Raw genomic sequence first — 144,179 nt, 5'->3', positions numbered from 1 at the left:
CAGGCAGAAGGATGGACAAAAAGGTTGTAGACCGGGCACGGTGTACACCCCAGCCCTCCTCGCAGCTGCCCCTCCATACTTCACTTACATCCCATCTGCCAGAACGTAGTCATGTGAGCCCACTTCTCTACAAGGGGAGCTGGAAACATGTAGTATTTATTCTGGATAGCCACATGTCCGGTTCTATTTCTATATAAAGAAGGGGAGAGCAGATTTTAAGGAGGGCACCAGGAACCTCTGCCTGACATATCATTTATCTCAGTACCATTTACACACCTGAGAGCATATTCCCCAAAACTGTCAGCCACAATTACCTAAATTCAGTGGCAAGAACTGTGGGTGGTCCAAGATCTCGTCCTACTAGCAAGCTAAAATGTTGGATTGTCGCAACGTTGTGGATGCTGGTAGAAAACAGGAAACTCCTGGGTGGGTAAAAAAGCAGTTTGTTTCTTATGGTGATGGCAATTGCCAGAGCATCAGCACCTGTGTGCCTGCCCACGCCCCACCCAATTCCACAGGGTCGTGTAATGGGAGGTGGGGGTGCAGCGCTGAGCTTGGGGACCCGAATCTTTCGACAGTGGGCAGGAAGAGTGCCTGTCCTTTGCTCTGGGGGAAGCCTGCATCGATCACCAAAGCTGTTCACTCTCCTTGAGCACACAGCCCAGAAGGAAGGCACCTGCAGAAATGCCAGAGGACCATGGCGAGTTGTCCTGCCACATTCCCTCAATATATTGCTCAGATAACCTTCCTTAGCATCTCTGTGTCTGTTTCTTACAGATGTGCTAGCAGATCGCATAATGTATGATATTCAGGTGGTATAAAATATCTTGAGAGAGGCTTAGCAAGGGAGTCAGGCTGGAAATGTTTCCTTTTCCCTCTAGATATTAGTTCCTTCTGTTTCTTGCCCCTGTCTCTGTCTCTCTTGCTGCAGTGAAGGTGCTAAATGGCCAGGGCTGCAAGCAAGCTTCCTCCCCGCAGAAGAAAGCCTTCACTCAGCCAGAAGGGGGAAGCCAGGCATTTGTCTGGTGCTGTAAAACACATATTAATGGTGCTCTTTGGACAACTGCTAATGTGGGGGGTTGTCTCTGGGGGATAATAGTTTTCATTATTTTCAGCACTAGCGATGACATCTATTTACATTTTTAAAGTCATATCAGATCTTTCTTTTCAAGCATTTTGAAGGCCTTCTTATCATATTGTGGTTGTGGCCAATTTTCTTCCAGGAAGTTTGGTCTCCTGGCCCTTCCCCCTTCTCCCCCTGCAGGGTCCCCTCTGTTGATGCCCTTTGTGTCTGAACACAGTGTGTCCCTCCAATATACACATTTCCTTTTCTCGATCATCTTAGGACAAAGATAGTTGGGGGTAGGTGGCATCCTTGAGTAGCACTGCCCTGTCGACTGGTGACCTGGAATAAGGAGACAAGTGTCCACCGGCCCATGCCTCAAGCCTGGCTATCTCTGGAACGTGTGACAGCTGTTGGTTTGGGCCAAGCTCGACTGAACTTCCCCTTTGCATTTTCCTCCCATTCAGAGAGCCAGCTCACAGCACCAAGACAGAGCAGGAGTCCAAAATTAGCTGCTGCTGTTCTCATTTGTTAGTTAAAAATAGCTGTTCTGCATCCTTCATGCAATTGCCCAGGGGCTGTTTTCAGCAAATGTTTATGATAGAGGAAGACATTTGCTAATTCACTGCTTATTCAAGGAGAATAGCCCTTGTTTTCAGTTCTTGGGCAAATAGACAGCCCAGGCTGCTAGTGGCGATTCACTTGCATTTTCTTTGGCTTTACACAGTGGTTTTGTTCTCAGAGGATGGAGGTGAGGAGAGACGGAGGGAAGGGCACACATTTCACATGATTCTAAAGAAGAGACAATTATGCTGGGCTCAACTGGGGAGATGGCGCGCGGTGCCAGGTAGTTCTGATGCACATGGAAACAAGCAAAACTGTCATTTAGGTGGTGGAGGATTTGCAGACCCCACCTGAATCTCTGTGCTCCTGCCTCCCATGAAAGGGTGGAGGAGGAGGGAGCTTCTGCCTTTCAGATTCAGGGGCTTCCCCTCCCTCTGGTTGAGTCAGCACTGCCTGCATCTTCAAGCAAGACCCCCCTGGAAACCACTCTCTCCCTTTGCCCCTGTCCCATCCCTTTTCTGGTGCTGTCCTCCCCCTCCTCTGGTCCTTTGCTGTCTCTGCTCCCCCTGTAAGCCAATGGATGGGGGTGGGGCCAGCAGCCACCCTGCCCAGGGGGCAGGGGTGCAGGGAACCTGTCCTGGTGACCTTACCTGGGGTTTTGGGTTCTTTCTATCTCAGGCAATAACAGCGTGGAACTATTTTAGGGAAAGTACCAAGTCTCAGGATTTTTAAAGTTCATTTTGCCAGGAATGGAGAGTCTGAAGACATTTATCTTCAAGGCAGTGTTAACCCTGAACTTTAAAAGGCCCTGCACAGAAAAAAGCCTCTTTAAAAAATGGCTTTTGGATCTCAGGGTGGGCTGGGAAGGGAGCCAGCCAGAGACCAAGATCCAACCTTTCCCTAAGACTGTGTATGAAAAACGGAGGACCGGACATGACTCCACATGGAGTTGTACAACTCCATATCTTGCATGGTTTCGTTTTATTGAAATAGGATAGAGTTGGGTATTGGAATGGCAACGTATGTCCAAAAACATGATGAGTCATAGACATGATAATATGGACACGAACACTACTGTCATCCTTGAGACTATGTCATGGGGATAACGTGTTCTCCGAGGAGCAATGATTCTGGGCCCTCGGAAACCTGGCTGGAAGCAAGGGTAGGGAAGAGCATCATGCCCTGCTGGCAAATTATGTTTCTGTTTCCTGTCTTGTCAAGATCTGCTGAGCAGCAGGTAGTGTGAGTAAGGGGCAGAAGTCAGGTGAAGCGGGGCACAGCAGAGGGGGCCCACGGTCACCAGGAGAAGCTGGGGGCAGGGTGGGTGTGCCTGGGCAGCCTCCCTGTTTGCATGCTCTTGATGTAAAATAAACATGAAAGTGTTTGCATGGCCCACTCTCTTTATTTTCAGTAAAAGTGGATTAGGAAATGGTTTTCTTCAAACACTACCAGCATATTGGTCTTCCCTTTGGGAAGCGTTGGCTCCTGAATGAATTGGGCACAGAGGGCCCAATCACTTCTTCGTTCTGCATTAATCAGGAGCTCTGCATTTGCCAAGCCTCTCTGCAAAAGAGTTTTAATTGCATTTCCTTTTATTCTCCAAAGGGAGTTTTCCAGTCCTCTGATTCATGCTAAGGTCGAGCGAAGGTTTGCAATCTGCTGCAGAAGTTACAGAGCCCCTGACGTCATTGTGGGGCCAGAAAAGTAATGTGGAATAGATTAATATGCCTTTAAGTGCTAATTTATTTCTTAAATGTGCAGCTTGAAGTCTCTCTATCTTACTGCTCATTAGGCTCGAGGCCCAGCTTTTCCATATTCATCACTGAGCTGCACAGCAGATCCAGGGCGGGAGGGGACGCAGCGTCTTGGCGAGGTGTGACTCACCACGGGTGAATTCTGCAGCAGACGGGAGTCAGAGCAAGTATCAAGGGCACCCATGCAGAGTACAAAGCCTGCTCGCCTGGCCTTCCCCGGTGTGTTTTGTGCTACGAGAAGTGCACACATCTCCAGGGTTGGCCATCCTGCTGGAAGAGGAGGCTCAGACATCAGCCAGGAGGCAGTCAGTCCATGGCTGATGGCATGCTGAAGGGAGAAAGGCACTGGGTGTGAGATTGTTCTAGAAGGTGGGTCTCAAGCCAGACCCAGAGGGAGGAAGCCCATGTGGGTGGTTGGCAGGATGGGGAAGACTAGGAGAAGGAGCACCCGGAAGGGCCGATGGCACCTGCAGCATCTGGGGTAGAGTGAGTCCCATAGTGGGGCTCAGTGGTCCCAGAGCCCATGGTGGGCACTGGGGGGAGTGGCAAGCAGCGTAGGGACAGACTGCAGGTGGGGCCTGGGTCTCCCTCTCCCTGAGGGATCCTCACTGCAGTTCCATGCTCTGCCCTCTGGGCTGGTACCGCTCCTGCCAGGGCTTGGAATCCCGGGAGCAGCACGAATGGATGTCACATCTCTCTAAGGTCGGGGTGGGCACAGCACAGAGACCCCACGAACGGAGAGCAACGTGGCAACATTGTTATTAACAGCTCTTACCTTGACTTTTCTGGGCCAATGTGACTGAGCAATCGAGATTCAGAGGCATGAACCCCAGTTAGACTCATGAGCTTGTGGTCTAGTTGGAAAGAGAACCACATGCAAGGGTTCTGGCAACAGGTCAAAGAACTTCAGAGGAGGGAGGGGTAAGGACATGGAGCCAGACGGTGCGGGCTAATGGAACCGTCAAGGCCTACCAGGCTCACAGTGCTTGGTTCATTCGTTCATCTACCCAACACACAGTGAGCCAGCAATGCCCTCCGCTGGGTGCTGGGTGGATGGCATCGAGGGACGCAGATAAGAAGCCATCTCAGGAAATCCCAAGTGTTCCTGGGGAGACAGACCATAAGTTTTTAAAGAATGACTGTGATTTCAGATGCAAATGAAGAAAATAACACCTTGTAGTGGGATGAGGAGTGGTGAGAGGGGGAGAGTCAGACTGGGTCATCCGAGAAGCTCTGTCAGGGGCACAGCCTTTGAGAGGAGACCCGCGTGGTCAGATGGGGTCGAGCTGTCACGAGATTTCTCCAGAGGTGATGGGTCCACGATTAGGAATGTAGATGGTGTGTGGAGGAGGCAAGAGCAGTTTGCAAGGTGCCTAGTGCCCTTCTAAGACTTCCACGTGCTGGGTGGGAGCAGGGATGTATTACAGATCAGAAAACTGAGGCTCATAAAGATACCACCACCACTCCCAGGTCACGGCCAGGAGTTAGCGGGGCTGGACCATGAGCGTCCATCCCCTGACTCCAGGGATGATTTGCTGTCTGTTCGTTCAACACGATCCTCAAAACAACCTCATTAGAGAGCCAGTTGGGCCTGGAGAAGTGAGTTTCATGGCCACGCTGAGCCCCAAGCACAGATACCAAAGAGAAGAGCCAAGATCAGAAGCCAGGGTGTCCTGGGGACAAAGAAAGCCTGTCGCCTTCTTGCAGTGTCCAGTGTTCCTGAAACATTTGGCAAGGGCACCAGAGAGAACGGGAGATGCCAGGGCTCAGGGTGTTGGCTTATTCTTAATGTCTTAAGACCCACCCAAGGTTTCTGATGGGGAATCACGTGTACAGAGTGGAATCAGACAGCAGCAGGGCTGAGGGTGTGAGAAGATCCCACAGAAAGGGCCAGTCTCAAGCTCATGGTGCTATGGGTTGAATGGGGACCCCCTGTATTCATATGTTGAAGTCCTAATCCCTAACACCTCAAAACAAGATCTTATGTGGAAATAGGGCCTTTGCCGATGATCGTGTTACAATGAGGTCATTGGGAAGGGCCCTAATCCAATGCGGCTGGCGTTCATAGAAGAAGAAATTTGGATACAGACAGACACAGAGTGAGCATACCCCGTGAACACAGAGGCCGAGGTCACAGGGAGCTGACACAAGGCAAGGAAGGCCCAAGACCGCCAATCGATATGGGCTGACTTGTGTCTCCCCCAGATTCATCTCCTGAAGCCCTAACCCCTGGTGAGACTGTATGTGGAGACGGAGCCCAGAAGGAGGTAATAGTCTAATGAGGTCACAAGGGTGGGCCTTCGTCTGGAAGCACCGTTGTCCGCACCAGAAGATCAGGCGGCCCAGAACTCTCTGTCACGTGAGCCCGCGTGAAGGCTGCTCCACAGTCTGGGAAGAGGGCTCTTGTCAGAAACTGCCTTTGCAGGTATCTCGTCACCACCGCCCGGCCTGCAGGACTGTGAGAAATGACGCCTGCTGGGTCAGCCCCCAGGCTGCGGCATTTTGCTATGGCAGCCTGAGCCCCCCAAGTCACGCACGAACCCCCAGAGAGGAGAGCAGAGAGGCTGGGGCCGAGGGAACCCGCCCTGCCCACACCTTGGGCGTGGACAGCCTGCCCTGGGGTCTGTGAGACAGTGAAGCCCTGCTGTGACCTGCAGGATGTGGGTCTGTGAACTCAGACAGACAGAAATCCAGGAAACGAGATCCTTCCTAGGCGGGAAAACGCCAAGCCATTTCAGGAGTAATACACAGAACGCTCGTTATCTTATTTTTCCTGAAAACTTACTGAAAATGCCAGTTTCCGAAACTAACGTGATAAATAAAGATTTGAGTTTCTACCAATGGTGACAGCGTGAGGCCAGATTATGGTTGCGGACTCACCCCACTTCTTTGGGATTTCCTGGGGAAGAGCACAAACACAAGGAAGTTTTAGGTTTTATAATTGCACATTTTTTAGAAATTAAATTCCAAAAGTTATGAAACAGATCTCTGAATATTTGTTAAAACATAACACAGCTTGTTTAAAATAGGCCATGAGACCTATATTTACACATCTTTGAATAAAATAGTGCACTTAAGAGAGAGAATATTCTTCATTTCCATCTAGTGTCACAATGTCCATTTTGGGTCTAAAAATAGTTCTTTCTCTCTATCTTATATACATTCTTTTGGTATCATCCTGGGCATCCCATCCTTCGGGGACACCTGCCAAGTTTCACCTGTGAGCTCCCAGACACTGACCATTGCCTTCTCCTTTCCTTGTTCTTGTTCCTTGTCTCCGGTGAGAACAGGTGGCTCTGCAGGGGTCTGTGGCCCCGGGGCCTCACCTCTGCAAGGGCCTGTCTGGTACACCCTACGGAACTCCCATGGTGCATTTAGAATTTCGGGAGCACCATCTGTTTTATCCCTGCATGCTCTTTCTTAGCAGCAGGGGCTTTGTTTGGAAATGAAATATATCCCAGAGTCACGGAAGTGACAGAGACAGGCTACTTCTCCTTTGTCTCCATGCAAATGCAAACACGAAAATCTTGCTGCGGGGGTGGTAATGTGCTTTGCATGGGTTGGCTTGCAAGGAGAACCTCCCCGGACCAGCAGATTATTTCCTTCTGTAGAGTCGCTGAAGGCCCGTGTCCCCTGGAGCGGAGCCCCCAGTGTCCCATCCCGCACACAAGTGACGTGGGAGGCCCAGAGGCATGAGGGTGGAAGGGAGAATAGAGTCATGCCCTGGAGATGATAGGTGGGAGGAGCCCTGGGCGCTTTGCTTCTTTGCCAACCTTGCTCCCCTACCAGGGATTCCCTGGGATTCATTCATTCATTCAGCAGATCATTATTTCTATGAAGCTGGGTGCCCTGCGATTTGAGCCAGCTCCTCAGGTGGTTCTTCCGCACCCTCAGTCTGTGAGTGGCTGATGAGTTTCTGGTTGCTGCCTGTCGCAGTCTTGTTGTCACCCCAGCTCGGCCACGCTCCCTCCGGCCACTTTAAGTCAGGTGCCGAAACAGTGGTGGGATGGTCCTGGGGCGCTTGCCTCCCCTGCTCTCTAGCCCCTTCCAGGGTGCTGAGGCTTGGAAGCTCACCATGATCCCCTCAAACCTTCCTGTCTAGAGCCTGCCTGTCACCTGGTTCTGCTTCACCATCCTTTGAGCTCGGACTTGGTCGTGCTAGGAACAGATGAGAAGGGCCTCCATGCTTCCAGCATGGCCCAAGGCAGCTGCCATGGAAGTTTCCAGAGTCAGCAGGTGACTCCCTGGCCCTTCAGCCTCCCGGTCATAGCAGGGTGGGGCTCTCCTGGTGACCTGGATCCCTGCAGATCTGGGAGTTTTTCCTGGAATTGCATCCCGGAATCTGATTCTTGACTCTTACCAGTGGTTCTGTGAACATTTAATAATTGATAAAAATTCTAACAAGTGTAGTGGGTTGACTGTCCCTCTCCCTAAAAGATGTCACCTGTGGGTGTGACTATTTGGTAAGAGGTCTTTGCAGATTTGATTAAATTAAGATTTTGAGACGAGGAGGTCGTCCTGGATTATCGGGCGGGATCTCTGCCCATGGGAGGTCGTTGTAAGAGGAGAGACGACTCAGACACAGAGGAGGAGGCACATGAGGGCCGAGGCAGAGCTAGTGGCCAAGTGGCCACAAGCCAAGGAAAGCCGGGAGGCCCGGGAGCTGGAAAGGGTGAGGAAGAAGGGCACTCTGGAGACTTTGCAGGGAGCGTGGCCCTGCTGGCCCCTTGATCTTGGACTCGCGGCCTCCAGAGCGATGAGAGAATAGATCCCCCTTGTTGAAAGCAAATGTTCAGCCAAAATGAACAGCCGTCCCCCAACCCACCCAAACCAGTGGCCCAGCATTTCTCCCAAGGATAAATTCCATCACTTCCTTAAAGCCATAGGCAATATGCAGGCAACCTGAAAAAATAGTACTTTCCTTTTTTTTTTTTTTTAAGGATTTTATTTATTTATTTGAGAGAGAGAGAGGGAGAGCATGCACAAGCAGGAGGAGGAACAGAGGGAGAGGGAGAAGCAGACTCCCCACTGAGCAGGGAGCACGACCCTCAGATCGTGACCTGAGCCAAAGGCAGATGCTTAACTGACTGAGCCACCCAGGCGCCCCAAAATAGTACTTTCCCACCTTATGCACATTATTGTTCTTCAAGGTTTCAAAAGGACAAGACTCTGGGCATGCTCGTTCTCCTTTCTGCTTCCCCACCCCCGCTCTACCCTGGCCACCCCACCCCTCGCTCTAGCCAGGTGGCCCCTCCCCGTCTCCTTCCCCGGAGTCCTTGTCCGCTCTCCCAAGCCTTTTGCCTAAAGTCCTTTTGTACAGAAGCAAATGAGTGCCCCAGGTATGATAATATTTGAAAAAAAGAAATTTCCAGAAGATCCTCAAGTGCTTTAAAATGTGGGATGTTTTGCTCAGACCTGTGGGAGTATTGGCCATGAAGCCCTTCATCTTTCCTCTCGAATTCCTTCTTTAACAACACATACTTAATTTTGTGTGGTTTCTCTCTTTTCTGAGCAGAGTCTGTGCACAGCCTGATCACACTACGTCAGCCTAAATCATCGAAGGCAGTGCCAGTTTTTTCCACTTGCATGATCTGTTTTATTACTTTGCCAACATGCCATCTGGGAGAAATTGCCGCTGACGGTGGCGCAAGTGTCCCCAGGCAGACAGCAACGGCTAGCAGGACAGAGCCACAGCCCAGGGTGCCTGGTGAGCCTGGCCCCAGCATTTTGTCCTTTTGGCCTTTGTTCAGTTTGCATCGAGAAACTGAGAAGATCCCTACCTGACCGAGGCTCAAAGGGCCACAGGAGGTGTGGTCACCTCTGGAGACAGATGAGAGGAGCAGGTCACCTTACTGGCCGGGGACATGAGCAAGCTGCAGAGTGTCCCGGTCGGCGTCCTGGGCACAGAGGTGGTGGGGGCTGGATCTGGGGGAGGGGAGAGACAAGCACCCTCCCTTTTCTGGACTTTCTCCTCTGCCTGTCTTCAAACCCAATTTGGCCATCTAGACAGAAATTCTGGAAGGCAGAAGCCCGGTTCTTACTGGGGTGAGCCATGGTTAGGATAGCCCATGAACGTGGGGATGATGTGCAGTGCGGGCTTTCAGATGGCAGCACACAGCAGGTTCTCAGAGCCTGCCCAGAGCTGCCTGCCTGGAGACAGACCCCATGATAATCATGTTATCAATTCATCAAATGTTTACATACGGGCCAGCCACGTACTGAACACTCTTCTGAGCACTTAATGGTTGTAACCCTCCTGGTGCTTGACAATCCCAAGAGATATGTGTGCTTATCTCTCCAATTTGCAGATGGGACAACTGAGGCACGGAAAGGTTAGGTACCTGTCCTAGGGGCAGGCTAACGAGCTGCAGAGCCAGTAGGGACCCAGGCAGTCTGACCCCAGAGTCTGCATCTCCATCGCAGTGCTTGTGGCTCAGGATTGTCTGGACTGCTCCTGGGCACGTTTGTGATGCTTGTTCAGTTTCAGCCTGAGGGCTGTTCGGGAAGCTAAATTCACAAGTGATGCAAGAAAACCCACTACTTGCTTAATTAACCTTGGTCTGAAAGCCCTGAGGCTAAATTAGCTGTCTTGCTCCTGATCGAGCTCTTGGTGAAGAAGCAGGAGACATACACAAATGGCCTGTGTCTCGGGTGGGATGTGGGGACTCACCCTGCAGTGGGCGCTTCCGTACCCCGGATAAATACACTCCAGACAGGCTGCACAGGGAGTGAGGCGAGGGGCTTTGCATTGGGGTGGAGCCCTGCGGGCATGTCACTCCTGGTGCCTCGATCTTCTCGGTGAAATGCGAATAACCACGGTTTCCACCCCATAAGGTTGTTATGAGTGTTGTTAAATGAGCCCTTATTTTTAATCTTCATAGGAGAGAGTCAGGCTCATAGTTAGTGCTTCGCTAAATAAATAAAATTCACCGGGCACAGTTGGGACTCTTCTGGCTTTCTTCTCCAGTGATTACATTTGTTTGTGTTAGAAATCTACCGGCCAAACAAATTCATAATCAAGTTACCATGGACCCACAGAGATTTTGAAATGTACACATGCCAGGGCCGTATTACTGTGCGTCAGTCCCTGCTTTGCCTGCCCGTGGATCGGCTCGGCCTCCCTGTGTCCTGGGCCCAGACCCTTGCTCATGGAGTGTCCCCATGACTCAGGGGCTGTGGTCACCCCCACGCTGCCCCCAAGGACCGCAGGCCTTCCGCTGGCCCCGCCCTTCTGTGGCCTCCCCTGGGTGAGCAGGGCTCCATCCATCCCCTCCTGACTTTGGGGAGGTTAGACCACACCCTGACTAAGGCTCTGGTGTCCGCACAGCTGTCCGACAGAGCGGGTGGTACAGCCTGGACACTGGGCAGCCACATCCCCTGGGCGCACCCGACCAGTGAGAGGCTGGAGAGAGGCCGGAGCCTGCAGACAACCTCCTCTCCTGTGGGGCCCCCGGGAACCACCCCAAGGCCTGCTGCTCTGTCCCTCGAGGTCCTGGATGGCTGCGTCTCTGCGGGGTGGCGGGGCCAGCCCCGTCTCTCTCCTGGCCCCTCCTCCCTTTCCTGCACTATAACCACCCTGGGTTTTGACTCCCCAAAGCCAGTCCTGCTTCGGGGTGGCCATGGTTCTGTTTCCCAGGAAACCTGGTCTAACTCCTCTTTAACTGCAATAGTCTCCTTTCCTTGGGTTGCCAAACTTGGTCTGTGCTTCCACACCCTGCGACCCCCTGTGGACCCGTCCTCCCCGCTCCCTCCACCATCCAGCCCGGTCTGGGGGCACCGGTTCTATTTGTAGGGGCTGCCACTGCCCTAGTTCCAGGCTCCTCGCTGGCGTCCCAGGCACTTGCCTCAAGCTTCCCTTTCCTGCTTTCCTACTGTCGCTGTGGGAGCTCCACCTGTCTGATGAATCGTCGTGCTCCTCGAACATCCCTCCCTTCCTCTCCAAGGCTCGCAGGACAAACTCCAAGAATGTCACTAGGATCCCTCCCAGTCTGCCTTGGCCGACCTCTGCAGCTGTGTCCCACATGCACTTCAACCGGTCACAGTCGTTCGTTCAGCCAAGATTCCTGAGCGCTCTCTAAGTGCAGGTGCTCAGCTGGTACCCAGCGCACAGAGGTCAGCCGAGAGGGCCGTGCATCAGGTACCTGCGGCTGCCCTCATAAACAACCATGCACTCGTTGGCTTCAAGCAACATAAATTTGTGCTCTCACACTTCTGGAGGCCAGAAGTTCCAAATCAAGGTGTGGGCAGTGTTGGCTCCTTCTGGAGGCTGTGAAGGGGAGCCTGGTCCAGAGTCTCCCCTGGGTCTGGGTGGCTGTATCCCTGTGTCCCTGCCTCCCTCTACTTCCCCTTATAAGGACACAGGTCACTGGGTTTAGGACTCACACTCAACCCAGGAGAAGCTCATCCCAAAGATTATCCTTAGTTTATTGATATTTGCCAAGACCCTATTTCCAAATCAGGTCACGTTCACAGCTACCAGGGTTGAAGACTTGGACTTAATCTTTTTGGAGGGGACACAATTCAACCCTCTGCAGGCAGAATATGACTTTCGATTCGCTGCCCCTGATCCTGCTGGAAGGGCACTTCCCCTCTGATCCCCTGAGTCCGTCAAGGCGAAGGTCACATACTGCCCCCCCACGAGGGCCCGCCTCCCGTGTTGTTCCGTTCTCTGCTTGTGGACATCGGGAGTGCACTAGGGATGCCTGCCTGAGATTTCACTCCCGGGACTTGCTTCAGGATGAAGCTGTCTGTGGTACAGCCTCTCTTAGCTGGCCTGCGCTCAGTGCATGCTGAATGGAACGGGGACTCTGTGCTTGACGATGATTCTCTTTGAAGTACTTCCATGTAGACTCCCCCCCCCCCCACTAAAAATGTAGATGTTGGTTAAAAATAGTTGCATGAATGATACTCACTTTCTGAACCCTGAAGCTTTTGGAGAAAGATAAAATCATACTATAGTCTGTTACTAAGTAACGTATCATGTTTCCATTTTAAAGCTAATCTGTCTGTGCTCTTATTCAACTTCACCGATTAAAAAAAGTCTTGAGGGGTGCCTGGGTGGCTCAGTTGTTGGGCGTCTGCCTTCGGCTCGGGTCATGTTCCCGGGGTCCTGGGATCGAGCCCCGCATCGGGCTCTTTGCTCTGCGGGGAGCCTGCTTCTCCCTCTCCCACTCCCCCTGCTTGTGTTCCCTCTCTTGCTGTGTCTCTCGCTGTCCAAAAAAAAAAAAAAAAAAAAAAAGTCTTGAATGCAATACATCTTAAATGTTTCTTCTGTCTTCAGCTTAATAATGTTGATGAAGAAAAGCCCCAAAGGGGATATAAATGAAAATATATTCTGGTTCATGCTTCTCCCCGCCCAGTTTCTATTTATTTAAAGTAACCATCTGCAGGTGTAATGACCCACATGTTACGATGTGCAAACATAAATAGCAGTTTATCCCATCATTTTTTATATTGAGAAAGTTTCCTGCCGTCTTATGAGCGACATCTGTTGCTACAGATTTTACTGAAGCATTTATTGCTTATTTCATGGGTTACTAAGTCCTTGGCTTGGTTGGCACGGCTGTGCGCATTTACGGATTGCCGAGAGCTCCCCATGTGCCTCTTCCTGCCTCCCAGTTGTCCACGCGGCGCTGTGCTCAGTGGGTGTCACCTGTCTGGTCCCGAGACAAGCGGAAGGGATGCAAGAACTCACGTTATTGCTCTTTGTAGAAGAGATTGAAGGGAAAATATCTCAAGCTTATTATTTTTGTTCTAAAGCATAGATGCATATTGTCTTCCAGTGGTTACCGAGTGCAGGTAGTACAACAGAGCTGTAATTGAATTCTCTTCTCTCCTTCTGGACATAGTCTGTCTTACAACTAAATTGGTGGCACACAACATTGTATCTAGACTTTGCTGTATTCTCTGATGGTACATCTTGGGGCTTTTCTAAGTTCTACCCAAGTATAGAACGGCCACATTATCTTTTACGGCCTGGGTCTCTTAGCAGGAATATCCCTACATTTATTTAACAGTGACATACTGAAGAACATCTGGGTTTGAATCTTTTGTTCATACAGAGGAGTGCTGCTGTGAATATCTTTGTAGAGAGACTCACCATCTCACGTATGCATGAGCATTTCTGTAGGATATAGTCTCAAGAATGGATTTGCTGGGTCAAAGTTGACGTGCACCTTAAGTTTTAGATCACGTTGCCAATCATTCCCCGAAGAATTTGCACCAGTTTATACTCCCACCAGCAAATGACGGTGCCTGTTTCCCCACGTGCTCCCCAGCACAGTGCTTTACCAAACAGTTGGATTTTTATTAATCTGACAGAGGAAAAATAAAATCATGTCACTGAAATTGTAATTGGCAGCTCTCTTTGGGTGCGGTTTGTTCATTCATCCGTGTGTTTATCCATTGGTTAATATTCGTTGAGCACCTCTTGTGTGTGGGCAGTGTTCTAGATGCTAGGGATGCAGCAGTGAACAGAGCAAACCCCACATCCCCAATTCTCATGGAGTGGATGTTTCAGTCAGAGGAGGCAGGCAGAGGAAAAGTAAGCAAGGAAACGACACGCCTCTAAGATGGTGGGTAAGTGCTATGGAGACACAGAAAGCAGGGGTTTGAGCTACAGGCTGTAGTTTTAAAAGGGGGTGAGGGCAGGCTCCTGCGTAGTTGACCCCGGCACAAAGACCTGCTGGGAGTGAGGGAGAGAGCCATGCAGATGCGCAGGAGTGATCTCCGGGATGGTGCCACGGGCATAAAGGCTTAGAGACGTGGTTCAATGCGCATTTGTGCTGCTTCTCAGTTCCTGTATAAGCCACGCCAGACCAAGTGCAGGGAAGCAGCAATCACTCTAACATGCTTGTGGATTCTGTGAGTCAGGAATTCAGACAGGCACAGGGGCTGCTCCTGTTGCTGCTTGGTGTTGGGAAGATTTGAATAGCTGGGCTGGCCTGACCTCAGGTGAGGAGATCACCCAGAGGCTTCTTTGCTCACCTGCTGGCACCTGGGCTGGGATGACCTGGCAGCTGGGCTCCGCTGGGATGCCACTGCAGAGTGTGTGCACTTGGCCCAGGCATGACACTTGGGCTTCTTTCAGTCTGGTGGGCAGTTTCTCAGGGAGAGCATTCCAAGAGCAAATGTTCCTAGAGCACCAAGTGGAAGCTGCAGGCTTTTTCTCGGAAATCATACTCTGTTGGTGGAAGTAGGGACACGTCCAGGGGAGGCACGTGGACTCTACTTCTTCATGGGAGGGATGAGAAGGTCACACTGTTGGGTGATGCTTTAGGATTCTCAAGAGAAACAACCAATAGGATGTGTGGATAGGTAGGTAGCTAGGTATCTATCTATCTATCTATGTATCTATGTATGTATGTATCTATCTACCTATCTATCATCTATCTATCTATCATCTATCATTATCTATCATCTATCTATACATCTATCAATCATTATCTATCATCTATCATTATCTATCATCTATCTATCATTATCTATCACCTATCATTATCTATCATCTATCTATCATTATCTATCACCTATCTATCATCTATCATCTATCATTATCTATCATCTATCATTATCCATCATCTATCATTATCTATCACCTATCATTATCTATCATCTATCTATCTATCTATCTATCTATCATCTATCTATCTATCATCTATCTATCCATCTATCAATCATTATCTATCATCTATCATTATCTATCATCTATCTATCAGTATCTATCACCTATCATTATCTATCATCTATCTATCATTATCTATCACCTATCTATCATCTATCATCTATCATTATCTATCATCTATCATTATCCATCATCTATCATTATCTATCACCTATCATTATCTATCATCTATCTATCTATCTATCTATCTATCATCTATCTATCTATCATCTATCTATCCATCTATCAATCATTATCTATCATCTATCATTATCTATCATCTATCTATCAGTATCTATCACCTATCATTATCTATCATCTATCTATCATTATCTATCACCTATCTATCATCTATCATCTATCATTATCTATCATCTATCATTATCCATCATCTATCATTATCTATCATCTATCTATCTATCTATCATCTATCTATCATCTATCCATCTATCAATCATTATCTGTCATCTATCATTATCTATCATCTATCTATCATTATCTATCATCTATCATTATCTATTATCTATCTATCATCTATCTATCACTAGCTAGCTAGCTAGCTAGCTAGCTATCATTATCTATCTATCATCTATCTATATACAGTGAAAGAGAGAGGGAGAAACAGATTTATTTTAAGGAATCGGCTCACACAATTTTGAGATTGGAAAGTCTGAAATCCGCAGGATAGGTTGGCAAGCTAGAGACCCAGGAAAGTGCTGATGTTTTAGCTCAAGTCTAAAGGCAGTCTGGAAGCAGAATTCCTTCTTTCTTAGGAGAACCTCACTCTTTTTTCTTTGAAGGCCCTTGACTGATTAGATGAGGCCCACCCACTAATAGAGGATAATCTGCTTTACTCAAAGTCCACTGATTTAAATATTAATCTCATCTAAAAAATACATTCACAGCAACATGTAGACAGGTATATCACTAAACATCTGGGTACTGTGCCTAGTCAAGCTGACACAAAATTAACTGTCCCGGGTGATATTGTTGCTGCCATCTTTGGGAAATAGAATCTTCCACATCATGCTTGAGGGGGAACAAGGAGGCCATGATAATTGAAGGTGGGGGGGTGAGGAGGGAATGTGATGGGAAAAGAAGCTAGAGAGGCCATGGGGACCAGAGGCATGGACCTTTGAGCCGCTGGGCTTTGGTTTTGACTCTGAGAGGGAAGCCGATGTAGGGTTACCTTTGGAAAGGATCACTCTGGAAGCCCTACAGAGAGCAGTGGAGAAGAGTCAGTGCAGGAAGAGGGAGCTCAGGTGCGCATCGCAATTGTCCGAACAAGAGCGGACGGTCATGAGCAGCCAGTGGAGTTCTGGACCTTTCAGAAGACAGAGCAGGCAGGATGCATTAACTTGCTAGATGCAAGAAGAGAGAGAGGAGTCAGGAAGATTTCAAGTTTTGGGAGAGAAATGGAAGGACCAATTCAAGAATCTTTTCATACATTTTGGAGCCTTTTTTTACTTCTCATTCTGCAAACTGTGCCCATTTTTTTCTATTGCATTGTTGGCCTTTTGCTTAAAGATTTATTGGCGCTTATTGTGTGTTGAGAAGATAAACTCTTGTCTGTGAAATGAATTGCAAATATTTTTTTCTAGTTCTCCATTTGTTTTATAACTTTGGCTTTTTTTTACATCTTAGAATTAATTTTTTTGCTCTCCGCAGCCTAATTTATTTATATTTCTTTTATGTCTTCTGGGTTGAAGTTCTCTTATTTTTTTATGGGAATAAACAAATGAACAAGGTAGGAGGCCAATTTCTTTGCATACAAACATTTTCTCTTTCCAATAGGCTTGGAAAACAAGCCAGTGATCATGATTTTTAATCCACAAGTTTATAAACACAATTTAAACCAGTATCTTCACCGTGTCTTCTGAAGCCCCATGAACAGAAAAAACTCTGATTCCTAGCTTTCCTATCACTAGCTTGACTATCACTTCTGATTGTGATTTTGGCCAATGAATGAAGCAGGCCATGTAGAAGCGGGCTGACAGGGAAGGCGGTCTGGAAGTGTTCGGTTGGTTCTTTGACAATTAGGTCGAAATCGCTTTTCTCTCTTCATATTGTGATTCTCAATATTCTAACCTTTAGCTTCCATAATAATTTGATTGAACTGTAGGTAATGATACTTGACATAAAACACCCACTGGTAAGTATTTGTGAATTCAGCTTTAGGAGATAAAGTATTCATTTGGGAACGTACACTTTTTAAGAACAGATACTAGAACTAGATATTATTTACCTGTTGATTGCTTATTTCTCTCTGGTTTTCAAATGTATAAAAACAGATCTGCCTTTTTTTTTATCAGTTTGATAAGAATTAAATGCCACTTTTATTCATACTACGTTACATTCAGGATTTCCATGAATAGCACGTAAAGCCGAGTCGTGGAAGCTGGGAAATGCCCCTTGCCTCTTAGTCACAGTGTTCCAACTCAATATGACAGGTTCGTGTTTGATGGATAAGAAACACATGCTTACTTGTACCATGTTCTTCTTAACTGCAGTCCTTAGTGCTAGACTCACTGTGTGGGTCATTCTCCAGGGTGAGTGGACGCTTCCTGCTCTTTCAACATTAGGGCTGGCGGTCCGGCTGCTCACAACCCGTTCCTACTTCCTCTGGGACTGACCTCCTGCAGGAAGGCTGGATTCCCAAGAGGCCGTGACTTCCATCTTGCCCTCCCGGGCTTGTCGTGCTTGCTTTGACGAAGCCAGCTGCCGTGCTGTGAGCTGCCCCCTGCAAAGGCCTGGGGGGACCGAGGGCTCGAGGGCAGCCTCTGATCAATGGCCCATGAAGAAATGAATCAGGCCAACAGTCATGTGGGGGGCTGACCCCTCAACCCCTTGGCTGCAGCCTTTGAGACCCTGACTGACAGGACTCAGTCAAGCTGTACTTGGACTCCTGACCCATAAAAACTGGGAGAAAATAAATGCCTTTGGCTTTAAGTTGCTAAGTTTGGGACAGTTTTTTACGTAGCAATAGGTAACGAGTACACCTTCACCACCCAACGTAGAAGTCACGCATCCTTCTACTGGACGACTCTACTTACTCCCTCAAGCACAGGCTAGCCATTACCGCCCCCGGGAGCTTCATGTCTGAGACTTGGTTAGCTCCCCGGCACCCTGGCTAAGTGCTTTGGGATGCATATCCCAATGTAGATGTCTCTGTCCCCAGAGCCAAGGGCTTCATGAAGGGGGTCTCTTCTCCACTGTTGCTTATTCTACTCCCTCCCCTTCACGGGCCCAAAGAGTAAAAAGCAGATTCTGCTTAATAAAGAAAACACTGCCACTAGGTTATGGGTTTATAGCTGTGTTCTAAGATGGCACCACCCAGTAGAACTTCCCCAGAGTGTGGCCAGGGTGGGAATGAGGAGCATGGTCAGCGTAACTCCTCAAAATAACCTTCTCCAAATGCAGGTCTTCTCACTGGGGTCTTCGGGAAGCATGAACATGGAACGGTGGTCACGGCTGCCGTGGGGCGACCTTAGGGAAGTAATGGGAAATACCAATGGTTAGCTGTAAGAAGGTGTCTAAGGGTGGCACTTTCTAACTTTCTGTGGGTTCCTTCCCAACCCCCACTGGGGCAGGCTGTGTCCACCGCCGCTGCACCCCAGCTTCCGGCCACAAGGTCCACCCTTGGTCTGTGATACATGCGATTGGCCGACAGCCACGGCTGATTCATTAAGCCAGACAGCAGTACTAATGAGATTCTCTCAAGAGGGAGTTTGTAATTTCGGATGTAGAGGCTCAGGGAATCCGAGGCCCTGGGGCTGAGTCAGTGTGTGATGTTGACACAGGGCACGTGTCCCCCTTTTGGCTGGAGTATAGAGCAGACTCCAATACATTCTTCTACGAGAAGCAATTTCCTGGGATTTGGGTGTGAGAATATGCTAGAGACGTTTGTAATGGACAAATGCAGCCAAGAAGTAGGCACAGGATCCAAGCTTTGTGTTGAACTCCACCCCTGAGCCTAGTGATGCCAGAATGGAATTAATCCACCTGCAGTGTTGACATCCTGATTAAGCCGATAGCAGGATTTCTGCTGCTGGAGATTTTCTGAACCTCTTAGACCTTGTCTGCCTATTTCTCCAGGATTTTCTTGGCTATTGTAAGCTTCTCTGTGTTCTCCCCACCACCAGGCTGGTACCATCCCTCCAGGAGGCATTATTTATTTGGTAGCAGGTCGATTTCACTGGACCCTTTCTGTCTTGACGGGGCAATTCTCTCTCCTAATTGGATGGACGCTTATTCTGGATTTGAAATTTTTTCTTAGCTTGGTCTGGCTCAGTTAGCATGAGTGCAGGTGGAATCAGTGAATACCTTCTAGGTAATCATGTCACAAGCCTACAAGGTACCTATCAGGGGTTGCTTGGGCTGCATGAGGCAGACAGCTGAGTACAACGGCTTAACCACATTGGGGTTTATTTATTCTCCATGTAACAAGAAGCCTGAGCCGGCCAGGACTGGTACCAGGTATCATGTCATCAGTGGCCCCAGCTCCTTCTATGTTTCTGAATCTCCATCCTTTTTCTGATCTCAGATGATATGACAGGCATATTCCAGGCAGGGAGAAGGGGAAAGGCAAAAGGCATCTGCCGGTCGAGTCTGTCCCTTTGGTTGGGAAAACAGTTGGTTTGCTGGATGTCCTGGGTTTACATGACTATCCAGTGATGTCTGTGTCCTCTGCCGGAAGACATGCGACACTGTGTGCTCAGAGCCTTCCAGAGGGACTGGGGCACAGAAGGCATTCGGTCCATGTGTTGAAGGTAGAAGAGGGCAGTGGCTCCTCATCCATTATGCTTCTGCGGTCTGCGCCGGAGCCCGGGTCTGGGAGGCCGGACACGGGGGCTATCATCCCGATCCCACGGATTCATCCTCATTCAGTCAATCGTTGGAAACTTCCTGGCTTCAGTTTTGTCCTGTGTGTGCGTGCACATGCGTGTGAGAGTGTGTGCACATGAGTGTGTGAGCATGTGGATGTGTGAGTGGCGTGTGGATTTGTGTGAGCGTGTGTGTGTCCCACATGTCTATGCGTCTGAGTGTGAGTGTGTGGCACATGTATGTGTGAGGGATGTGCGTGCACGCGGACAAGTGTGCGGGTGAGTGTGTGTCTGCACTCTGCCTCTGCTTGAATTGGAAAGTGCCGGTAAGTTATTCATCCTTCCGGTGCTCAAGCAGCTCATGCGGGACCTAGCACAGGGGGCTTGGTGTTTGGAAGCTTCTTTCTGTTGTGAGGAAGAAGGAAACACTGGCAGCTCACTGTGGAGTTTCTGCGGGCACTGCTGCTGTGGGCAAAGTGTCCTGGCCCCCGAGGCTGCGGCCCAGCCGTCTCTGTCCCGGACCCTGTGCCCAGCCCTGCTGACCTTGGCTGCAGGCGGAGGCGGCCTCCAGAGGCCTGCGCCGATTGGAGGCACTGCTCTTTGCTGGGATGCGAGCCTGGCTCAGAGCTTTTGTCTGAGCTGAGCGGACCTATTTCTGACCTTGGTTCCCCAGGTAGGTCCAGAGGGTAGTTTCCTCCCCTGTGGACAGCACCAGCCCCTTATCTTTGTCTGGTGACAAACAAGGGTGGCCACCATGGACTTGCTAAGTTTCTGATTCCGATGATCACAGCAGGACTGGCCTAAGTCAGGCTTCAGGGCATGTGTGTGTGTGTGTGTGTGTGTTACTATTGTTTATTTTAGGAACCTTGCCGGTCCTCCTTGTAGCCTGTAGGGGCAGGGTGGAGGGTGGCTGTCTTTCCTTCCTCAGGGTCATGACCACCGCCCCCAGTCCCGGTGGTGGTGCCTCAGCTCATGGCAGTGGGGAAGGGGCCGCTGCGGAGTCGCCCCTGGAACCGCCCAGGACACACCCTGTCATGCTCCAGGGAGGCTGCAGGAGGGCTGGAGGGCCCAGGGGTCGGCTGCGGCAGGAGATGGGGGATGGAGGCTTACGGCTCTGCAGAAGGTCATCGTCGTCTCTCCCACTGGTGGTCTGGATCCAGAGGAAGGGCCATTCTTTTATCCAGGGCTGGGAGCCACTTGGCCTAACATTAGTTCCTGCCAATGAGTTTATTTGTGTCTTATTTGTGTCATATATATATTTTTAAAGATTTTTTATTTATTTGACAGAGAGAGACACAGCGAGAGAGGGAACACAAGCAGGGGGAGTGGGAGAGGGAGAAGCCGGCTTCCTGCAGATCAGGGAGCCCGATGCGGGGCTCGATCCCAGGACCCTGGAACCATGACCTGAGCCGAAGGCAGACGCTTGACGACTGAGCCACCCAGGCGCCCCTATTTGTGTCATATTTTGAAAAAAAAATTTGGATGCCCAGTTTTGAGGAGAAAGTGCAGGAAGCTAGAAGGCTCCATTTGTGACTTTCTAAGTTACCTGTTGGTCATAGCAAGTGTTTTGGATGTTTATCTGACATGGACCCAAATGGAGAGGTTTTGCTTCTTTCCCCTACCAGTTTTATGCTAAATATAGAGTATTTGCAGTATTTTCCTTGGACTGGGCCACAAAATATCATTTAAAAGAACATAAAAATAATGTGTATACCTCAAGTGGGAGATTAAGTAGGATTGTTTGGAACAGTCTGGATTGACGCTTAAAGTGCTGGATCAGAGCAAACAGACCGACCCCATGCTCTTCGCTCGGGTGACCAAAGCTGACCTAAATTCTAGGATCCGAAACCCCCGGGATGTGAGCCCAACCTGCCGAAGTCGCTCTGGTCCCTCAGACGCCCATCTCAGGGGTCCTCAGAGTTGAAGGAGACCCCGGCGAGCTGAGCAAGCTGGCTGGTGACCTCTGGTGACCACATCTGGGTTCTAATGCAGACACTGGTGCAGAGGAGGATCCAGAGACACCAGTGTCAGAACCCACACAAGGGGCCTTTGCCTGGTTCAGACAACTGTGACTGATGACAGCTGTGGACATTGCCCCAAGACACCTTCTGTGTTCAAAATCACGGGGTCATCTGGGGTTTTTGCCACAAACGTTTCTCATTCCCTGCAATGGTCTCCTTGCGGTCAGTCCGTCCCCACCCTGTTCTCAGCCGCCTAGTCCTGACAGCGCTCCAGAGACTTCCATTCTCCTTTGGAAGACTCCATAGCTCAGGTTTTGTCAGAATTGTCCTGTCACCTTCAACTTTTCCCTCAAGCAGCTACTTCACTTTTGTTGAAACCCATTATGTTCTCAGTGTGATGCTAGAACTTTCCACATCATTTTTTTTTTAAATCCTTAGAACCCCTGTGGGCCCCCAGGGGTATTTTTATGGAAGGGAGGTGAGGAGCCAAGACCAGTCGGTGGGAGGCAGCACTGAATATGGTGCCAAGCAGCCCCCCACAAGCCACCGGCGCCGCACCCCACTGTCCTCACAGCCTCCCTTCCCCTTCGGTGGACTGTCCGCTCTTTTTGATCAAGTATCGGTGGTTTGTATGTGTAAGGCACACGATGCAACTTTCATCTGCTTTAATTTGTCTGAATTATCTTTGTTTCTATCTCTGGGGGCAAAAATGACTGCATTTTACAACTTTGGAAGAAGTCAGTTTCTTTTGCAATAAAGTTAGATTTTGGTAAAATATTTACATTATAAAATGCAACAGATGTGAGTGAGGAAAACAATTTAATTCACAGAAACTTTGGCTACTTGGTGGATAATTGTACACTATATATTCAGACTGTTTTCTGTGTATGCCTTTCCCCTGCTTCTAAAAATAGTTTAAAACACTTTTCTTCTAGAGATTCATATCTTAACTATTTTGCTGTGAAGTGGGTGGGCAGGTTGGCGATACCTACATTTCCTAATTATGCAGTTATTTACCATTATGAACTTTTTTTTTTTTTTTTAAAGATTTTATTTATTGGGGCGCCTGGGTGGCTCAGTCGGTTGAGCGACTGCCTTCGGCTCAGGTCATGATCCCAGGGTCCTAGGATCGAGTCCCACATTGGGCTCCCTGCTCCGCGGGGAGCCTGCTTCTCCCTCTCCCTCTCCCCCTGCTTGTGTTCCCTCTCTCGCTGTGTCTCTCTCTGTCAAATAAATAAACAAAATCTTTAAAGATTTTGAACTATTTGAACCATTATGAACTATTTTCACACATATTCTAATGTTGATAATGTGAGATAAAGAGGGTTCAGGCACTTAAGTGATTCATTCAGGGAATATGAATCTCAGGTGTCTTTGTGATCTTTACATTATTCATTTACTATGTTTTTAAATTAGCTATCATTTTACCATATAAATGACTCAAACCTAAAACAAAGGGGTAATTTCTATCTGTGCCCATCAATTTGCACACAGTACATGCATGTGATTCTCTGTACATCGGTTATACCTCAAAACTGCCCAAAATATAAAGTTATTCCCAAAGTTAGTGATTGTAAACACTATCCTTTGATCTGAAGTCATGTTTGTGGTCTAGATTCCTTCTTTTTATAAGTGTATTAATGGTTCAGTAACTATTTCTCAGTTCTTTGAATTTGGAACTGAATGAGCACTACTTATATTGAAGTAGATCACTGTATATGCCTTTATTTTGGCCTTTATTTTGTTTTTAGAGCAAGTTAGATTTCAGAAAAAGAAATTGATTCCTAAAAGTCATTAGCTGAGGTCCATGTCAGCAGGGAGGCTGTTGCTAATGGAATATTGAACGCATCAGAAAAAGGGTGAAAAAGTTGTTTTTCCTTGCAGCAAACTTTCCAGACTGCCTATTCTTTCCTGGTCTTAAATGATCCATCAGACTTACAGGCTGCGTTTTCCCAGGGCATTAATTTCACACTTTTGGGAGAGCTGAATGGTTACTGAAATGGTCAAAACTGTTGAAATGTCTGAGACTTACACCTGGCTTTGGATGAAAGAAATCCTCAGAAGTTTTGTGTTTCTTTTTATACTCAAGGGCACATGCACACGCGTGATCACAGAGGTTGCAGTGAGCCCGGGGCCTTGCAGAGGGTTAACAGCCAAATCCAGTAGGCTCCTCACTCACCACCCTCTATGATATCCCTGCCACATACAGCAGTTCATAATTCCTTCTTGGCGTTTCTTCTCCCGTGAGACCCTTCCCTGTTCTTTTACTAACTTCTGCTGTTGGTTGGATTCTTCTGTCTCTCTTTGGCCCTGGGCTATCTTCATAGTGTCTATCTGCTTTCACCCGTTTCTTTGTAGACAGGTATTTTGAATTTTCTGTTGATTTTTTTCTAGTATATTTTCTAACAGGTTATGGGCAATACAGAGTAAAGTTGTAGCATTTCGTATTGATGTTGACCCTGAAATTCTTCCTGCACTCTCTGTTGACTCTGATGCATTTTTCAAAATAGATCCTTTCATTTTTTTCCCTAAAAGGACAATGATGTCTTTAAAAATATGATGCTTTTGCCTCTTTTCCACTGGGGTTCTTCTTCTTCCTAATGCTTACCTTATGATAGTTTATGCTCAACTTACAGAAACATGATAAACACTAGAGAACTTAACAAGGCACTGTGGTCTTATTTCTGACTTCACTGGGAATGCCACACGTTTAATTCAATTTGCCAATATTTTAGGCTTTCATATCTATCCATTCACAGGTAACCTCTGTCAATTTTGATTATTTTAGCTACTTAAAGTGAGTAAAAGCTTTGCATGTTTTCCTGTGCTCTATAGCGTTGTCATCAATGATCATTTCCCTGAAATGGTAAAAAATTAATAAATATTACCTGAATATTTATTAACATATATTTGTAGAACAGTTTCAGATTTACAGAAAAAAGTCAAAGGCTAACACAGTGTCCCCATATACCTCATGCCCACCTTCCCTTTATTGTTAACATCTTACAAGGAAATAGTACATTTGTTAGAGTGAATGAGCCAATACATTACTATTAACAAAGCTCATTCTTGGTTCCAAACTCTTCCATTTTTACCTGTCCTTTCTCTGTCTGAGGATCCCATCCTAGATACCACATTACATCTAGGAGTCCTGTCTCCTGAGGCTCCTCTTGGCTGTGGCACATACTCAGATTTTCGTTGTTTTTGATAATCTTGATAGTTTTGAGGAGTCCTGGTCATGTATTTTGTTGAATGTCCTGTTGGGTTTTGCCAGAAGTTTTTCTCATGGTTTGGCAAGAACTGTGGGTTTTGGGGAGAAGGACCACAGAGGTAAAGTGCATTTCTCATTACATCCTATCAAAAATACATACTATCGACAGGACATCCTTACTGATGCTGGCCTTGGTCATCTGGCTGAGGCCATGCTCGTCCAGTTTCTCCACCATAAAGCTACCCCCTCCTTCCATTCTTTAGTCTTAGGAACAAAGTCACTCTGTGCAGCCCACACTTAATGGGTAGTGAGCCATACTCCACCTTCTTGAGGGCAGAGTATCTACATAATTTATTTGGAATTCTGCATGGGAGATTTGTCTCTTCTCTCCCTTCTATTTAGTTATTCAATTATTTATTTATTTATATCTGTGTGGACTCATAGATATTGATCTTTTATTTTGGGTTGTGATCAAATAGTATCTTATTTCTCTTGTTGCTCAAATTTTTCCAGTTTCAGGCCATTGGGAATGATTTTAGTTGGCTCCTATATCCCTTGGCATTGTGGGTTATCTTTTTCTTCTTCTTCTTCTTCTTCTTCTTTATTTTTCCCTCAGCATTTCTTTACTTTCTGGCCTTATAAGATGCTCCAGGCTCATCCTGTCTTTGAATTTGTCATTTCTCTAAGGAGCCTTGATTCCTTTTACAGGAAAACAATACTAGCAACCAAGATATGGGTTTCAGGTTTGTGGTCTTTTTTGGAGGTAATTTTGATGACAAATATTTTGTATCTTTTCTCAAGTTAAGTTTGATGATTTAATTTTTTTTTTTTTTGGAAAACCATCTTTTTTTCCCCCCTGACATTTAAAATTTGGTAGCTTTCCTTATAAAAGTATTTTAAAATTATTTTAAAATTGTTATTTCTAGCTGTTTTAAAAATCAGCTTTGGGATTAGTTTAATATGCTACTGATTTCTTCCTTTTCATTCATTAACTTCAGATTTGATCTTCACTGCTGCATTCCTCCAGCTTCCTTGGGACCGTCCTTTTCCAATTTTTAAAGTTTATTACTGTTTCGAGTAAATGCTTTGTTCACGTAGACTTTATGATTCCTCTTTTAATAGTGAAAGCATTTAAAGAAAAAGATTTGCTTTTATTTGTTTTTTTTAAGATTTTATTTATTTGTCAGGGAGAGAGAGAGAAAACACAAGCAGGGGGAGAGGCTGAGGCAGAGGGAGAAGCAGGCTCCCCGCTGAGCAGGGAGCCCGATGTGGGACTCGATCCCAGGACCCCGGGATCATGACCTGAGCCGAAGGCAGACGCTTAACGACTGAGCCACCCAGGCATCCCGAGATTTGCTTTTAAATAAAGGTATGACCACATACCCTAAGGTGGACATCCTATAGCCCTAATGAAAAGGACAGACATTTTTAGAAAGTGTACTTGTGTTTAGTCTTCAATCAAAAGTAATTTGTGAGGATGTTTTAAAATTTCCGGAAGTATTTTATTGAAGTTGTTATTAATATGTAACTTCTTCCTGTCTTTAGTTAAGGTCATCTTTTTGGTAGTAACTCTGTGCACACATATTAGCAGACCATCTCCTTGTGAGTGCACAGGATAGAGCGTATTCATGAATTCGCCATGACGTTGTTCACCTTCTTGTGTCCCGGCTTCAGGTGTGCGTGGTGTGTTTCTCACTGAATTTCATGCCTGACTCCATTTCTGTTGTTTTCAGTCAAATGTTCTTTTTATTTCAATCTCCTTTGCTTTACAGATTTTGATGACATGCTTTTTGTTTCTTGAGGATTTCATGACTCTTTGCCTTTTGTTATGAATTATCCCTTAAATTGATACAAATGCTCTTCATTGTCACACTGAATTAATTTCGTCTTCAATTCTACTTGGTCTGGTATTCATTATGCTCTGATTTCTTTTTTGCAAGTGTCTCCCTGACTGATCTTCACTCATCTCTTTATTTGTAAGCTGGCTGCATGATTTTGTTTTTTATCTGTCTTTTGCAAGCAGCGCATAGGCTAATAGAGTTTATTCGTGCAATTTGAGAGTTTTTGTCCCTTAGGTAGGGGGTTTTGCCTGCTCAAATATGTCTTTGCTGAGAGTACGTTCAAATTACCTTCAGGCAGTGTCTGGGTGTCTCAGTTGGTTAAGCATCTGCCTTCAGCTCAGGTCATGATCCCAGGGTCCTGGAATTGAGCCAGGGTGTAGGGCTCCCTGCTCAGGGGGGAGCCTGCTTCTCCCTCTCCCTCTGCTGCTTCCCCTGCTTGTGCTTTCTCTCTCTGTGAAATAAATAAATAAAATCTTAAAGAAATAAATTATTTTCAATCTGCTGCTTCTCCTTCTCTTTCTTCTCCTTTGAAAGAACAGGTGCTCCCCCAAAGGAAATGTGGTAGTCATTGGCCATTTTTCTGTTCCAACTCCCCATGGTAGAAGCCAGAAAAATACATTCCCAGTGGCCCTTGGGCCAGGATGCAGAAACCTGACCTGGGCCTGTGATCAGATGTGCTTATGGGACTCTGAATCTGAGGAAGTGGGGGGTCCTGTGGAAGGAGGGCAGCCAAGCATTCTTGTTCAGGCAGTGACAGTGGTGGGGGCCTGGGTCTGAGGCACCAGGGCTCAGCCGCATGGGGTCTGCGTCCTGTGGGTAGTGCTAGGGTCTTCATAGGGCCTGACCCTCAGGGTGGCCTCAGGCTTCGTTCCTGCTATCAAGTCCATGCTTGAGTGTCCATCTGGACCGCTGAGATCCTTTCACAAATCCCTTTCCAGCTTAAACTGGCCAGCAGGGCAGGTGGTCTCTTGTAAGTAAGAGCAGGATAATATCAGGAGCAAGGAGCTAAAGCTCTTAAAGCCTGTGACCCATGGCCTGTGAGCTGAGCGGGGAAGGAGGCAGGTCTTCCTGCTGGGGGCCACCCCCGGGATCTCAGGAGGCACAGTGACATCAGCAAGGGACAGATTTTGTGAATATTTAGATGTTTGCTTAGCCTTTGTCACAACCTCCCACAAGTTACATGTCCCTTTGGATTATCTCCCAAACTTCTGCCTCTTGTAGGACCTAACTGTTCATAATCTGCCAACTCAGATGACCCTTTCCTCCAGCGCAATCCTCGGGTACACACACAGGGCATGGCTGCAACTCAAGACCCACATCAAAGACCACAGCTTCTGAAGGTACCTTTTCCCAATAAAAGTTGTTGTGCTGATACTTCTATGCTCTGATTCATTCTAATCTTGATTTTTTCTCCCACATTCTGGACTTCTGGGTTCATGCCTTCCCATTTTCTGAGCCTGGCAAGTGACCCCAGGATGCAAGTTATCATTGGTGATACCACCCTGTCTGGCTTTCCTCGTCGCCTTGGGCTGACTTGCCAATCTCACCTGTCACACATGCTGTTGCTGGTGAAGGGTTGGCCTTCTTGCTGCCATCCTCACTTTCCCTGGGGGAACTCAATCATGCTTTTGTCTTTTGTTCATATGATGCCTAGATAAATAAATAAATAACCCTGCTAATCGCCCGGGTGACATCAGAAACAAACCATCTCCCTTGGCTGTAGTATAGCAACTACCTTTTGTCCATCTTCAGGCAGCTTTTAATTTCGAATACTTTACCCTCGCTCAGGTCTCTAAATGGATCTCTGCTACACAACCCACAGAAAGGTCAAATAGCATCTTTAACTCACTCCCCAAGTCCTTCCTCTCCTGCTCACAATTTACCTGGGACCTGAAACACGCAGCTTCTTCCTCCTCACTGTCCTTCGTCTGCCGCCATCCCTCTATCCAGGGGCTCTGTCCCACTCTGCACCTTCCTCGGGGCCCAACCTGAATCAGCGGTCTCCTCCTCTGTCCCTTGTAAGTCGCTTCTCTGCCCTTTGTGCAGACTTTCTCTCAACATCGAAGATGTTATTAACACCAGCTCTGTTCCACAGAACATCTTTAGTCCACCAGACCCCCCCACTCCTTCTCACTGGGTCTCCAAAACATGAAATCACATGAGCCTCCAGGCCCCGACTTCTCTTCATTGCTTGTATTAAAATCTGACCTCATTCCTTCCAGGCCGCCAGAGCTCTTCAGCCCAATCACTACAAGTCATGACTCTTTGCAGTTTTGCTTGGGATGACTATGGCAGCTGTCACCCACTCCAGTTCTGTCTTCTCTTCTGGCCCAACTATTCTGCAAATGCCAGAAGAGAGATTTCTAAATGAGAACCAGCCAGGTCCCTCCCCTGCCTCAAATTTTTCAGCTGGGCTCCCCATCTCCTTCAGGGTCAAAGCTAAGTTTCCTAGGATGGAACATATTACTTACCTCTTGCCACAATAACACTTCATGACAAAATGTCACCAAACATAGTGGCTTTTGCATGTGTCATGGAAGAAATCTCTGTTGGTTGGCTACCCATCCAGATCCATCTTTGCCTGGCCTAAATAGTCTTGCTCTACACTGGATCCTCTTCACCAAATGATGTCTGCATCCTGGGTACGTCATCTGCTCTGTTCCTTCTGTGTTATATACATATGCTTTCTGCTGCATGAAGAAACTTCTCCTGGAAGTGCCCCATTTGCCTCCCTAGATCCAGCACTGATGTCTCTCCCTCTGAAAGCACCCTTACCTTCCAGGCTGGATTCGGTGCTCATCACCCGTATTCCCATCTTACTGCTTCCACCACTCTCTGAACACTTTTTTTTGGGTGAATATTTATTTATTCTTATTCTCTCTCTTCCAGCAGCCTGTAAGCTCTTTGAATTCAAGGCGTTTATTCTTGGTTCTTTGTATAGAATCATGTTCATCCTATATGCTCCATAAATATTTGTTGAATCAATGAATGGATGTTTGTATGGATGATTGCCTCTGGGCAGCATTTCATTATCCAGTTCCTGCTGTGAAATTCTAGAACTTTATATAATCATATTTTAAAACCTCTTAAAAAAATCACATGCACATTCAAAGCCATTTACAGAACAGTGATTTTCTTCTATCTACCTTTTATGATCATCCTTGCTTCCTTTAATAGCTAAGTTAATCTAGAGTAGAATATTGTATTTCTCCTCACATCTTGGATCAATTTGATTTACTTTCTTTCAACAATGTCTATATCAGGTGACAATTACATGGAAGTCTTGTTATTCTTGGATTTTTGCCTCAGGCACAGAGCAACTATTTTTCACCTATAAAAATGAGCTCAAAATAGATTACTTATTGCAACCCCCAAATTAATTCAAATAGCATCCAGTTTTGACTTAGTGTATTTCAGAACCTATGTGAATAATTTTAGTATTCTGAAAAATGAAGAGTATACTATTCCTTCATCTGATCCCAACTGGTGCTAACTGAATCACACAAACTTCAATCTATCAAACTCTGAAATTTGCTCATGTACAGATGAAGGGCTTTAAGAATGTAAAATTAACAAAAAAATACGCTAGAACAAATATGTGGACTTTAAACGTGACCAGAAGTCTGAGTGGCATTAGCAATTTATTAAGTCATGTTCAACTAGAAATTTGAATTTGTATTTGTCAAATATGAAAGAACCACATTACATTTTAGGGTTTTGTTTCTTACACTATATTCATTCAACACCCATTTTTGTAGTATCAACTTTCTGTTGGCACAAAAGCCAAACCCTGTAGGTCTCTTCTCATATGCTCTCACTGCGATGAGTAATAAACACAACGTGTTCGGCTTCCAGTGGTCCTTAGCTGGAAGATACTGGCAGCATTTAACAGAAAACCCCAAATAATAGTGACTTAAACCATGAGAGCTTCTTTTCTCTGGAGAAGTTAGGGGTGGCAGTCCAGGCTGTGTGACAGTGCCTGCATGTCATCAAGGGCCAGTCTCCTTCTATTTGGTTACTGTCAGCATGGGGTTCTTATCACCATGTCTGACTCATGGTCTAAGAGACTGCTGGAGCTCCAGCTATCATGTCTGCATCCTATGCAGCAGGAACGGGAATGGGGAGAAGGGAGAAAAGGGAGTATCAACTTTCTTTAAGAAGACTTCCCAGAAATCTTCCACACATGTTCACTTCTATTTTATTGACCACAAACAATTTAGTCACACAGCCACACCTTATTGCAAGGGCAGATGGGAAATGCAGCCTTTTAGCTGGGCACATTGTCATCCCGAGTAGAGTTAAGATTCTGTTCCTACGGGAAAAGGGAGGAAGAGATATTAGGAGGACAGAAGTCATCTCTACCACAAAGTGTTCCTGCTTCTTTGTGGCCACAGCCCCTTCTTTGACTCAAACTGTCGATGGATTATAATTGCTCCCATGGGTTAAGTGTCCACAGTTCTTAAATGACTCTTCAAGGAGCTTTGTGGTTTGGCCCCAACCTGTGTGGCCAGTTTTGAGTCAGAATGTTCCTGCCAGGCTGGCTTTCTTGTCTCAGGACTTGGACATCTGCTACTGGTGGAGCACCCCCTCTTCTTCATCTCTGTATGTGCCCGTTATTGTCCTGGGCCCCACCAAATCCAGGGCCACACCATCTACCTGTTCACTGAACAAAAGAAACAGGGGCATTTCTGGGGCAGGGGCTGTTCTGAGCACTGGGGAGAGAGCATGGGGAAAACAAAGTCCTTGATCCTCTACCATGTTTATTCCATAAACACATGAAAAAAAATCTCCCTTTCATGTGCAGGGGGCTGGGGAGAAGGGGATGAGTCCAGAGGAAAAGTGAGATTGGCGTTACAAAGAATCTATAGGGCCAGGATGGACCCTCAGCAAGAGCAGATGGACCTTGGGATTGGTATGGAATTGCAATATGGTCAGATACAGGCCCCTCTGGACCTCTGGACCCGATGTGCCTTCTCCTCCAATCTTTTCTTGTTTGTTCTGAACAAGGAAGGATGGATAGAGGCTAATGGGATGGGGTTGTAACTTTAGAAAATGTGTCTGTGGAAAGCCTCTGGAGAAAGTGACATTGGAATGTGACCCTCAAGAAAGGGAAGGAAAGAGCCTTGTGGGTGTTGGGAAGAGTATTGCAGTCTGAGTGAAAAGCTGTGCAAAGGCCCTGAGGTCTGCACTTGATTGACATACCCAGGGAACAGGAAGGAGGCCAGAGTGGTTGGAACAGAGAGTTTGAGAGAGTGAGTAGTAGGAGATGAGTAATGGAGGTGATGGGGTCAGGTCACATAGGGCCTTGGGGCGTGTATGAGGACTTCAGAGGAGATGGGAGACTACGTGTGTGTGCGCGCGCGCGCACGTGAGTGTGTGGTGATCAGTTTGTATCTACCGCTGTGTCTTTCTTTAGCAGAAGAGCTCCTACCAGATAGAAATGTTTGTTAAACCCCAAATGAATTCTTGGGGTTGATTTGCATTTTTTCCAGCATATGTTGTTATTTTGTTGAAGATGTATTTTTCTTTACTCAGATTTTGGGAGTATGGGATTATCCTTGTCACTAGAGTGTGCTGCCTGGAAGGCTGGTTCCATGTGACAAGCCGTAGACAGAGACCATGAGCCACCACGGGTCGACACAAAGAGTGAGGCTGATCTCACAGTGATGTTCAGAGGTCAGTGGACCCATTATGGATTCACACTTTTCCTAGTCCCTGTTCTTTGTGTTTGGGTCTTCCACTCAGATAACCTTTACCTCACCCCCACCCCAAACAGAGACTCAGAAGAAGGCTGGACAAATATTATGGAGGAGACATGTAAGGTTGTGTGTCTCCACAAACCACAAGATCGAATCACAGCTTACCTTTGCTCCAGCAGATCTGAGACCCCCTTAGCCCAGGTTCCCCAGCACAGTTGGCCACTCAGGCTCTCGGCAGTGAGTGCACGTAATGGAAACCTCTGATCCTTCGGTAGCAGAGGGGCCGGGCAGTACGGGGAGTACCCGCAGGGACAGACGGCCAGGGTGCAGACAGAAGCAGGACTTGCAGAGAGCTTCTCAGTGGTTGTTCTATAGAGTCTTGGGCCCATTAAGGTTAAGTCATAACAATTAGTATTGGGGAGGTGAATTAGAACAACAGCAGCTGCTTGAATCAGGAGGCAAATGGGAAGGCTCAAAAAGGAAAGGATTTTCTCTGAGTGTCTCAAAGAATTCCATCCATTAATCATCAGCCCTCCTGGGGCAGGGATGGTGAGATTTCCGTGGCAAACAGCTAAAGGCCACATGTGGAGGAGCAGAAGGCTCCAGTGTGGACTGCGGCAGTGGCTGGGGTGTGTGCTCCCTGCCAGGGATACCTGGCAGCTGAGATCCAGACCCTGGAGCCTCTCATCTGGGGCCTGCCTTCCCCAGGGCGGCTGGACTCGCAGATCTTTCTTTCTTTTTTTTTAAATTTTTATTTATTTATTTGAGAGAGAGAATGAGATAGAGAGAGCATGAGAGAGCATAGGGAGGGTCAGAGGGAGAAGCAGACTTCCTGCTGAGCAGGGAGCCCAATGCGGGACTCGATCCCAGGACTCCAGGATCATGACCTGAGCCGAAGGCAGTCGCTTAACCAACTGAGCCACCCAGGCACCCTCGCAGATCTTTCTGAACAGAGCACCTGCTGACAAGGACGAGGTCTGAGGATCAGTGTAGTGTGAAGGGAGACAGGGCCACACCCAACCTAACTGACTCCAGCCCATCCCAGCTCCTGGCTCAGTACCACGGACACGGGGATTGTGTGGTACCCATTCATTCAATCTTAGAATTTGCTTTTAAAAATTTATATCCATAGCATAACCTTCTGACTAAGATTGGAAATAACTACTTGTCAACATGGGTGAACTTTCAGGAAGGTGCTGTTCTTGATGCTCCAGAGATGGGACTGTGTCACGGAAGGAGCCACGGGATGCTCGCCACATGGTCAGCGTCCCTGCAGGTGTCTCCCTGGATCCACGCTGACAGATGGTGGGGGTGGCCGCTGCACTCGGTGTGTGAGCCTCCGTGGTGAGATGTGACCGCGGGCCAGATCGGGGATGGGGCGTTTCCAGCTGGCTCAGGCATCTTCATGTGGAAAGGGTGAGCGATTCACACCTCTGCAAAGAACCCCAGATGCACGTCCCAGCCTGGTACCCCACGGCTTTCATACACCAGGTGGAGATGTGCCAGCAGGACAGGGCTTTGGCGACTGCTTTTTGTAGTTGCGAATTCTGTTAAAAGCCAGAATTAACATGCCCCTTGTGTCCTGAAAATGTAAACAAGATGATAAGATTTGTCTGGATTTGAGGAAATGCAAATTTTATATGCATTTAAAGCAGTCTACAAATAATATATGAATATGCACATATAGAGTCTTAATCTTCATATATATTGTATTAGCTTCGTGTGCTGTGTAATAAATTACCACAAACCTCGGGCCTTAAAACAATATCCCGGGGGCACCTGGCTGGCTCAGTCGGAAGAGCATGTGACACTTGATCTCCCGGTCGTGAGTTCAAGCCCCTGGCTGGGTGTAGAGATGACTTGAAATAAATAAATTAAAAAACAATACCCCTTTATTACCTCACTGTTTTCTAGCTGAGTAATCTAGGCAGGTTGGACTGAGTTTTCTGCTCAGTGACTAGCAGGCTGAAATCAAGGAGCCGCCCAACAAGATTCTGAGCAGTGGCCTGGTGGGAAAGAAGGCCTTTCCAGGCTCCTCTGGGTGTTGGTCGGTTCAGTTTCCTGTGGTTGTAGGACTGAAGTCCCTGTCCCCTTGCTGGGTGTTGGCAGAGTGTCTGATCCTGGGGTCCTGTCAGCTGCATTCTGGTTGTGGCACATGGGCCCTGTTTTAAAATACAGCATATTAATATAAAATCTGGGGTTCCATTAGACCATCAGATCAGAAGATAATTTCTATTGCAAAGACAGCTTGTTTCTCATAGGTTCCCTTGAGGCGAGGGTGCATAGGCAGGCCACACGGGGAAGCTGCAGGGTCAGCCAGGAGGCAGAGGGAAGGAGAGGAAATGTGGGGGCAGACCTTTTATCATGGCTTCCAAGGGAAAGAGGGGTGAGCGTGCTCAGGATTGGCTAGCTCACATCATTTCAGGACTCTGGGGCATCGGGCCTGCCAGGAGCTGTCTGGTGTCTGGCCCTGGGGTTGTTAGGACCGGTGGATCATGGCCCAGAGTGTGAGAATCTCATAGAATACATTGGGCTCTGGGCTCTGGGCTCTGGATCAGTTGGTTTGCATTTAGAAGGTGATCTTCAGATGAGTTGTTTACCATCTTTAGGAATGATCTAATTCTGGGAGGGCGGTCCCTCCAGGGTCAGCAAGGCACCAACACACTGAAAGTAGAAGATGTAGTTTATACAGTCCCTCCATCCCCCCAGGAGGCAGCCATGAGTGGTGCCCTTTCATGCTTCGATGGACTCTGACCTCCCCTTCTGCCACCAGCCAGAGAAAACTTCCTGGCTGTTCAGGGCTTACCTATTAGATTAAATCTGCCTGGATAACCTCCCTTCTGACTAACTCAAAGTCAACTGATTAGGAACCTTTCTTACATCTGTAAAATCCCTTTTGCCATGTAACCACCACAATCGTGGACACCACAGCTCACTGTCCTCTGGATGAGGGGGGAAGCTTGAGGGGGAACACCTTAGCGTTCTCCCATATATATAAATTATGAAAGTAGTGTCTCCTCTTTGAAGAAAATTTGGAAAACTAGAAATCTACACAAAGGAAAATAAAAATCACTCATGATTTCATTAATATATTTCCTTTGAGGTTTTTTTTTTTTTTTACTGTCCATTTTCACAGTTAAAAATGTAATATGTTCTGGGATGCCTGGGGGGGCTCAGTCAGTTAACTGTCTGCCTTCAGCTCAAGTCAGTGATCCCAGGGTCCTGGGATTGAGTCCCACATTGGGCTCCCTGCTCAGCGGGGAGCCTGCTTCTCCCTCTGCCTGTCGCTCTCCCTGCTTGTGCTATCTCTCTCTCTCTGACAAATAAATAAATAAAATCTTTAAGAAATGTAATATGCTTACAACTGTGAGTCCTTTTGAATTTCATAAAAAGCCTCCGTATTATTATAAGTTCTTTATAATAATAATTGTTGGCAACTGCAAAGTAAACATGTACTAACTATCCCCTTAATATTGGATATTTAGGTGATTTCAAAGCTTAATATTTATGACTATTTCCTTAGGGGAAATTCCTAGAAATGATATTACTGGATCAGAAGGTATAAACATTTTAGGTCTCCTGATTTGTACTCCCAACAGCAGAATCTGATTTCTATCTACAGATATGTAAAACTCTTATTTCCTGCCTGTCTCCTTCTTTTTCTTCCACGCTCTCTTCCATTATTTATGTTTTCAATTGTATAAGATGAACATAGAAAATATATTCTAGTCTCACTTCTCTTGCTTCCAAAGAGATAAAAAGTCGTTCTTCATCATTTGCACAACACCACTTGGTTACGACATGCCCTGGAAACCCGTTGGAATACTTCTCATCAATGGACTTAGTAAGGAATCATCAGAGATGGAGCCAATCTAAATGCCTGGATTTCTAGCAGTCCAAGGAAGGCTTAGAGCACGGTTTTGCTTTTAACACCCTTTTCTCTGGTCCCCAGGATCCCTCTGTACATCCAGCAAGGTTCTCTGTGGAATCTCGCACAAGTCAGCTCTGAGAGCAATGTCCCCACTGTTGCTTCATTAACCCCATCTCTCCATTGTTCATTCCTTTGCCAGCCACCTTGTAATTTTCCAAGGTGACCACCAGGTGAATTAAGAATCCCTATCCAAACCGGGGTGCATGGATAAGAATTTGTTTCTCCCCCCTCCCCGCCCCCCCCATCCTGGCAGTATTTAATTATAGTAGGAGACTTGTTTGCCATTCTGACTCTACTTAGACAGGGCTCTTTAAATCAGTGATCCAGAGACTCCTAGGGTCAGAGAAGACAGTAAAGGAGGTCTTTGAACTATTTAACAGGTATTTCCAACAACTAAAACACATTTGCTTGGATAGAAGTATGGAAATCACTACAGTGTGAAGTTTCACTGTTGACTAGAATTATAGCAATTTGATGTGCCTAACTGGTTTTTCTAAATAGATTGATGACTATCTATGATATTTATGTAATATTTATCTACGATACATATAAGTGGAAAAACAGTTTTTCATTACTTTATAAAGATTTGTTAGAAGTCTCTGGATATGCGTTTTCCTAGAAGGTAAAAAGGTTGGTTCTGATGAAGAAAGTCCCCTCTGCACAGAGTCAGCCTGAGATGTTCCAGAAGAACCTTCTTAGAAAACATTCTCACTGTATGGAGTCTCTACCTCCTAAAGACTTCATTATGTGGAAGCTGCAAGGTGTAGCTAGAGATGAAAACCTTGGTGAAAACCTAGGAAATTGGTAGTAATAACTAGCAATTCATTAATTAAGCTCCTTTCCCCTTCAATTGTTGACTGTTTTTCATGGGCCTTTTTCAGAAACTTCCTTTGCTCATTACTGTTATTAGTCCTCCCAACAAGAGGCTGTGTTTTGAATTCACCACATATGTCTGAATGGCACACATTTTTTTTTTTTTTTTCGTCTCCGGCAGGAGTTCAGTCTCATTAGCTGTTGAGAACTATTGACAGTTCTCTTGAAGGTCCCAGCTGTTATTTATGCTAAGATTGATCAGTACTCCAGCACAGAAGGATGAATGGCCACATGTTTAATTGACTTAAGGTAGTTTTCTATAGCTTAGCCTGTTTCAGATCCTGCCATGGAAATCTACTTTACCTAAGGGTCTTTGAGACATGTGCTTCATGCTGGTCCAAGGTGGGGGTGTGTGAATACAGGACATCTCTTTGCTTACCCCTTCATGGATCTTAGATAAAACCCATTGCTCTCCTCCTTGCCAGACATAATTTTTATATTGTTCTAAATTGTGTCACAGCAAATTATTTTAGGCTGAAAATCTTAGAAGACCAGTAATTAATATCATTAATTAATTAATTAATTAATTAACGATCAATTAATTAATTAATGTCTTTCCTCCCTGCATGGGGAACCCATTGGGAAATAATATAGGTGCCCAATCACTGGGGACCAAAATTTATTACCAATAACCTTTTTTGAATTTTTTTATGAATTATACTTTTTTGAAGATGGAATATTTTAAAGGGTTTGGCTACATTATATCATTGTAACTGGTGTAAATTTACAATGTGTCCCTTTTTTCAAAACGGACTAAATCAAATCAAGTTTCAATGAGATGGAATAATGAAAAGCTATTTCTGAATCTTTGAAGTGGTTGGGTTTTTTTCCCCCTGGTGTTGCTCAGTAATGTACTGAGTAATTGTATGTATGTATTTATTTTTCTTTTTACTTTTTGGTACCCTATAGCATTTTTAAAATAGAATATAATTTTTATTGAATGTAACATCCCTTAATTCTACTTATCCACTCACCTGGTCACTAAGTTTTCCTACCTGGGGGAGACCCCTTACAGCAGGGTAGAGAACAGACTAGATTATGTACTTTGTGTAGGCAGGCAGAAAGTAAACAAAGGAGAAAAGAAAGGGCCTTCTTAGGGCACCTGGCTTCTCCTCTCAAGTTTACCAGTAACAGAAACCAGTTCACCTCCCCTGGGGTGGAATGAGGACGGGTGTGTCTGCGGGGGCAGGACCGGTGGGTGTGGGGGCAGGACTGGTAATCCCACAGAGCTCCCTCTATGTAAACACATGGACAGGAGGAAACACGGTGTTCCCGACAGTCTTTAGGAAGGGATTTGTGGATCAGCCAGTTAGGGGTGTGTTTTTAGGAAAGCATTTGGAAGTTTTTGTCTATAAACACAGCTCTCACTAAAAGCTGACTTTGTGAATTTTCTAAGGTCTTAGTGTTTTCTCTTTCTCTTATCCTGTAAGCCTTGTGGCTATATTTTACTCTTTACTGGTCACACCAGCACATGGGAGAGGGGATTAGTCAGACTTTGCTGTGATAATGCTGTGGATCTGAGAAACCCAAGTATCGATGGTTCCTGGGAGGAAATACCTTTTCTTGTTGAAGGAAGTGTGAGTTGGCTGCTGTTTGCAGGGCTGGAATGCACTTGGCTCCACACTGCTGGGTTCATTTCTGCCCTGGTGTTTTCTCGTTCTGGACCAGTGGCCCCCTGGGACATGTTTTTCTCACTGTGGAGGACAGGAGTGCAAGGGCTGAGCATAAAGTCATGTGGTGCCCTATGGAGCTCTCACTTCCATCATGCCTGCTCACCTTCCATCCCCCAAAACAACTCATGTGTCCATGTCCCACATGGAGAGGGGACAGGAGAATGAATATTTGCTGAGCAGCAATGCAATGGGTCACACCAAAACTTCAGCAGGCAAAAAAGGAAGTAGGCAGGGAGCCTGTTTGGTGACCCCTTCCTTAGTTGGGTGTCTCCTCTCTTTTTTTTTTTTTTTAAGATTTTTTAATTTATTTATTTGAGAGAGAGAGAATGAGAGAGAGAGAGCACATGAGAGGGGGGAGGGTCAGAGGGAGAAGCAGACTCCCCGCCGAGCAGGGAGCCCGATGCGGGACTCAATCCCGGGACTCCAGGATCATGACCTGAGCCGAAGGCAGTCGCTTAACCAACTGAGCCACCCAGGCGCCCCAAGGGTGTCTCCTCTCTTGATCTGGAGTCAGGTAGAACCATGCTTGACTCCTGGCTGCAGATCTGTGAGCTGGACTCCATGACTCGTGAGCTGTGACTGACAACAGCTCAATAAAGTCACAGGGGAAGAGGACGCCACATGCAGACAATGGCATGCATGTGGGATAGTGAAGTTCCGCCAGCTCAAGGAAGGAGAGGAGCCTGAAGAAGTTGTCAGGGAAGAGGATTGTGTATGCACGGACACACGGATCTATTCCTATTAGGGGAAGCAAAACTTGTTTATTAATTTATGCAAAAGATCCCAAAAGAGGGACAAGTTCACGCACTGAAGAGAGCAAGAGGTCTGCTGTCCAGCGACAATGTCCTCAACGAGTGCAGTGGGGTTGTCCCCACACCCCTGTGGTTCCCCCCAAAAGGAGACAATGACTGGTGGGGGGACAAGGAAGGAAGTGGAAGGACGTTTCTGAATGAAGGTGGAAGGGAAATCATCCCAGTGCGGGGCTGAGGGCTGCAGGGGGATGTGAAGTGCAGGGCTGGGGGGCAAAGCAGTAGTGGAGAGGGAGAAGCTCAGGACAGGAGGATGGCAGGCACCATGGTGACTTTCCTGAGACCCCAGCATCCATCTCTCTGCATTTCCCTCTCTGCCCTGGCCTGTGGTGTAGAAGCTGGGAGGGTGGACTGGAGACCCAAGGGCCCCCAGAGCGGAGGGTGAATGCGTGGGTCTAGACAGTCGTTCAGCAGCCTCTCACCCGGGTGTGGAGGGCAGGAGGCCGGCGGGAGTCGCGGTCAAAGTGGGGGGCAGGGGGGAGCTCTGGGCAGGTGCACTGACTCTGCTCCCAAAGCCCCCAGCGTGGAAGGCGGGCCACGGTGCTTCCCTCCAGCTTTCAGCTGTCCCTCTGCGGGGCTACATAATTTGCGGGGCTCAGTGCAAAATGAGGGTGCAGGACCACTTGCCAAGATGATGAGAGCAGAACCTTAAACCAGGGACAGAGGCCTTCTGTGCTCCAGGCCCAGTGGCTGCAGAGGTCACGTGTCCCCGTTCCGTGTCCCCGCTCCCTGGTCTCAGCCCATGCACACCCGACGCCTGGTCGTCCCCCTCTCTTCTGCATATGCCGCCTCCTCCCTCTTGTGTTGTTCCTCACCAACGTCCAGTCTAGAATCAAAATCCATTTTTTTCTTTCTTTCTTTTTTTTTTTTTTCCAAAATCCATTTCTTTTTTTTTTTTTTTCAAAATCCATTTCTCAGCCAATTCTTCCTGCTTTCCCAGGACTCCGTTCCCATTTCTGCGAGCACACTTACTTTTCATGCTTAGACTATAGAGTATGCAAGGTTATTAAACGAAGAAACGAACAAACGAATGAATAAAGAGCTTTGAAGAGTCAGATCCTACAAAATCAACCCCAGAAACCCTGCCCACAGGTCGCCCACGTGAGAATGCGGCTCTTTTCTGGAACCAGAGGAATCATCCACATCCCCCTCAGGTTGAGAAAGCAGTATAGCTCCAATGGGCTGCTGCAGTTCATTCATTGACTCATTCATGCCCGACACACGGTGCAAGATGGTCATTTCCTTTTAAATCTTGGGAAAGTGACTTGATGTCCACTTAAATCTTTTTCCTTTGGTTTCTTTTCCAAAAGACTTGCTTCTGTTTATTAGAAAAGATAAATGAGGGGTGCCTACGTGAGATCATCAGTGAAGCATCTGACTCTTGGTTTTGGCTCAGGTCTGACCTCAGGGTCGTGGGATTGTCCCCCCCTTGAACCCTGCGTTCAGCCTGGCATGGGGCTTTGCACTCAGTGTGGAGTCTGCTTGGGTTTCTCGCTCCCTCTCCCTCTGCTCCTCACCCCACCCACCTCAAATAAATAAATAAATCTTTTTTTTTAAAGAACAGATAAATGAAGCTGAGTCACTCAGATGAAGACAAAAGTTCAAGATCATACTGCAGGAGGGGTAAAGTGAGGATACTACAAATAAAGGATTGTAGCATTTCTATTGAACATTAGATTTGGTTCAGAATTTCTTGGTAGCAAAAACAAAGCCTGGGGCGGTACTGTTTTATGGATTTCTAACTGTTAGGTCATGTTCAGATTGGTGCAGATGGGTGCCCCATAGAGGTGCCATGGATGGATGCACCTAATCTCGTCTAGACAGTCCATGCCTCTCCACAAGGACTCCAAGGGAAGCATGAGCACCCAGCACAGAGCTTGGCAAAGAGACCCTTTTCTTCCTTGAGGCATCAGCCCAGATTATAACCAGGAATTCCTGAGAGCAGGTCTGGCCCAGAGGAGAGCATCCTCTGCTGAGGCCATGTGGGCACCACAGCCCAGAACCATGCATGGAGGAGGCTGTGACAGAGCCTCCCAGCAAGAGCCCATGCCTGAATCTTGGGTTCCTGGCTTCCAGCTGGGAGAAAAAGGCCCTCCTGGATGACAGGCAGAGCAGGAGAGAATCTGCCTGAACCCTGATTAGGACAGGTCTGCACCATCCAGGAGGGCCTTTTCCGGCTGATGCCCTGGAAGCTCACACTGGCTGATCTCTCCTCGCTAGTTTTAAGTAGGCAGATGGGGGAGAGGGAGTCTGGCCCAGGAGAGACCCTGTTTGTTGTGTAATGAATAAAATCAGAGAGTATATTACTAAACTGCTGTCTGCAGTCTGGGAGGCTTATCTCTGGGGAGATGAGCTAATGTCATCCGGCTGTGTTGCTTCTCAGCCTTCCAGGTCAGGGCAAAGCCAGAGCTTCCAGAACCTCGTGCGATGAAAGGGCAGCACGTCCCTGTGTACCCCTATGTCTTTCTCACCTTAGCAAGTGACAGACACAGTGAGGCTTTGTCAGGAGTTGGGCAGTGGCTAATTTAGAAGCTCCAAGGGGAGATGTTCTGCTTTGTCATTTGAAGGGCGTCCAAGGACTTGGGTTTCAGAAGTGTAAGTACTGGTGTTTTATCGTCAAATGAATTAAATGGATACATCCTTCCCCCCCATGGAGCATCAGTCCACTAGATATACTTGCTAATATGAGGAGGGGGGTGGGCAAAATGGCATTTCCAGGTAAGACACCCAAAGGATGAAGATGAAACTATTTTCATGTATGCCCTGGACAGTTCAGTGCTTTCCCTTCAAATACAAAGAATGATGTAAAATAAAATAAAGATCTAAGCAAAGTCATGCATCCACACTTTGAAAGACGTATGGGGTTAATAATCAAATTGTGTACGACCAAAGCAAAACAGAATAAACAAATGAAAAAGCTCCGCAGGCCCTTTTGAAATAGAATGCTTAATGGGACTTTCTTTGATCATGTTGAAACCATTGAAAATAAAAATAATATATTTATGTATTATATAAAATAAATAACAACATAATATAATCTCTAATATGTAATATAACATCATATTATAATATCATTATAATGTTATATTATAATATATAATGTCATATTTAAAAAATAAATACCTTTAGGAGGTAAAGCCCTAGTGGATTTGAAAAACCCAAAGTAAATCATAGAAGGCTCAAGAACTAGCAGGCAGTCATAATCTATCTGCCAATAACAGTCCACGAAGCCAGGCAGCACCAGCCGGTGGTAGGACAGCCCTTCAAAGTTAGCCTTCTCCCTCCTCCCACTCACTGGCCTCGTGACCTTGAGCAAAGGACTTAAGTGTGCCCCATCCCTGTTATGGGTGAAGTGGGGATTATAATGTCACCTGCCCAGTGGGACTGGTATGAAAAACCAGTGAGAAACCGACTCTTAGCTCCCCTGAATATAAGCCACCAAAGCTAAACTTAAACCAGTTCCAGAATCTGTCTACACCCTTAGAGACAAGGTTGTCCGAGGAATCCACTTGTTTAAAATGCATCTCTGCTTTATAACCTTCCAGCCAGAAACATATGACCGCATTTGGATTTTGAGCTCTAACTTGAAATAGGCATTGTCTGACGCCTTCTGACTGAATTGAGTCTGCTATTGGATAGCAAACTGTGGAGAATTATATGTGCACGTTTAGGGCGAAATGTCCTGGGCCCATTTAGTGTAGCAGGTTAAAAAAAAAAAGTCAGGAAGTAAAATATCGAGTGTTGCCTTGACCCTTTTGAAACCGAGGACTCAGCACTGAAGGCAGCAAGCCTCTGCGGCAAGCGAGCCACCCCGACATGACGTTTCTTTTCGATGCTGAGGGTTGTCTGACTATTTTGAGGCTAGAGAATAAATTATCAATTGAACTGGAAATAAAATTCAGTGCAATTTAATAGGCTCACGTCTTACTGCTGTTGATTTTTGTCCTTTTGTTTGTTTTTCCATAAAAAAGTACTCTAAGCAACTGGCTTTATAGCCATCTGTTTGGGGCAGTTTGCAGAGATGCTCCTTAAGGGAAAAAGATTTGTCATCTTACGGAATGCTGACAACTCTTAGGATTCTCGGGGGAACAAAACCTGGTTAGGAAACCGTCTTCTTTTTTTATTGCGGTTTATTTGATGTCTAATTTATTCTTTTTTTGATGTGCAAGCAAGATACTGGCTTACTCTGGCAAAGGGTGCATACCTTTCTCAGAAGGGAGCGACTAGTTTCTGAGAGTTTTTGTTTTTCGCTTCTTGTAAATTTCTTCATTTTGCTCAATAGGCGGTCCTATTGCTGTGACCTCCTTTTTAAGAACATTTTTATTGTAGTTATGTTTATATATACAATCATATATAATATTATAATTATATACCATAATTGTATCTGATCTATAATAATGTACTATATTTAGCATATTGTATGTTTAGATATAATTTACATATTAGGGATAATAATATCGACCATATATAATATTACTATTCATATAATATATACAATTCATATATTCTATATAGTATATATTAGATATATCATTTCATTGTGGCTTCATATATATACATGATCTGCCCTTGTAGCCATTGTTAAGCGTGCAGTTCAGTGGCCTAAATTCCATTCACAGTGTTCATGCAACCATCACAACTCTCTATTTCGGAAACTATTTTATCACCCTAGCCGGGCTTCTGTTTGTCCGAGACAAAATTCACCGTGGTTGGGTGCACCGGGCCTCCTCCGAGCGTTTTCGGGATAGAGGAACGGACGGGAAGCCCCAGAGGAGGCCCTCGTCCTGGGAGAGCGGGAAGCGACCCAGACAGGTGGGCGGCAGAGCTGCCTGGGACGTCGGCCCTTGCGCCGCGCTCCGAGCCAGACAAGGACTCACCTGTCTGCAATGTAGGGTCCAGGTGGGAACTTGTGGGTTTCCTCTGTCCATTTTTCCGAAGAGCAAGTCAGCTTTGTGGCTTACAGTAACCTTTTCTCTCCTCATGTGCCTCCTCTTCCCCCCAACAGCCAAATGGGTAAAACCAAATGGCTTTCCCCTGCTGCTCTGGCAGCTGGGGCCCAAGGGCCGAGGGGCGCTGGAGCCTCGACCCAGCTGCGTCCTCCCGGGGAGCACATGGGGTTCTCCTGCCTGGGCCTCATGCGCCGTTCAGAGTGACAGGGAGGAGGCCCAAAGAAGCGACCTTGCTCTGCAAGGCCGATTGTTTACTTTTCACCCAAATGTGGTTAAATTATAACCTCCCCCTTGCTCAGGGAGCTCCGTGAAGTTTCTTTTTTTTTTTTTTTAAAGATTTTATTTATTTATTTGAGAGAGAGAATGAGAGAGAGAGAGCACATGAGAGGGGGGAGGGTCAAAGGGAGAAGCAGACTCCCTGCTGAGCAGGGAGCCCGATCCCGGGACTCCAGGATCATGACCTGAGCCGAAGGCAGTCGCCCAACCGACTGAGCCACCCAGGCGCCCTCCATGAAGTTTCTAACAGAAGCTCTAGGAGACCATCTGCCTTTTATTTCGTCAGTAAACAAACCTATTAAAAATGCATTTCCCTCCTCGAGCCTACAGAATTTGAAATGAACACTGAATCAGTGAAAATCTAAATTATTTAAAAAAATAATTTAGGGCGCCTGGGTGGCTCAGTTGGTTAAGCGACTGCCTTCAGCTCAGGTCATGATCCTGGAATCCCGGGATCGAGTCCCGCATCGGGCTCCCTGCTCAGCAGGGAGTCTGCTTCTCCCTCTCCCACTCCCCCCTCTTGTGCTCTTTCTCTCTCTCACTCTCTCTCTCAAATAAATAAATAAAATCTTAAAAAAAAAATAAAAATAAAAAAATAAAAAAATAATTTAACCTCCAGACTCTTTGAATTCATTTAGTTCATTTAAAAATAAAAACAAGGCTTCAATAAGTATTTGGACGTAATTGATGCTCAACTATAAGTTCATTTGATACCAGTATCTCTTGCTAGGAGTCTTTTCTTCACAGACATTGTCTACATCTAGAAATTTTATATTATATAATATATTATATATCATTAATATACTATTTATATTATATTAAATTTTATATTATATTATTACTATTACTGTTACCATATTATTACTAATATATTATTAACATGTTAGTGCTATTTGTTTTACTCAATCTTATTAAAATAAATTCTGTAAAAAAAGAAAATCTAAGAGAGGCATTTCCTGCTCACAGAGAACAGATTTTCTGGGCTTCACATATCAGCACAAGTAACTACCGGTGGCATCCAGCGAGAAACTTATCAAATGTGTCCATGAGTCTGCAGAGCTGATATTCACAAGCTGTTATTGCTGGGGAGCCAAATTTGAAACTCCTGGTAAACTTGGGAGATAAAACTCAGATGTATAAACTCTAAAGAGAAGAAGATACGCCCGAAATGATTATGCTGTATTGTTTTGGCTTCTGTTGTTACTCTGTGCCTTCTCTCCTATATCACTAGGATGGGCAGAGGGGCTGGGGGTGTAGAAAAGTGTGTTTGGGGCTCAGGCATCTAGAGAAGGTACTGATAAAATGAGGAGAAAAGCAGGAGCAACGAGGCACAAGGGCGTGGGGACCAGCTAGTCTCATGCTGGGAAGGGAGAAGGTTGGCACAGAGGGGAGCTGTCATCCATAGGTGGCCCCTGGGTGGTGTCAGTTGTCATCCTGATCCCCAGATTCGACCACACCACCTCTTGGGTACAAAGACCCATCATACTGGGCCCTTCAGCTCCTTCTCTGGCTGATTCGTGGTCATGAGCTGTCCTGTCCATCACCTGACTCAGGCGATGAGGAAACAGGGAAGGACAAAGGTGAACACATGTCCAGGGTGATAGTAGGGCAGAGACACCAAAACCTGAAACAGAGCTTTTCTCCAAAGAATACTGTATTTGGCATTTAAAAAAAAAAATCAATGAGATTTTTATCACCGAAGGAATCAATCAGTGTTGGTTTTCTTTAGCTCATCGTTTAGTAGTATTTTTATCATCATGTATGTTAGTCCAAATAAAAATAATGCTCAACCACGAGTTAAAGATCCCCATCCTGATGTCGGTGCCTCAGGGGTCTGCTGGTTGTGACCTGGAACAGCCTGTGTCAGGCTGATCTTCACACTTCCTAAAGGACAGTGCGTTTGATACAATGTTGCAACAGTTCCCACTGGCCAATCAGCTGGTCCTGGGAGATTCTCTTTGCTTGTCTATCTTCAGCAGTGATGGGGGATGCGGGCCGTGCCGCTCTGTTATATGGCCACTCACACCACGGTCGGCGTCCCAAGCATGCCCCTGTCAGTGGCCGTGGGAGCCTGCTGGAGGGGCTCGTCCGTGCTGTCACTCGCACCCGTGATGGTGTGAAAACTGGCCCCGCATCAGGACTCAGTGCAGGGAGATGGATGAGGACTGTGGGGCCTCTGCAAGCCAACCTCGTGCCAACCGTGGCAGCTGACGGTGCGAGAGAGCAGAGGTTGTGCAGCTTTGGTGGGACTAGAAGGGCTGCCAACCAGAGACAAGGAGCTGAGCTCCCAGGTTTTCCTAGAGGGAAAGTTCCACTAGGGCGGGGTCGTTCTGTGATTGTCTCTATTGTCCATTGACCACCCCCCTGGCATGGCCTGGGCGCCTCTCCTCAGGGGGGAATGAAAGTATATCCCAAGGCTGAGATCCTCAGGGCTTGTCTGGGTTTACGAAGGTTGTGTTTTTCATATGAAGTCATTTAGAGATATGTACCTAATTTTTCAAAACACCCAAATAAGAAACTCTGTGTCTTTATTGATCCTCTTAGAGTTCCCAGATTCTCTTAGCTATGGGGTGCATTATACCAAAGTGGAATTTGTTAGCCAGGCAGTAATAACACAACATCTTTGTTAACAAAGACCTTCAAAATTGACCAGAGATAGTACAGAAGACGAAACATTTCACTACACAAGTCAAATCGCAGTGAGTAGGCTTGACAGCTCTGAACATTTGGGCATCGTTCTGTGTGGGGTGTGCACATGCGTGACGGGCAGTACCTAGTCTGGGGGATAAGTGCACTACAGGGGTTAATAAATGACATTTAGTTATTCCCACAGACCCAAACACTGCATATTTTTGGGTACAGTGAGTAACTAACTCTTGCCCAAAGACTTCAAGGAAGAAAGTGGGATAAAATTGAACAAGCAACAATATTTACTTTTCCCTGAAAACTTCCCAGCTATTAAAGAAAATAGTCCAACAAAAGGACATTAAAGAAATATAAAGCTAACATTTCATAACTGAAAGGGACAGATTGAGTTGATTCAGTTTCTTCCAACAGAGAATTCAGTAGGAATCGAATAGTTTTTGGATTTTAAGTCGTGTGATGGTTTCTAAGTGTAACAGACCCAGTCCTCTGTTTACCCCATTCTGTTCCTCTGTCTCCAGTTGGGTGTGGCCAAGATAGGGTCACAGGCTCCTGGGAACGGGTCACCAGAGAGTTCTGGGGACCTCATTTCTGACAGATACGAGGCTGTGCTGTCTTGGTTTTCATTTAATTTCTGTGCCTAGACCTTGCCTTCTGACTCGGATGGTGTCTGACTAGGATGGTGGGTGCCAGACCCACAACACCCTGCACCCTGAGCGGCCCACTGAGGGAGAAGGGGGTCGTCATCCTGTTGCCTGACTCCAAGGTGACCCAGCACTGACTCCCGGGCAGGCCACGTGCCCCAGCCTTCAGAACTCATGGACCACACTAGGTCTTTCCTGGAACGAGCCAGGAGGCAAGTCACAGATGCTCAGTGTACCAGCTGCAGAGACCGTAATGCACGGTTTTTGTTTGTACTGGATTTTGCACAGAGGTCATGCTCCATCTCAGGAAGGGCCATCCTTTGTGTGATGCAGGGAGCAGCTATCCTGACAAGCCCAGCGAGGCAACCGTGGTGTTTCTGCGCAGGACGGCTCGGGGATGGACCTGCAGCAGCGTGCTGCCGACAATGTCATGGAGCCTGTCCCACGGGTGCTATGCTGTTGCATTTCATACTAAGATGAAGCCAACATGAAAGGCCTATAGCCGTGATAACGGGGAGGAGCAGATGCTGTTGTTACTGCCTGGGGCCACGGCCCTCCGTGCTCGCCACTTGCCTCTGGGTGACAGGCAGACCCCACACCGGGGCAAGTGGATTGAATAAGCTGTGACCCATTGGCATCAGTCTCATCTTGAATCACATGTTTCCATGTCAGAGCATGTTCCTTGGACCTCCCACTGTCCATAGCTTGGCAGTTATTTGGGGACATGTTGTCACAGCTGCATGGGATTCCTAGACTAGCCGACTTGTGAAGGTAAAGGAACATAAGGAAATCACCCATTAACCTTCCCTTTATACAAAAACTGCAATAACGCCTGAGTAATAATAGCCAACATCTGCTGAGGATTCCCACATGCTGGGCACTTCCCAAGGCTGGCCTCAATCCATCCTCATGGCACCCACCAGAGGGTCCCTATCAGTGTCCTTGCTTTGAGATGAGGATATGGGGGCTGGAGAGGAGGTAGCTTCCCTGAGATCACAGCTCTCAAAGAGCAGGATGAGGGGCCACCTGAAGTCAGCCCTCTGCTTGTCCAGCTGCTCACCTTTATCACTCTTTGATCGAAGCACCTCGAATGCTGGGGAATCTACAGTAGATACATGAAGGGACCTTCATTTCAGATTTTTGTCATACTTTTGCTCATTTGGGGGATCTTTAATTCTCCAGACCTTTTCCCAGTTTTCCATCTCTCCCTGCCCGTGGCCCGCCCCCCCCACCCCCCCCAGCAAGTTTCCCTTCACGGAAAGATTTAGGAATCCTATCTGTAAAGGAGATGTTCCTTCAAAACTAGATATCTTCTCCTCAGAAACAAAACTCGTCCCTCTGCCCCAAGTTACATTTCCCTTTCAAGCCCATTTTCTTTCTTGAAGGAATTTATAGCATTTTCAGCCTGTGTTCCAAGTATTCATTTCAGTGACGGTCTCTGCTTTTACAGAGAGGGTTGTATTATGTGTAGCTTTATCCAGTGGTAACACAGCCTAATACATGCTGCGTGCTCTTGAATAAGTGTTGACTTGAACCAATTCACCAGCTTGCACATTGGAGCATCTCCTACTGTATCTGAAGCCTATGTGTTCTACTGTGTGGAGAAGTCCTGAACAATCTCTCACCATGACCTGGATTTTCATATGGTTGAAGTTTTACTGTATTTGTACCTCTTTGACTCTGAAAAATACCAAAATAAAGGCAATTTTGAATACCTGTGAATCAAATTGAGTAACTGGGAATCAGAAGGTATGCGGCTCTTCTCCTGGTTTAGGCAACATGGACATCCAAGCTGCCATCTCATTCTTGGGCATCTTTGGAAGATGCTACCAGGCCACTTGCTAGGTCAGGTAGGAGAATGCCCATGTTATAGTGTCATGGCAGGTCAACTCTGATGTCAAGGGATTTCAGGGCTTGGGAAAGGCTGCAGAGATGAACGTGAAGGCAGCTGGTTTGCTCCACATAATTGTATCTTGAGAGGGTCCTCCTTGCATGCACACATGGGAGGTGCAGCCCCAAGGACTGCCTGCTGAGCCCGGGGCTCGTGTCCCCTTGTCTGGTTTCCCCAGGAGCACAGCAACGCTGCATCTGATACAAATGTTAGGCACTGCCCACCTCCCACCTGTTCTCTCCTGGTCAAGACCCTCAGGCTGCAGAGCTGCGGGATGGGTAGGAGATGACACCTTACAAATTCTCCATTGGATTCCCTGGACAAACAATTTTGGGTTTCTAGGGCTCAGTTAAACAAGTGCCTGATTCTGTTAGGTCCAGGGATATTTCTTTAGTACTTCTCCAACTTGCCAAACTGCCAAAAAAACCTGGGAAGACAGTAGCGCCGGGGACCCCGTGGGTGCCTCCTGCCCTGTCACTCGGTCTCTGCTCCCTCCCAAAGACCAGAGAGAAGCCCACTCCCCTGAGAAGCTCCTGGGCACCTGGCAGCCTGGTCCTTGTCACAAGGTTGCACATCTTAGCACCTCTGCCTTGGTCTCTGGGAGAAACGTACCACATGCAATTTTGTACCGTCTTCCCAATGAATTGTGAGTTTTGTTAGTTTCCTCTTTCCTTTTTATTTTTCCCTCTTTTTAAAATGACAAGCAGGAGGCAGCAATTTAGAAGGCCCATGAAAAATGTTTTTCAATCAAAGTTATTCAAAAGCAGAAATGTGTTTGAAATACATGATTTTATAGAAACGTTTGTGTAAAAAGGAAGAAAATACACCGCTCATGGAACCAGGCACGGGCATTGATTAGAACTTCGCTGAAATCGGAGAATCCGGGTCACAGAGGGACATGCAGCAAACACACAGCCACCTCTCTGGCTGAGCGAATGTACCTGTGGTATTTTCTAACTGACTGAAATGCAGAGAAGCTCTGTGCACTAGAGTGGGCTGGCATCAGAAAGTCTGGGTTTGCGTCCTCTGGTTTCCATGCTGCCAAATGGAAAGGTCCTCCCATGGTTCTGGCCTCCCTGAACTGCAGACCTTGTCCCAAGCTCATCTCTCAGAGCGTGACCTCCCTCTGTGAAGAATCCTGCTCACTGTCTTTGCTCGTGTCCCTCACCCTAATCAGTGTGGTATTTAAAAAAATTATCTTGATCAACACTGCCTTTAGAGCACTCATACATTTTTTTTTTAAAGTAGGCTCCATGCTACAACATGGGTTTTGACCTCATAACCCTGAGATCAAGACTTGAGCTGAGATCAAAAGTCAGATGCTTAATCGACTGAGCCACCCAAGCACTCCTAGAGCAGTCGTTCTTAAAGTGTTTTTGGACCATGACACATTTGAAAATCTCATGAAGCCTAGGCACCTTCTCCCCGGGAGAAGTGCGCAAACTTACCAAGAACAGTGGTCACAGACCCTGCTTGAGATGAAGAGCCCTCATCTGCTGTGATCCCCATTCTGGGATGCCACAGCAATGTCAGGATGCTTCTGAAAGTCAGTATGAGGCTGAATTCAGGAGTCATCGGGAGCACTCAGGCCTGGGTCTTGGGTCTGGGCTCCAGGCTAACCTCACTCTTGCTCAGGGAAGTTTCATCTCAGGGCTTCTTGCCTTTCCTCCTACTGGTCCTTGTTTGGAACTTGTCTTGTTCACTCTGCTTGGTAAGTCAAGTTTGGGGGAGCAGATATTGGATATTCAGTGCCTTCCTTACCAACAAGTTTTTATGCAAAGTAGCTCACCAATTCCTAGATGAATAGCTCTATCTACCACAGAGTGAAGTGCTAAACTTCTAAGAAAAGGGTTGGATTACCCATAACCATTCCTTAGGAGAATGAATTCTTCCTCACCAGACATTTGTACAACTAAGCCTACTTAAAGACTCAAAAGAGGCAACATGACAAAGATCTACTTCTCTTCAACAACGAAAATGTCCTTGCTTCCCCAGAAGTGATGGGCGGGCATTTGTATTGTCAAATTGCCATGATTAGGCACCGTGAGTTTGCTTGAGAATTATTAAAATGCCACAGTAAACCCGTCCCTGTGTAATACGATTTAGCGGACTGTGGGAAGACTGCATGTAGTGTTACATACACTGCTTTAACCCTGTAGTACGTGTACTTTCCTTTTGGATTATGGTAAAATAAAGATGAGCGTGTTCCTGGGGGGAAGGTTAACCTCTCTGAGCCCAGCATGTGACATTTTTAGTTGGCTATTTGGATGCGGCCATTTTGCCATGTTTGATTTTTGTATATGTTTTGACTCAGATCAGAAAATATCTCATTGAATCTTTAAACCATAATGTGATGGATGACCCCAGAATCATCTTCTGTCTGCAGAACTAGATCATTAGCGGGCACCTGGGTGGCTCAGTCGTTAAGCGTCTGCCTTCGGCTCGGGTCATGATCCCAGGGTCCTGGGATCGAGTCCCACATCGGGCTCCCTCCTCAGCGGGAAGCCTGCTTCTCCCTCTCCCACTCCCGCTGCTTGTGTTCCTGCTCTCGCTATCTCTGTCTCTGTCAAATAAATAAATAAAATCTTAAAAAAAAAAGAACTAGATCATTAGCTTGATGGGTATTGGGAATGGCATGATGCTTGAGATGGGATAGGTGCTTTTTGGTAGATCAATTGCATAAAACCCAATGTAAATTTTCCACATTTGTTCATCTTAGCTGGTGCCATCTATTATTCTAGTCAATGTCTAAAGATTTGGAGAGCGTTAGATGAGCAGGATCTCATATATTCAGATTTTGCCTGCAAAGTTACAGTGGTCAGAATTGTTCCTTTCCCCCTCAGCAGCAAGCACATGCTACCCTATAAAATCTTTGCAATAGTCACCTTTGCCACGGTCTCTCCAGCACCTTGATTCTTCCTGGGGCTTATGAAATTAAACAGTTTGCTAATTGCATAAAATTCCTGGTTCAAATGGAGTGTATCATACTGGATCATTTCTCTCCCATATAACACTTTATTCCATCCAAATATCCATTACTTTCAGAAGAGTACACACTTCCTAGAGCGCAGAGAGGTTGTGTGTTTTAGAGATTTTGTGTTGGAAAGTGAAGAACATGAGCATGATAAAAAAAAAATGTGGTAAATCTTGTGGTGTGCCTGAGATGGAATTCTAAAGTTTGGGGGTAGAGCATCAGGAAAAAGCCAACTCCATGTTCACTATTGTTTCAAGCAAGACGCCCTTGATTTATTCACTTGCCCAGTATTCATCAATCATTTGCCACCTGCCACATGTGATGCTAAACGTTATGGTCAAACAAGACACAGACTGCTGTTGAAAACACATGGATGCGAAGGAGCTGACAAGCTCAGAGACAATCATAATGCAAAGAAGAATATGGGAATGCTGTGAGCAAGGAGGAGAATACCAGCGACAGTCACAACAGGGAGATCAATTGGATGAAATTATGAGGCATTCTCTCCATAAGGGTCATGTGGAAATGGACAGTAGGCACCAGGTCGGTTTCTGATAGATAGACTTTGTAGAGAGACGTTGCAGCCAGAGAGAAGGTTCTAAGGTCGTTCCAAGGAAAGGCAGTGGGGGAATGTTCAGGAGCTGGTGAATGGTCTGGTTGTGTTTCAGGTGAAGGTTTGCCCTGGGAGATCCTGGGAGAGACTCTAGAAGGATAAGCTGACAGCTCAGTGGCCATATGCCTGATTTGTTCAGGACAGCCCTCATTTGCTCCTATTGTCCCAACACATTTATTAATCATCATTCCCTTTTCTCAGACATGCTTCCCCTTTCTCCAAAATATCCTGATTCAGAAAGACAATGAATTATATGGATGGGCTGGCATTCTTTGGCTACTATTGTTAATATGGCAATTTCCTTCCAACCTAAAAAGAACAATTTTCTTAATAACTCCTGGTGAACTGTGACATGTATTTTTCTGGTCATTTCATGTTAATGGGACAGAGTAGGAAATTTTACATGATATGACTTGAAATTTTGAAAGTGGCCCAAGATCTAAAAATCTCTCCTGCAGAAATGTCTGAAATTCAGTAGTAGGAAAAACAATAATAATGAAAACCCGTGTGTACAGATAATCTGATTGACTAGGCACTGTAATGTTCACCAGTTTATTTAAATTATTTCATCTTAGCAATAGCCTAAGAAGTGGAGATTGTTGCTATCTCTATCTTATAGATGGGGAAACTGAGGCTCACAGGGTTTGATTCATTTCCCAAAGTGGTAGAGCTACTGAGCAATGGGACAGGATTTGAGCCCAGACAAGCTTACTTTGGAGTCATGCTTTAGTAATAGTAAGAAACATCAGACTACTGGGAATTCAACTCTTTGAGTGCACTGACCATGATCATAATGAAAATGACAAAACTTTTCAATTTACAAACTACTTTTACATATTTTCTTATTTGCTCCACATGGCAAACCTATGCTTTATGGATATTTATCCCTATAGAAACTCAGAGAAGTTAAATATCTTCAAAAGGCTCACACATCTGAGCAATTATTGCACAGAGTGGTTTCAGATCATTGGTTTCCTACTCCGTGCCCACACAGTTGTGCCTCAATTGTGTGTTCATTGAGCGAATAAGTTGAATGAATACTTAAAGGAGATGACCACTGGCTGCAAGGGAGCAGGGTCAAAAAAAAAAAGAACACAAGGAAACTTGGCAGTGATGACAATTGTGTTCAGTACCTTGGTTGTGATGACTGTATCATGAGCGAACGCACATCTTCATACTTCTCAAGATGTATACATTAAATGTGTACAATATTTTGGTATATCAATTATACCTCAGTAAAGCGAAAAACTTCAAAGTTGTTATGAATATTTGTATAAAAATAAGAAAAAGCTAAAGTTGTTAGGTTTGAGAAGGGAGGAGAGGGGGTTAAAGGAAAAACAAGTGGGGATGCTTGGAGACCTCACTTAACACATTTTCCCAAGGCTGGCCAAGACTGGTGATATGGAAATCAATTCCATAGTAGGGTTTTAGTTTAACCTAAATTGATAAATTGATGATTGGGAAGTGGACAAATTTCACTATTTGGGAGGAAAACTTGGTGGGTCTCATGTCTAGATTTTAACGATTTTAAAAATGCAGTAAACCAAAGTGCTACCTTTTACATCTTCATATTCCTAATATTTGGGGGATAAGTCGAGTTTTGGAGAAATTCACATATGCTATGGTGCTTTCTACTTAAAAGTTACACAATATTGAAATAAAAGCAGTCATCGTTATTTTTATAATGAATGCCATCACCATCTCCATAGCACATTTGCTTTGTGGATGTTGAATGCATCTCCAGGTTCCGTGGGTCCCTTTTTCTTTCTAGGTGGCAGCTTCATGATCATCTCACAGTTGAATGCATTTTGTTTTTAAACCATCCCCTCTTCTGGAATTGTAAAATGACACAATACTCAAGAGAGGTCAAACAGATTTTTTAAGGGAGTTTGATTTTAATACAACAAGAGAAATGAAACAAAACAAACAAAACAAGAGAAATGAGCTCCTTGGAAGTAAGTCTCCTGGAAGGACACCGGAAATCCATTCAGTGCTAGCATTTGTGAAGGAATCGGAATGCTTCCGATTCTAACTTAGGTCAAGAAGGCAATCAGACATCCAATCTGAATCCATATTTTTGGAAAAAGATGCAGTCATATGACCCATTGGGTCAACTTTTACAGAAGCATCTATAGAAGCTCCAGTAGAGAAAATTCGGCTTCAGTGTCTCTTTCTGTTTCTGACTCAGGCTAGAGTCATTATTTCCATATCTGTGAAGTGGCTACCAGTCCATTTTGTACCTATTAACTTGACAAAAGTTATAAATGAGTAATGACTAACTTTGATAAAAGGCTAGTGAACTTATTCCCCATACATTGCCACTGGCAGTAAATTGGTAAAGTCTATAGAAGGCAGTAAATTGGTAAAGTCTATAGAAGGAAAGTCTATAGAAGCAGTTTAACTAAAACCTGCTTCAGGGATTAATCCAAGGAAAGAGAAAAAAATGATCTCTTTTAAGAAGTCATCTTTGAGGGGCGCCTGGGTGGCTCAGTCGGTTGAGCGACTGCCTTCGGCTCAGGTCATGATCCTGGAGTCCCGGGATCGAGTCCCGCATCGGGCTCCCTGCTCAGCGGGGAGTCTGCTTCTCCCTCTGACCCTCCTCCCTCTCGTGCTCTCTGTCTCTCATTCTCTCTCACAAAAAAAAAAAAAAAAGAAGTCATCTTTGAAATGCTTTTAAAATTGTACAAACAAAATATATATGAAAATGGTGAAGTAGGAAATGAAATATAGTGCCTTAACTTGATAGAATTTTAAACAATTATGAAAAAGGTAATCATGAAGTCCAAGTAGTAATACATGTGAAAACATTTTATTTTATGATATAACAGTGAAAAAAGATACAGAATTTTATCTCTGCTGTATTCATAGCTGTAGAAGTTACTTCATTAGTGTTACTACTATAATATTTATGCTACAAATAATTATAACAACAGGGGAGTAAGAAGTGACTAAGGCATGCTGAAGACTAAGGAAAGCCCCCAAACCCACCCAGGAATCAGACACAATTCCCAAAGGGCATGCAGGGCAGAAACCCTCCAGGCACAGCATGCCCCTTAGCGTGCTCTTTGATGTTTCAGGATTTTGATTCCTTATATATTTTTTCTTCTAATTTTTAAAGAAGATTTGTGGAGAGAAATAAAACTGTTGATGATAGAATGTGACAATTATGTATTTAGAAACTTGATAGTGTTTAAAACAAGACAACAGACCCCAAATGGAGTCACTTGGTGCCAAGCCCCATGTCATCATACTAGACTTAACTTAATTAGAATTTCTACTCTCCCAGAAAGGAAATCTTAAACCAGTCAGTCAGGAATCACCTAATCAACACTATTTAGGTAACCTTCTAATAGACCCTGTTATCCCCTAAAGGAAAGCGATCTTGCAAAAACTAACCTACATTTTTGGTTTAGTGTAACTTCCTTATTTCTGCCTCCTTTTTCTATAAAAGTCTTTCATTTTGTACTGTTCCTTGGAGCTCCTTTCTATCTGCTGGATAGAAACAATTCATGAATTGTTGAATAAAGCCAATAAGATCTTTAAAATTTCCTCAGTTGAATTTCATTTTTAACAACAGGATAAAGCCCATTTTCTCAAACCAAGCAGACTGTAATGTTTGTGTTCCCAGTCTGCACAATGAAACTTAGCCCATATAGACGTCCTAGGAACAAATGCGAGGCAGTGATGCTGGGATTCCTGCACTTGGTGCTCAAACACAGACTGTTGGCAATTTAGTAGGTAGATATATTTATGCTTAAACAAATAAATTCAGGAGTTCTACAGCTTAAATCTATGGTTATTAAATCACCAGCACTATTTTAGTTTTGGTCATGAAAACCAATATTTGCTTAATTTTCCCGTAGATTATTTATATTGACTGTGGAAAAAGATGGTCAACTAAGCATAGATCATGGGCTTCCTCTCAGACACCCATCTTAGGGGCCATAAGAAGAGAAATAGGTTGAAAGAATAGAAATCACAGTTGAGAAAATGAGACACAGTCTCTTCCTTAAATGGGCTTGGGAAAACTGGATATCTGATTGCAAAATAATTAAGTTGGACCCTTATCGTACACCATACATAAAAATTAACTCAAAATTAGGGCGCCTGGGTGGCTCAGTCGGTTGGGTGACTGCCTTTGGCTCAGGTCATGACCCTGGAGTCCCGGGATTGAGTCCCACATCGGGCTCCCCGCTCGGCAGGGGGTCTGCTTCTCCCTCTGACCCTCCCCCTTCTCATGTGCTCTCTCTCTCTCATTCTCTCTCTCAAATAAATAAATAAAATCTTTAAAAAAAATTAACTCAAAATTAAAGATTTAAAAAATTGAATATTTAAATATAAAAGCCGGAACTATATGACATTCCCGGAAGAAAACATAGAGGAAAAGCTTCATGACATTGGTCTTGGTAATGATTTCATGGATATGACACAAAAAGCGCAGGCAACAAAAGCAGATACAGACAAATGGGACTACATCAAACTACAAAGCTTCTGCACAGCAGAGGAAACTATCAACAGAGTGAAAAGGCAATCTACAGAATGGGTGAAAATATTTGCAAACTATATATCTGATAAGGGATTAATATCCAAAATATACAAGTAACTATAACAACTCAATAGCAAAACATAAATTCGATTAAAAATTAGGCAGAGGACTTGAATATGTGTTTCTCCAAATTGATATAATTGCCTGAAAGGTATATAAAAGATGCTCAATGTCACTAGTAATCAGGGATATGCAAATCCAAACCACAATCAGATGTCATCTCACACCTGTTAAGGCGGTTATTATAAACAAAGTTGGTAACTATGTGGAGAACTGGAACCCTTGTGCACTGTTGCTGAGACTGTAAAGTGGTGTCGCCTCTATGAAAAATGGTATGGCAGCTCTTAAGTCAATTTAAAATAGAATTACCATATGATGCAGCAATCCCACTTCTAGGTATATACCTGAAAGTTGAAATCAGGATCCTGAAAAGCTATCTGTACTCCTATTGTCATTGCAGCATTATATACAATAGCCAAGATATGGAAACAACCTAAATAGCCATTAGATGAAAGGATGAAGAAAATGTGATATATACATACATTGGAATATTATAAGAAAGACATTCTGCCTTATGCGACAAGATGGAGGAAACTTGAGGACATTATGCTAAGTTAAATAAGTCAGTTTCAGGACAAATACTGCATCATTCCACTTAAATGAGGTATCTAAAATAGTCAAATTTATAGAAAGAGAGAAGAATGGTGATTGCCATGGACTAGGGGGAGCGGAAATGGGGAGTTGTTCTTCAATAAATAAGTAAATAAAGCTTCCATTTTGCAAGATAAATATGTTCTAGAGATCTGGTGTACAACACTGAACCTATAGTTAACAACACTGTATTGTGAACTTAAAAATTTGTTAAGAGGGTAAATATCATGTTAAGTGTTCATACAATAATAATAATGGTAGTAATAATAACTATGAAAAATCTGGGAAGGTGAAAGGTAGTTGTGCTCTTGTGCAAGGAAGACATAGTTATGGGGAACAGGACATATTGCCAGAGAACACACACATGGGGGACGAACCCCTTTCTCTCTTTCTGACATGAGTCTAGGTGAGTGTGAGATTGGCGTTGCAATCCAGGCAGGCAAAGTTTGGTCTAGCCTGGGAGATGCCTTTACTTTTAACTTGACAATTTAGCAGGTGTCCTGAGGTGAGATGGGTAAAACCCTGACAAACCAGCCCTTGTCTACTCACCCAAGAATTTCCAAGAACTAACATTTGTATAGTGCTCCATGGGGTTGGAAAACAATATGCCAGCCAAGGGAGAGAGTAATATTCAGGTGATGATCTGGGAGGGGTAGGGGACTAAAAGGAATGAGTGGAGGTGGCAGGCTGCCTTTATGTGTATCCTGCATTCCACCTTTGCCCTACAAGGCATCCTGAAAAATGACAACAGAGAGTGACCGCTCTTGGACAAAAAAATACTTGAGTGGAGAACGATGAGACTAGAAGATGACTCAGTGGGGTCAGATTTATGAGGGATTCTCTGTTTTGGGGAGTACTCCTCCTACTTCTCAAGCTCACCAAGAAGGCCAAAGCACTTGGCCTTTCTCCCAAGTCAATAGCACTAGCTAAAGTAGTGGACCATCCCAAGGAATAAAGATGATCTCACAGGGAAAATTATGAGACAGATGTCAAACAAGCATTGGGACAACATCTGATAGGTAAAACCAAAACTAATGTAATGCTAAGAATATAAATTTAAAAGAAGCATCATAACTATCCTTGGAGAGATGAAGGAGAATATTGGCAACCTTTAGTTCTCTGCAGCTAAACTTTAGATAATACCAGTGTGTTGGGCAAGGATAGCTGAGATAGGACATCTGGAGAGGAATGAGTGCATTTCAGGGTTCTTTTCTTGTATGAGAAGGCATAGACTTTGATGATCTTTAGACATTCATATGGTGAAATAACTAAGTATGGTTTCATTTATTTAAGGTCAGGCAATGGGATTGGAATAGGGTTGAAAAGGGGAAAATTTATGCTAAAAGTAAGCCAGTATTCTCCCCACTGCTGCTAATGTACAAGGATCAGGGCATAGGATCAACTCAATTCTTGCTCCTCAGGGCCACTCTTCAAAAGAAAAAGAAGGGGAAGGAGAAGGAGATAGAAGGAGAAGGAGAGAGGAAAAAGAGCTCCTTCCCTCAAATATATAACTGTGTTCTTCCTTACTGTCACACTAGGTTCATCCCCCACAATCTAAAATAGGAGGAATGCCATCTCCCTGATTTGTCCTCCTGCATATTGATGGATAAAATCCCAACACTAAGAACTAACATTTGTATAGTGCTCCTTATGTTAAAAAGAAAAGTCTCATAGATTATGTCTTTGGGTCCATGCAATAATGTTGCAAAGCAGGTAAGCAAGCCGACATTACTGGTAGGCTCATTTGATAGAAGCCATTGGTTTTCAGGGGTGGTTAGGGACTTACCCGAATGCACACAGCTAGCTTTAAACTGCACCCACACCTTTTCTTCTCCCATGCTGCCTCCTTGTATCCTGGTAGGCTGGGGCAACAAGCAGTTTCAGTCTTTGTACTCTGACTTGTCCAAGATTCCAGACTTCAGTTCTTTGCTGCAGTTGAAACAGCTCTCATTTTTATACTACATTCCTCCTCATTCACCTCCTATACATTTATTTGCAAGGTATTTACCCGTGGGTATTATTTTTGGAGTGTCTGAGTTGTATTCAAATGGGAATGGCTCAAGAAATAACTTTCTGTGTGACAATTTTGCAAGTCAGTGAATCCCCTGGGACTCAGTTTTTCATCTGCAAAATGAGGGTTGGACTCCATGAAAATGCCTCTTTTAGTTCTTTCATTCCACAAATCTAGGAAGGTAATCTTAAAGACACACCAAAATCAACCTCTTTCTTGATTTTCTAGCCTGCAAACTTTTTCAGAGTTCTCCAGTCCCCATTGCTTCCGTATCGTTACTGTTTAATGTAAAAACAGTATGTTCCAGTAAGAAGAAAAAGACCAATACCTTGAAAAAAATCCTCAAATTGTATTGCACTTATCTCTTACTCAAACAATTCCTCTTACACCTACCTGCCTTCTGTGCCTGGGGACCGATAGACGCAACTATAAAAAAAGGCAGTAAGGCACTTTGTGAGAGTTTGGAGGTGGCCCTTCCTCCCCTGTTCTTGGGCTCAAGGATCTGGAATGTGGGCACATGGGCACAGGTCCCCTGCTTGGCCTCAATGCTGGCTTTATGGGACAATGTGCGGCACCTGCTGGTTTGGGACGTGTGCCATTCCTTTTTCTCAGTTTCACTGAAGATTCTGCTTGAAACAGAATGAAACAAGGTTAGAGGCCAATCTCCACCTCTACCTCCATCACAGTGTTTATTTATTGGGTGATTTGCGGCACAATGGAATATTCATATGGGAAACTGTGAGCCGTGCTGTAAAGGCAAGCTAGTATTTCTGAAGGAATCTAAAACCATAATGACAGTATGTAATAAATAAACTGTGATTTATGCAAACCCAGAAGCACTCACGTCAGATTGGCATACGTTTTCCTATTCCACTTAGAGGATATTATATCTGTCTGTTATGACATGATTTAGCATTTAGCAAGGAATTCTGGTGTCACCAAGGAAAACTTAGAAAGTTCAGTAAAAGCCAAGCTCTTATAAGAAGCAGATAGTTCTTTTTTTAATTTAATTTAATTTAATTATATTATGTTATTCACCATACCATATATCATTAGTTTTTGATGTAGTGATCCAGGATTCATTGTTTTCGTATAACACCCAGTGCTCCATGCAGTACATGCCCTCCTTAATACCCATCATCGGGCTAACCCATTCCCCCACCTCCTCCCCTCTAAAACCCTCAGTTTATTTCTCAGAGTCCATAGTCTCTCATGGTTCATCTCTCCCTCCAATCCGCCCCCCCCCATTTTTCCCTTCCTTCTCCTAGTGTCCTCCATGCTATTCCTTATGTTCCACAAATAAGTGAAACCATATGATAATTGACTTTCTCTGCTTGACTTCTTTCACTTAGCATAATCTCCTCCAGTTCCATCCACGTTGATGTAAAAGTTGGGTATTCATCCTTTCTGATGGCTGAGCAATATTCCATTGTATATACGGAACACATCTTTATCCATTCATCTGTTGAAGGGCATCTCGGCTCTTTCCACAGTTTGGCTATTGCGGACATTGCTGCTATGAACATTGGGGTGCATATGGCCCTTCTTTTCACTACATCTGTGTCTTTGGGGTAAATACCTAGGAGTGCAATTACTGGGTCATAGGATAGCTCTACTTTTAATTTTTTGAGGAACCTCCACACTGTTTTCCAAAGTGGCTGTACCAACTTGCATTCCCACCAACAGTGTAAGAGGGTTCCCCTTTCTCCACAACCTGTCCAACATTTATCATTTCTTGCCTTGTCAATTTTTGCCATTCTAACTGGTGTAGGGTGGTATCTCAATGTGGTTTTGATTTGAACTTCCCTGATGGCTAATGATAATGAACATTTTTGCATGTGTCTGTTAGCCATTTGTATGTCTTCTTCGGAGAAGTGTCTGTTCATGTCTTCTGCCCATTTTTTGACTTGATTATTTGTTTTTTTGGGGGGTGTTGAGTTAGAGAAGTTTTTTATAGATCTTGGAAATCAGCGCTTTGTCTCTAATGTCATTTGCAAATATATTCTCCGATTCTGTGGGTTGCCTCTTTGTTTTGCTGATGGTTTCCTTTGCTGTGCAGACGTTTTTTATCTTGATGAAGTCCCAAAAGTTCATTTTAAAAGCAGCTAGTTCTAGTGGATGGGGAGTTCAGATGATGCCAGTAGGGGATTGAATCCTGGCTGTGCCACTTATTGGCTGTGTGGCCTTGGGCAAGTTAATGACACATTTTTTCTTAGGATTTGCTCAACTAAAAAGCCAAGATAATCACAGGACCTATTTCATGGAGACTTTGTGAAAGTTGAGTGAGTGAGCATAGGTAAAGCATTTAGAACACTAGGCATACAGCAAGCACAGGGTTACTATGAGCCATGATCCTTTGTCATTACTATTTTTATGATTATTCACCAAGAGGCATCACTCTGTTTTGGCAGAGATGGGTGAACAATGGAATTAGTTATATGAGACAGGTTACATTCCCATTTAGATGCATGTATCAGTTTGTTCATCTTTATTGCTGTGTAGTATCCCATTGTATGAATGTACCACAATTTGCTTCTCCTTTTGCCAGTTGCAAGATATTTGAGCTCTTGGCATTTTTGGCAATTATGAATCAGGAACCCCTCATTTCAGGGTTTATATAATGGACTAACCAAGAATATTTGTAAGTTTACCTGTGAGAAAAAATCAGTAAGAGTTATTGAACTTGACCTGATGTAAGCATTCCCTTGGTCTGTGTTTTCCATCCTGGCCAGCCCTCCATGAATTTCACACTCATCTCGTTATTTAATATTTAAAGTGTTCCAACTGATTGTCTTCTACAGTTTCTTTTTGTTCATCTAAATGGAAATAAGGACAAAAAGGAAAGAGGTGTATTAGACTGTAACAATATAGACAATTTCTCAAGTTTCCAACTCGTAATGAGTACTTACCGCTACGATTTCTGTTCTCTTGCTTCATTTTCTCACTTTGCTAAAATTCAATACCTTGTGTGGGTTATAAAATGCCTTTCCCATTTTCATTTGTAATGTAGATTTTAAAATTCTTTACTATTCTCCAGTTTTATATAACCATGCTGTTTTGTGAATATTTTAGTAAGTGGTTCGTTTTCAAACTTAGTTTACAAAGATATGCTTTTGCTTTCTCATTAACATTAATAGACTTTTGGTGGCAAAAACCATCATTATATATAGCATTGCCAGTTTCTGTGCATAGACTGAGAGATTTTAGCCTTATTAAAAAGTTCAATGTAAAATGTTGGGTCTTTTTCCATACTTTTTATCCATGATTATTCAACTAGACCTTAACGGATCATTCTATTTCTGTGCTCGGGCCTTTAGCGTGTGTGGGATTTTAAAACATGTACTGAGTGAATATGTGGAAGTTCTGATCACCAAAGGATGAGGCTGATGGGGGTGGCAGGGTGTGGAGATCTTTAAAGCGGACTCTGCCGATCTTCACAAACACACTTCCCTGGGCTTCCTTTCACATTTGCTGAGATTTTCAAGAATCCAACATCATTTTGAGGCATCCTCGTATCTCCTTCATAGGTAATATTTGATATATGCAACCTTCCAGCTTCTAAGGAATGAATGTAGTTCAAGCGAATATAAAGAATAAGTTCAGAGGAAGAATTTTGGCCTCTGCTTGTGCGTACCAGTCACAGTACCCAGGAGCCCTGGGCATCTCCGACTCGTTCATCTGCTAAGGGTGGCATCTTCCCTATGGAGTTCTCGGGAGCACATAGAGGATGGGGCAGCCCTCCAAAAGATGTCCCTCTCTTGAGTGCTTTTATTTAACCAGGCAAACCACCTGATGGGACTGTGATGTAGGAATGGTATTCTCCACAGAGCTGGCTCCCAGGGGCCCACCCACAAGCTACAGTATTTATTGAATTGAATTGACTTAAGCTTCTTATTAAAAGGACAAGCACAAATGTTTTGGAATGTTTTTAATTCACTTCTTCTCAGTTTACTGAGGAAACTTCATTGCTCTCATTCCAGATTTTCCAGCAATCGTTTCAAAATACAGGGCACCCTAATGAGATCTTATAATCTTTATAATTTTCCATTATTGTACCACAGAGGAGGGGTTTCTCTCCAGACTCCCAACCTGTGTCTTTAGGGTCTGCCTCTCTCAGCCTTTCCGTGGAAATGAGCCTTTTCACACTCGAGATTTCCTGCCTTCAAACTCTGTCCCTAGCCAGATGAATTAAGACACTTCTTATGTTTCTTTGTGCACTGACACTCAGATGTGAAAATGTGTATTCTTTTGGATATAGGAATTTAAAGAAAACTCTTAAGTACTTCTTAAATTAAATCAGTGATTGAGACATAGTTTATACACAGTAAAAGTCACCCTCTTTAATGTATGATTCTGTCCATCAGCTTTTACGGTCATATAGCCATCAACACGATTAAGATACCAGATAGCCCCAGGATCCTAAAAAGCTGTTTGATGCCAGTTTGTAGCCAATCCCTCCACTCAGCCTCACCCCTGACAATCACAGATTTGTTTTCTTCTACTTTTTCCTTATACATCATATAAACGGAGTTATACAGCATTAGTCTTTTGAGTCTTCATTCTTTCTTTTTTTCTTTTAACTTTTTCATTGTTTTTGTTATGCACACATAATAACACTGCATGCTACATAATACACTGCCTAACCTTCTAGCAGGAGTAAATGAGCATAACCCAATGATTTTCCATCAATCAGTAAAATGTTTCCTTAATCGATGTTCTCCAAACCCTTTGACAAATAGTAATGATTAACTCCAGAGACAAGCCTATCTTTTTCCATCAAACTCCACTGATATGAATAATGGACAACCCTTTTTTCCTTGCCCCCATTAGTGAACCTATGATGGGCACCATGGCTACTAGGGGAATGAGCAAGCACATGGCCAATCCTGGGTAGAATCTCCAACCACAGTGCACTGTGGTTGCCAAGAATCTTCTTTCATTTAGCATCATCATGCATTTGAGATTCACCTACAAGGTTGCATGTATCAGTGATTAATTTTTTTAATTATTGAGAGGTATCCCGTGTTGTGATTGTACCAGTTTGCCTATCTATTCACTGGCTGAAGGCCATTTGGGTCATTTCCATTTTTGGTGATTATGAATGAAACCACTGTAAACATTCATTCGTTGTGAACCTCAGTTTTTATTTCACTCAGATGAATACCTGGTTTTTCCAAAGTGATTGCAACTTTTGCATTGCCACTGGCTATGTATGAGAATTCCAGTTTCTCTACATCCTTGCTTAGTATTTCCAATTAACCATTTGTTTATGTTGCTGTTTAAGGTTTAACTCTTCTAATAAGCATGTAGTGTTATCTCACTTGGCTTTAATTTCCTTTCTCCTACTGACTAATGATGATGAAACATCTTTTCATGTGCTTATTTTCCCATTTTCCCATTTTCATTATTTATTTATTTGACAGAGAGTGAGAGAGACAGCGAGAGAGGGAACACAAGCAAGGGGAGTGGGAGAGGGAGAAACAGGCTTCCCGCTGAGCAGGGAGCCTGATGCAGGGCTCAAACCCAGGACCCTGGGATCATGACCTGAGCTGAAGGCAGGCGCTTAATGACAGACACCCAGGTGCCCCCTTCTCCTATTTTTAATAAGGTTGTTTATGGATATTGAATTTTGAGAGCTCTTTATATCTTTTAAACACAAGTTCATTATCAAATATGCTCTTTGTAAGGTCATGATCCCAGGGTCCTGGGATAAAGCACCATGTTGGGCTCTCTGCTCAGCAGGGAGTGTGCAACCTGCTTCTCCCTCTCCCTCTGCTGCTTCCCCTGCTTGTTCTTGGGTGCTCGCTCTCTCTGTCAAATAAAAAAACAAAAAAAAAAGAAAGAAACCTTTGTCTAAATCAAGGTCACAGGTATTTTTCCTGTGTTTCCTAGTAGAAGTACGATAGTTTTAGGTTTAGGTTGTGAGTTAGTGTTTGTAAATGGTGCAGGGTCTCAGGCAGCTTATTATTTATTTATTTATTTATTTATTTATTTATTTGCACACAGATGTCCAATGGTTCCAACATTACTTGTTGAGAAGATTAGTCTTTCCCTCATTAAGTTACCTCTGCAGTTTTGCTGGAAATAATTTGATCACTTACATGTGAGTCTGTGTGCTCTGTATGCTGTTCAATTGATCTATGTGTCTATCCTTTTATCAATATCAGATTATTCTAATTATTAGAGCTTTATAAAAAGTCTTGAATTCAGGTCATACTGAGCACTTAAACTTGGTTCTTCTTTTTTATTTTTTTTTTAATTTTTTTTTTTTTTAAGATTTTATTTATTTGCGAGAGAGAGAATGAGAGACAGAGAGCATGAGAGGGAGGAGGGTCAGAGGGAGAAGCAGACTCCCCGCCGAGCAGGGAGCCCGATGCGGGACTCGATCCCGGGACTCCAGGATCATGACCTGAGCCGAAGGCTGTCGCTTAACCAACTGAGCCACCCAGGCGCCCTGGTTCTTCTTTTTTAAAGAAATTGTTTTATTCTAGTTTCTTTGCCTTTTCATGTAAATTTTACAATCAGCTTATCAATTTCAACAAAAATTTCTGCTGGGATTTTGATTGGGATTGCATTGCATCTATAGATCAATTTTGAGGAAAATTGTCAATATTGAGCCTTCTAATTAATGAGTACTATGTACCTCTCTACTTATTCATTTTTCCCCATATTTTTCCTCAGTGTTTTGTGGTTTTCAGCATAGAAATCTTGCATATCTTCTGTTATATTTAAAATTAAGTATTTAATTTCTTTGCTGCTCTCATAAATAATAGGCTTTTAGGTTAATTGACTTACTTCATCATTTTCTGTTATCACCATTGTTTCTTGAATTTTTTTCTTTTGTTTTTTCTACTTTACTTTTCTGTTTCTTTCCCTCCCTCCCTCTCTCTCTCACACACCTTCATTAGAATCATGTGTGCATACTATTTCATGAGGTTTTTCCCTATAACATTTATTTTTAATGCCCGCATCCTTTGAAAACTTGCAACTGTTTACTTACGCAGAACATTTAAGTTTTAACTGTTGAAATGACAGGAAGTTGAGCCACAGGGAGGCAACTGTGGTCAACGGGGCCGTGCCTCACTGCCCCCCCTGCCCCCCGCAATGGTTGATTCTACCTCTAGGTTCTCACCTTTTGAGATGGTCCCCTCTGTGACTGAACCCCAAGCGCCCAAGGCTCCCACCAGCTCACCAGCACACCTTTAGCAGGTTTCTCACATTCCCTTTCTCACATAAGTTTGCTGGAATCATCTCCCAAACAATTCCCTATGTCCCAGTTTTTCTACCATTAGTAAAACCAGTGAACATCTTTGTGCATATGACTTTTCGAAGAGGGGATATCTTTGTTTAAAAGTCTTTGTTCCTTATTGAAAAACTTTTGCTAGAAAACCAATTAAAGGGAAAGCTCATGATTATTCTACTCAATCATAAATTTTGGGCAATATTAAGAGTTCAAAAATGTTGAGCTATATTAGAAGACAATTAAATTAGTGAAGTATACTGAAATACAAATGATCTGTAAACATGTATAGTGTTTAAGCGACCGGGTGATGGGTATTAAGGAGGGCACATGTTGGGATGAACACCGGGTGTTATATGCAACTAACGAATCACTGAATACTACATCAAAAACGAAAGATGTACTATACGGTGGCTAACTGAACATAATTAAAAAAAAAAAAGTGCAGTGCTAAGTCCTTCTGTTAACTAGATTAGAGTGGCATAGTGTTTTCACAGGATTTTCCCATTTGATTTTTATCCTTGAGGTATAGATGCAGTGCAGTGTTCCTTATGTGGCTACAGTCTACTTAGCTCTTGTCCTTTTGATGAACAGAAGTGTGTTTGATTTGTTGCCATTACAATCATTGGCCCAGCAAGCACCTTTGTGCCTGTTCTTATGCACAAGTGTGAAGATTTTTCTTCAGTATATTTTTTCATGCCCCACATCTTGAAACTTTCTGTTTAATTTTGTTGGGGGTGTCTCGTAGGCAGCATGTGGCTATTTTTTCAAGGCAATCTGATCATCTCTCAAGTGGATGGTTTCAGTTCCATTACCTATTGTGGCAGATGCTATTGCTGCCACTTTCCAAATCACCTCCGCCCTCCTGAGTCCTCCTGAGCTGAGGCATGTCCCTGCAGGCTGATATCCTCAGCTCGCATGGCCATGTCCTCCTTCATCTTTGCTTGAGGTCCTTCTCAGGTGCTGCAGACACTTGCTCTGCCAGAGACAGGCTCCGTGCCGAAATGACAGGAAGTTGAGCCACAGGGAGGCAACTGTGGTCAACGGGGCTGTGCCTCACTGCCCCCCCTCCCCCCCGCAATGGTTGATTCTACCTCTAGGTTCTCACCTTTTGAGATGGTCCCCTCTGTGACTGAACCCCAAGCGCCCAAGGCTCCCACCAGCTCACCAGCACACCTTTAGCAGGTTTCTCACATTCCCTTTCTCACATAAGTTTGCTGGAATCATCTCCCAAACAAGTCCCCATGTCCCAGTTTTTCTAGCAGACTCTGCTTGGGAGGGGTCCACACTCAGACCATTCTGTTATGAATATGATCCCCTTATTTTTGTGTTTTCTGTTTATGTTGCTTTTTATATTTTTCCTCTGTTTCTGTCTTTTGCTGAGTGGATTTAGGGTTTTTTTTGGTTCATGTTTTTCATCTGGTCTGGGAATTACAGATTACTTTTCTATTTCTTCAATGGTTGCTTTAACTTTTTAAGATACGTACACAGATGTACAAATTTCCAACAAAGTCTAAATTTATTCTTATTTGTTCTGTCCTCCTCAAAAAGAAAAGAAAGTTGGCTTGCTATATCTTTCCTTCCACCACTTTTCTAATTATTTCTCCCCTTATTTCGATTGTTAATGGCGTCAATATTTTATCATTCTGATCTTGTCAATGCTCCATAGTTGATGAAGTTAATCAATGTATTTCATCAATTTCTACACTCACCATGGTTTCTCAAGTACCACACATTCACCTCAGGTTTACTTCTCTGCTTTTTAAAAATGTACTTTAATAGTTTGGGACTATTCTTCAGAAATGATCCAAAAGTGGTGGTAAACTCTTATTTTTATGCTCTGAAAATGTCTTTTCTTTCCTGTTAATTTAGGATGATAGTTTTTCATCTGATATTATGCTTTCCCCTGAGTTCTTGGAAGATGTTATTGTCTTCTGGCATCAGTTGTCATTCATTGTCATTGATGAAATATTAACTTTCCAACTAATTGCTGGTTTCTCTGTAGGTGATCAGTACTTTCAGTCTGGCAGCTTTGAAGATTCTCTTAACACCACTTATGTTTAACCTTTATGTCATGATGTGTATAGAGATCCTCCATGTCTTTTTCATATTTCAAATGTCTTATCTCTGTCTTCTGCATAATAGATACATTTCAAAAATATTCTTTAATTTATTAATTTTTAAAAAACTTTTTGCCCAAGTGTTTTTTTGTTTTTGTTTTTTAAACTGGGTGTTTTCTAATTCACAAACTATTTTGCTTTAATTTCCAGGGATTTTAATTGACTCTTTTTTAATGCTATTACTCTCTATTTTGTTTCAGAATCTCTCACTTTTTTTTTAGCAGATGTTATTTCTTACTTTAATCTCTGAGTATCAAACATAACTTTGTTTTAAAGTCATGTTTCACATTTTATTCTTATTTTTTTATTTTTTTAAAGATTTTATTTATTTATTTGAGAGAGAGAGAATGAGAGACAGAGAGCATGAGAGGGGGGAGGGTCAGAGGGAGAAGCAGACTCCCTGCCGAGCAGGGAGCCCGATGCGGGACTCCATCCTGGGACTCCAGGATCATGACCTGAGCCGAAGGCAGTCACTTAACCAACTGAGCCACCCAGGCACCCCATGTTTCACATTTTAAAATGATTTTTTTTTTTAAACTTTATTTATTTTTTTTTTAAAGATTCTATTTATTTATTTGACAGAGAGAGAGAGTACAAGCAGGGGGAGCAGCAGGCTGAGGGAGAGGGAGAAGCAGGCTCCCCGCAGAGCAGGGAGCCCGATGCGGGACTCGATCCCAGGACCCTGGGATCATGACCTGAGCCGAAGGCAGTCGCTTAACGGACTGAGCCACCCAGGCGCCCTTAAAATGATTTTTATTTCATCTGGGGTCATTTCATTTCCCAGTGGTTGATTTGTGGTGTGTTATTCTTAGCATTGGTGTTTCTCACTTTAAATTTGCAAGCTCATCTAGTCACTCTCTCTCCTCTCTGTCCATTCCTTTCATGTGCCTCCCCTCTTTCCACCTGCCCTAGCTAATCATTTTGTGCATGCCTCCGCCTTGTTTCCCTGGAGCTCAGAGTCCAGAACCAAGTGTTGTCCTGCTGCTTTGGGTGTTCCTGATGCAGTTACCAAACAGCCTTGGGTTGCTGAGATTCAGGTCCTACCTGCAAGCCAGGATCATCTTCCTTGTGCCTTTCTAGATAAACAGCTCACATTTTTCACTACATTTGTTCCTATTGTCTTTCCTTTGTAGAAAGAGGAGTCTGGTCCAACTCAGTTCAGATTGAGAGCTTGGCTTTGATCCCTAACTACCTAACAGATGCACCCTCCCAGACACTTCTATCTTCCTTCAGAGCTGGAGAACAGCAGGGGCAGGTCAGCTTCAATTTCCCCTTTCTGTTTCTTTTCCGTTTCTGGTGACAAAGATGTTTGTCCTACTTCTCTACTCAGTTATGTTCTCCTAACCCTCTCAGTTGCATGTTCTGGGTTATTCCTGTATGTTTGGTGATGATGGTTGTGGAGTGAAGGAAGATTTGACATATATCAAACCACCTGGGCCAGAAGCTCAATTTTCCCTTTACCAAGAGTTCAAATGTAAATTGAAGATCTATTCTAATGGGCACACATTTCAAGTGAGATAAATAAAAATTAATGAAAGTATATAACATCAAAGTATAATGTTTTCGAATGCTGTTTTCAAGACAACTGATTTTTCATGGTTAATAACAGGAGGAGGGGAAGTCTACAAGGACTAATGAGGGTGCAATATTCTTAGAAATTCATGGTCTGGCTTACTTGCCAAGGCACCAAATGGCTTCAGGGGAATTTACACTCTGATTAGTGTAGAACTTTAAAAGATAAATCTGTAATGGCTGCAGAGAAGCAGCAAAATTAATGGCTGGCCATCTGGTTTGGTTTTATTAACCTATTTGTTCCAACTGTGCTTGTTGGCTTCTGTAGATAGGGCAGATGAAGATGAACTAGGTACAAGAAATTTTTAAAGCACTTCTGAGATTTTTCTCCCTCTTTTCTTGAAAGAATTTGTGTAAGACTATAGTTTCGTGTAGGTGTTTAACCACTTAACAGACATCGAATGCATCTTTCATGTAGCAGATCCTGCAGAACACCAAGCAGGAAACATGAGAGAGGCACACAGCCCTCGCATCCAAGGGCCCCCCTGAGACAGCTCTCCTTTGGGTGCTGGTCATGCTTCATGATAGCTTGTTTGTTTTCAAATCTTAACCATGCGTTGGGAATTTTATAAGAGTGAAACAAAAATCTTTTTCAGCCAACTAGAAGGTTTTCTTTTTTCTTTCTTCCTTCCTTCCTCTCTTCCTCCTTCTTTTCTATATTTTCCTTCTCTTTTCTCTTTCCTTTCTTCTGCTTTCCCTTTTCCTCCTTCCTCTCCTTTTCCTTCCCCCTCCCTCCCTCCCTTCCTTCATAAGATACCAGTTGCACTCTCTTTTATGGATCCTTTGGTGAAAGAATTTAGGAAGGGACTGCCTATCCAAATGCAGGGTCCCAAACACAGGTCTGAAGCATCAAAAGGGAGGCACCATGGCATCTCCCACCCTGCACTCTGACTTATTTGGCTGGCAAGATGCTCTTGCGGAAAAGGGGATCAACTAGTTATAGAGATAAGAAGAGAAAGACATGAATGAAGAGGAGGAAGCACACAAGGATAGAAAGGAGACTATGCCTGTCACTCTTCTCACAAAATTTGAAATTATTCCCTTAATAAGGCCTCTGAGATCTGATACTTGACCTGAAATGATGTCCATTAACATGCCCATTCCATTCTTGGCTTCAATGGCACACTGGGTAGCCAGTAGGTAGAGAGCTGGAGGGATGGAATGGATGGTCAGCAAGGATCTGACAGCATTAAGAGCTATGACAGGCATGGGAACTGCCTATAGATAGGGCAGGGTGTCCACAGGGCTGGGGTGTCCATGGGGCCAGGGTGTCCATGGAGCTGGGGAGCCCATGGAGCTAGGGTGTTGTGGAGAGCCCTGGATTTGCATTTGGAAGTGCTAGATTTGAGTCTTCTTTCACTTACCAGATGCTGGATGGTGTGAGTCACAATGGATGTGAATCTGTTTCGTTGCCTACACAATGAATAGAGCTATTTAACTTATAGCATTGTGTGTAGATTAAACACTAGGCTAAGTGAAAGATCTCTGCAGAAAATGAAGACAATCAACCATGTAGGTTTGGCTTCCCAATTGTGACAGTTGACATCCAGGCCCTACAATTGGGACACTCATTCTGAAAAATTCTTCATTTCTTTAGAAATGAGTGGTTTAGCGTCTCCCATTTCATTGTTCTTCCTGCTTTTACTGTTGGACTCATACTTATTGATGTGGCCTGGGAGAAATATGGTAGCACACTAGGCTTTATCTCTGGAGACTGGGAGTCAGATTTGGGTTTTTCTTTGGAGCTTCAGCTCACTATCCCTCTCTCTTTTTATCCTCCCACTTTTAACACTTATCTTGAGAAGATGGACAAAAATGGAAGAAAGGGCAGCATGGACAGAGAGAAGGCCTTTATCCAACAAGGATTTAATTGCTTTCTACTGTCTGCTAGGGATGTAATGGTAGAGAAGGCATGGATTTCAGGGAAGGCAGGGGGCAGGGAGGGGATAAATGAGGAAACCAGTAGGTAACCAGGGATTTGCAGATGAGGGTGCCTGGCATGAAGGATGGGGTAGTCAAAAATTTTCCTTTCTCTACCACCTCCTGTTTGTTTCTCAAAGGACATGGCTTTGTGTAATGATACCAGTGACCACCATCTGTACCATTCATAGTGTGTATCCAGCAAGTATATTCCTTTGATCCTTTACTCCTCACCATAATTCTACCAGGTAGGTGGCACCTTTATCCTCATCAGGAGATGGAAACATTAGTTAACTTGAGTCATGCAGCTAGTGAGGAATGGAGCAAGAACTCACATGCACACCTGTGCCTGCTGCCTGTGTGCCACACAGATGAGTGGCACAGATGTTTTTTGGGAGGGTCATGAAGTCAGTGCACTGAGTGCATGGGGTTCTCCTGGGATGCTATGATCATGGACAAGGTGGTTGCATCCACACATGCAGACTCTGATAGGCACCCCAGAGGGACTTGACTGCACATGGTACCAGGCCTCCTCTCGGGAACCCAAGTGAATGTTCCCTTTGTATATATGTCTTATACTATTGTTTCTGACAGTCATGCCTTTGGTTACAATGCTGACTAGGAGGGATTCCAAGCGACAGTCTGCAGTCTTGCTCCCAAGTGACAGTCCATAGTCCTGCCTCTGTATAATGACCACTTCTGTGTGTGTGCCTGCTAAGCTGGGCAGTAGCTTAAGGGGGTGCTCAGGGATCACCCACTTCTCCTCTGAGGCACAGACAGGGGAAGAGTTTTCAAGCTTTATTTTGGCATAGATGTCCATATTCCTGTGAGCACCTCTGTGTGTGTATGTGTTTACTAAGTTTACATCAGCTGGCCTCAAATAACCCTCTTCTGACTGTAATGAGGCCACATTTTGTTTTCTCTGTGAATAAATGAGATCCAAAATTATCCAACATCTGCAGAGCTTGAGTTAACACGATGCTACCTCCCCCTCCCTGTCCTTTCCAGAACAAAAACCAGTTTGCCTTTTGCTCTCTGGATTCTTTTTCAAATGTTTATAGCAATGCTTTTTCCTCGAGAGTGAGTTTCATGCCTTATGGTGTATTTTTGTCAATCTTTCTAATGGTTTTTATAAGAGCGATTGAATTCAATCTAACTTAACAACTATTTACTGGGACCCTATGGGTGCCAGGCTCTGAGGATGGAGCACAGAGCCAGTAGACACTGGCTTGGGATCCTCTAGGTAGCAGGTTCTCCAGATCCCTGCCTCTGTTCCTGATTCCTGCCACAGGTCCCATGCTCCTCCCTGTACTCACACCATAGACAAATCCCACAATATCTCTGACTTCCAGCTTCGCCCTCCATAAAATTAAAGGGTAAGCCATGATGAACCATCTGTAAAAGTCCCAGGATTCTGGATTTGTTTGTAAATCTTGTGTTGAATCTCTTGTGAAATAGATAAAATTTCCCCAACCCCTTAATTCAATATGCCTATGGTGCCTTTGAATGTGTGTAACAATTGAGCAACTGTTTAGATCATGTCAGGTGACAAAATTCAGGGGTAAAAAGTCACTTTTTGTATGAATGAGTTCATAGACTTATTTCATAGGTATTTCAACTGTTGTTTCCATATGATGTAAATTATGTCAGACAGTTTTGATAAGTTTACAGTTAATGTTGTTAACATATATGGATTATATCTATAGGTTGATTATATTTAGAAGTTGATTGTTTTATGATTATGTCAAACTCAGGTATCAAATTATTCTCATTATCCAATAACGAAAGACCCACTAATTCATCAGAAGGCATAAGCTTTTTCTTGGTACTAAATATGGGGAAGGATTCATACTGCAATTGGGAATAATAAAAATTTTATTTAAACATTCAAGTGAATCATGCTTTGAGGAAACTCAGCATATGAAGTAAAATAATATTAAACCTGTTTAATAATATGTAAAAAATCAGTATTCTGGATTTTAAATGAGCTTCTTCTAAAATATTTAAAGTACATTTTGATTAAGATTTTTTTGAGTTTTAATATGAGCTTTTCAAAAGTTTTCCCCTATCTTTATTGAGATATAACTGACAAATAGAAATCGTATATATCTTACCCAGGAAAGGGATGCACTTTGTGACAAAAAGTAGACCTTACATTCTATAGATTTTTACTAGGTCAAGGTAGTCCTCTACATTCTGCATGCCAGATTAGCAAATTTTTACAGAGAGCATCTCCATTTGTCCACAAATCCCATGAAAGCATGTCAGGGGTTTGTTGTATGCAAACAGCTCCAATTTATCCAGAACTTTTGTTTCCTCAGGGTAGTGAGGATAATGCTGGCCTTACATTGGTTTTCTCAAGCCTCCCTAGCATAGAAGTAATATGCAGGATTCCAGACCCATTGAATCAGAATCTCCAGAGGAGGACTGGGAAGCTGAACATATGGCAAGAACTCCAGTAAAGCTGATCACCCAGAAAGTTTGGAAATGTGGTTTGGGTGTTGTCTGGTCTGCAGATGAGCTGTAGCATGCAAACTTACACCCTGGTTTAGTTCTGGTTGTAGATGACTCACCCTAACTTCATGTTGACCCAAAGGGAGGGATAACAAAGTCAGTTAGCACATTTGAGAGCAAACAGAATCCAGGGATTTCAAATGAGTCCTTCTTTTCAACCCTGCCTTGAAAGCTCAGAATACCTGCCTGATAGAGTGGAAGACAAAATACTCAACAATGGTACCAATGGGGCACTCATGCTGAACACCATTAATGAGCATCTGAGACCAGACACCATGGAAAGTACATTACATATGGGATCTTTAATCCCCTGAAGAACACTATGTGCCCAAGGGAGCAAGGTGGTCTAAGTAACTCATGCACAATTACCCAGTATGTGAGAAAGATGGGAAGAAAACCCTTCTTGGTTTAACTTCAATTTCCACAATATCCACTACAATAAAAATGTTCCTAATAACATAACATTAATGGGTGCTTTATATTGTGCAGGACAAATTTACAAACATGACCTCATTGGATATCTAACAAGATGGCTCTTCTCCAACACACAAGGAAATCATGGCCATTCTTCATGAATGCTGTTGTTCTCACCTGGAACTGTCCCCACATTGCTTATTCAAATTCTACTCATCAGGTCTTGCTCAGATCTCATCTCTTTGCGCTCTTCTCTACCATCCTACTACTGACCTCTGAATCACGACAGCAGTACTGAGAAGTTACCTGCACTGAAATGCATGGTTTTACTATGATCTGTGCTATATATTTTCCTGTGATTATTTTAATCTATTTCATTCATTCATTTCATCTGATTGTAATCATTCCAATGTTCCCAGTGCTATTGTGAGCTGCTTAAGAATCACCCTCATTTTCATGAAGGATCTGCATCCTTCATAGCACACAGATAGGCTGGACAGGTACTTATTCTTTTTTTTGATAGACAGTCACCATGCCAGGCTGCTGAAATAGAGCTTCCCAACCTTTGTACTGGGAATGACTCCCACATTTTATTGGCCTTTGGAGCTGTTAGAGCCCCAGATCTATCAGCTTCTGCTTTCAGCAGACCCAGTATTTTTGCTAATGGGATGGACAAATATAATTTTCAATGGGCACTATGAAAGTAAAAAGGTTGAAAAGTTTGAGAAGCACTGGGACAACCAGATGACCAGATGCATTCCTGGTCTTTACTCAAACAGACCATAATTATATAGAGAAATTCAGAGGGAGCTTAAGAGGATGATAATCTATTTTAAAGAACCGTGTCTCTTGTAAAGTGCAAACTCCTACATGATTGTGTTTAAGAGGTTGATATAAATAGCAAAACTAGAACATTCCATAATAAGTCAGATCAGCCCTAGAAATGCCTGATGGCTATATTTTCTATTACTGTAGAATTTATTTCTAAGATACCTTTGTAAAGATACTGCTTTCTAAACATAATGTCAATATTGATCATGAACTTATATGTCATGTCTCATTATATTAAAATTTTGTGCAAATATTTAGAAAGTAAAACAGGGCACACGCAAAGGAAATGTTCAACAATGAGTGATATTGGTCATTGGCAGTTTTCACATTATATATGGGATAAGTATTAGAGTGGTTTTGACTATGTGAATTTGTGGACATGAGACTATGATCAATAGTAACTCAAAAGAACTGGCCCAGCGGGGGGCAGGGGGGTTGATCAAACTGGGCATGGGGGCTGTATGCCAAGGCTTGAGAAAGAAGTCACCTGGACTCAGGGCACTGGTACTAGGAGTAGAGCGAGGTCAGTGGCCAAAAGAACAGGCTTGAAGTCCTGTTCAGACTCATTCAACATGTGTGCTGGGCATTAGGTGTTTTAACATATGTTAACTCTTAATTCTTGCAACAACCCTGGGAGTTACATATTAGCCCCATCACAATTTTCTTAGGTGAATGGAGTCAGGATTAAAAAAATTCCAGCAATCAATATCTGTAGTCCCCCGGCAGAATAAACAAAATCTGAATAACCTGCCCAGTCAAAGCATTCTTGTATTTACCAACACCTGATCATGAGCACCCATCACTCTTGAGATGGTACAAAGTAGAGCTAACACTCATACCTCTATCTTTGTCACTAGATTGTGTCTTTCCAATGGCCCCTTTCTCATATCTGGACAAAGTGTAGATTCATCCAGTGTTCAATTTTTAAAGTGTAGACATCAAAATTTCTGGGATAAATTCTGACCTGGTTTAGTACCTAATATTTTATACAGGTCTTCAATGTCTCACATTCCTTTCACCAAGTATGACGACATCCTGGGGGATGAAGTGGAAGGGTAGACAATGTCTTCTGAAGCTCCTCTTAGAAGCCACCCTTGGTACCTACCTTGGTAGGTAAGCTCAGTGTATGAATCTGCCTCATATCAGAAATGGCAAGTATTTATGGGACCCAGTGGGGTTCATCTTACTGCATCTGTGTGGGAAACTCCAAATGAGGGCTGCCTAGCAGGCTATTCCATGAATCCTGAACCACAAAAGTGTGGGCAAGTTATAATGGTTGTTTAAACTATTTGTTATGCAGCAATAGATAACCTGAACGGATGGCGAAATGTATCATCCTAGAACAGGGGTCACAGTCACACAGAGAGCAATCTGAAGCAATTCCACACTGGTCTCAGGTCTGGCAAGCTATGACTTTGGTCAGGGCTTAGGGGGCAACCTTAGCATGACATCAATTTCAGGTCTTGAGTGCTGCACTCAGGTCAAGCCAGAAGAGGACACGAGGCAGGGTTGTTGAGCTGGGTAGCGGTCAAGCTATCCAGACTTCCATGCTTGTGCTGTCATATTTTTCATGACCCATCTGGGCAACTCACCTCATTTCTTGAGGGAAGAAGTTGAAGCCACAGAGGTAGAAGCCTAGTTCAAGGCTATATGTCTGGTTAGGCAGCAGTATCAGATTTGTCAACTCTAAGTTCAAAGGTTTTTCCATAAGCCCTTAGCTTTCTTCAAAACTGAGGGTGATGTGCGCTGTCAGACCAAACCATGGGCCATGGTCAGATTAGAAGTCCAAGTGCAAGGACAGCCAGAGCCCAGTGGATGGGGCACTGGGCTAGGAGGTAGACATGGGGCTCCAAGTTCAGGACTTTCATTTGCCGTATGTGTGACCTTGAATGAGCCACAAACAAACCTTTACATTTAAACAGCTTAACACAATAAATGTTTGTTCCTCGCTCTCCCAAGGTCTGATGCATTGTTCCGAATCCAAGGGCAGCTTCCTCTCTGTGCTGGTTCAGAGTTCCAAGATCCATCAGTCTGTTGTTCTTTACTCCCAACTGATGGGTAAAGGAGGAAGAGTGGAGGCTATGCTGCTTCTTCCCTTGGGCAGAAGGGCACCCATTGCATCCCTTACTTCCACTGGCAAAGGCTGCTCACATGGCTCCTTCTGGATACAAAAGGGACTAGTGGATATAGGACCTTGCTGGGAAACCATTTCTCAGTGACACCTATCTACTATGGGACAGGGAAACCACAAGTTTTGAAGGATAGCCAGATGTCCCTGCCACAAAGACATTTGCATCTAGATAGTTTTTTGGCACCCAATTCAGACACTCAGATGCTAAACCTTCTTCACTCTCATGGTTTGATATCAGCCGTAGTTGCTGAGCCTGAGTTCCTGCCTGTTTCATCTAACTTACCTAGAACTAGGCATCCCTTTCCCAGTGGAGACCTACCTTTTTATTGCCAGCATCCCTTAGAGACTGTAGTCCTGCCCCAGTTTCCAGAGACTGGTCACTCACCGCAGACTGCTTGGTATCTGTAAGCTGGTATCTGCAGGTCTCTCTAAGTACTTTCCAAATGCATTCTCCAGCACCAAGTTCTGTCAGTCACTCTCCGCATCACAAGGACCCTCCCTGTTGATAGCTTGCTTGGACTCTGATCTGTTATTGCCATTTGCAGTGGAAATTGTGCTGGGTTGACTGGACAGGAACTTTCCCCAGCACCTCCCTTGCCCCCAGCCCCATCCAGCTGAATGAGACCCCCTAGGTCTTTTCTGCATTAGTAGGGTGGTCAGTCCAGGTCTCAGATGGTCTTATTGAGCCTCTGCCTTGTTTTTAAGGTTCAGGCTGCCACCCAGGCCCTGCTCTGGCAGTAGGTCCTGACAATATTTAGTACTGAACATTAGATGTCTTGTCATCTTGGTGACCCACATTACTTCATGCCTACTAATCAGTTCCATGGCTCTTGCTGCAGTTCAAAAAGAAGATGACCCTTGTCAAAAGATCTTTGTTTTAAGGACATGTTTTCAAAGAGCCATTACTCTAATCCAGCCCAGACGACTGGATAGCAAGATTCAGAGAGCAAAAATGCCATCTGCACGATGCTGCTTATAGTCTATGCTCTAAGGTCTCAGGACATCCTGCTGCACTGAGTCACCACGCACTGGGTACATCCAGATGAATTATGGAGACGGTTTTCACAACAACCACCCCACTCCAATTATGCCTTGGTTTTCTTGGATCCCACCAGTAACCTCATTGATGATTCTGATTTCTAGTATTGTCTTGGGTCATTTTCCTCTGCCAAAAGAGAGATGGTTCTCACACAGAGTCACCTTGCAAGCTGATGAAATAGTGCATTTGGAAATGAATATGAATGCAATTTTGCAAAATGTGAGTGCCTTTACATTTTAATTATTACTAACATAACATAATAAAATAAAATTTAAGAAAGACAATAACAGACTTTAAAACACCTAAAAAATAAAATAAAATAAAAATAAATTATTTCTCATTAAATCAGTAGGGAAACTACTGATTCTATGCATCAACAGTGATTGAGAAGGGCCATTATATACACAGACTGGACCCAAAAAGCCCAGAAATTTGAATTTCCCAAATTCAGTTTTCCTGTTCTTCCTGACAGATGTTTCTCATGGCATTTCTGCCCATGGTGGTTGAGAAGACAGTTGCAGTCTACGGCTGTATCTTTCTATTTTCCCATCAGAAGCACAGACAATGGCTACTTGATTCTGGCTCTTGGGCCAGGGTAGAGGTTGCTTCCCTTGTATTGGAGCCTCCCCTTGAGGAGGTTAGAGGAGAGACTGGTTTGGCTTGAGTTTCTAGCAGAGGAGTTGCTGGACCAAGCATGACTAAATGAGGTTGCCTGCCTTGTGCACTATGATTCAAGAGGATTCTGCTTCCCCAGTCCTGGCTGCCTGGGTAAGCTGGGGGTGCAGGTTCTTCTTCTGTGGGTTAGAAAAAGAAGGAACACTCCCAGAACCTGCTGGTGACTTGCATTATTGGACTGAGCTAGGATTTCCCAAATTGGTTCATCCGGTTTTATGATGGATGTATTATGGGGAAATATAAGTCTATTGCCAATCCATTTACAAAATTGCTTTCCCAGTGTGCCTGGCTACCACTGTTTTAAATAAGGGAACTAATGTGGCTGCACATTTCCTGTGAGCAGGGAACTCACTTCACAGAAGATTTCAGACAGAGATAGCTTTCAGAGGAGCAGTCCCTGAAGTTTTGGAGAAGGCTTATTTTTTAGATGATAACTTGTTATCATGAATTCAGGGGTGTGTACATATTCATGGCCCAGACGGTGCCACAATACATCTCTGACAGATGTCCTTATTTCCAGGAAGTTGACAAGTTGAAGAGACATCTGACAGGGAGGAATGGCAGGTAACCTTTGGTTCATTTTGACGTATTTGCCTATCTTTCTTCTCTCTCACTCATCCTTTGAGGTTGCATGAACAGAAACAAAGATTCACAGAACCCACGAGTCTAAGTGACGATTTTCCTCTGAGTGGGAGAAACAAAAGAACCTTGTGGTTTAAATTCTAGACAGCGCTGGGCAAGGGACTCAGGTGTCCTCTTCCTGCATGGGCACTTCCCCACCATGAGAGGGAGTTCTCGCTCTCTCTCTCGTTCTACCTCTACTCTGGTATTTCTACCCTCAGGGAGGTTCTAATCAAGTCATTTCTTGTGTTTCAGTAACAAGATAACGTCTTCTCAAAAAAAAAAAAAAGTATCTTGTTGGAAGTTAAGATTTTTAAGCTCCAGAAATGGTCTGGTTTGCATTTTTCAAAGGCAGAGAGCAGATGAGACTGCAAAATGTGTTTCCTAGAAGACATCCTTTGGTTAGTTCAGACGATCCTGTACCCAAGGTGATGCTCTTTTTAACACCGAACTGTTTTTTCTCTGGTTGTCAGCTGAATGGTTTTCAGAGGTGGAAATTGAGCCCCTCAACTTGGATACTCAGAGCATGTCCTGGCCCTAAGCACTATCTGGGGTATGTGCTTAATGGATGCTGGCTATTGGTCATATTTAGGAAAACTACCCAAAGGAGTTATTTCTTTTTCCAGAATATATTTATGAGCAATATGACTGAATCTCCAGGAAATCCCAAGGAATCTTATAATTTTAAAGCAGACATTTGAGCTGAGAGAAAATCAGAATGAAAACTTCAAGTACTTTAAAACACTTGGAGACAAATAATCGAAAAATACCCATGGCATCGAAGGAGCGGTTTTAGCATTATAGGGAATAAAGAGCGTGTTATCAGCTCTTTTGCACATAGGAGATTAGAACAAAGTTCATAGCCCTGTAAGTTCTTTGTAACAAAATTGCAGTGTTTAGAGACAGAAATATATAACTGACTACTTTGGAAAGCAATTTTTGACACCTACTGTGTTTGAAATGAAAGTCGACAAACTCTCCAAATAACATGATCACTCAAGTCTCAGCAAAAAGTGGGCCCTTGAGTTAGCAAGGGAAGGCAACTTGGAGCTCGCTGTCCCAGTAGACATTTGAATATGAAAATTAGCCATAGACAGAAAGAAGTTATTGCCCCAGGTGGTCTAACAATATTTTCACCCTCACCGATGCAATGCATTTGAGGCCCGGGAGCCCGGCTGGGATGGGGTGGGTGGGGTGCCATATGTGTGGACTTGGATGGGGTCTCACTCAGTCACGGGCTCACTCCCAGGACCGGCCCATGCGCAAACACTTAGCATTGTGTTCCCACAGGATTGCGCCCTGATGGTCAGGATAAGGGAGGCAACAAAAATGTTCTGAATATCCTGCTCTGCTGAGGTCCTCAGCATGGAGATCCACTAGAGAGAAGTAAGAATTCAATCACAAAATTAGTTTGAATTTTTTTTTTTCCCCTACTTACCTAAACACAGCAGGTGTAGACCTATGTGCGAAGTATGCCGCGCTGAATCAGGACTGCCTCTCAGAAAAATGATAAATGAATCTTTTGAGATAAAAACAAAACAAAATAGAACAAAAAACAACACCTTTCCACTTAAGGGCTTTAAAATATAATATAGTTATTATATATATATATATAATATAACATATATGTAATATAATATAGTTATCCTTTGAAAAAAGATACTGAGTAGAAAAACAGTAAAATTCAGAGTTCTGTTTGTGCTAACAGTTGGTTAAAAAATTAACTTATTATATATATATATATTTAAAATATGTGACTACCTATTTATTTTTGAACCCAGGGGCAAATCATTCTGGGTTAAATTAAAAAATGGGAGTCTTCTTGTTCAAGTTGCAGTTGGGGCCCTGAGGAGGGTCCTGAGGTTTTGAGGGCTCATGAATTTTGGGGTTCCATCACTAAACTGGTATGTCAAATGATCTTGTTCTCAAGGCTTACAGAAACTTTCTACAACATTTGAAATTGCATTTCTGGGCATTTCCTGGGCCGTCAGTCATGAGGTTACTTCTGTGGATGTCGGCTCCGCATGGGCCATCTGTTTCTGTCAGGTGCCCCGATCCCTGGCCGGTGTTGCTGGGCTCACCACGGGGGGAGGGGAGGGTCTGACCCTATGCTGATTGTTAAGTCATTGATTCTCAGTTCCCAGCTCGCCCTTCTGTGCTGCGTCCCTGGAAACCATGCTAGTCCTTTGCTGGCTGGGTCGCTGCTAGGCTTTGCCTGTGGGGTGTAGGGAATGACTGGAGACAGGAGGAGGGAGACCGGACCTCCTGTCTGTCTCATTCCTGTGATTTTTAACCCCCCAGACACCTTTACTCTGGCTGAGACAGCTCCTTCTTATAGAAGGAGTGGAGTCCAGTTTGTAGGTTTCCCTCAGCACTGGCTGGATGAATCTTATGGCACCTTCCCAGGGACGCCAGCACCAGCCAGCAGGTGCCCCTCCCCGGATGCCAAGATCCCAGGCCATGAGGCTCCTCCTCCGGGCTCAGAGACACCCTCATCTGAGGTCTGAGTTTCAGCTCTGCAGGGCCCTCTCTCCAAGCTTCCAACTATTAATAATTCCAATTTTCCCCACAGCCCTGGGGGTGAAAGCAGCTTCCATCAGTGTCTACCTACAGGGCACCCTAGTGGTCTGTTTTGACCCATTTAGCTACCTACTTAACAGTTCTTTATATCCAGTTAACGATTCTTTGTGTTACATTCTCTGTTATGTTAACTGGTATGTTATATTAACTGGATCCTAGCTGATATAGATGACATCATTAATGACTCTAAGTAAAATTCCTTTATCATCAGTTTCATAGGCAATACAAACTTATTCTAGTATAATTTTTCTAGAGTGCTTGAAATCATATTCTCAATCTGCTACAAAGGGATCAGAATATGGGCTATGGTCCACCAAAGCTATTAGTGAAAAGTAAATATATCAATGAAAACTCATGGTGGCAAGTGACAAAGAATCTAACTTAAACAGAAAAAGAAATCCATCAGCTCACTGACTGCAGAGTCCAGGGGTAAATCCTGCCTTCAGGCATGACCGGACCAAGGGGCTCAACAGAAATCATAGTATCTTAATCTTGTTTTCCCCATTCCTTGTCTTTGCTTTTTCTCTTTGTCAGCTTCATTCTCTGGCTGGCTCTGTCTTGTGATGTCAAGACCACTTCCAAGGGCTCCACGCTAATTCTTTTTTTATTTATTTTTTATTTTTTATTTTTTATTCTTATGTTAATCCCCATACATTACATCATTAGTTTTAGATGAAGTGTTCCATGATTCATTGTTTGTGCATAACACCCAGTGCTCCATGCAGAATGTGCCCTCCTCAATACCCACCACCAGGCTAACCCATCCTCCCACCCCCCTCCCCTCTAGAACCCTGTTTGTTTTTCAGAGTCCATCGTCTCTCATGGTTCGTCTACCCCTCCGATTTCCCCCGCTTCATTCTTCCCCTCCCGCTACCTTCTTCTTCTTCTTCTTTTTTTTTTTTTTCCTTAACATATATTGCATTATTTGTTTCAGAGGTACAGATCTGAGAGTCAACAGTCTTGCACAATTCACAGTCCACGCTAATTCTTATTTCCTCGGCAAGCCCAACAGAAAGATACAGTCTCTGCTTTCAACCTCCCCAGCAAAAGCCATGAGATGATTTCAGTGGTTCTGGGTGCTGTGTCCATCTCTTCATTAGTCCCTTGTGGTGGGGACAGACCATGTTCTGACTGTGTAGGGTCATATGACTACACGTGCTGGGGGAGGAGGGGGAGCAGAAAGTCAGCTTCACCTAAACCACAGACTAGAATGTGGTGGTGGTTTCCCCAAGGAAAATCTAGGTGCTGTGACCAGAAGATAGGGAAATTAATGCTGGCATCAAAAATAGCAGATGCCTCTCACAGCAGAGGCTCTGAATTAAGGAGAGAGAAGAGGGCAGGGCCATCGTGAGGTCCCACACAGATCTCCTCTCAAGAGAACCTGCTCCAAGAGCATGACTGGTTGATGACAGCCTCCAGCTGCCATGCCTGTGGGTCGAGCCAGCCACACTCCCCTGGGACTGCATCTAGTCGATGACTGAGCATGGTGGGCATTCCAGAAGCTGGCCCCCCTGACCAGTACAGATTTCTCTTGGGGGCACTGTTGGTCCAGGCACTGTGCATCATGTGGGCAAGGCTTTTTCAGCCCTCCCTGCACTCTGAGACTTTTGCTGCCCAAGCCTTCTTGTTCTCTGTCCTTTTACCAGAAGCAGACCTGCATCCTGATCTGAAGGCTCCCCATGCTCACCCCTCCTCCCCCTGATCTTTCATAGGCATTGCCTCTCATCATCTTTTGCACGTATAATTGTTTTTTTCCCCCAATTTCTTTGTGTTCTTTTATTGAACCATGGCTCTCCATCCAATGCCCAGTAGTTCTAATTAACAACTGAAGATTGAACAAAGTCACTGATTTCATTCATATGTGGACTTTAGGAAACAAAACAAATGAGCAAAGGGAAAGATAGAGAGAGAGGCAAACCAAGAAACAGACTCTTAACTCTAGAGAACACATGGACGGTCACCAGAGGGGGTGGGGTGGGGGAAACAGGTAATGGGGATGAAGGAGTGCACCTGTTGTGATGAGCACCGGGTGTCGTATGGAAGCGTTGAATCACTATGTTGTACACCTGAAGCTAATATTACACTGTATGTTAACTAACTGAAATTTAAATAAAAACTTAAAAAAATAAAAATTAAAATGATAAACCCACATTTTCCATTACACAAGATGAATAAGTTCTAGAGATTAGCTATACGACATTGTGCCTATAGTTAACAATATGTATTGTACACTTAAAAATTCATTAAGAGGGCAAATCTTATGTGAGTGTTCCTACTAATTTTTTTTTTTTTTTTTTTTTTGAGGAAAAGAAATAGAGCAAATCCTTGGGAGCTGTTCTGTAGGTCATGGTCCCCATTTTGTCTTAATTGATAAAATTTTAGCTTTTAGTTTAGGATGATTTTTGTCTTCGCTCTATCTAATGAGGCTCAGTTCATTAGCAAGATCAGTGGGAGGGACTGGAGAAGATGAATTCCCACCCATTCTATTGGTAAAACTCCGTCTCTAGGCTGAAAAAGTCTTTCCTAATTAAAAAGAACATTTCTCCTCTGTGGCCATGAGGCTGTGTCTAGTTGAAACCCCCAGGGCACTTACCAGTGAAAAATAGAGCATCAGTAATTTGGTAAGAATTCAGAAAACAAAACTTTCTGGCTGTCCAAGCCCAGAATGGCATTTCTGTTTGTTTCTGTCCTTCCCAAGACCAATTGCTCCTGAGGATTATGCAGCGCTGCATTCCATTTTCTTTGGTCCAGAGTCAGTGTGGTCAACAATATTTTGAAATAAGTCAGAGTGGTCTGTGGTATTACTTGTCATTTATCTTCACAAACATGGACAAGATCCTGATAGAGGATGCCAAAAGTGCGTGCGTGCGTGCGTGTGCACATGCCTGTCTGTTAAGCTCAAGGCTCCGATGAACATAAAGCTGAAAGAATTTCAGTCTGCATATTTTAACTTAAAACAGCTTCAATTTTGTTATGATTTCACATACCTTCCTCACATGTTGAAACTATAGTCCTGGAAATTAGATTTCTAATGAAAACAAGGACATCTCTCTCATTGCTAAATTATAGTTCTCTTCAAAATTTCTCATCTTCTCTGTGTGAGAAAGAGAATTTGACACCCCATTTAAGCCTGGATTCCCTTCTCTTTGTCCCTTCCTCACCAACATTACTTCCAGCTCTCTGATGAGCAGGCATTTTATAATGTGGGTATGCCGAGTACAAATGATCTAGAATTTAACTTCCCGTCCAAAAATACTCAAGTAATGTGATATTCTTGAGATTCTTCGACTCTTCTCTGTAGATAAAGTGCTCATTTACATAGGCTCCTCAGCTATTCGTTTTGGATATTATCCTCATAAATGCGCTCAGACAATGGTTCACAGCCAGGACAGCAATGGAAGATCTTTGGTATCGAGTAACTACTGACAGGTCTGGGAAACTTGCATTGGTCTCTGCCTTTAACCTGCATTACTGCGATGACCTTTTTTCCTTATTTTTTTGCTGTTGCTTACCCTCTGTGTACAATTTTACTCAGCTGGTTAAGAAGCATAGACTAATTTTTCTTTATAATTGAAATTCAGAAAGACAGAGTTTAATGAGCTTGATTGAGCTTGCATCCACACTGGTGTTTTTAGTTAACTGGGGTGTGCTAAATAAAACAAGCAATGCATTTTTATTACATCTGCTTCTCAGGCAGGAGCTGGGTGCTGGGAGTTCCTTCCCGATCGTGTGGCGCTGGGCCAACGGTGAGGTTTATGGGGAGAGTGTTTCTGCCCTTCCTACCTGTTTCCATGTGGGTTTCTCATTCGCCTGATGGATAAGGGTCCTTCAGCTAGTTTCTGATATCTTTCAGAGGAAACTGCTCTTTGTGTAGCTGTATCTTTGGTATGTCCATGGGAGGAGGGGAGCCCAGGAGCCACTTAGTTTAAAAAGATGGCAAATCTTTTCTTCTGGCCAGGAGTTGGATTAATTAAATGTGTGAAGGGTTCTAGAAAAAATGGTTGTGCTGTCGTGCCTGTCATTTAATGTTTTATCAAACACTGGGCACAGGCTCTGAGTTCTGCTCAGTGAAGTGATTTATGGAGTTAATTTATTCATTGATTCATGTTTAACACACTTGCCAACAAACTATTGTGCCTAATGGTCTTGCTTTCCTGCTGACAGCTCAACTCGGATGGGGTGACTAATCCCCCACAGGACATCAGGTGGGTCTTCCCAGCTATGCCGGGCCCAGGCTACACTGCCACTCTAATGAGTGTCTCCACACTTACTGCGACCCAGCGGCCAAAGCCACATGATGCAGGTGCTGTTTAACAGATAGGCTTTTCCTTGTCAAACATCCACCAAGATTTCCACTGGAGCAAATAGAAGGGCACTAATATTACTACAAATGGCGGAGCTATTTCTTTGACTCACTTGGCTTCTTGCCCATGGACTGTTGTACTAACCCTATGATTACATATCTGTTCATGTTCTGTGAGGCTTGAGTTGCTCAGTGGGTGTGAGGTGAGCTGGCCAAGATGGGCCTTGCCATACATAGCTTTTCTGGGGTCTGCAGTCCTTGCTCTAGTAAAGAGGCTTCTTAGTGCTGCTTCTGAGAATTATTCCAATAAGATGACAAACCAGGTGACTCTTTCCAGTTATCTTACCTGTGAATCATACAACCACCACACTGAAAAATGGTCTGAAACATATTTGCAATGGTCTCAATCCTCTTCAGAGCATGACGTAGTCGAGAGAAGGATAGACATCAAATTTTTATTTGATTTTTATTTCTTTTTCATTAGCCCAGATATTGCTTTTCCCATTAAAGAACTAATAAAGGGCATCTGGGTGGCTCAGTCAGTGGTATCCAACTCTTGGATTCAGTTCAGGTCATGTTCTCAGGGTTGTAAGATTGAGCCCCACGTCAGGCTCCATTCTTAGTGCAGAATCTGCTTGAGATTCTCTCTCTCCCTCTCCCTCTGCTCCTCCCCCTGCTCTCTCTGTCTCTCTAAAACAAAATAAATAAACATTAAAAACAGAAAGAACTAATAAATTGTGCTTACTGATACCAAACAATCAGATGTCTAGATTTTGGATTGGTTATTTGGACATCATGTGGATTCTTATTCCCCAAGTAAATGTTGGTTGGTTGTTTCTAACTTCAAGATGTCTACACTGAGGTGCAAGACCATGGATACTCCCCTTCTCTTTGCTAATCATTCACTAGAAGTGAATAGTCAGAAGAAGATAGTCTCGAATGTGTGTCTATGTTTCTATGTGCAAACAACCCCAAACTCTCTCCTGGAGTTTGTCCTACTGCTGAAAGTAGAGCGCTTTTCCCAGCTCTTCAAAGATTCAGGATTTATATCCAATCTCACCAGAGCACTAAACCACAACTAATATAAACTGAGATAATGTATTTAATTGCAATTTCTACAAAGTTATTGGCTTAGTCAAGGCTAGTTTGGATAGCATCTAGACAGAATCAGATAGTAAGAAAATCACTGTATGACTAAAAACATCTATTCAGACAAAACATCAAAGGAATGCTGTTGGTGAAATGTGTCATGAATTCTACCTGTTGCACTCAAAGTTGTTAGAGTGAGCAGATAAAATCAAGTAACACTAGGTGACACATATGGCCCCTTCCAACCACATTCTCTATGACTTGAAAAAACTCTTTATTTAAAAAAATAGATAAGTAATTTATATTCTTTGCCACCTAAGATGCTTAATTTTATGTCAACTTGAGTGGTTAAAGGAGGCCCAGGGACCTGGTGAAACGTTATTTCTGGTTGTGTCTGTGAGGCTGTTTCTGGAAGAAATTAGTATTTAGCACAATGAGTAAAGACAATCTGCTCTCACCTATGTGGGCAGGCATCATCCAATCTTTTGAGGGCCTGATGGGACAAAATGACAGAGGAAGAAGGGTAAATTCTTTCTCTCTCTGCTAGAGCTGGGACGTCCATATTCCCCAGCCCTCAGACATCAGAGCTCACCCCAGTGGCTGTCCAGTTCCTAGGCCTTTGGTTTCAGACTGGGAGGTACACCATAATCTTCCCTGGTTCTCAGGCCTTTGAACTTAGATTGGTAACATCACTGGCTTTCCTGCTTCTCCAGCTTGCAGACTGAAGATTGGGGGAATTCTTGGCTACCACAGCTGAGTGAGCCAATTCCTATAATAAATTTATTTTATATACACACAAAGATGTATGTGTATATATGTATATACATATATGGTGTATGTATATATATACATACATGTAGATGTGTATTGTATAAATATATGTACACAATATATGTGTGTGTATAAATACACATATAGACAGTCCTCAACTAACTATGGTTTGAATTATGATTTTTCAACTTTACGATGGTGCAAAGATGATATACATCAAGTAGAAAACAAAATTTTTTTGTTTTTTTTTGAATTTTTGAATTTTGATCTTTTCCTGAGCTGGTGATATGAGGTGTGATCCTCTCTCATGATGCAGGGCAGTGGTAGGGAGCCCCAGCTCTGTCAGCCACGTGATCATGAGACACTGACAACCTTTCTGTACCCACACAACCATCTGGTTTTCACTTTTGGTACAGTATTTGATAAATTGCATGAGATGATCAACACTTGATATAAAATAGGTTTTGTGTTGGATGATTCTGCCCCATTGTAGGAAAAGGTAAGTGTTTTGAGCAGATTTAAATTAGGCTGGCCTAAGTTATGATGCTTGGTACGTTAGGTGCATTTTTGACTTATGATATTTTCAACTTATAATGGGTTTATTGGGATATAACCCTGTCATAAGTTGAGAAAGATTTGTAAATATATATAAACATAACCCTAATACCCGACTCAACTTAAATGTCCATTACACACCATGGTATGGTATTTGCCAAACATTTCATTCATATGAATGCGTCTCCCACTTACCATGTGGATCATGGTGACCAGTGTCATGTTACATAATCTTCCTGTGTCCTCTAATGCCACGATAAATCTGGGACAGACCTTTCAGAAATGCTAATTATTTATAATAGCTTCACATTTAAAAGTAAAGCTGATGAGTCAATAATTCATGGTCTGCTCTCAAGCTCATAGCAACATGGGGGAAGCACTAAGAAATGAGATAGTTATTATATAATGAGTTATATAATACAATGAGTGATAAAATAGAGCCTAAATAGGTCACAGAATCCAGGAGGGAAAATGGTTCAAGAAAGGTGAACTGCCCCACTGGGACAATGCCTTGAGCAGGTGCAGTGAAATGAAGACCGAGATGTGACCACTGGATTTGTAACATGGGTTCAGGAGTGACCTCCACATGTACTGTAAGTGTTATGTAGCCAAGTGGTGGGCAAGGAAGACTCGTGGGGTGTTGGGGGGCAATGACCATAAACTTCCTTTCAAATAGCAGGTGCTGTGGAGGAGGAGAAGGGAGACTGGAGGTGGGGGTGAGGGTCAAGGGACGATTTCTTTTTGTGATAGAAAGATGTTTATAAGGTGATGGATGAAACCAGAAACAGAAAAGTGATGTGCTGTGGAAGTAAATTACATCGTGAACCTACACCTCTGAAACATACAAATGAGGGAGGGGAGTGAAGCTGACCTAACTCTTGCTTCTCAGGAATGTTGTGTTGTGTCCAATTGGGGAAGAACTTCATGGCCACCCTAGAAATCACAAAGACTGTAAAAATGTAAATCCAAATTACCCAGGTATTCATCATTCTTAAAGAACTTGTCTTAATATTTTACTGGTTCTGTCTGCTTTGGTTATTATAGTTTGATATTCAGTATTAATATTAGTAGGGAAAGTTTCCTTCATTAATCTTACAGTATCTTCTTGATTATCTACCTTTGTTTATTTTTCCAAAAGGACTTCGAGTCCATTTCATGAGATTATGAAAATATACTGTTGGGATTTTAATTTAATTTTGAGAAATTTATAAATAACTGTGGTCAGTCTTTCTATCAACAGATTTTGTATTTTCAAGTCATTTTTATTTTCCTATAAGAATGTTTTCCTGGTTTTCTTCATAAAGGTAACATATCTTGTTCATAACACATCTTACTAAACTGGTCCCTGGGTATTTTGTTATTTTTGTTGTCATGAGATTTTTTTTCACTGTACTAATTTATCACTGATAGTGGGTCATAAATTTTAAAGGCAGTTTTCCTTTGAGAGTATGAATCCAAATCACTACAGACATAAATAGATTGAAATAGACTTTTGTTTGTGTCATTCTTGTAACCTTTAGCTACAAGCAGTGTTTACTCTCTTAACAAGATTTTATGCACACGATCTGGCACTGTTAATGTAGGCCCTGTGCTGTACAGTGGATCTCTGGGACTTACTCATTTTGCAGAACTAAAACTATGTGCCCTGTGACCCATACCCCACACTTCTCCCCTTCCCCCAGCACCTGGTAACCACCAGTCTACTCTCTGCTTCTGTGACTTTGACTATTCTAGATTCCCCATCTAAGTGAGATCATGCGGTATTTGTCCTTTTGAGTCTGGCTTACCTCACTCAGCGTAATGACCTCCAGGTTTATCCATTTTGTCACAAATGACAGCATTTCTTTTTTATTATAAGGCTGAATAATATTCCATTGCATGTATACATCATATTTTATCTATTCATCCATCGACGGGCAATTAGCTTGCTTCCATGTCTTTGCTATTGTGAATAATGCTGCAATGAATATGGGACAGCAAACATACCTTCAAGATTCTGATTCCAGGGGCGCCTGGGTGGCTCAGTCAGTTGAGTATCCGACTCTTGATTTCGGCTCAGGTTATGTTCTCAGGGTCTTGAGATCAAGCCCCGCATTGTGCTCTGTGCTGGGCCTGGAGCCTGCTTAAGATTCTCTCCCTCTCCCTCTGCCCCTCCCCACCTCTCTCACATGCTCACTCTCTCTCTCTCTCCAAAAAAAAAAAAAAAGAATGAGAGAGAGATTCTGATTCCAACTCATTAGGATATATACCTAGCAGAGGAACTGCTCTATCATATGGTGGTTCTATTTATGATTTTTCTGAGGACCCTTTTTACTGTTTTCCATGGTGTTTATACCAATCTATAATCTTACCAACAGTGCAGTAAAAGTTCTCTTTACTCCATGTCCTTGCCAGCACTTGTCTTTTTAAAATTTTTTAAATTCTTTTTTTCTTAAAGATTTTATTTATTTGACAGAGAAAGAGAACACAAGCAGGGAGAGTGGCAGGCAGAGGGAGAGGGAGAAGCTGACTCCCTGCTGAGCAAAGACCGCCCCCCCAAGGTGGAACTCTATCCCAGGACCCTAAGATCGTGACCTGAGCCGAAGGCAAATACTTAAACAACTGAGCCATCTATGCACCCTGTTTTTTTAATTTTTTTTAAATTTTTTTTAAGGGTTTTATTTATTTATTCATGAGAGACAGAGAGAGAGAGAGAGGCAGAGACAGAGGGAGAAGCAGGCTCCCTGCTGAGCAGGGAGCCCCATTCGAGACTTGATCCCAGGACTCCGAGATCATGACTGGAGCCAAAGGCAGACGCCTAACCATCTGAGCCACCCAGGCACCCTATTTTTTAAAGATTTTATTTTCATGCAATCTCTACGCCCAAAGTGGGGCTCAAACCTACAACCCCAAGATGAAGATTTGCACGCTCTTCCAACCAACCCAGCCAAGCGCACCTTTCTTTTTAATAATAGCCATCCTAACAGACATGAAGTGATATCTTACTGTGGTTTTAATTTCCTTTTCCTTGATGATTAGTTACATTGATCACCTTTTCATATTTTGGGTTAAATGTTTTTATAAATCAACCAATCAATCAAGAGATAACTTTTGGAGGTGATGGATAGGTTGATGGGATTGATTGTGGTGATGATATATTTATCTTCAAACTTAACAAGTTGTATACATTTAATATGTACAGCTTTTTAATGTCAATCAGACCTCAATAAAGTGGTTTAAAAAAATGATGTTAATGCCATCATGCTGATTATTGACTCAATATATCATGTTATTTGTGGTAAGACTGAATTTAGCATTAATATAAAAGAGGTCATCTTCTTTTGTATGGTATAAATGTCCTTTGCTTACTCATTATTAACCAAAAGTATTCACAATAGACTGAATATTTATGCTCCACATAAGCCCTGAATTTATATGTTGAAATCCTAACCTTCACGGTACCACCTACTTTTGGAAGGTGACTAAGTCATAAGGGCAGAGCCCCCACGAATAGGACTCCAGTTCTTACAAAGAGGCTCCAGAGAGCTCCCTATTTCCTTCCTCCATGTGAGGACAGAGCAACATGATACCGTCTATAAACCAGGAAGCAGACTCTCACCAGACACAAAATCGACCAGTGTCTTAGTCTTCCTGGCCTCCAGAGAAATAAGTATTTGTTGTTTATAGGCCACCCAGTTTATATTGCTTTTGTTATAGCAGTCTGAACCAGCTGAGACAGCATTATTTTAGCATCTCCTTATATATTTCTCAAATGTTGACTGTTCAAGCAGATAGACTATAGCATTTGAACTCAAGGGGGTGGTACACCATGATCACTTTAGATCCTTTGTTTAAAGAGTCTATACATACTGGGGCATCTGGGTGGTTCAGTTGGTTAAGCAGCTGCCTTTGGCTCAGGTCATGACCTCGGGGTCCTGGGGTCGAGCCCTATGTCGGGCTCTCTGCTCAGTGGGGACTCTGCTTGTCCCTCTCCCTCTCCCTCTGTGCTCTCTCTATCTCTCAAATAAATAAATAAGAATCTTCTAAAATTTTTTTTAAGAAGAGCCTATACATAACTATGTCTTTGCAAATATGCTTATGCACAACAATCTATTTTTCTGAAGAATATATTCTGATGTGTTCCCAGAAAATAAACACAACCAGATGTTTCTTTCTTCACCTTGAGACTGAATATTTCTACACTAGAATGGCTAAAATAAAATCAATGCCTAGAAGAATGGGTTGTAAGTGAATCTTTAGTTGGCTCTAGGAGCATGTAATTGACAAAGACGGTGGGCGCACAACATACCAACATTTAACCACAGACATTCGTTTCTCTGCTGTTGTCGATGGCATCAATCTCGCTATCAGTGTCTGATGACAAGGAGCAGTGTTGGGATAATTAACATGTATTTCTGTTATCCCACAATAACCTCTGTAGAATCAAGTTGCTGACAGATATTTATTCCAAAAGCGCAAGAAGCAACACGAGAAAATTTATTTTGAGTATTTATTATATACAAGTGCATATTTGAAAGACATTCATAACTCAAAACACTGCCAAACATTAAAATATAAAATCCAAGAGAATTCAGCCTTCTGCTGTAGCAGAATTGAGTAAAGTGCTGTATTCATGAATGCTTCCAGTGATCTTACCATAGTTCAAGTCCAACTCATTCCACATTATTTTGCTCACAGGATTCCAGATGGAATCGAACAGTGAAGGAGCACTGGGCTGGAAATCCGGAAACTAGACCCAGAACTGTGGTCTTGGGAAGCTCACTTCTCTCTGGTCCTCACCTTCGAGGAAAAGGTAGTGAAAGAGAAGGCAGAGTAGCAGGAAGGGAACGATGGGCATTTGGGCCCCTCCTCCACGTAACTTACCCGTGTCTTCAGGGCCTGGTCTTGTATGTACCATTTCCATTTGATGTGCAGGACTGCTGTGCATGCCCAGTGTTAAGGCTTTGGAGGATCAGACACTTGTAAGGGAACATCTGCTCATGAAGAGTTGTGAAAGCCCCTCCTGGCCATACTGATCTTTGGGTTGTCTCTCTTAATAATCAAATAGGAAATGAGAGCTTTATAGAACAAGATGGTTTTAGTTTTTTGTGTGTGTGTGAGAGAGAGAATGAGAGACAGAGAGCATGAGAGGGAGGAGGGTCAGAGGGAGAAGCAGACTCCCTGCCGAGCAGGGAGCCCGATGCGGGACTCGATCCCGGGACTCCAGGATCATGACCTGAGCCGAAGGCAGTCGCTTAACTGACTGAGCCACCCAGGCACCCCATAGAACAAGATGGTTTTAAATAAACATTAATTCTATACCTCAAACAAATAATTTTTTGTCAAAGCCCGTAATGAGAAAGCTTCTTATATCAGTATTTTAATAATTTAATGTTTGTATTGGATCATTACAATTGCTTAATTATTAGCTGTGGAAAAATAGTAAATACGCCTTTAGATTATGAATTTTTCAAATTGGCAATGTGGATACTATTGAAATGTTCTGTAAGGTCTGATATAGAAATGCAAATCTAAATCTGTTAATATGAACAGGACCATTATAGAAATGGCCCAAGGGGTTAAAGGCTGAAAGCATGGATATCATACTGATTGTTCCTATAAACACCAACCCTAATTCTACTAGCAACACATTTTGTCCCTGGCAAAATTATATTTTGCTTAGCAAAATTTGTATTGATTGGGGGAGAGCTGCATATCCACTAGTCTCTTCACCATCCACTCTGTAGAAGGGGAAGCAAAGGAGCAAGACTTTACCTTTCAAAACATTTTCCTTAGAAAACTTCCTTATTCTATAGGTTTCTTTTTTTTATAGCCAGCAGTTATTGAATTTCTTACTGTATGATAAACTCTTAAACATGATACAGCTGTCCACAAGCCTACCACGTGTCCATGATGACCAGCATTATCGTTTTACACCAGAGGATATTGAAGCTTGACAAAGCTCAGAGGTAAAGGAAGTCAGCGGCAGAGTTGGGAGTGGAACGTCATGCCCCCTGACGTCAAAGCCCAAACCTACCTCATCTACCTCCTTCCTCCCTCCTCTCACCTCTTACCATCTTGCGTTGGCTCGCAAACCAGCCCCTATACATGGTTCTCAAGGAGAGACTGAGGAAAGAGGGGGCCATTCCAATTGGTAGGCATCAGGTTTCATAAGCAAGGGAACTTAATAGAAGCTTGTCTTGAACAGCAAGACAAATAGGTCTGCACAGCCACCTGCCAGAATCCCGGAAGTGTATATAGACCCTTAACAGAGTTCAGCCACATGTTCAGGCCAGATGATCCCAACAACCCATTGCTTCTCAAGGGTACGTCCTTGAAATGGCTACTGGAATGGGAAGAGTGGGCAGAATGTACATTCCAAGGGCAGAGGAGAGGGCGAGGAGCCGCCAGGTGCCCAGGACCAGCGGTCACGTTCTCTCGATGACCTCCTCCAACACTTGTCCTTCTCCTCTGCTCTCACAACAACCCTGCAAGGTAAATGTTAAATGCTATCACCTCTATTTCACAGATGAGGAGGCTGAGCCTTTACATGGAGAGGTGACTTGCCTGGGCCACATAGCTGGCAAAATGCTGAAAAATCTATATCCTGACCTATCTTACAGCTCTGTCGGGCTATTGGCTCCTTGCTGTGGGTGCAGACACCCTGCGCATGTTGGCCAGGCAGACGGAGTCCAACACCATCCTGAACTTTCTGCTGCTTTGGGGCGGACGCAAAGGGAGTGCTGCTTAAACCCTTGCTATAAATTAAGACCTAATTATTTTGTTAATAGATTAATTTTCACATCTTTCTGTATTTTATTTCTTGCAGTGACCTATGTTCCAAAAGAAAAAAAAAAAAACATGTTTAGGTATTCTCAGCTGATAGAGATCTTTGTGCTGGTCTTAAAATTCATCTTCATCTAGAGTGTCTAAAACACTGAACTCAAAGCAGGGACATAACAGAATGAGCTGGGACGACCACTGGGGGCCATCCTGGGGAGAGGCGAGGGAGAGGGAAGGTGAAGAGGCAGACTTGCACCCCGGCTAACTCACGTGTGGGCTGTGCAGCAGTTCTGAGTTTCCTCCTCTTTTAAGCTCCACCAGCACCTGCAGCTCACGTGTTGCCCATCTTTTTTTTTTAAGATTGATTTATTTATTTGAGAGAGAGAGAGAAAGAGAGTGGGGGAGGGGCAGAGGGAGAGGGAAAGAAAGTCTCCAGCAGACTCCTTGCCCAACATGGAGCCACCTCTGTCATTAAGCTCCCGATTCTGAATTCAGACCCCTGCTCTTCGGCTCGCATTGCTTTAACTTACGTCTTTGTCCCCATACTGTCGCTGACCGCACGTGGGTCCTCGCATAATGACAGTCAAGAATATTGTACAGGGTGTTGAATTAAGTGACAAACATAGTCTTTGCAGCAGTGGTCACTCCCAAAATTTGGCAGTGCATGATCAAGGTCTTCCAAGACTACCAGCAGGGGAAATGAAAAATAGTGTTTTTAGTTCCACAAATCCCTGAACTTGCAACCAACAGGCAAAATCGGTCACAGAAGTGATGTCTTGTGAATTGTGAATGTGGGTGAGTATACATGCATGTGTGTGTGTTGAGAAAAGTATGTGCTATTTATTTATTTGGAGGGGAGGGGCAGAGGGAGAGAGAGAATCACAAGCACACTCCACACCCAGTGTGGAGCCTGATGGGGACACGATCCCACAACACTGAGACCATGACATGAGCCAAAATCAAGAGTCAGACACTTAACTGACTGAGCCACCGTGGAACCCTGTGCTATTTATTTAAATAGCTTTGGAAAGTGACTTTTTGCTAATTTTATAGAAAATGCCAGCAGTAGTTTTCTGTGAAACTTCAATAAAGAGGAACAAAATGCAAATACTGATGAATGTCTTTTGGAGACCATAGGAACTGTATTGTGCTAAATACAACATGTGAAATTAAACAAGTGGCTCTGATAGACGTTTCTCCGGATGACTAAATATTGATCAATATTCATACATAGACATGGCTAGGGTAAACACCGGATTTTTTTCTGGACCCTGGTTTCTCTTTAATAACTAGAATTTTCATTCTTATGATACTTCTCACTTTACAGCCCAATACCACATGTATCAGATGAGGAAACCAAAGCTCGGATGGACAGGTTAGGCGGTTTTCCCATGGTCATAGAGCAAGCAAATAGTAGGGCTGGGATTTGAACTCAGATCTGCTGCTTCTGTAAATGTTTAGCTATATTGACAATGTAGGGAATGCTGGCTATGAGCCTGAATTCCAGGATGCAAGTTATGTCATGCTTTTTGGTTCTTACAACATAGAGGTTGTTTGACTTGACTTGATTCACATTTTACAAACAACAACCCCTAAACAAAAATCAATTATAAAAACACTCTGTTGATCATAAGGGATGCAGATGAAAAGGCTATGTGTATTAAGCCAGTATTCACCTGAAATGTCTCAGTGTGGGGTTGACACCCCAGCTTCTGCATTTCCCCCTCAATGGCTTCCTTAAATTTTAGAATTGGGTTATGAAGAAGCCCTTCAATTTTGTTCGAATGAATCCCTGGGAATTCTTGACAATGAACTCACATACATGAAAGAAATTTTTCTGATTGACATACCTTAATGAACAACATCTGTGATGTTCTAGAAATGAAAATAATTGCTCATTATCTCCTTGTTCTAAATAAATGTTTATTCGAACCTGCTCTAAATTGGAAGTTTTTCATTGTCATGTGCCTACTTCATGAGGCTGCTTGTGAAACCCAAGCCACTCAGGACCATCATGGAACAGGGAGGCTGTCAGGCCATAGGAACTGCCCTCCATCACTGTACACTGGGGGTGGTGGGAGGAGTTGGCAGGGAGCCACTCCCAGGGGATCTGCAGGGCTTGGGCTCCCAGGCTGAATTATTCTACATTCTAAGTAAAATCCAGATGTCAGGGGCTCCTGGGTGGCTTAGTCAGTTAAATGTCCAACTCTTGATCTCAGCTCAGGTCTTGATCTCAGGGTCTTGAGTTCAAGCCCTGCATTGGACTCCACATTGGGCATGGAGCCTACTTAAAAAAGAAAAAATCCAGATGTCAGTTACTGTTTCTCAGCCCCATGGTGGGGAAGAATTTGCCATGAATCTACTGGTCTCCCCCACTATGCCTGAGCAATTGTATAGCTAAGAGAGGCTAAGTGGCCCATGAGATACCCATGAATTTCAAGGAAACTTAACAGCTCAGAGTCTCCTTGACTGCCTGGAGTTGGCTTCTTGCCGTGCACTGTCTGTTCTTACCATTGACCTCAGCCTTCATCAGATTTCCCCACCTTCTTTCCCTTCTCTCTCCCAGATTGAATTGTTCTCTCCCTCGGGTTTCATTTCCCCGGGGCTTTGTGGTGGCTGCTCGCTGATAGCCGTCACAGCTTCCTATCCTTTCATAGATGCATGTTGGAGGTCTTCTTCAAATGACTCACAGTGCTATGTTGCCCATTTTTATTTGAAAGGGAGTTGATAAAAACCTGATTCAACGTACCATGCAAATGAGCTCCTCCCTGAAGGGGGCTGTCTTGCAGGTGTTTTAATGGAGACCACATTGTTCTCCTGGAGAACCCACAAATGCATTTGTGTCTAGGTCTTTCTTCTCTGGTGGCTCAGTTTTCCCAGGAGAAATCTGCCATCCACTCTCGCCTGTGCCCTAATCTGGCTGCTGTTACCCTAGATTCTGGGTGGGGACCAGGGCACAGCGACAACCACATGCAGTTTCTAGACCTCTGTTGGTCTGCACTGGACAACATGGAGCTATTTCAATTTAAAACTTTTTTTTTTTTAAAGATTGTATTTATTTATTTGACAGAGAGAGACATAGCGAGAGAGGGAACACAAGCAGGGGGAGAAGGAGGGGAGAAGCAGGCTTCCCCGCGGAACAGGGAGCCCGATGTGGGGCTCGATCCCAGGACCCTGGGATCATGACCTGAGCCGAAGGCAGACACGCTTAACGACGGAGCCACCCAGGCGCCCCGGAGCTATTTCAATTTAAATGGATTAAAATGAGTTACCATGAAAATTTCACTTCGCTTGCACTAGCCACATTTCAAGCATTCAAGAGCCAGACTGGCTCCTGAGTCACTGGGCAGCTTAAGTATAGAACATTCTCATCATTTCAGAGAGTTCATTTGGAGAGTGCTATTCTAGACTTTCGCTCCATCTTCAGGAAGGCAACCTGTCTTTGGCTGAGCCAGGTGCCCTAAGAGTAGAATCTCTGTGGCTCAGCCTCTCCAAAAAATAAACGCCAACATTTGGCTGGGGTAGAGATGGGGGCTCTGCTTCTCTCACGCTGATAGGGGCGTTCCTCCATAGGATGGCAGCTGTGTTCCTGGACCTTCCTGATTCATGACATGATACCGTGTTCCTCCTGGGATCCCCCACCATAGGCCCTTAATTTATACTTTTCCTATTCTGCTAAATGAGTTACCACTCACAGGTATATCTGCTCTCTAGCTCCCAAAACTTGATTTTCATTCACCATTGTCTCTCCTTCTCCTTGCTTTGTCTTTGTGGTTTCATGAGTTTTTTATCCTTTTATTCTCCCGTGGCAGGAACTCAGGAGGAACCATGGCTTGTTGCGTGGGTTCTTCCCACCATGTTTGAACTGGAAGAACTGTCACTTCTTCTTATCTGTATCAGAGGCCTTAGGCAACAAAATGATTCTAAGGGATATTTTGCCTCTGGCAAAGGAAGGCATAATTCCCATGACTCATGGCTGAAGCCACTGATAGCCCAATTCATGCAGTAAGTACCACAGCTATTTCATAGAACAGAAATGAGCCCGGGACCCTAGTTTTCCGCCTCCTGGTTTAGATGGCAACTCTCCCACTATCATGGGGTTGAACCTATTTCCGAAGGTTTAGGTGGAAGCATCCTCATGGGACATATTATCTCGGGCTTGTCAAATTTTCCTCTTTCATTGAAAATAAATTTCTTTTGGATATAAGCAATTATTTACAGTCTGTGTAAATTGACTGTGTTACGAGTATACCACAAGAACTAACACTACCCTGATATCCAAAATCCATCCTTCTACCATCCATCCATCAATTCAACAGACTTTTATGTAGCTGGTTAAGGAGCCAGACCTAGAGTCCAGATTAACCAAAGTTCTGATAATAGCATAACAATGATTTCTAAGTGTTTTAAATTATTTTTGAATTAATAATGTAAAAATTCTTAGAAATAGCCTATTTTCCCATATATTTTCACTAATTCTTTGCGTTATTTTATAAAATTAATGAAAATGATTAATTTCAATTTTACACCTACAATTTAGATTAACCCCAAACTCCAAAACCGTTGGGATTTGAACAGAAGTTTGTCCTTCAGAACTTTTTGGCTGCTTTTAGAATCCAGCTTTCTGTTTGTTCCTTCCTGCGGTTGATAACTGCGTTCATCTTGCAGCCCTACAATTCAGACTCCACTCCCTCATTTTCTCTGCGTCATCTCTCTCTGAGTGCTCGACACCACGCGGGCCACTTGCAAACCCCTTTCCAGCCAGACTCCCATTCCCGGCTCTTGTCCACGTCTCAACCTTCCTCCTAACCATTTGCAGTTAGTTGTTCTACTCTCTTCCCGACCTCAGCATGATTGAGTTGGCATGCACATTCTTTCCAAGACGTTTCTCAACTCTGTTTCCCTAATATCTATATGCTTAACATTTTCTAAGCCCCTCAGGTTAGAACTTCGTTATGTTTGCCTTTTCAGACTCACTCCATGTACCCTGTCCTCAAGTCTTACGATCTTCCTCCACCTGTTTATTCTTTCCCACACCATTTCACTGCAGACATTGTCACCAGTCACTTCCCCTCATGCAACAGCTTCCAAACTATGGCTTCTTGCTCTCTACGGCATACCCCAACGGAAGTCTAGCCTTCCTAAATTGATGCTCCATTATGTCATCAGTTGACCCTACAATCTCTAAGCTTTCCCTATTATCTGAAAGATAAATGTTGAATTCCTTTGTCTGGTGTTCAAGGCTTCTAGTACCAGACTCCATCTCCACAGTTCTCCTCCATGGAGCTTGCCTCTGATAAACCGCTGTCTGAAGTTGCTGTGCATTTTCTACGCTTCTGACTTTGCTAAATCTCTTTGCCCTACCTAACGGCAGTCATCCTCCAAATCTTCCTCCCCGCCTCTCCAAGCCTCTCTGTCACGGCTCAAATCAACTGTTCTTCAACTTGGAGTTCTGCCAACAACTCCAGCTCACCGTGCTCACCTCCTCTCTGGGCTCAGAACAAGTATTCCTTTATATTCCTCTGCATCACTTTGGTCTTTTGCATTTCTGCCCTTCTTCCTATTGTCATGCAACATTTGATTCTGAATTTCTCTTTGCCCAGGGACCATGGGTTAGATTTTGAATCCTGGGACTCTAAATGAAGATTTCTAGATCTGTGCTTGTCCTCAGGCAGATGAAGTACATTGGGCAGGTGAGTATTTACTGGCAGGCTTGGGTAGTACCAAATGAATCAAGTATACCACCTAATAAAACAACAAATAAATTCTTCATGTTATCTAAAATATAGCTAGAGGGGCGCCTGGGTGGCTCAGTCGGTTAGGCGTCTGCCTTCGGCTCAGGTCATGATCCCAGGGTCCTGGGATCGAGCCCCGCAGCGGGCTCCCTGCTCAGAGGAGAGCCTGCTTCTCCCTCTCTCTCTGCCTGCTGCTCTGCCTACTTGTGCTCTCTCTGTCAAATAAATAAATAAAATCTTTAAAAAAATAAAAAAATAAAAAAATAAAATAAAATATAGCTAGAAAAATGTTAATGGGAATAGCGGTGAAGGCTCAGTGCTGCCAGCCTCTAAATTTTACTCCTACCCTAAAACATACATCTCTTTAGTATGTGACTAAATGTAAAATATTGGCAAGATCAGATGAAGTTTAAGATCAATAGAGTTAATATGAATCTTGCAGATTGGCCTAAATCCATAAACTGAGGTGGCATTTTCATAGAATTAATCAAGTAGAATTACTTTATCCAAGAAACAGAAGCCTGCAAAATTTGGTTTGCCTGGATTTTTCTCACCTATGATGAATAAATGTGGTAAGATGATTGATGTCCTATTTTTTTTTTTATAATTTTTACTGAGAGTCATTTCTTTTTTTTTTTTTTTTAAAGATTTTATTTATTTATTTGAGAGAGAGAATGAGATAGAGAGAGAGCATGAGAGGGGGGAGGGTCAGAGGGAGAAGCAGACTCCCTGCCGAGCAGGGAGCCCGATGCGGGACTCGATCCCGGGACTCCAGGATCATGACCTGAGCCGAAGGCAGTCGCTTAACCAACTGAGCCACCCAGGTGCCCTTGATGTCCTATTTTTATTATTCTGTTTGAAGTGCTTTGTTCTTTATAGGTATCAACGAAACCACTGCCTGTGGCATTTGATATTAGCTTCCATTTTTAGCCATGTTAGGCCTCCCTGGCTTGAATGTGAAATGAAATCATTAACAGTGTTTGCATGAATAATGGAAAAACTTCATTTCCTTCACGGAAAATTGCAATATTTAGTTCCTCAGAAGTCATAGCTCCTGGGGCGCCTGGGTGGCTCAGTTGGTTCAGCGACTGCCTTCGGCTCAGGTCATGATCCTGGAGTCCTTGGATCGAGTCCCGCATCGGGCTCCCTGCTCGGCAGGGAGTCTGCTTCTCCCTCTGACCCTCCCCTCTCTCATGTTCTCTCTCTCTCTCTCTCTCATTCTCTCTGTCTCAAATAAATAAATAAAATCTTTAAAAAAAAAAAAAAAAAAGAAGAAGTCAGAGCTCCTTTCCTGCTGGGGAGTCAGCTCATGCCCCCTTCCCCCCTTTCAAGGTTCTCTAAGTTGATGCTACTTTTCACCAGCAATTCCTGTGGCTTGCAGGCTGAGGGATATTCCATTACAGTTCTTCCCTAGCTAGCACTTAAGTGTGAAGGAGAAGACTAATAACCAGAAGAGGGCTTATGTGTATTTATAGCTGGCTATGACTTCCTTCCTCACCTGAAAACGATTGACTCTAGGGCACATAATAAAAAAGGCATGAGTAGTCAGTGATTTTAGGTCTGTCTAAATAGAGTTCTCTGGAAACAAAGTTGGGAGGCAGTAGGTAAAGGGAAGCAAAACTAAACCTGATGGACTTGGTCTGAAAGCCAGCAGACCCAGTGTGGAGGGAGGACAGGCCCCATCACTCCTTCCATTGTGACGTCATGCTTCCCTGTGCCACATCTCTTCCCCCAAGCCAAGAATCGCTTTCAGCAAAAAGGAAGCCCACCAAATGCAACTTGCAACTGCATATTCTTCTTTGTAAATTTCTCTGGGGATGTGCTTTGCCAGGTTCCCTTCCCCTAAATTTCCCTGAATCAGAAAGGACTTCTGAAATGTAGCTCACATTCTGGTTGTGTTGTTCAGGTGGTGATAATAAGAATCATGTGTGACAGCAGGCAGATTACATAACTTGGTCGTTGGTGGTTTTTTACTGCCACAATGAATGGCTCTAACATTGCCAGAGAGCTGTTCTAAATGAGGGTCCAGCCTGGAGTCCTCTGGCCCTTTCTGTGCTTTAACCATTAGGATTCCACATGTTTGCTCAGAATGTGAGGAGCATACAGAATAGTCATGTGGGGAGCTTGCATGAGAATAGGGTTTATTTAGTCCGATAAGTGAAAAAGGAGCAGATGGGCAGGCTGTAAGCTTGCAAAAGACTTTGTTATGAACCCCATGTCTTGGCTCAGAGTGGTTAAGGCACTCTCAAGAAGCCCTCCCTCTGTGCTCCCTTATCATTTTGAACTGCTTCTCCTGACCCATGCCGACAAGACCCTGGGAGCCAAGAAGGGAAGTGGTCAACAGTGGAGCTGCTGTCCGAGGGCTACTTCATGACAGGAAGCAGGAAGCGTCTTCGTGTTCACCTTGTGCAGGGTGGAACATTCGCTTTTCCAATCTTATCCAACCCTCTCCTGGCCAGAGCAAGTAGGCACCTGGTGGGAAACTCATTGATAAGACAGGGATGCTGAAGATTTGGGCAAAGACAGAGAGAAATCGGTTGGGACAGGCATCTCATTTTGTTTGGGGGAACAAACACAGTTTCATGCAGCAGCAGAGTTAGGGCTGAATCTACTCTATGGGGACTTGGAGCAAGACTGGATTTTTCTGAAAATGGCAACGAACGTCCAGAGGGGAAGACATGGCATCGGAAAAGCCAGAGTGGGTGGGACAAGAGCGGTGGGAGACACAAGAGTGGGCAGGGTGTGCAGGGCCAGATATGAAGGACATCAGTGTGGAGTGGTCCACAAAAGGGAGAACGAGGGTCTTACTCTAATTCCCTAATAACAAGAAATTGGAAGTCGATGGGCTGTTGTTGATGGTTTGTGGTGTTTGATGCTATTCAAGACATTTAGGGTAAACCGTAGACTTTACTAGTTTCATGATGTGGATCGTCGTTTGCCTTGAAGCTTCTTATGGTCACTGGGTGAAGAACTACAGATACTGGTACACATAGATTCTGCTCCCCTGACAGACTTGCTTGTGATTTCATAGAGAAGCAATCAGAGGAGAACTTGATCACCTTCTTCCCACCAATTCTGCCAGTGGCTTCGGTCTCTACCCATACACTCTGTTGTCTCTCCAGTGACAACAAATGGATTCTCCTTGTCCTGGCAAAGGCCAGCTCTCCCCCTGTGTACCAGACTCCCCCCTTTCTCATCTGTTCTGGAATTTTGCTCCTGAAATTACTCCCTTTACATCTTATGTAATCAAATTTTAATTTTCACAGGGTCATTTGCATCAGCATCTAAAAATGCTGTATTTTCTCCCTTTAAGACATATTCCCATGGTATAATTATCCCTTCAGGTACTACTCCATTTAACCCTGACCCTTGAGAACGAATTTCCTGAGATTTGCCTTTTTTTGTCTTCACTTTCTCACCTCTATTCTTATCTGAGTGTATTTTAGGCAAGACTTTGACCCAACACTCCCACTGAAACCGCCATTATCAAGGGCCCCAACAACTGTCACTTTCTCAAATCTTATGGCCCATTCCAGTTCTCAACAACATATGGTAAACTCTGTGTGCACTAATGTGTTAATGCAGTATATGAATCACGAAATGTATCACAAAAGAGATATGAAAAATCTTACATTAAAGATAAAGTGGATAAGACTTAAATTTTCCATAAATCGCCATCGTTTCAAACTATCTTTTGCTAATATTTCAATGCACAGAATGATGGCTAATGTGGGCGAATGCAAATCTGCACTGTTAATAGTCTTCTGACAATTTTGAATGTTTTGGACTGACTCCTGTCAAACCTGATCAGACCATTAGCTTTTGCCTCTTTTGAAGACTAAAGAAGAATCTGGAAACTCTGCCTTCCCCTCTTGGTCACCTGTGCTTGCACTGTGAGCTTTACGTTCGATAACTACTTTCTTTATTGGAATCCTTTAAAGCCAGCTGTCCATTTTGTGAGGATTTACTTTGTTGAGATGTGATTATACCCATAAATCTATTTACTGCCGTATGTAAATTGGCCACACATATGGCATCCATGACATCATTTGTCGAGGGTATGCAAAGGAGTATATAAACCTGTCCTGGGTTAACCCATCAGAGGTTAACCCATCATGGTGAAGACCTCATTCCATTTGTCTGTTGTAGTGAATACCTGATATTGGGCTGAACGGGAGCACAAATGTTAATCCCCACATTCCATATCATTCAGGCCCAAATCCTTTCTTTTTTAGATACAAATATATACTATACAAATAGAAATAATAAGATTTCTTCTTTACTACAGTGTTTCATGTCACAACCCTCTTTGCTGAGTCTCTGCAACATGTAGATACATGCCTTCCTCATTCCCTAGTACTGAGTGGGAACCCCAGGGTTTGGGCGTGGGAACTATGCTTGTGAAAGTTCCTTGGGTAATCTGATATACAGCCAGGTTTGAATATTAGTATTGTACCAATCATTGTCTTCAAAGGGTGACTTTCTCTCTCTCTTTTATTTTTTTTTAATACCTTATGTATTATTGTTGCTAGGGTGACATAGCAAAACACCACTGATTAGGTGGCTTAAACCACAGGAATTTATTTTCTCACATTTCAGGAGGTTGTAAGTACAAGAACAAGGTGTGTCAAGGATGGTTTCTGGGGAAAGCCAGCTTCCTGGCTGACAAATGACTAGATCTTGCTGTGTCCTCAGATCTCTGTGTCTCTTCTTCTTATAAGGACACCAGTCCTACCGATTAATGTCCAAGCCTTATGACCTCATTTAACCTTTATTACCTCCTTCTAAACCCTATCTCTAAATTCAGCCCTATTGGGGATTAAGGCTTCAACATATAAATTTTGGAGAGCCACAATTCCTGTGACAGTTTATTTTATGTGTCAACTTGGCTAGGTTAGGCACACAATTGTTAGGACAAATGCTTGTGTAGATGTTTCTGTGAAGATATTTTGTTGATGTTATTGGCATCTATAATCAGTTGACTTTAAGTAAAGGCAATTGCCCTTGATAACGTGGGTGAACCTCATCTAGTCATTTGAAAGTCTTAAGAGCAAAAACCAAGGTTTCCTGGAAAAGAAGAAATTCTGCCTCAAGATGATAACACAGAAATCCTGCCTGAGTGTCCAGCCTGCCCTGCAAACTTTGGACACGCCAACTTACACAATCCCATGAGTCAGTTCCTTAGAAAATTTCTATCTATCCTTATTGGTTTGGTTCCTTTGGAGAGTCCTGATTGACACATACCACTTTTCTTATTTTAAGAGTAATACATATTCAAATAACAAATTTTATAAAAAATATAAATTAGTAGCAAGTATAAGCTAAAAATCAATTATAATTCTAATGTACAGAGACATAAACATCTTTACCTGCTGTACCCTCTTCCTCTAACAAAATAAAATGCCCATGAAACATGAAGTTGCAATTATTTGTTTGTCTTTTCTGCTATACTATGAGCTCCCCAAGAATAAACACCCCCTGTTACATGTTTTTTTTTTTAACCCCATCGTCTAATATACTCCTTTGCGCATTGTGGACCATTAATAAACATTTTTGAATAAGTGGCTGAATAAGTAGGAAAAGAGATGGAAAAACAGGTAGGCTATTGGATGTGTGGGTAGCTTTACAAGTTCTTTAATTTGGAGAAAATTAAGGATGAGGGTTATGAGTCAGTGAAGGAAATGGGGGAGGGAGTTGTTTACAGGACATAGAAGGACTGTTGTCACACAGCATGGGTGGTGGAGTAGATTATACCAGGCCAGGAGAGAGGACTGATCAATTCTTTACAACAGGGATCAGCTCTGTGCATAGAAGACGAGTTCTGGTCCAGCATGGCACGGCACACGTGAGTCACAAAGACGTGAGTTAAAGACATATCAGCTCAGGGTGCTGACGCTGTTAAGTTGCAGGTTAACTTAAAAAACATAAAGACAAGAGGAGTCAAATGACTAGCTGTTTAAAGCTAAAACAACCCACAAATGTGGTAGGAGGAAGAGAGGACAAGAAGAAGGAGTTGGGTTTGTGATATCTCAAAGTTCCTATTTTGAGCTGTGAAGAATTTCCAAGTGATAACCAGATCCAGGATGTGACCATGGGAACCAACCCCACTATGGTAAAATGGAAAAGAAGCTTAAAAGAACTGAAAGGTGAAAAAAACTTTGAGACAAGTATATTGGATGAGCTTTCCCAATGATACTGAAGTTACATAGGAAGGAATTGTATTAGGGAGGAAAAAAAGGAGTGTGAGCCTAACATTAAAGTCTTCACTGAATTTTGGAGTGAGCCGGAAAGATGGAGAGGTGATGGAAGGGGATGGTAGCAGGTAATAGAGACTGCTGGTGGTCTGGGGATTTTTCAGTGTGGTGAAAGAGGAAAAGTCAAGAGAATGAGTTTGGTCCCTGAGGTATTTGGGGTGAGCAACCATAAGCGCTGAGAAGGTGCGGTCCTTTGCAGAGAACCAGTTTAATAGAAAATAGTTTGGTTGTTTAGTGGAACTTGCTTCTGTTATTAAATGTTTGAAAGTTTGGATCACAAGAAATTTAAGGGTTTGCCTTCTTTTCTTTTTCTTTTTTCTTTTTTTTTAGTGAACCAAAAGAATTGGATCCTATTTAGACATTTCTAGTTTGGATAGAGAGGCATCGCATGAAAGGGTGGGAGTCAGATTTAGGACTTGGGATATCCAAGAGAATGTGTTAAAACTTAGGAAAGAGAGACCAAAGGAAGATAAAGGAGAATGGAAAGAAATCTCTACTTCTTTTCCCATAGCCTGGATAGGTTCTATCTCTGGTAGTGGGTGTGGTTTACCCTTGGGTACAAAATGCTCTACCATTAATCTACAATTTCAGTTTTTCCTGGGACATTTAAAATGACTAAGTTCCATGATAATTTTGGTCAAACAGTGAACTCTTAAAACACAAAGGTTAATTTTAACATTCGTAAAATCTTTCTTTTTTCAAAAAAAGTTTATTTAGCTTAGTCATAAATCTATTTAGGAAAAAAAAGTCCATTTTTTCCCAGTAATTTTTGAAAAGCCAATTTATAAGTAGGAAATTTTTTCCTAAGGGAAAGAAAAAACCTCTCCTTGTGGTCAGCCAGCCTCTTTGTCCTATACTTGGTGTTTCTGACAGTGATTTTCTGGGTTTATAATCTGCTAATTACAAAATGGTCAAGCTGGAAGTCTATGAATTGTATGTTAGTTTTACTGCTTAGCATTCCATAGTCAGTACTGGGTGGAAGGAAAGGAATTAATTTTTACATTAATTGTTTATTAGAGTATCCTGAGTTTATTTGCATCACTTTGGATGCAGACATGGATGAATCAGGAAAACTTAATCTGGCTCCTAAAGTGCTTCGATAGGCAAATTTTGTTTTTTATTTTGAATTCCTTTGGAGAAAACTGAATAACCTACACATTGACATTTTGTATGATCATGATACTTTCTTAGACTTCTAGACTATAGGAGTTGATCTTAAGAGTTCAGAGTCTTTCTATAAATGATGTGTTAGAAAGTAAAAGAGCAACAGATTTTATTTTCCCCATTTTAGACCCTGAGGAAAGTTGACATTCAAGGAACTTAAATGTCAGTCTGAAGCCTAGGTGTGCTGATTCTACTCTCCACGCTTTGGCCATGAATCCAGATGGTCGCTCTGGAACAAAACCTTGCGGATGGTCATGGAATTTTTGATTCCTAGGATCTTCCTGCAGGAAATCCCTTGGTTCAGACTTCAGTTGCTCTTTATTTTTCATCAGATTCTTATCATCCTGCACACATTGTTCTTTCCTTTAAGATGCCGAAGGAAAGAAAACATTTTTGTGCTAAGTATTTTTAATTTTATCAAGCCTTTTTGTAGCTCTTGTCTGGAACATTGCTCTCCCACCTCTGTGAGTGAAAGGTGCAAATTCTCCTTTAAATACATATGGATGAGCACTGGGTGTTATATGCAACTAATGAATCATTGAACACTACATCAAAAACTAATGATGTACTATATGTTAGCTAATTGAATTTAAATTAAAAAAAAGAAAAAAAAATACATGCATATGGACCTAGTACTTGAAATATATTTGAAGGCTGTTTCCCTCAGTATGTTAAGCCTGACCTATTATTTCAGTTGATTTCTAAATTCCAAGTGGAGATAGTGCATTGGTTTCCTTGGTGTCACTACTATAAGTGATTCTAAATAATCGAATTTCTACTATTGTTCTAATAGGCACTGTGCACTAAAAATAGAAAAAAAATCACCCCACACTGGTATCAGTGCATATCACATTATTTTACTTAATGTATAAAATGCAAATTATGGAGTATGTAATCTATGAGAAAATAAATTAGGTATTTGGACGAACCTGGAATAGTCTAGGTAATTCGGTGATTTACACTTTTAACAATTCTTTTCAGGTCAGACAAATGGAAAGTAATGTCCTGGTTCAACTTCATGATGTCTTAAATTAGAAACTGTTTCTAAATCACATGGGGACTGTCTGTCCTCTACTTAGAATGAACCGAGGCTGTGATTATATCTGTTCAGGTATGTCAACCTTTCTTGTTGGGCTGACTATGGTTCTGAAAGTCAAGGAGAGGGAAGGTCAAACAGCATTAGGAGGTGATTGACAATTCATAGATACTCTGTCGAATCACCTCTGCATGTGACAGCCTGATATGTCTTCATAAAAGTGATTCATGCCTTAATAACCTCCTTTAAAAATATTTGTTTCTGCGTGTGGTCACGAGTGAGCCTCTGATTGAAAATTTTATACCCTTGCTGATCCTCATCCCTTTAGAAACAAAAAGAATAGGCACATGATGGTTGCTCAGTTTTCTAAAGCACATTTGGTTTCCAAGTATCTTATTTTTAACAAATCATTTTATTCTTTTAACATCAGAAGTGAATTGATGTAGTAAATCCTCACTAATTCAGATCACCTTAAATTGAATTTTGAGAACTAGTAGGAAAGGATTATCTTGATGCTTATACTATTAAGAATGGAAAGGTTGGTTAAATAGCTTAAAATTGCACCAGTACTTTGGAATGCATATTTCATTTACTTAATAAAATAAATTGTCCTCACATTCTGGGGAGACATGCATTTACATACTCCAGATCAGATCCACAAAACAAAATTTTCTTTTCAAAAATTTTAATAAGAATCCATTCAGATCATTTTTCTACCCTCTTTGGAGACTCAGTAAAGCATTCAGTGCAATTCTGAAAGGAATCGTCAGCAAGAGCATCCCCTGCCACTTCCCTGGTAGTTTGGCTCTGCTTTAAATCATTAAGCACAGAAAGGCCAGAATCCTCTTAAAAATAATCCTTGAAAGGGCTGGCAGAAATCCGGGAATTTGGAATACACTGGGATAGAGCCAAAGTTTAGGAAAGATTAGAATGTGAGGAAAGAGTTTTAAATTTGGGAACCCGTCTGTGGCATCTTTGCCTGCAATTAGGGAAATTTCTTGATAGCCTTACATCTATTTTCAACCCAGTTTTACTATTACACTGGGAGAAAAGCCATGACTGAAATGAGAGGATTTTTTTTTTCTGCACAGTGTTTTCTTACTGGTAGTCTTCTATGAAGACTGTTCTTCTTCCCTTGTTATTTCCAGTAGACGCAATCTTTGTGTTCAGTTGGTTAATAAGGATAGTGTTTCCAGATGGGAAGTAAATTCTGAGAGAAGACATGTTTTGTAACCTCAATATTCTTATGTTTAGCTAAGTTGTCATGGTGTTTGAAGAATGTGAACCCTCAGTTCTGTGCATGGCACCATATTCTATTGTGCTCTGTGATCTCGCCAGATTAACATTGTCACGATCTTCACCTTTTGCTCTCCACATAGGATGTCTTTGCCCACTTAGACTTCCAAACCCTCGGCCTGTTTGCTAGAGTTGCTGAAGGTATTTTGTAATCATTTGACAATTCAGACCTCTGGGGAATAGCAGACACATACAAAAAACTCGAAATCCCAGGGGCATGCCCCTCCACTGGATAAAAAAAGCAGGGAAGCAAGAATTATTAGCTGTCTCCAATGGATATCATTAAAAAGACAGGGAGCAGGAGAATAATTAAAGTTTGCCAAGAAAACATCTGGTAATAGTGCTTTATGACTTTCTCATCTAGAAAGTGCTACTTTCCAACTATAGACAATGTAAGAAACCTCGATTTATGTTAATTTCCCACTGTTGGCCTCCAGCTCCTGATCTACAATGCATTCGTGAGTAGCAGAATACAGTAAATCATCACTCTTAGTTTTCAAGGGAATAAGCGATTTTTCTTGTGCTAAAATTGGTATATAGAGCCTAGTTTCCGTCTCTCCTGATGCATCACTGTTGAATAACAGTGCTCTGCCTATCCTATAAAACACCTTATCCTAGCTGGCTTGCATGAAAGCAGAAAATGACAATAACAACACTTCAGAGGTGACAGGTGGCTCCCCAGAGAAGACAGGTACAGTGGGCGTGGAATGAATATGTGCAGAAACTCAGGGTGTTACTGCAAGGAAGAGAGGAAAAACAGTAGCCAACGTGGGAAGGAAATGCTAAAAGCAAGAAGAAAAAAATGCAGCCTGAGTCATAATAAGCATACATGGGATGAGAACAGGCATGAGTTCAGAAAAAAATGTTGTGGGGGTCTGGGGCTGCCTGGTGCCTGGTCTTCAAAATTCTCTGTGAGAACTACCTCAGATCCAAAAAACCACATGTCCACCAGTCTTTCATGTTCTTATCCTGGCTAAATCTTGGAGAACTTTTACTCAGATAGGTAACCATCTGTGACTTCATATTTTCAACAAGTATATTTTTGCCTTTCCTGGGACATATTTCTGAGCCAAAGATAGATACCATACTTTACATTTCATAAAGCCTGTGGGTCTCTTGCCCTCTTCTTGCTTCCAAACAGAGGGTCATCCCCCTGACAAGTTGCTGAGGCATGATGGTGGCATTGGATATGGTCGTCGTCCCCTTGTGTGCCTGACCAGCTGACAGACGTGGACTAGGGGTGTGCAAAGTCAACAATTCCAGGCTTTCTGGAATCTTCCCCTAAGTGTCATAGCCTGTTTTAGGCTCTGCATTAGGTCTAATTTACAGAGACACTGGAATCATCCCAGGCTGTTATATAACCAGACAAGGTGCTTCCCGGGTCTGTCTGATTTCCCAGTTAGCTGAATGAAATCTAGGGCATACAAACTTCACTCCGTTGCCTGGTTGTAAGGGAAAGAGAGATCCCTGGCTCTGCCACCGTCTTGCTTTGGAGAGCATCATGTCTCAGGCTTCTGTTCCCCTGTCGAGTCTGTCGATTATTGTTGAGAGCCCGCCAGGTGTTAACCACTGACCTGGGCACGAGAGGGGGATACACAGAAGAGTTGTAGGTGCCCAAATACCAGACACTAGACTCCAGGAGGGACCAAGAACTGTGATGAACAGCAGTGAATGCGTGAATGTCAGCACAGAATGGTATTGCTAGAATCTGCACAGAGGCTAAAGGTTTCCAGCAAATGGGTCTGCTCTGTTCTACAGAAACAAAAATGGGTGGAATAAAGTCTCCCCTAGAATCCCCCTGTCCAGCGAGGAGATTTGAGTTTCCACGCATGCCTACAACACAGTGAGGAAAAGGCTGAGTCAAAAGCCCACAAGGTAACCAATCCTATAGACGAGGGGCTTAAAACCAGAAGTCTGTTTCCTCACAGTTCTGGAGAAGCTAGAAGTCCAAGATCAAGGTGTCAGCAAGATTGGTTTCTCCTAAGACCCCTCTCCTTGGGGTGTAGACAGCCTTCTCCCCGTGCCCTCACGTGGACACCCCTCTATGTGTGACTATGTCCTGATCTCTTCTTATAAGGACACCCATCATATTGCACTGGGGCGTGCCCTAGTGACCTCATTTTACCCTGATTACCTCCCGAACACCACATCTCTGAATACAGGGACACTCTGAGCACTGGGGGTTAGGACTTTAGCATAGGAATTTTGAGGGAACACAAGTGAGCCCAAAACAGGCCCAGAGAGTAAATGCGTGGGCTTGAGGAGGGTTGTCTTAGGGAGGAGGGACCTCATATTTGAAGTATGGCTAGAGGTCGCATGACTATGTCTCCGACCATTGATGGGAAGACCCTCACGGCAGGCTGGAGACTGGCGTCAAGTGGCGTTCTGCCCGCACACTGTTCTGGGCCCAGCTGGCTGCGGGGATGGAGACACAGGCTCACCCCCTTGATGGGAGGAGTTGCCTTGTCACATTGCAAAGGGTATGGATGTCTGGGGGCAGGGGATTTGTGGTCAGTCTTGAAAACCACCATGGAGGCTATGTGCTGTTATAAATTAGAGCTTGGGCCAGTGCTTAAGTGATGTATAGTACATGGTATTTTAGTGGATTTGCAGTAAAATATGATCGGAAAGAATTTGGATGGGTTGTTGCGGTTCTCTCTTTTAATCTACCTCAGCCAGGGGAGGATTTATCCCTAGAAAAATATTAACTCCAAACCTCATCCCAACAATCACAATTATAGTTGTTTTTCATAATTATAACTTAAATAAATAAGAAGTATTTAGACAAAGTTGGAAATTACAGAACCTAGAAAAAGTTTGAAATGAAAAGCAGATGTTTCTGTTTTCTGACAAGTTCTTTTTAATGTAAACTTTTAATGGTTTCTTGAGATCCCCGCCCCCGCAGGAAACAAAGATAAAAACAGAGATCTTATGCTATGTGAAATAAGTCAAGCAGAGAAAGTCAATTATCATATGGTTTCACTTATTTGTGGAACATAAGGAATAGCATGGAGGACATTAGGAGAAGGAAGGGAAAAATGAAGGGGGAGAATTCAGAGGAGGAGACAAACCGTGAGAGACTATGGACTCCAAGAAACAAACTGAGGGTTTTCAGAGGGGAGGGGGGTGGGGGGATGGATGAGCCCAGTGATGGGTATTGAGGAGGGCACGTACTGCATGGAGCACTGGGTGTTATATGAAAACAATGAATCATGGAACAGTACATCAAAAACTAATGATGTATTGAATGGTGACTAACATAAGAAAAGAAAAGAAAATTAAAAACAAAACAAAGCAAAACAACAACAACAAAAACCCAGAGATCTTGCTCTTTTGCACTTGCTCTTTTCCCTTCAAGTATTTTTTAGTCTTTTTCCATCAGTACAGGAAAAGCTTTTTTATTCTCCCTGCTGTGAATATTCTAACAACTGCATTGATCGTGATACATTATGTGCCTCCTACAGATGGTTCTTCAGTTCTATTTGGTTTTTGCTATTGTAAACCACGCTACAATGGGCTTCCTTGCACATACATATTTTTGCAAACATTTTATTCTTTATTTTTTTTAAGATTTATTTATTTATTTGAGAGAGAGCAGGGGTGGAGGGGCAGAGGGAGGGAAAGTCTTTTTTTTTTTTTTTTTAAAGATTTTATTTATTTATTTGAGACAGAGAGAGTGAGAGAGACAGAGAGCACATGAGAGGGGGGAGGGTCAGAGGGAGAAGCAGGCTCCCTGCTGAGCAGGGAGCCCGATGCGGGACTCGATCCTGGGACTCCAGGATCATGACCTGAGCCGAAGGCAGTCGCTCAACCAACTGAGCCACCCAGGCGCCCAAGGGGGAGGGAAAGTCTTAAGTAGGCTCCACACTGAGCATGGAGCCCCACACAGGGCTCGATTTCATGACCCTGAGATCACGACCCTGAGACCATGACCTGAGCTGAAACCAAGAGTTGGTTGCTTAACTGATTGTGCCACCCAGGTGCCCCACCTTTGCAAACATTTTAAAAGCAAGATATACGTAGGATAAAATTTTGGCAGTAGATTTCTAGGGCAAAAGTTAAGTATATTTAATATTTTCATTTATATTTGCAGATTGAATGCCACCATTTTGTGTACCTATAGAGTCCCACCTGCTCATAAGGAGATTGTCTATTTCTTCAACCTACATCAGCACCAGGATCATCAATATCTTTTCTCTTTTAAGTATCTGGTAAGTTAAGAACACATATGACATTTACCATTATAAATTTTGATTTGAATGTCTTTGATTTTGAATTTAGAATTTTTTCTTGTACATTTTTTTAAATTTTATTTTATTATGTTAGTCACCACAGTGACTTTGCAGTAAATAGGTGAAACAATTATAATAATTGACTTTCTCTGCCTGACTTATTTCACATAGCATAAGATCTCTGTTTTTATCTTTGTTTCCTGGGGGGTGGGGATCTCAGGAAACTGTTAAAAGTTTACATTAAAAAGAACTTGTCGGAAAAGAGAAACATCTGCTTTTCATTTCAAACTTTTTCTAGATTCTGTAATTTCCAACTTTGTCTAAATATTTCTTATTTATTTAAGTTATAATTATATAATCTAATAATTATATAATCTTGCACGTCACTAATTCATTCATCTGCCTTGCTTACCCTAGCTGTTAGATTATCTAGATTAGATTGGATCTCACTGATAGCATTTTTAGATTTTATTTATTTTTTTGACAGAGAGAGATATAGCGAGAGCAGGAACACAAGCAGGGGGAGCGGGACAGGGAGAAGCAGGCTTCCCACAGAGCAGGGATCCCGATGCGGGTCTCGATCCCAGGACTCTGGGATCATGACCTGAGCCGAAGGCAGACGCTTAACGACTGAGCCACCCAGGCGCCCTCACTGATAGCATTTTTAAATTCTGCCAATTCAGCTTTCATTTCTGCCCTTAGAGACGCTATGTTGCCATTAATTGATTTCTACATTCTAGCTATTGTCTTCACAATTGCTAGCCTGAATTCCATCTCAGACAGCGCGGGAGGCTATTGCTCACTGGCGCTATAGGATCCTCACGGCCAGGCTCCCTCCTGCTGCCATTTATCCTCCAATATCTGCCCGCGGAATCAGGGCTCCCTGCTTTGTACCTCGAAACCAACTGCCTGTGATATTCTGTTTGTAGAGATCCAGATCGTCTTACATCTCAGGCTGATTTCATGGGTGTTCAGAGTGGACTGGTAGATATCCAGCTCGATTCTGGGGACCGATAGAAATAAGGTCCCCTATTCCTCTACCATCTTTTCCCCCTTTCTGAATTTAGAATTTTTTGATGGTTATTTGTTATTGGTCAGCTTTTCTGTAAATGCCCATCAATGCCCTTCACCATCTTTTTATTGACCTTTTATTATCTTTGCCTGATTTGTATACTTTTTTTGTAATTTAAGGAAAATTAAACCTGTGTACTAAAAAATATTCCCGGTTTATCTTTCAGAAATTTCAGAACATAGCAAAAGTTTGAAATGAAAAGTGAATGTCTCTATTTTCCCACAAGCTCTGTTTATTTATAGCATGTAATTTTTTATTAAATTGTGAAATATTAAATCACAGGAAGTGAATGATTAGCAAGCAATTTTCTGTAACTTTATAATACAGAAGTTTTAAGTTTTAATGTCAAATTTATTAATATGGCCTGTGGATTTTGTGTACTACTTTTAAAAACCTTCATTATTCTGATATTATAAATAATTCATCTGTGGTCTTCTAGGATTTTTATAATGTCAATTTTTTTAATGTTTACCTTTTTTATCTGAAATTTTACTCTGGTGGAGTGAGAGGAAATTACACTTTTCTGTTACTTGAACAGATAACTAATTGTACTAACACCACTTACCAAAAATTCCTTTTTTTCTCATTGATTTAAAACATCTCCTTTATCATAAACAGAATTCCCATGTATTCTGGGTCAGTTCTGTACTCAGTTTTTTTTTATGAATTCATTTTTCAGCATTAAATGGCTTTCATTAAATTTAATTTTAGTATAGCATAGGTCCACTGGCTGGGGAAGGCTTAGTGCTCGTGGGTAGGAGGGCAGAGAGAATGTAGGGGTGGGGGAGGTGAATAGAAGATGGTCAAAATTAGGATTCAGACAACAGAAGAAATGCAGACTTTGCTGTTGGGGCTTCTAGGGATTATCAAGAAAGATATGATTTAAAATATTTTTATAACACCTTCTTCAGAGAAGGACTATTCTCTAACACACACACACACACACACACTCATACCAGATTTTACTTTTGTTTTAGCAAAACAGAATCCTGTACCTGGTAACAAGGAAACCATGAAGCCATAGCACAGATGTTGGGGCATTATTCGTGTGTTTGCTTTCATGAAATCAACAGACAGTTTTCTGAAATGTCAAGTTGACCAGGGAGTGAATGCATGCCAGAAGGGAGAGCCTGCTCTATTTCCCTCTTGTTGGCCATAGAGATGCCTGCATATCTCAGTTTACCTTGCAGTTTGGTTGGGACCAAATCCTGAGTCTGGCCAATGGGATGAGGATGGTAGTGATGTAGTAATGCCTTGACTGGTCATGAAGCCACCCACATGACTCTCCATGGTCTCCTCTCCTTGGGTGCTGGCCACACAGGGCAGGCTCATGTTTAAGATGGGGTGTCACCAGAGGAAGCAGCCTGGGCTAGTGAGTACAATGCTGACAGAGCCTCCCAGACATCACTGGATGTGCATGTAGGAGAGAAATAGACGTGCATTGGTTCATCCCCTAAGATCTGAAAGACATTAGCTTTAGCATCCAGCATCCATCACTCTGACTAATGCAACCCAACAATACCATTGAAAGAGTCACATTTTTTAAACAGATATTTCAAGGAAGGACTATATCCTCAAATTTTATGTATAATATATAATACTTGAATACTAAAAAATTGCCCACAGTCACCCAGTTTTGGGGGGTGGGTGTATGGGAATTCCACGATTTAGGACCAATGCTCCATCAGAAGTGAAGATCTGGACCAGGAATCTAAAAGTAAAGAGTGACTTGACATCTCTTCAGGTTAGAAACACTATTTTAAATCAAAACACATCCTGACTCCTGTATCTCTTCCCTCCTCAGCTCCTCCCAGGCTGCTGTACAAAAAAATAACATCACTTTCAGCTACGTGTTTGCTGTCTTCTAAAGCTTACTTCTGAAGCTTATTATAAGCATTAAGCATTTCCCCATAGTATGTTTTTGTGTGTTTGATAGTGTGTGTGTGTGTGTTTGTGCACGAGTGTGCACGAGCATGTGAAGGATTTGGGGGTGGTTTTAAAGACGATTGGACTCAAAATGAGCAGGAGAAGACTCTTTCAGTTATAGGCAAGGAAGTTTGGTTTTCAAACACGGACGGATGGCAGTTTCCTGGGAAGAGAGTGTTCACGGAATGTCCTTCCAGAGAAGGAGAGATGGAACAGAGGGAAGGAAGATGGATTCAACATGCAATAGCCTCTTGCCCAGGGGGATTCACATCATAAAATCATGGAATCCACCTACATAAATCTATGGAACCAAAAGTTGGTAGCTGACCTTACATGGACTAGATTCTTGTCTTGTGTACTGCCTCTGAGCATCTTTGGGTGAAGAAAGGAGAATGGCTTGGCGTTAGAGATCATGGTAGCATTTCGGAAATTACACATGCACACTGCATTCTTTTCACCTTCGTTCATCCACTCTGCTCCTTAACTTTCAGCCTTGACAACAACCTTTCACATAACTTCAACCATGACAGAGACAAGTTGAAGAGGTCTGGCACCTGTGTTCTGTTGCGTGAATTTGCACCATGCAATATCATTATTTTTATCATGAGTCTTGGGAAATGTACCTTCACAAAAAGGCCCAGGGCACAGAAAAGCAAAAAATCTCTAATTAAAATATGTACGAGAGAGCTGTACGTTTCAATTGCTCAGGGAACAGAGAAGTGTCTCCCTCATCGCTCGCTCTAACCAGATTGATTTGTCAGCTGTAGCCACATTCATAGAAGGTCAGGCTCTAGGGGTGATTTCACACCAAGAATACGAAGTAAATACAGTTTTTAATTTAGTATGTGAAGCTTGTAAATGATGCAATGGGATCATGTTGTCAGAACATACGGAAATGTTTTGAGGGATCATTTTTTCCCCCATCTGATTTAGTGCTTGAAATTCAAAGAGCAGTAAAAGGAGCTATTTTGGTAACCTCAATGTCACCCCTCTTATTTGAGCATTGGGGCTATTTTATCAGGAAAGGATGCTCAGTAGGGTTATCCATAACATATGTAAATCTCCTCCAAAGATGGAAATGAGGGGACATAGGAGGCCAGGTTGGAAAGGGTACATGGATGAAGAATCCCACCTTTATCGCTCTGTAGCAGAAGATTGGCAATATGTCTGTTCTCTTTTCTCAGTTCCCTCCGGAGAAACCCTCAGAGTGGGAATTGTTTAATTATTGTGGTTCTCTGGTAGACAAGATAAAATTATATTAACTCACCGTGCTCATATACTGTGTATAAGTTAGTTGTTTATAGCAAAAGTTGTTGTAAATGCCTCCCAAGTTTTAGTGTGAATACAGTCACGTGGAGTCTTATTCAGATGCAGATTCTGATGAGTATAGGTCCTGGCTGTGGCCTGAGATTCTGCCCTCAGTGATGCTGTTCATTGGAAGAACAGGCTTTGCATAGCAAGGCTGTAGATCATGAATCTTCAGACTGGTAACTTTGCCTTGGCAGAGCTATGATCTCCTGAGCCCCCAAGTCACATGCAGTTTGTAGGCATGCATGCATGCATATTTTTCAGAAGCAGTGCTGGCTTTTCTCATATTCTCAAAGAAGGTCCATAAGGAAAGAGGTCAAGAACTGTCATAGAAAGAACCTAGGAGAGAGGTGAGCTAGATATTTAATGTGGAAAAAAATGGCCATGCCCAATAATTCTTTATGCATTACTATAAGAAGAGACTAGTACAATGTAGATAAGATAGAAAACTGAAGTTTAGTGACTGAAGTTTGGAAGAGGAAGGTACATAAGCCTTTAGCTAGCTATTGGAAAGTCTGAAAATGAAGCAGAAGTTCAGGGAAGAAGTGACCTTCCTTCTTTGTAGAGGACGTGGCTACTGGTGAAATAGGCTTGCGTGCTAGCTACACCAGCAGTCAATAGGTCTGGCTGCAGAGGTGACTCATCTTTGTTTATCCTTGTGCTGCTCCCTAGAGATGCCAGGTGAGGGTATTAGTCTGCTAAGCCTGCCATGACAAAATACCATGGTCGTGGTGACAACAGCAGACAAGTATTTTCTGAGTTCTGAGGCTATAAGTTCCCAGACTAGGGTGCCAGCATGGTTGGGTTCTGGTGAGGTCCTCTTCCTGAGTTGGAGATGGCCACCTTCTCATTGTCCCCACATGGAAGAGAGACAGAAACACAGAAGGAGATCTTCCTCTTATATAGTCAACAATTCTATTGGATTAGGGCCCTACCCATATAACCTCATTTAACTTTAATTACCTCCTAAAAGCCTTAACTCCAGATAGTCACTTCAAGGGTTAGGGCTTCAATGTATAGCTATTGGGGGACACAATTCAGTCCATAGCAGTGGATATGTCCAGAGTGAGGCATTTGCTGTTCAAAGATCCACAGCTGATATTCCCACATGATGCAGATGGAGAACCATTCATTCTGGACTAAAACAACAGGTGAAGAAATTAGTTGCACCTGAGAATAGAAATACCATTAAAAACTGGCAGGGGTCAGTCAGACTCAGGAATGTCGGGCTACTGTTGGGATGGTGTTTTGGGGGCCATGAAATGCAGAATACACATCTTATGAGAGTATTGGGTTTTTATTGCCAGTCAGCAGAGATAGAGGTTAATCCTGGGATGGGAAATGGGGATTTAAGAAGGCAGCACTTACACTAGGAGACGGAAATATTCTTCAGGGTCAGAGATCTTGTGCCTGGATTTTAAGGAGTGGAGAACTTTGGAGGACTCCAGGCAGTGGTGCTAGGACCATGTGGCGAACTCCCCCTTTCCATGAGAATGAATCTCAGAAACAGCTTGGACTTGAATCTGAGGTCAGGTTTGTCCAGGTGTACCAGTGCATCCACCTGTAGTGACAGAAGTGACTTACTCTCAGCTTAGTCCTTCATCCTGGCCCCCTCCCACTCCCAAGATCAACACAATCTTGTGAAATGGTAATCACAGCTGAGTAAAGATGGCATGAAGGGTGGTGGTGGCAGGCGTGACCTGACGGTGTAATGAGGAAGCTAAAATGAAAACAGCCTGACCGCAGGCTAGTGGGCATTTGTGGAAGACTCTACAGGAGAACACGTTGAAATGGAGGAGGGGCATTGAGGGGAACAATTCTGAGCAACCAGTTCACTGGGGTCTCAGGGAGGATGATTTGGGTATTAAAAATAAATACAACCAGGACTCTCAGGAGAAAAGTAATAAATGTGAGGAACAGAGGAGACACTTCTTGCCTCATTGGAGTGAAATTGTTTATGCTAAGAAATAAATTTGGGGTATAGGAAGAGGGAGTAACTTCTACACCCAGCATATCAACTTCAGCAAAGAAGGGCCTAATATTCTGAGCCTTATAAAGGCCACAAGTCCCCAACTTATCTTGAGGCAGCAAGTGCAGAAAAAGAGTATCCACCCTTTTAGGCTTTCTGGTATTCCCAGCTCGGCAGCCAGCACCCCGCATCTGCTCAAAAAGGGTGTAAGGAAGGAAAGGAGCCCCGAGGGGCTTCCCGAGAACCTTCTCAGGTTACATTCCACGTGCAAAGGAGCCCCCGTCCATGGGGAGACACTTTGTAGAGGGGCTGGTCCAACCTGTGTTGTTTTGGTTGAGGAAAGCTGCAGAGGACATGACATATTTTCTTCAGGACGTCTCCAAGGATTGGAGGCAGATCCAGAACCTATATGGTACCTCTGGAATTCTGAATATTGATAGGATAAGAGCTTTGAGTTTAATAAACTTGTCCACTTTCATGATTTGGTGCTTTAATTCTCTGTGGGCCACTGTATTTGGTTAACTAAGTTCTACTGATTCAATGTCCTAAATATTATCCTGTCCATGCTCTAAAACCAATTCCTTCCCCCTTCCTTTATGCATGGCTTCCTCTTCCTCTTTTCCTTACTACTGGATATTTTTTCAAAATATGTTAATATATTTAAGGTCCAAATATCATTTAAAAATCCTTCCTTGTGCTAAAGTCTCCTTCTGGGATGACACGTGCTCTCTCTCCACCATCAAGTTTCCGAGAAGAGCAGTGAACACTTGCTATCTTGTTTGGTGTGTGTTCCCAACACCCTCCACCCACTCCTTACTGACTTTTGTCCCTATCTCTTCACTACACTACACTTTCAGGTCACCAGAGGATTCTTTTGACTAAATCCAATGCTTCCCCCCTTACAGTACTCATCTTTCTTGGTTGCTCAGTGGTGTTGGATATGTATAACAAGTCCTTTCTCTTTGAATCTCCTTTGACCTCCATGACATCACTACTGGCTTTCCTTCTACCTCTTGGGCTTGTCTAGAGTCATCTTCTTTTGTTGGTCTTGATCATTCCTGGTGTTTTAATCACCATTACTTATTTTGTATCTAAGAAATGTGTGCCTTTATCAGGATCTCTCTCCTGAATTCCTGAGTTGATATTCGGCCCTTTATTGTATGTCTCTGCTCGGATGTCCTGATGACCTTTCATCCTCAACCTGGTCAACATCAAAGTTATCATCGTCATCCTCACCCTTACCCTGGATGAACCAGCTTTTCTTCTAGTGTCCCTTGAGTAATGAGGACAGAAGGCTGGGCTTTTTCCTTGATTTCTCTCACACCCTACAAGCAAATCCCATTGAATCTAGTTCTTCTATACTTGTCTGGAAAACTGTACTTCCACTCTCATAACATATCACCCTGTACTTAATTTCCCTTTTAGTTGTTTGAATTTCACTGTTAACTGTGAGTAAACTCCATCTTGACCATTTTGGTATATAGTGGGCACACAGGAAATATTTTTAAAAAAATTAGTTAATGCTCTCATCTTTTTCCTATAAATCTTGATGTCAACTATCTCTAAAGAAAGTCAGCAAAACAAAAATGAGGTTAGTAGAATCTTCAAGGGCAGACTAGATAAGAAATTGCCTGTCATTTCATACCCCAGGAAAACTGTTTAGGTTTCCTTTTCACGCTGAGGTATGAATTAGACCTTGTTGCAAATAGGTTGCTCATTAAAAGTGTTGCTTACCTTATTGAACCACTCCTCTTTGCAAATGCTGAGCCAAGCTAACAGGCTTCCTGGGGAAAAACAAATTGGACTCACCAGAAAGTTAGGAGTCTGTGGCTGGATGATTAATTAGAACACTTGTTCTTGGTACTTTCCTGGAATTGTAGTCAATAATCCATTTGAAGTAGTTATCTTTTCATTGATGCCATTGTGACAAGAGATGAATGATCTCCAACTGCCCTGTGGCAGGCTTTTCCTGATGGAGGCATGGGGTCCAGTCACCTCGATAAACACCTAGTAAAGTGAGAGGCACTGTGCTGGGTGCCCTGTCGGGGGGAGGGAAGGAGCAGAATAGAGGGGATCATATCCGAGCTCAAGTCGCTTACAGCGTAACAAGAGTATTCATGCACAGAAGACATGACACATACAGGAGAGTAGACTGGGCGGTGTCGTGGAGAGATTAAGAGGATTTATAACATACTATTCAGCATGTGACAGCTGTCATGAAATAGTCACACAGTATTCTGGCCATTCATGGCAGGGAAATTACATTTAGTAGCAGATTCAAGAGAGTTCCTCTCAGAAAAGAAAATGTTTTGTGGTTCTGGAAGTGGGGCTGGATTTCCATGGGCAGCCACGATGGGAGGAGTGGTCATCACTGGCAGAGGTGGTATAGGAAAGTATGGAATGGTCCCAGAAAACTGAGAGTCTGATTAGAATTTGGACTATTGTAGGGAAGGGATGGAAGATACACTGGACAGGAATGGAGTGTCTTGCCTGAGGAGCCAGCTGCAAAAAATAAATGTCTTGAAGGCTCATATTTTATCTTAAAATGTCTACTCCATAATGCATCTGTCTTTACTTAAAATAAAAAATGTTCTATTACTCATCATTGACTTCAGTAGTTACAACAGGTAGGTTCTGGAACGCATCTTGTAGTGCTGAGTACCCCATGGCATGTTGCCGTGTGCACATGGGTAATAGTCCCCAGTTTGAGAAATATGATATTTTATTTACTTATCAAGTTCACCTGTAAAGTTTATTATGTACCATAAACTACTGAATTTACAAATATTAACTAATTTAAACCTTAAAGCTAGCCTACAAATATTAACTAATTTAAATCTTAAATCTTAAAGCTAGTGTTATCATTAACCCCATTTTAAAGAAAAAGAAACTAAGGCTTGGGCTGAAAAAGTGCCTGTCCAAGATCATAGTCTAGAAGAGAGAGGACTGGGATCCAAACGTAGGGGCAATAGCCCCAGGGACTGTGCTCTGACCATTAGTCACTAAAATTCTAGAGGACTCTGAACTTTGTTTTAGAAACTAAAATGAAGCAAATAGCTAGATTACTGAATATAAAGTGAGTTTAAATTTTTTGCTGGTGTGCAAAAATTATTTTTCCTAATATTGGTTTTACATATTTGCATGTACAGGTACATATGTCGTATATGTATATACACATATAAACTGCAGTTTTAAATGCTTTGACTTTATTGGTAATTATGACTTTCACTCTAAATATGTAATATTAGGTCTGAATGTAAATACCACGTGACCAGAATATTTTAGGACAAGCAGTTGCTACAAACACAGAAAGTGCACAAGGTAATCTAGCTCTAAAAGTGTGGAAGAGATGCTTACCATACACAGAGTCATGACAGGGAATGCAATCTCCTGAGGCTTATCAGCATTGATGATAAGACCCTTGGTTAAATGCTTGCTGGAGATGACCCATAAGTCAAATCCCTGAGGGGAGACAGGCATGCTCCAACTCTGATCTGCCTGGGGAAGATGTCAGCAGATGGAATGTGTCTTTATGGTCTTGTCTTTTGTTGGGTGAGGATCTTGAGAAGCTCAGATATTCCAGCCCCCAAATTTCTATAGATACAAAGCCAGAAAAAGATGTGACTGACAGTTCTTGACAGTCCAACATGATATCTGACCAGGAAGGTGGGCTTCAGATTTCAGGTTATAAATCCTCTTAATCTCTGCACGACACCGCCCAGTCTACTCTCCTGGATGGGAGCTTGGACAATGAGTAACTGAAGCTACTGCATGCAGTTCAGAGACAAACAGGAAGTGTATAAATGAAGAAATAAATCATCCAATGGTGGGGTCCACCTTCAAATTATTTTGCTTCAAATATTATATCATGTGAATGTTACCAGATCTGCCATCATGTTTGCCTACAAGTACCCTTGAATCACTGGTTCTGAATCATCAGCAGTCAGCAAACATAGAGTTTGCTTAGTTATTCATTTATTTCTTCATTCCAGAAATATTTATTAGTGCTCTCTGTGGTTTGGGCCCTGTCTCGGGGCTGAAACATGGAAAGGGAATAAGGACACTTAATGGAACTTTGACTCTAGGACAAGAAAAGAAGCAGCCCACAATCATAATTATAGAATTGAAATTAAATGTATAATGTATTAACATTTGTTGGCCAAAGACATGAAGACTACCCAAGGAGAGCTGATTGAGAAAGACTGGTCCTGGTTGAGGGCTGCTTGAATAGAGAGATAGTGTAAGGACTCTGCAGAAGTGAGATTAAAGGTGAGACCCACAGGATAAGAAGAGTGTGGAAAGAAGAATCCCAAGCAGAGGGTACACCATATACAAAGCTTCTGAGATGGGAATGCACTGGCTTCCTTGAATAATAAGAAGGAGGCAGGGGGATGGCTAAAGGGCAGAGGAGTCCAGAGGTGCTGGCAGAGATCTACATTCCACAGGGCAGCAAAGAATTGGTGCCCAGATTTTTTTCCCATACCTCTACGATGACTTTGAAAATGTCATCAGTCCCCATCGATTTTTGTCATCATCTTTATACTCTTGAATATGTCTTCCTAAGTCAGTTTTTCTGAAACACTTAAAAAGCTATGGGAAAAACTCCTTGGTCATTTTCCTAATTAGTTTGTATCAATTAGGGTCTAACAGGACTTCACTTTTACCTATTTTGCAGAACCATGACATCCATTTTCTCTCTCCTTTGGAAATTAAAAATTATTGCTTTCACATAAGTGGCAAAAGCTTATTAAAATCACCATAGAGAGTGTTTCAAATTTGGGAAGTGTGACAAGAACAATCCAATTCTCCTTAAATGAGATGAAGAAAAACTAAAGCACAGTGTATTCAATATTAATTATCACCGTGAGAAGACCGAGGTCTCAAGAGGAAAACCTTGGTCTGGAGGCCAAGTTGCACAGGTGAAGGAAAGGATGAGCCCATGGACTCACCCATCGGACTTGAGCTCCCAGGGTCTGGGAGAGGCTAAACATGGCAGACAAATCTGGGGAAAAATACAGTAATAGGCTTGGATCATTGAGTGTAAGACATGCTGAGCTTCACCAGTTGTTGGGTTCCATTGCCACATCATTTAGAATTTCCAAGATGTAGGACACAGAGGGCCACCAAACGAAATTCATTATCCGTCATTGGCTTGGGCTCTGCTCTCACTTGGAGAGCTAGTACGGATTGCATGTGATTTCCGAAGACTTCCATTTTATCCTTCCAAATTCAGGACTTGAAGTATGCTTGATTAATCACATTTCCTTGGGCTCTTTCATCTAAAGATGCACTCAGTCTTCCATGGGGAGGCACCTATTTGTTTGAAGCAGAAAAGGCATCACTGGCATCTTATTATTCTACTTGAAGACTTCTAGCTTACAAAATTATCCTATCAAGTGCTGATCAGGTCAGCGTAGCTAGAGAAATAATCATGGTCAGGTTATATACTCAACATGGCTTATGTTAAAATAATTCTAGGTTTAAATGTGATGACTTACCAGTAAGAAGTATTAGGTTGCCAGAAGCAAATGAATATGCATATCCACTTGATGTCTCCACAGAGGCCTTTCCTTTAATAATGACCTTTCATGTTCTCCCGGCTTTGATGAATTAGATTTTCAGCACGGAGTGGAACTGCCATTATAGATTTAGCCTATCTGAATAGGATGATTTCAGTTTGGAGAACACTCCTGTGAACACATTTACCACGTATACCAGTGGTAAAGAAGGCTGTGAAGAAAACACATCAATTTATAGGAAATGAATATTTTAAACTCTGTTTGGTATACCCAAAATAGCTTTGCAAGTGGGTTAATTGCCAAATATAATGATTTCTTGACACTAATTTAACTCCTGATTAACTATGCAGTATTATGAAGACCATCAACCCAACCGTCACATAAAATGAAAGCTTGCAAAACATAAAAGATGAAGAAAAGAGCCATTTGCTGTCACGGAAAACGTCAGTTGGTACACATGCGCTTGACATACTGTACTTGACTATTTATAGCCTTGAGTTGTCCTTTTTTTTGGGAAACATATCTTTGGAGGAAAGAGCTGTATAGAGAGATTTTGCTTATTTTTTAGCTTTTCTGATTTCATGAAGAAAGGACTAGAACTAAAAATGATCAAGACTCCTTTTTCTGTTTCAGTGATTTTTCCTTTGCTGATAAAGACAATCTTATCCACAGGTTTATAATTTAGAATCATTAAGTATAGTTCTGCTATTTTAAGAAGCCAGTTTTAATAATTGATACTTTTTTAACCTAAGAGGAGAATTCATAAATATTGTTCATTAAAAATTCAAGAGAGTCAAAAGATTAAAAATATTTCTATTTATCAAATAAGTAGGTTCATTTGAGTAACTATATTTCCCCTAATGATTCAGTTTTTCGTGTACTTAGTTTTATGTTTTCCTTATTGCTAAATTAGTTGTTACAGTGGCAATTGGTACCAAGGAAGGAATTGTACAATCATGAGAAATACCAGTGCATTCACAAAACCTATAGATTCTTAATTATGGATAACTATCTATAATAGGGCAATTAATTTGCTACTTTACAAATTGAGTCTGGACACTTGTCCCATAACTAAAAGGCAGACAGTCCAAAATGCACGAACAATTGTACTCTAGCAGTTCACATGAGAGTTTCTCTTATGCCTAATGATTTGGTTGTGAAGTCAACATAAACAAGCCCATATAGTTTACCAGGAATTTGGAAGTCCACATTGGTCAAGGTGGGTGGGGTAGGTGAAGAGGAGCCAGGGGGGTGGGTGGGGCAGAGGGGGCACAGGAAGAGTGTCACCAGCGAGTGCTAGCTGCCTGCCAGTGGTCTCTAGTTCTTCCTCCTTGACAGTGTTACTTCAATTGGCTCTGGTCAGCAGTGCGCCAACTGCAGGTGAGATGCCTCCTTTCCATCCTCCTTGGTACCTAGGAGAACCAGATACTCCAGGTCTTACTGATGAAGTGGCAAGTAGAAGGGAGGCTTCTGAAAAAGAAGCCACAGCTGGAGCTGTCCCCTACCTGTGTTTCTGTGCCTGAGTCTAGCTTCTCTGCAACTGGGAGTGGAGCTGTCCTGCTGTGCGGGATGCCCGTGACTTTGGTGAGCCCCTACACTAACACCAGCCATTAACATCCAGATTCCTTGTTAGAGGAGAAATATATACTCTGACTCATTTAAGTCACTGCTATCCAGCATTCTGTTTCTTGCCTCTGACAGCATTCTTACCCAATGCTAGTCTGGTATGGACTCTGCCTCTCCCTTTTTCTCCTTTAGTTCCTTCTTTTTCCTCTTCTCCTCAACAGGGAGTATGTGTGCATGTGTGCATGCGCGTGTGGGCATGCATGTGTGTATGTGCATGCACGTGTGTGCATGTGCGTGTACATGGGTTTGTATGCGCACGCACATCAGGTTAGGTAGAGGATGTGGGTGAAGAATGGGAGGTGCACTGCTCCATGCCCTAGTATCTTACTTTTTTAAAATTTAAATTCAATTAGCCAACATATAGAACATCATTAGTTTAAGATGTAGAGCTCAATAATTCATCAGTTGTGTATAATACCCAGTGCTCATCACATCACATGCCCTCCTTAATGCCCATCACCCAGTAACTCCAGCCCCCCATCCCTCCAGCAACCCTCTGTTTGTTTCCTAGAGTTCAGCGTCTCTCATGGGTTGTCTCTCTCTCTGATTTCTTCCCATTTAGTTTTACCTCCCTTCCCTATGATCCTCTGCACTATTTCTTATATTCCACATATGAGTGAAACCATATGATAACTGTCTTTCTATGATTGACTTATTTTGCTCAGCACGATACCCTCCAGCTCCATCCATGTCAATGTAAATGATAAGATTTCATCCTTTTTGATGGCTGAGTATATATCTATTTTATACCCGTTGTATACATATACCACATCTTCTTTATCCATTCATCTGTTGGTGGACATCCTAGCTCTTTCCACAGTTTGGCTATTGTGGACATTGTTGCTACAAACACTGGGGTGCAGGTGCTCCTTTGGATCACTGCATTTGTATCTTTGGGATAAATACCTAGTAGTGCAATTGCTGGGTCATAGAGTAGTTCTATTTTTAACATCTTGAGGAATCTCCTTACTGTTTTCCAGGATGGTTGTACCAGCTTATGTTCCTACCAATAGTGTAAGAGGGTTCCCCTTTCTCCACATTCGTGGCAACATTTATTGTTTCCTGACTTGTTCATTTTAGCCATTCTAGTGTGAGGTGGTATCTCACTATGGTTTTGATTTGTATTTCCCTGATGCCAAGTGGTGCAGAGCATTTTTTCATGTGTCTGTTGGCCATTTGTATGTCTTCTTTGAAGATGTGTCTGTTCATGTCTTCTGCCCATTTCTTGACTGGATTATTTGTTTTTTAAGTGTTGAATTTGATAAGTTCTTTCTAGATCTTGGATACTAGTCCTTTATCTGATACATCATTTGCAAATATCTACTCGCATTCTATTGGTTGCCTTTTAGTTTTGTTGACTGTTTCCTTTGTTGTGCAGAAGCTTTTTATCTTGATGAAGTCCCAATACTTTATTTTTGCTTTTGTTTCCCTTGTCTTTGGAGACATGTCTAGCAAGAAGTTGCTGCAGCTGAGGTTGAAGAGGTTGCTGCCTCTGTTTTTCTCTAGGATTTTGATAGATTCCTGTCTCACATTTAGGTATTTCATCCATTTTGAGTTTATCTTTGTGTATGGTGTAAGAAAATGGTCCAGCTTTTTTTTCTTCTACATGTGGCTGTCCAATTTTCCCAACACCATTTGTTGAAGAAATTGCCCTTTTCCCATTGGATATTCTTTCTTGCTTTGTTGACAGTTAGTTGACCATAGAGTTGAGGTTCCATTTCTATGTTCTCTATTCTGTTTCATTGATCTACGTGTCTGTTTTTCTGCCAGTACCATACTGTCTTGATGATTACAGCTTTGTAATATAGCTTGAAGTCCAGCTTTGGTTTTCTTTTTCAACATTCCTCTGGCTATTTTTGGTCTTTTCTGGTTCCTGGATTTTAGGATTATTTGTTCCAGCTTTGTAAAAAAATAGAAATGGAAGGAAAATTTCCAAACTTGTTCTATGAGGCCAGCATGACCCTGATCCCAAAGCCAGACAAAGACACACCAAAAAGTAAAATTACAGACCAATATCCCTGATTAACATGGATGCCAAAATTCTCACCAAGATATTAACCAATTAACCAAAGATCCAACAGTACATTAAAAAGATTAGTCACCATGACCAGGTGGGATTTATTCCTGGGCTGTAAGCATGCTTAACATTCACAAATCAATCAAAGTGATACATCGCATTAATAAAAGAAAGGACAAGAACCATACGATCCTCTCAATTGATGCAGAAAAAACATTTGACAAAATACAGCATGGTTTCTTGGTTAAAAATCTCCACAGTGTAGGGATTGAGGGAACATACCTCAATATTATAAAAGCCATATATGAAAAGCCCACAGTGAATATCATTCTCAATGGCGAAAACCTGAGAGCTTTTCCCTTAAGGTCAGGAACATGACAGGGATGCCTACTCTTACCACTGCTGTTCAACATAGTACTAGAAGTTCTAGCTTCAGCAATCAGACAACAAAAAGAAATAAAAGACATTCAAATTGGCAAAGAAGTCAAACTCTCACTCTTTGCAGATGATATGATTCTTTATGTGGAAAACCCAAAAGACTCCACCCCAAAATTGCTAGAACTCATACAGGAATTCAACAACATGGCAGGATATAAAATCAATGCACAGAAATCAGTTGCATTTCTATACACTAACAATGAGATAGAAGAAAGAGAAATTAAGGAATCGATCCCATTTACAATTGCACCAAAAACTGTAAGATACCTAGGAATACACCTAACCAAAGAAGCAAAGGATCTGTACTCTGAAAACTACAGAACACTTATGAAATAAATTGAGGAAGATACAAAGAAATGGGAAAATGTTCCATGCTCATGGAGTGGAAGAACAAATATTGTTAAAATGTCTATGCTACCCAGAGCAACCTACATGTATTCAATGCAATCCCTATCCAAATACCATCAACATTTTCCACTTGTATCTTACTTTTAACAACACTTTCTCTTGAGAGAAGATAAAATATAAGCATGGGAATCTGTTTGGAACTGCGAGTGTCTGCAGTGGTTAATGGAGTAACGTGGGGAAAAGGCAACCCTGGTACCCTCTGGATAAAACTGTAACTACCTCACGAGGAGAGTCATATCTACAAAAGAGAAATGTGCTATTGGGTCTAAATAGCTCAGTGGCCTGCCTGTAAAACAAAACAAAACAAAAAACAAAAAACAAAAACATAAAAAATGGCTACAATCTAGAGAAACTATTTTTTCCAAGGAATTTTAGAGTTATAGGTAGCAGTAGACAGGAGCCAACCTATTTGCCATTCATTGCAAGAAACAGGGGCATCTCCCCACTGAGGCTAGAAAAGGCAGCATCCACAAGCAATTGAAATTCAGAAGAATCTACCTCGTCTCAGTCAGGATGAAAGCAGGTCTCTGTGCAGGGAGTAGCCAGCCATTGGCTGTACCATCCCATCTGGCCTGTGGCTTTCCAAAGTGAGCGGGCCAGATGGTCAGTGCCTCCTCAAGGTCACGAGGGGCTGATTAGTTCTCTGGTCTTCACACAACTCAGAAGCCATAAGAAAATTCCCCTAGTGGCAGGGAAAGACACTAGAAATCACCTCCTTGCACAGTGACCTCTCCAAGGACATGATTGAAAAGATAAACATTAAATACCTCTCCCCAGAAAAAAAGTAGAGGAACATGAATTATTTTCTCGAATGGGATCTAAACATTCATGGCTGAATGAATCCTAATTTGCCACAGGACATCTTAGATCTGCTTTTTCCAGAAACATCTTTATGAAAAGCAGGAAAGCGAACGTACACTTGCTTTAAAACGTTGCAGCTAAGAAATCTGTTTATGTCTCAATTTCCCAGGGTACAATATTGTGAGAGACGGGAACGATCCTACCAACTTTATTTCAAGTACAAGTCTGCAAAGTATCTTTGTTTAAGAGGAAAAGACCCAATGTAGAGGGTTGATATTTTTCCTTGAAAAAATAGAAGCCATGACCTAATTGTGAAGTGCTGCATCTTAGCAATCTTTCTTCATATCTCTCTACCTCTTGTTAAAAAAAAAAAAAATTACACCATGTCTTCATAAATCCTATCTAAAAATCCACGGCCATGAAGATCAAGTTAATTGCTTTTCACATAAAAACCTATAATTTTATTGTAGGAAGTAAAGAACACGTGGAAAGAGAATGAGCACTAAACCACACTTAGTTTTTCTGAGAAACCAAATGCACCAAACTTGGTTCTCTATTTCAGATCTACAAAAGTGTCCATAATAAATGACTCTACCCTCCAGAATTGTCATCAGCACTCACCCAGTTTTTAATTTTTCCTGCCAGTCATCCCTCCTTCCACCCCATGCTGTCCCCTTCTGTCTTCACACTGCTTCTAGTTTTTCATGGGGGACTCCTGGCTCCCCTGACAAGATGTCCCCAAACTCCTCGTCCTCGTCCCTTCCAAAACACATTGTATTAGGCTCAGTTCTTTTAGGCTGGTGGTAGGTGTTCAAATATTTGTTGATGGACTAAGTAATCAAAATACTAACTGGGATATTTTCTTTATGACTGACCATGCTTCCATGTATGATTCATACCAAATAATACACATGCATTTTCACAAGGGCCTTTAATAGTTAATATCACAAAGGCAGGTGTGGAGCATCAAATGTGGGCAGGAGCAGAGTGGGTCTTAGTTATCTGGAGGACTTACGGTGACCCCGAGATCATGACATGGACATAGGCTCATAGACTGGTTAAGGGGTAGCCTAATAAGGCACAGGCCTGTGGGGACCATATAAAGCTGCTGAACTTCCACCAGTGTGGTGAAAGATCCCATAACATCACTGATAGCTTGCTTTACCAGAACTCTTCTCAGAGAGCAGTAGGAGAGGAAGAAAGGAATGTTTTAGTAAGCTGCTTGAGGTGGAAACTACTGGTGTGACGTTACAAGATGGCTTGGCCCCTGGCAGTGCTCAGAGGGTGTGGGGGACAGAGGGTCTTAGTGGGCCCCATCCCTGCTGCCATCTTTCTCTTTCACTCCATGTGGTGCCCAGCCCCAAAGCCACATTCATAACATTTTTGCTCCTGTGTTTGTTTGTCTTTAAGGAATGTGACATTGAAGGGGAACTTCATCTGTTTCTAGAAGGGTTGGGTCTCAGGCTAGCCCTGTCATAAGAGATGGAGAGAGAAGCTGAAGATGTGAAGTGTGGGGTTTTCAAATATACCTACTTCCTCCCAACTTGCAATCAAAATGCAAGAAGGAGAAGAACATGGAGCTGCTGAAGCTCATATTGTGCTTGGTTTCAACCAACACTGCCTTATGACCACAAGCAGGGAAATCTTTCCTGATTCTAATAAAATCACTTTGGCTTCTGGCCTCTTACATGGTAGTTTATGTTATGTAGCAAACTGCCAAATTCCAGAGTGGCAAGTCTGAGATTTCCCTCTCTCCTCCTGTTCTACTTCCTTCTTCTTCGAAATGACAAATTAAAATAGTCTGTCCTGGGAAGAGTTAGGCCATTTCAAAATAATAATTTGGGTGTATATAGAAAGAGTTTTAATTTCAAAGTTTGGATCTGAGGCAGTGAATACGTATCCCTGGCTACTGGCTTTTCACCAAAGGTGTGTAAAGGTTGTCCAGTTTTCCACCTGAAATAAATACATCCTTGCCCTGTACTTGGTCTTCCTCTATCCTTCACAGACTTCTGGGGTCTGAGAAAGAGCAAGGCAAAGTCTGTCTTGTTTACTATTTCATATTCAGTGTATCACACAGTGCCTGTCATAAAATGTGTGCTCAGTATTTACTGAATGAAGGAAGGAATGGGATGAAGAAATAAAGAAATGAAGGGTCTACTCTCTCATACTTCTGTAAATATGTGAATGAAATTGCATAAAAATAGTTATAGTCAGCTTAATAGATTATCACAAAGCAAATATCCATATAATTACCACTCAGGCTATGACACAGAATTTTGTCAGCATCCTAGATAAGCACTTGGACTGCTTCCCAGGATTGCCTCCCTGCAAAGTTAATTACTCCTGACTTCTAAATTACCACAGCCTAGTTTTATCTGGTTTTGGATTTTACATAAATGTAATCACACAAATATGCCCTTCTGTGTCTGATTCACTTTGCTCAACATTGTATCTGTCAATTTCATCTACATAGGTGTAGATATTTTTTTGTTTCTTATGGAAACATGGTAAGAACATAGCATAATTTAATTTATCCAATACATTGTTGAAGGACTTTTGTGGGGGTTTTTTCCAGTTTGAGGCTAAGATCTGCTTTTGCTATGACCAATTTGTTCATGTCTCTTGTTTGCATGCATGTACATTTCATAGGAGCAGAATTGCTGTGTTATAGAATGCATATGTTTTCAACTTCTGTGAAGAAATCCAAGCGCCAGAGTCATTTTACACTCCTCCAGTTTCAGCTGCTCTAAACCCTCACTAAAACTGGACATATTATTTTGAATTTCAGCTCTTCTGGTAGGTAGAGTGATAGTTCATTGTAGGTTTAATTTGTATCTTCCTGATTGTAATTAGCTTGAACACACTTTCAAGTGTTTATTGACCATTTTGATATCCTCTTTTACAAAACGTCTGGTCAAATCGTTTGCTTGTTTTCCATTGAGATATACATCTTTTCTCATATTGATTTGTAGGAGGTTCCTTATTTTAAATATGAGCCTTTTCCAATTATCATGTCGTAAATATCTTGTCTCACTCTGTGAATTGTCTTCGATTTCTCAAGTGTGTGATTTTTATCCATAGGTTATGATTAATGAATGAGTCCTGCAAGATTGTAGGGCAGAGAGAGAAGAATATGCAAAAGTCAGTTGCATTCCTATTCACTAGTAAAAAAAAAATATTTTAAAATAAAGTTGAGGAAACAATCTCATTGACAACTGCATCAATACTAGTAAACTATTTAAGAATAAGTTTAACAAAGGAAGTGCAAAGCTTATAGCCTGGAAACTACAAATTATTGCTTTAAAGAAATTCAAGAAGTCTTACATAAATAAAAAGACATCCATATTTTTGGTTTGGAAAACTTAATAGTATCAAGATGATAGTACTCCTCAAATTTATCTAAAGATTGAATACAATCCCTATCAGAATTCCAGCTTGCTTCTTTGCAAAAATTGGAAGGCTGACCTAAAATTATATGAAAATTCAAGCCTAAACATAATAGCTTAAACAATCTTGAAAAATAAGAACTGATTTGGAAACTGACTTTTTTTTTTTTTTAATTTCAGAACTTACTGCAAAGCTACAGTAATCAAGCCAGTGTGTACTGGCAAAAGATTGACATGGGCATATACATCAGTGGGATAGAACTGAGAGTCCATAAACAAACTTTCACATTCATGACCAATTGATTTTTTACAAGGGTATCAAGATATTCAATAGGGAAAGAAGAGTCTTTCCAACGAATGGTGCTGGAGCGACAGAATACCCACAGGCAAACAAATGAAGTTGGACAGCTACTAATACCATATGTAAATAGTAACTTGCAATGAGTCATAGACCTAAATGTAATAGATAGACCTAGAAAACCCAAAATAAAATATAAATTATATCTTAATAAACTTACATAAAATAGGTAGAACCTACGAATAGTGTGTGTACTTTTTGAAAAACAAACCATTTGTCAGCCAAGATGTCATGCACCTGCTGAGTAGCTGGCCATGAGAGAGGTTATGTCACTAAATTCAATCACTAATAACTGTTCAGTGATCAGGATAGCTGTAATTTATGTATGTCTGTTTTACTGTGTCTTAGCTACGCAGTAGGGCATTGATTAAGGGTTTTGGTTAAGGTGTAATGCATTATAATTTTCCCATTAAAAATAATTGGAAGTAGACTCATCATTAGCATTTTTGTACAAAGCTTCTGATTATCAGGGACATATTATTGTCATTAAGCATGTGATACTTGTATTTTATTTGTTCCTCTATAAGTTAGAAATTACATATTGTTTCAGTGTGCTTTTTAGTTATTTCCTCAGAGATTGCAACCTTCAACCTTGATCATTGACGTCTGCCTTCTCCCTCATAACTTTAATTCCATTGCCTTCTGCATCTTAATTTCACTCATATTTAAAATCCCAGATGTTAATATTATTTTTTATTTTTCAATACTTCTTTACTTTTACCCCATGTGTTTATTCTCCTTCTTGATTTCTATTTCTAATCTTTCCTTCATCTTTAACTTTTTCATTTTTTTCCACCTGAAGGTATTTCAAAACATCCCCCCTGTTGCAGCTCTATTATTAATGATTTATTTCTTTATTTTGTTGTTGTTTTCTGAACTGTATACTTCAAAGTGGGAGGGATTTCTTTTTTGGACCTAGACTTCTAGTTTGCTTTTTGTTTTCTTTTCACGTTATATCATCGCATTTTTTTCTGGTAGGAAGTGAGCTCTGAATCTTACTGCTTCTTCTTTGAAGGTGATCTCTTTTTTCTGGACTATTTCAATATTTCCTTCTTGTGTTTGATTTTCTTCAACCTTACTATGAAATCTTTGGCTTTCTTTTTATTTGCCTGGCTTGGGAGTTCAGGGTCTTTTTCAATTTGTATCTTCACGTTTTCCATTAATTTTTGAAAATTGTTATTCTCTCCTTAAATATTTTTTCTGCTTTATGTTAAATCTCCTCTCTCTCTGGGACGATTATATGTATGTTAGATATGTTCACTTACCCTCTCCTCTTTTTTAAAATTCTTTTTGCATTCTGTGCTTCATTCTGGATTTTATTTCTGTGTCATTTTTTATTTCCTTAATTTTCTCATTAATTGCATCTAATCTGCTGCTGATCCATCTAATACATTCTTAACTTTATTCATTTCAATTTTCGTGTCTGTGATTTTTATTTTTTCCTCTTAGAGTTTCCAGTTCTTTTCTTTAGGTCTTGTTCTTGTGTTTTACATACTTGCAAATGCAGGTCTGTTTCTACTGTTTGTTTGTATGTCCTCTTTCTTTTAATTCATGTTATTTGTCTGATTGTGTGTGGGTCATTGCAGATTGAGTGTAAGACATTGTATACAGAATTCTAGCATACCCTTGAGGCCTAGAATAATGGTTCTGTACTCCAGAGAATATTTAATTTTTAAATTAAATTTTGCTTTTGTCAGGTATTGGCACTAGATGCTGGCTCACCTTCATCTACTCCCAGGGTCTGAAATAATTTGAATTTCTGCTAAGGGATTGCTAATGCTAGCTCATTTCTTTTTTAAAAGCTCACTTTTACCTGGAGGTTCCTTCCACAAGTATCATAACTGAAATCTCAGATTGCTTGGCAGGACCTCTCTCCACTATCTGTGAGACCTGGGGTCCATTTTATCCATAATCCTATGAGGCTGTCAGAAAGCCTGCTCATAATTTTGGCCTTTTTTTTTTTTCTCTCTACACTTTCCAGAATTTGACATTAAGTGAACTTGTAACCCAAAAGTTTCTTCTCCTGGATCTAACTTCTGAGTATATTACCTTATTAGGTCTGTCTTGTATCTTCCAGCAGACTTTTTAGATTATGCCCAAGTTTTCTTGTTGTCCTCAGCAGAACTATCCCTGCAAATTGTCTAGTTCATCCTCTATTCATTCTTAAATCTACCACATTCCGAATTTCCCCACCATATCTCCACCAAAACTTCTCTCTATCAAGTCACCAACAGCCTCCAAGTCAGAAGCTCTGATGGACAGTTTCAGCCCTTAGCTTTCTTGAATACTCCCAATCATTTGATTCTTTTGTCCTCTCCTTCTTCTTAAAAATTCCTCGTTGATGTCCTTCTTTCCCATCTGATCTCTTCTCATTCTGCTTTGCCAGTATCTCCTCCTTTCCCAACAATTACACCCTCTCCCTGAGTGAGCTCATCCACTCCATTGGCTCCAATTAACATCTATACATTAATGACCCTCGAAGGTATGTCTCCAGAGAAGCCCTTTCTGTGATCTCTAGCCTGCTGCATAGCTACAGGGAAAATGACTCTACCAGGGTACCTCATTAGCAACTTAATCTGAATGCGACCAGATGGAATCATCTTCCTAAACCTCACAGGTATCCTTAATCCCTTAGTTCCACATTATTGGTCAGTTTACAAACCTTGCTGATTATTTCTTCTCAATATTCCTATCCCCATTGCCTCTGCCTTGGACCAAACCACAGCTTATCCAACATCCCTAACCCAATATTTGTTCTTGCTGCTTCCAACTTATTCCCTGTCTTTGTGCATCATAGTCAACAAGGGGGCTCCATATCACAGCAGCTCAGGTACCCAGACTGACCCGTTCCATCCTGGCATGTGCTTGAATGATCACAGGACCAAGGAAAGGAGAGCATGCCAAACCTCACACTGGCTCCTGAAGTGTCTGCCCCAGAGTGACTCATGTCACTTCTATTCACCTTCCATTGGCTGAATTGAATCATGAGCACACCTAACCTCACCACGGGGGGTGTATAATCACCCCCCAAATTAGGTGAGCACATATTAGAGTTCACCATATCTCTCTTCTTCTCTCCCCATCCTTCCTTCTCCACAACATTCACATAATCAGCTCCTACTTCACATGGTTGTTCAAATATTGCTTCCTCAGAAAGCGTTTCCTGCTTTCCTAGATTGGGCTGGTTGCATCATTAAACCTTCATTCATCACCCTAACCCTTATCTAGTTTGTGACTCCTCTTTCTGTCCTGTGGTGAGATTCATGAGGCCAGAGTCTGTGTCTGCTTCATTTGCCTCCACATCCCTTGTGTCAAGCCCAGCACCTGGCCTTTAACACGTTTCATTAAATAGCCATTGAGTAGATGCATGGATGTTTCCGGGTTGCCAAGGGGAGCATGGTATACAACTTAATCAGTGAACTTGATCAATAGCTGGCAGTTAATCTACCATCGGGAGATGGAAACAACTCTTTCTGGCTGGAAGAAGGCTGCTACTGATGCTGAGGTAACAAAGACCTACATTTTAATACTACTATGATCATATATTGGTTGGTTAACTTTTTTGAAAATCTATATACACCCACAAAATGGAAATGCTACTTGTGCTAGTTAGCTCATGTGGGTGTTGTGAGGATAAAGGCCCCCCTTCCTCCTTGTTTATCCTTCTCTGTATTTCTCTGTCTTTCATCCCCTCTGCTTCCCCATTATGTGTTTAGAACTAACGTGTGAGATGCTTACTTTTTGAGACCCAGTGATACCACAATCCTGAATCTAGTCTCATCCCTGTGAGCTAAGTACTGTTTCTATGCCTACTTTTAACCTCTGTTACATGGACAACGGTTTTACGTGATAATCCTAAAAATCATGGTGAATGCAGGGGCACCTGGGTGGCTCAGTTGGCTAAGCATTTGACTCTTGGTTTCGGCTCAGGTCATGATCTCAGGGTCATGAGATGGAGCCCCGAGTCAATTTCTGTACTCAACAGAGAGTCTGCTTGAGATTCTCTCTCTCCCCCTGCCCCTCCTCCCATCCGTGCAGTCTCTCTCTTTCTCGCTCTGAAATAAATAGATAAATTTTAAAAAATAAAATAAAAAAATTTTAAAGTACAGCTTTGTTTATTTTTTAAAGATTTATTTATTTATTTATTTTAGAGAAAGGAAGTGAGTGGGGGTTGGAGCAGAGAGAGAGGGAGACAAGCAGACTCCATGCTGACAGGGGAGCCCGATGCGGGGCTTGATCCCAGGACCTTGAGATCGTAACCTGAGCCAAAACCAAGAGTTGGATGCTTAACTAACTGAGCAATGTGGGCATCCCTCCAGCTTTGTTTAACAAAATAATTTAAGGCCTTAACATTTGCTCTGAAAAATGAAATTCAAAAGCATATAATCTAAAGCAAATTGACAGCCTCATTACCTAAAAAAAGAGAGTTTTGAGTAAAACATAGCATAGGCAGAGTTAAAGGCAAGCAACAGGATGGGAGAATGCTTTCGTGACCTGTCACATAGAATTAACCTGAATGACATGAAGAACCAACAAGGGGGAGACCAAATAAAAACAGAAAAATAGATAAAGGCCATAAACAAACAACATGACTGATGACAGACAAAAGATAAATCCACATATGATGAGATCCCCAACTTCACTTATAAGAAAATGAACAGTTCTATGGAAGTCTTTAGGGCAGCAGGAAGGCCTGAGTTTGGCCACCAAAAGAAGTGCACAGTGGTGAAGCCTGGGGCTGCTGGGCCATCGGCCACCTGCAGGGCAGATGGTGGAGTTGGCTTCTCTTCCAGGTCTTAGAAACCGGCCAGCTGAGCCTGGAAATTGTGTCCCTAGAGCAGCTGAGTGTGTAGTCCCAGGAATTAGTCAGGAGGGCTTCTGTTCCTACTGGCCCACTCCCTGGCCTTATGACTCGGGGCGATCCCCTCATGCCTCAGACCCCATCTCTCACCTTGCAAGTGTTTGCAGGATGACACCCTGGCCCCGAGGGCAATAGTTGCTATGTGGCCCATCACTGTAGCACTTTAGAGAAAAGAAAACCTGGCGATGATCATCTCTACTCTTTTCAGTAGCTCTGGCTTTTTTGCTTTATTAGAATTTGTTTCTGAAGAATTTAAAAAGTGTGTGAATTCAGTTTGTCAGACTTACATGGAAGTGGAAATGTTTGCAAATGGCATTTATCATTCATGGTTAAAGCATCAAGTACTCTTCCCTGCTCAGGACACAGAGGTAGGCTTGAGGAGGAGAATCGGTCAGGACTGCACCAGATCTAGATGAGGGAATTCAACATGGGCCCCAAAAGGAAGAGCACAATGCACACCACTGTATGTGCCAATTGAGAGACCTGTTGTCCAACCCCTGATCCCTGAAGTTCCCTGCTTTCCAAACCATGGAAATGCATAGGAACAGCCAATTTTATTGCTCATACCCCTGTC

The sequence above is a fragment of the Mirounga angustirostris genome, unplaced genomic scaffold, assembly GCF_029215605.1.
Source record: "Mirounga angustirostris isolate CCGP_5_RB_7025 unplaced genomic scaffold, mMirAng1.0.hap1 SCAF_7, whole genome shotgun sequence".
NCBI classification, from domain to species: domain Eukaryota; kingdom Metazoa; phylum Chordata; class Mammalia; order Carnivora; family Phocidae; genus Mirounga; species Mirounga angustirostris.
The sequence above is the reverse complement of the archived record's forward strand: the minus strand, read 5'-3'. Positions refer to the sequence as shown.